The 143,742-nt window shown below is 43.7% G+C and overlaps 3 protein-coding genes across 8 annotated transcripts; 2 read left to right on the top strand and 1 right to left on the bottom strand.

Annotated features, from left to right (window-relative positions):
* The first annotated feature begins 15,754 nt into the window (after positions 1–15,754).
* Positions 15,755–30,798, top strand: PPP2CA (protein phosphatase 2 catalytic subunit alpha). 2 transcript variants are annotated; one of them, XM_062501945.1, is made up of 7 exons: positions 15,755–15,860; positions 26,839–27,048; positions 27,557–27,730; positions 27,912–28,001; positions 28,287–28,448; positions 29,183–29,301; positions 30,047–30,798. In XM_062501945.1, exons 1-7 carry the CDS (start codon positions 15,759–15,761, stop codon positions 30,117–30,119), a joined length of 930 nt encoding a protein of 309 aa, XP_062357929.1. In that variant the 5' UTR covers positions 15,755–15,758; the 3' UTR covers positions 30,120–30,798. The 2 variants fall into 2 exon arrangements, with proteins under 2 accessions (XP_062357929.1, XP_062357930.1); XM_062501946.1 differs by lacking the exon at positions 15,755–15,860 and adding an exon at positions 25,527–26,405.
* A 10,340-nt stretch (positions 30,799–41,138) lies between these two features.
* Positions 41,139–54,666, top strand: SKP1 (S-phase kinase associated protein 1). 4 transcript variants are annotated; one of them, XM_062502300.1, is made up of 7 exons: positions 41,139–41,278; positions 43,894–43,990; positions 46,764–46,837; positions 48,000–48,143; positions 48,788–48,928; positions 49,690–49,751; positions 54,647–54,666. In XM_062502300.1, the coding sequence occupies exons 2-6, from the start codon at positions 43,894–43,896 to the stop codon at positions 49,723–49,725; spliced, it is 492 nt and encodes a 163-aa protein (XP_062358284.1). In that variant the 5' UTR covers positions 41,139–41,278; the 3' UTR covers positions 49,726–49,751; positions 54,647–54,666. The 4 variants fall into 4 exon arrangements, with proteins under 4 accessions (XP_062358284.1, XP_062358283.1, XP_062358282.1 ...); XM_062502299.1 differs by lacking the exon at positions 54,647–54,666 and adding an exon at positions 50,760–50,894; XM_062502298.1 differs by lacking the exons at positions 41,139–41,278; positions 54,647–54,666 and adding an exon at positions 42,798–42,821 and having other exon boundaries at positions 49,690–50,894.
* A 1,159-nt stretch (positions 54,667–55,825) lies between these two features.
* TCF7 (transcription factor 7) lies at positions 55,826–125,637 on the bottom strand. Of its 2 annotated transcripts, XM_062502295.1 has the most exons (11): positions 124,942–125,637; positions 124,770–124,836; positions 124,286–124,392; positions 74,715–74,847; positions 71,556–71,646; positions 65,140–65,250; positions 64,776–64,938; positions 64,443–64,550; positions 61,825–61,873; positions 60,182–60,254; positions 55,826–56,367 (listed from the first exon to the last, which is right to left on the bottom strand). In XM_062502295.1, exons 1-11 carry the CDS (start codon positions 125,134–125,136, stop codon positions 56,076–56,078), a joined length of 1,389 nt encoding a protein of 462 aa, XP_062358279.1. In that variant the 5' UTR covers positions 125,137–125,637; the 3' UTR covers positions 55,826–56,075. The 2 variants fall into 2 exon arrangements, with proteins under 2 accessions (XP_062358279.1, XP_062358280.1); XM_062502296.1 differs by lacking the exon at positions 60,182–60,254 and having other exon boundaries at positions 56,172–56,367; positions 124,286–124,395.
* Positions 125,638–143,742: the final 18,105 nt, after the last annotated feature.

The following is a 143,742-nucleotide window of genomic DNA, read 5'->3' as shown; positions in this document are numbered from 1 at the left end:
CACATCGTTTCTCTCCAGTCCCACATCTTTCCCTAAGGTGTGCTGGTGTAATTGCATGTGGGGTTGCACAAGGACCTGATCTGAATTGAAATAACCTGACCAAAGATGGGTATTCTGATCTTGGATGCTTTTCCTGCAAGAAATCTCATGGAGAGGCTGTGTAACCACTGAGACTGTGGCCTGGATACGGAGAAAGTGTAAAGAGGGGCAGCTTCACCCAGGACATAGAACCACAGCCTTGGCTTTGAACACTGAAACCCCGACAGTGACTTTGGCCCATTCAGTATCTAAAGAAAAAAAAATAAACAAAAAGTAACTGCATAGTTATTATACTGAAGTCTTGTTTTAATTCTGTTTCTCCAATATCCATGCCTAAAATAATTTAGTGCACCATGAGTTAATGGCATGCTACAGGGATTAGTACACACAGAAAACACATGAGGAATTGGCACAATAGCATAAGAATAGGGAAAGCATGTAAACATGCATTTCTGGGAGGAAGATCTACTTGGAGAACATAAATTGCAAACAAACAAAAAAGCTAACAGAAAATTAGTAGGTATTTTATAGTTATCTTCTTGTTTTCTGTTACCAGCCCTGAGTGATGGTGGATCTGCAGCAAGAGGAGCAGTTACACATTAACAGCCAAGTCACCACAGCATGATCCAAGATTGTAACTGAGCGTAAGTTACCTGTAGAGGCAGTAAAATAAACTGGAACTAGGAAAATACTTAGAGGAGATGAGTTAAACTGGTGTTCCACATGTTCAACTGAAACTGGAAGGAGTTTGGTTGTACTGAAAATGTATTATTGAGACTGTATGTGTTGTAGGGGCTCCCTTGTCCATCCTATATTTTTGAGGGAAAGCAATTTCTGCTTAACTATGACGTTATCTGGTATCATGAGGTGTCTGTAAAGTATTTAAAGAATCTTGCTGAGCAGCAAAACTCAAAACAGCAATAAGGAAACTGGAAGAGTTAATGAGTTGTGAAGTCTACAAGTCTGTTCATCACAAGAATTAGGATGTAAATTCCAGCTCCTCTTGCCATCAATTTTCCTATGTATTGTCACATATTTAAAATTTTTCATTAGCTTTCCCCTGTTGCATTTTCCAGGTGGTCACTGATACTGCTAGGGAAAAAAAAGTACAAGCAACCTAAGCTGGATAGTAGGACATAGCAAAAAGCTGTGAAAAATCTGGAATGTTAAAAAAATTAACAGAGTTAAAAAATAAGCAGCCCTGTTATGTTCAAGTTTAAAACAAATATTTATTTTATTTTGTTTTTAAAACACAATAACTACCCAAATTCAGCCATTACAATATAAAATTTTGAAATATTAACAGTTTTGCATGTTTCATGGCAACTAGAAGTCACACCATCAAAATTAGGACAATCTTGGTGCATCTTAATTTCTTCCTCTTTATTCTTGCATTGTTGATTAAATTTAATCAGTAGGATAGTGCTGCCCTTTCCTTTTTGCTCCCTGGCTTGTGATTTGCTTCCAGCTGTTACTATTTGCAAATTGTGTATCTGGCACATGGCCTGAATTTACCAAGACCAGTCTAGTATAGCCTCATGCCCTGTGCTCAGATACTGGGAGAATTAGAGGAGATTACATCCAGATTTAGATGCTAGGCTATTTTTAAATGCTCTTCCCCTCCTAATGCATTTTCCTGTATAATCTTATCTAAAAATTTATTTTGAGGGCCTGGGGTAAGTAGGGAATTGGGGGCTTAATGTCACCCAATCCAGAAAAAGCTTCCATGGGCTTGGGGTTAGAGTTGAGGCTCAGAAAAACAGATTTCATTCACTGAATCTCTCTCAGAAGAAGGAAAAACTTACCTTAAAGATCCCAGAAAGAAAAACAGTATCTATAAGGCTGAAAAAAACAAATGTGTAAGTGAGGCTGAACTAGCAAATCCTCCAAAAAAAACCCCAAACAACAAAAAACAAAACAAAAAAACCCAACATATTTTCCATTTTAAATGACCAGCTGGACCTGATTCCAGCCTGTCTGTATCGTGTTCCTTCCTTATTATGTTGCTGGTTGAGATGGTTTGGGGTAAATAATCTCATTGCTGAACACTGATTCCTCACCTATGACGTGGTATTGACTTTACAAAGCCCACTGAGAACTACTGATGGAAAATGCTATTCTAGAGTTGGTAATAAAACATGGCACTTTTCATACAAAATACCAGTATCTGAATAATTTTAGAAATGTGCTCATTGTGTTCAGATCTAAGCAATTATCAGGTTTTAGAAGAGTGGTCAGAGAAGACCAGATAATCAGCTAATTTCTGCTGTTAAATGCTTTGGCCCTGGGAAATCAGAAATTCTTTCCTGTATGCTGCATGCCTCCCACTACTCTGCAGAGCTAGCAAACAGTACACCATGGAAAGAGGAAATCCTAACACAAGCAGGAACCTCTTGGCTGGAAGAAAACTGGGTGGGGGGAAAGGTTCTTTAGTGAATAAGGGGGAATAACTACCCAATACAGAAATATCTGTTGCACTCAGAGATTCTGTGAAGGTACATCCAGATCACAGAGCAGAGAGTTACTCATGAGCTGTGCAAGAGGCTTTAGCACACTCATACCCACCATGCAGCTCTGGGAGTTCTGCTCTTTGCCATAAGTTTCTGTCTATTTGGATTTTCTGCAGAGGAGCTGATAATAAAATTACTAAGTATTTTATTGCATAGAGAGGTAAATGTTTAATAAAAACATCACAGCTGCTTAATTGCAGAAGTGTATTTTCCAAGTGAAAAACCTGATCTTCAGCGAATGTGTCAGGCAAAGAACACCCTTACCTGCACCAAGCATTATTTTGTAGGGTGTCTAACATTTCCTTTCTGGTTGGTTTGGGGTGTTACAGACAGATCCAACAGGGAAAATGCTTTACCAGCTGTTGGAAAGAAAATTGTTATTTTTCTTGTGTAAGGCTTTTGGACTCATTGGTTAATTCTGTCCTTTGTTCTGTTGCATAGGGAGCTTACACAGGCTGTGTTGAGACAAAATTACATCAGATATCCAAACATTCTGTTAAAATTCAGAACTTGCATCTCCCCTGGAATCCCTTGAACACATCCCCTAATTATCTCATGGAATGTGTTCTGCTGTGGTTTGAAGAGCAACAAAATGATGCCAAAATGACTGCTCACTAAAACCATGGTTTTGATTAAATGGTGTGAATACTTGTCCAAACTAAAAGTCCTTTTTGAGGGGAGGAAGGATGAGGTTATAGTTTGTGCGGGTTTTACCCTCAGGGGAGGGCACACTAGGAAAGTTTTTTCTATGAGAACTTCCTCTGTGAATTGATGGGACCAGTTGAAGACTGGTTTAGTTGTTGACAGCCTGAGAAACCAATTGGAGAAGTCGGTTCGCTCCGTGAATCACATTTGAAGCAAGTAAACGCCGGGAAAGCTCTCTTGCATTTCTGGCCTTTCACGAGGTAACACTGACCTGGCCCGGGCCAGGCAGGGTTGGGTTCCGGAGGCTGCCGGGCCCCGTTTTTAACCAGGGGCCCCAGTGGCCAAGGGGAGCAGAGCCCATTGCTGGGATTCTCGCCTTTTCCCGGTGTGTCCCTGCCCTGCCCCGGCTCGGAGCAGCCCTGGGGTGGCCGAGCCCGCCCGGCCGCCCTCACGGGCTGGGGGGAGGCAGCCGGGCCCGGTTCGGGAGAGCCCCCAGGGCTTTGTGTGCTGGGCAGGGCAGAGGGAGAACCCCCGGGCTGCGGCTGGAGCTGGGGGCGGGCAGCGCCGGGGGAACCGTGGAGACACAGCCTTGGCACCCATTTCTCCTCTGGCTGCGCTTTGCAGTTTTCATCCTGACCCTCCAGTGTGGCCTGGGCGGCCTGAGATCCTGACACAGCTCCAGCATGGCCTGGCCAAAACCCTGCGACTTCTGTGTGAGATTTTAATTTATTTTTTTCAGTGCTCAGATAAGACTTACAGACTTCCATCTTTCCTTGGGTGAGAGGGAGAAGAACAGAAAGGATACACTAAAGTCAATTAAATAAAAGCTAAGTTTCTAAATGGAAGGAGAATGAGGAGATGCCATGAAAGTTGGCTGAAATATCTTTTTGTAAGTTATAGGGGTGGACTGTACTGCATGAAAAAATTCCTTGAAACCATGAAAAAAGAGAGACATGGTGGGGTGGAGCAAGGTGTAAAGTGTTTGAAGAATCCTTTGCCCCAGGGGAAAAGACGGGGATCTCTGTTCCTGGGAATAATGTATGAACAGAGAGAGAAGTGAGCAAAAGAGAGCTTTTGCCTTTGAGTAGCTCATCCTTAAAAGTAATACCCCATGACTTTTTAACGTGGCCTGCAACTCAGCTCTGGGAAGGCTGTGAAGTGGGAAGAAATTCATAATGGCAGATTGCAGGCGACTGTTAGTTGTAAAAATAGTGGAGTCAGGAGAGAACTGGTTGTTTCCCTCTTGAAAAAAATCCTTATAACTGAACAAGAAGGAACTCCTCTCCCTAAAGTGAAGTGAAATAGGTTATCTCAGTAAGGAATTGACTGAAGTGTCTCTGTATGTTGTTAAGCTGTGAGAAAGGGGAAAGAAGGACTGGTCTAAAAATCTGTTCTGAATTTATTATTATTAATATTATTTGTGTTGTTAATAAAGGGGTTTTTTTCTTTATCCACTTTTAAGTTTTAGGCCTGCTTTACTTTTACTCCTATTTCACAACAAAAGGTAAATATATTACAATTGGCAAACCCAAACTATTACATAGTTAAAGTAGGGAAGTGAGAAAGCCAGATCAAGAGCCATTCCTCAGCTGAGAGCTACAGAAGTATAGGGAAGACAAAGGAAAGCAGGGGAAAGGAAGTGACACATCTCATCCAGTGGTAGGTAAGGATTTGGGCACCCTATACCAGATTTCCTGGCAAAGCCTGCTGCCATTTAAAGCAATGCTCTGCTTTGTTCTGAGGGAGGTGAGGTGTGTTCTGTTCTGAAACCATTAACCATTCTGTTTTTCAATTCCTTACACCAGTCAGAGAAGTTTCAGTACATTCAGTAGTTGAATTCTGAAAATTTGAAAACCTGAGGTCTTGGTGACAAATAAATATGTACAGTTAATAAACATATTGTTTTTTCAAAGCCTATGGGCAAATGCAGCATTACTGAAGATGGAAACAATTTGGTTGATATCAATGGAGCTGAACACACTCAAGACAGAATGAAACATAAATGCTCATATAATCCCCTTGTGACCTCTCAATTATTTCCATGCAGCCTAACAGTGATTTCACAGATCACACTGATGGGAAATATAATTTAAACTTTCTGTGCTATGTGTGCTTGTCCCATTATCTTCCTTACTCAGTAGTCACCGAGGCAAGTTAATCTCCAGGATATTTTAGTTGGAGTTAAGGGTTGTGGCAAGAGACACTTGAGCCCATTGTGAGCCCTTGTGTTCTTTCTAGTACTATTTTGCCTGATGATTTCATCCCTATCCTAGTGACTGATTATCAGAGGAGTAGCCTTTGTATGCAGGAGACAATGTATTGATTGCTAGCCATGGTGAGCTGTGTAGGAGAGGGGTATTATGTATTGACAGCTGGAGCTTGCTGAGTAAAGAATCACTAACACAAGACAATTGCTGTACCTTTACATAGATAAAAAACATTTATCTATGTAAAGGTACATATCTATCTAAAAAACAGGAATAAAATAGAAATTTCCCAAAGTGTAGCTAAAACAAGTTTCACTAAATTATTTACAATTAAGTATAAATAATTTACGAGATTTAGGGAAATCTAGCAGTGTCCACTGCTGCATATAAAACTCATTCATCTACTTTTGGATTTTCTTTTTCTGTCTTAACTGTAGAAATTAAAACATAAGGAAGTTTGTTCTCTGCACTTTTGAAATTGCTTGTTATCTCCTGGGTAGAATCTTGATTCCTGGAACTGGCAAGATATTCACTGCTTTTTACCAGAATCAATGTTTGGTTTGGTTTGTCTGCCTTTAATCTACTTAGGAAGTCATGTCAAACCCAACCCCTCTGGTTACACTATTCTTAATACTAGACCAGCTGGCCTGTGCTTCTTGGCATCTACTCTTTTTTTAAACACATGCAGACAGATTATATGGTCCCCCCTTTGCTGCCACATAAAATCCACAGGTGAACAGCCAAAAAAGGTTCAGTGTAGGCTGGCATGTAAAATGTACTGGCATGAAGAAACACCCTTTTCTAGCTGGCTTGGTCATATGATTGGTATTTGGCAGAGAGTCATAGCATGACTCAGTGAAATCTTTTCAACAGTGAAGCTGCTCACATAGTAAACATTCCCAAGCACTACACTGTAGAGTTTTATTTCACTCAAGTAAAATCCCATTATAACTTATAAAATCCCATTATAAATTATAACATAGAGACATTCTCTACATTAAATTAATGGATGCAGCTCTTCGAGTCCTCTCCATCTGTTCTACCCTTTAATTACAAAATCAAAAAAGAACAATTCACAATCCCATTATGAAAAAAGGGAAGTAGAAATGAATTGGATGCATAGGGACTACCAGCATCTGCTACATACATAGTCTTACTTCACAATAAGCTGTACTTTGCTGGTAGCACCCTTACTTGAAAAATACATATTAGTAGTTTCATGTGGATACATTCAGTCACTCCCTCATCTAGAAATCTTACTGTCCAGTGCTGTGATTCTGCCATCTTACACAGAGCTGCTTTTCAGATTAAGTGAAATTACCTTTGTGTCTGCAAGACATTGAACACTGCAGAATCTCCTGAGACAAGTGAAAAGCCATGTTACACACACCCTCTATCAGTATTTTTTTTAGAGAAGCTACCCTCTCTACAAGGAATGTGTATATGTGTATATATATTTCTTCTGGATTATATGTAGAAAGCATTAACATTTAAACAGATGAACAAAATGCAAGTATTTTCATTCAGTAGCACTGCCCAGAAATGTTTTCACAGACATAATAAAGAATTTATTTTCCTAATGTGACTTTACTCTCTAAGATACCTCATACTTCAAAGAAAGTATATTTTACTTTAGACAATCTGCTCATATAACTAGCAAAATTAATAGTAGGTGTAGCACTTCACAGAAGAGGAAGTGGGAATTGAAATGGCCTTGAAGATCTTTAAACAGATACAAGAGACATCCTCTCCTGTCTCCTGATTTGTTCACCAGCTTATGGTGCCTCCTGCTAACTGGTTTCATAGTACAGTGAGAGCAAGACTTATTTTCTTTAGTGCAGAAGTACATTAAATAGTCCCATAATACCAGAAGAACTTGTTTTGGAAGAAGTCAGCCCTATCTCAAGGCTACTGTAATGCACACGCCCTCATTGTGGAAATTCTTTCACTTGGTATATGAATTATACAAGAGTAATTCCTGGAAGATTTTGGTAGGTTTCCTGACTGTCTTCAGCTGGACACTGTCAAAAAAGTAGAGCTGTAGGAACTATGCCAGTGAAATTCTTCTGCCTACTAGAAGAAAAAATATTATTTTCTGCTGTAATAGATAAGATTTGTTGAAGGAAATGTAACTACAGTCAGGACAGAGAGGGCTGTTTATGAAAAGTTACATTGAGGGACTTCATATAGGAACAGCTCCATCACAAGAATGGTCAATTTAAGCATCATACTGTTGAGAATGACTTGTAATGTATCTGATGTTTGGAAGGTGATGATGTTTCTGGAATAACTGTTCTTCTGAGGAGGTTCAGATGAATTTTTTGAAGATTATTTTTGATAGTAAAATTTGAGTCAAACTTGCTGGGCAGTGCCCCACAGCATAAGCCCAGTGATTCTGTGCTGGGGAGCCTCCCTTGTGAAGGTGGAAACTCCCTCTCACTCTGCATGGCTGAGATCAATCACTGCTGTGACAGGCCCCGAGTGCTTCTCACTCATTCAGTCCTGATACAGATGCATTCACTGTTGAACTGAAAAATTGTTAATTGCTCACATTTATGACAGTTTCCTGAAAACAGTTCTTCTGTCTGATAATACACCTGATAACATTATTTAACTATGGAGTAATTATTCATCCAGTGAAAACAACAGTCATAACTTCATTGATCTTTTCAGTTTGTAATCCGAGGAGGAAAACCACACTGGTTGAGTGTACAAATTAACATTATGCTTGTGCTAGACATGTACACATGAGAGTAAATTTCTGTGTGCCCCAGCCAGCAGCAAGGTTAGTACTGGTTCCTGCCTTTGAGTACAGCAAGACTGAGCTCTGCATGCCCTTAATGCCAGGGAGGGACTCCAGGGGTTACTCAGCTCAAGTTGAGTGTGCACTTGGGCAGCCCAGCACAAACTCGGCTTTAACCTGCAAACTTTTAGGATTTGTTGGTTTGGGTATCCAACAGCCAGGTGTGAGAAGCACCTGCATGACAAACCTGCACTTCAATACAGTGGTGATGGGGCTAACAGGGAATGTTACTTGGCCAGTGAAAGAGCTCAGCAGTTACCACTGATGCTGTAATATATCACTAAGGATGTCAGATGCTCCCTCAGTAAGTTCCCAGTTCCAGCTGAAATGCCAAGAATTTTGGCATTACCACTGAGATTCGTGTGTCACTGTTCATGGACATTTCTCATGTTTTTGACAAATCTGAGATTTTTATTAGTCAAATTTATAGGTGTATTTTTTATTTTTATGATATTTATCTCATGCAGAACTCCAGGGAGAAAAAACAGTTTAAAATTATATTTTCAGAGCTCATGAGGTATTGCAGATCATTTGGCTGATCCAACTCAGTGAGGCTGAAAAGGGGGAAGAAAGGAAGTTATGGACAGGAAAAGGGATAGAGGAGATGAACAGTAATCAGGAAGAGTAAATGCTAGCTTTAATGTGAAAAGGATGTTGATCACGGAGGGAGGTCACAGCATGCAATGAAACAGAAGATGAAAAACTAAAATTTGTTATTCAAATAGAATAAATCAGCTTTTGTTGTTATTATGATCACATGAAGAGCAGAGGAGCTTGTTACAGCTGAAGGGAGGTATCTAATATTCTCAGGCCTGATCCCTACCTCTTCCCAACATTTTCATCCTTCCCAAGTCACATGTGTTTGATGGATATGATGAAGATGAGGAAAGGTGACATAGCTCATGGCTGGAGGAATAATTGGTCTTAGCTACTAAAAATGGATATAGTACTTCATGAATAAACACACTGTTACTAATGTTACTAATGAGAAAGCTCAGGTTTATCAAGTGCAGTTTTATCCACCTGGGGTTACTCTCTGAGTAATTTGCCATTGTTATTACATTTTATGTTTATATATTATTATTTATTATATATATATATATTTACTATTATTACACTCACAAATATTACATTGTCATTGAGTTGGAATGACCAGGAACTTTTGCTTAGGCAGTTTATCTGAGGATGTTTGTGACTGACAACATAGGACTTTGTAATTCCAAAGCTCAGGCAGTCTACACATTTTGATATTAATTAATATCTTTGGGGTTTTTTAAGTGGCTCACCAAAAAAAAGGAAGAGACAGTTCTATCTAGACTCTGTATAACCCAGCTTCCCAGTATTGCAAATAATTTCAGGTTTCTACAGTACATTCTTCCACTCCACACTTAAAATAAACATTTTCGTGAGAACACTGTCATGTAAAGCTGCAAACAAGATTTGGAACAATAGGAATTATACAACTTGCCACCTATTTTTAATACCTAAGATGGAAGGCACTGAAATTCTGAATGAGAATCTTCAAAGAGCAAAGCACAGCAGTGAACCCACCTGTTACAATTAGATCTGATTCAGTATTTGGTTAAAAATAAGGTCAGGTTCTTATTTGTAACTATCTATTACTAATAATATACTTGTTAATCACAGTGAAGCAAAATCAGGATCTAAGTGTGCCTGTGCAGTGAACTTTTCCTTAGTCCCTTAGCACATACACAAAGAGATTTCTGAAGAAAATTTCCCTCCCCAGGCTTTCTCTTCAGAGGAAGCATCTAAGAAGCAGCCAGCACTGGAACTGGGCTTGAGAGCTGATGCTGAGCTGGAAGGCAAGGCAGCAGTTTAGCTAAGCCATCCTTAGCAGGTTGTATTTATTTTGTCACACAAGACACCTGCAACATCTCCAAAACAACTTGGATATCATATTAACATCCACAAGAAGCCACAGGTACTCCCCAGCAGCTGAGTTTATGCTTCCTTCACTGCAAGACAGTGGCAGTGCTATGAAAGAAACATGACATTCATTCACTGGGCAGGAAAGTAAGGTAGCAATAACTTAAATTTTCTTGCTGCAATCCTTTTTTGCAGACTTTCTGTAGCTTAACTGCTTGGCCCAGCCCAAGGTCATTATGACAGTAACTGTAATGTAGTAAAATGTAATGTAGTAAACTGATGAGTAAATATTGATAAAGAAAAAAAAAAGAACAGAAAAAAGAAAAAAAAAAGTAAGACAAAAAAAATGAAGCAACAGTTATAATATGTGGAGAATCTCCTTCATTCATCCAAGTAAACAGGTACAGAATGGTTCCAACAGTCAGATGTTGCCTGGCTGAAGTGTAACAGAAATCTCTAGTACCAGACAAGAGATGCAAAATAAAGGTAAGAATGGTTGAAGTACACAGTGAACTACTTTGCAAGGGCACAGTTAAAGGATAGAAATGTTATTAGAATCCTAAACAAAGTGTCACCTGAATTTATAGACATTTAATAGGATAGCAGTCTCATTCTAAGGAAAACTATCCTCATTATGGCCCTGAAGCTTCCCCCAGCTACATTAGCCAGCTGCCTTCTTTTGGATTCATTACTACATTTTGGCATAATTCTGTGGAGCGGGATGAGGAGAGAAAATAGATCCTGCAAGGTTTTAGCCATAATTTGGATGTTGCATTGTGTTTGAGATTTCACAGAAGTGAGCAGTTCAGCCCCTTGCTAAGATGTTGCAGCTTAAAAAACTCCATGTCTTACAAGCCCTACATTTTTCATATTCATAAAGCCAGCCATCTGAAAGCCAGAAGCAGTGGTTTCTCCACTGAGTGTTGGCACAAAAAGCAAAGATATATACCTAACCTATATCTAGCACAGGAAACATTATGTAGGAATTGTCCATAAAAGGCATGTGGGATGTGCCAGGTTTGTACCACTTACAAAAAACACACTTGGGATCACATTATCTCCAGGACAACTGCTTGTACATATTAATAATTTGTTGTGTACTTAAACATCGTTTATGGAAAGGACTGAATAATAGGAGTTTTTCCAAAGAAAGCACTTGTAACATAAGCTGTGCTGATCAGAGTGTTACACCAGCAATCAGCAAGCCTAAAGCCCCCAGCATGAGCTGAACAGGACATTTCACATATGTTATCAGTTTAAAAGGAAAGACTTTAAGGATGGGCCAAAGTATCTGTTGAACTGGTGTTTCTACTCTCGACTCAACGCTTCTGTCATGTTTGGGAACTGAGTTCATTTCAGTATCTCTTTCCTCATCGGGCTGAAATCATGTATTTGTCCATCTGGCAATAAAGAGACAGTATTTGTCCTGGCACAGGTGGTGTTTGTCAAGCATTCTAGGGATTAAAACTGGTAGATGATAGGTAGGAGGAATGTGGCCGCGTGCTCAGGTGCACCAGGATGTACCCACTGCCTCAGTACTCCTACCCAGCCAGGCAGAGACTTCAGTGCCATGCTCACAGGGAGAGAGCAGGACATAAAATATTTTCAAAATATTAAGCTCCTAACATTGGAGAATCAGCACTCTATTTCTAGCTTTTAAAAGACTCCTGAGTATGAAATATCTGTAACCATAGTGATTTGAAAATGTGATTTTCATGGTTACTCTGTAATTTCTTCTTTCAGTAAAACACTGTACTTCCTGCTTTATCTACATCATCTTTATCTTTTATCTACACTCTCTATTCTATGAGGGTGAATGATGAACTAGAAGATTTCAGAAATACATTTTGTGGCATACAAGGTGATTAATGAGAGTCCTTCTTTTACATAAGCCATTCAGTTAAAGTGAGTGGGCCTCTGTTGATAGTGCTATTACTGATGTCGCTGATTTTGTCATGTACTATTTGGACTCTGAAATTAGTCAAATACACAGAAATAGTATTTGTGGTGATGTAACATATCTGTTGTAAATGTGTTCTGTTTTTCTTTTGGTCTTTTGCAATGGTTCTACTTAAGCTGACAGGCTTATCTGATTTAATGGGACTATTAAGACACAAGACATATATTTTACCCAGTAGTGACCAGTATCTGAATATGCAAGATATTACATGATATATACTTCTGAATTTATTCGATCAGAAGTCCCTTTCCTCATATAGGCAGTTGACTTCCACACTAATGTACCATTGCCTATATTCTTTGCTTGCAGAAATACACGTATTAATCAAAGTTGGCAGCCTTACTTCTAAAGGTGGCAGCTCATTGTTACACTGTTGTATAGCCTTTAAATTGTAGAGTATAGTCTTTATATTGTATTGCATAGCTCTTTAATTCTGCATCTAATATTAAAACACCATAGCAACAGACATTTTGGACATGCATTGATGGATAATTTAGAATCACTAAAATATTCACAGAGAGTTAAGAAAACTAATTTACATGTTCCTTACCCTACATGCTCAGTTGACATTACATTGTATAGTTGGATGGTGTGATAGAAATCTGCATAAGTCTTCATTTGAACACTGATGTCTCATAGTACAATGGAAATGTTGGTGTTACTGTTAAGATTATTGCAGTTACTAACACCCTTGTCTATGAGTTTGAGATTAATTTCAGACTAGTACAGAATTAGTTGGCACTACAGGCTAACAGCTGAATAATCTACAGCTGGATGTGTATAAACATAAGTGCAGTCAGCCTGACCAGTTCACCTCTGTCCAGAATGCCACACATGTGACACATGGGTCTCTGACTCAGGTGTCACCACAGCAGCGTGGCCTCCATAGCCCTGACTCACAGGGGCAGCCACACCCAGACAGCTCCTTAGGTACAAACCATAGACACACCTGGCATGTATTCACATACTAAATACAATTTATTACTGCCATCTCACAGGTTACAGTTTAATCTTACTGTGTATCTGAAGTCCTGACAAACATCCAACTTACGCAACACAGCACATATCCTTTCATTATTACATTCTCCTTTGAAGGCTCAGATAAATATCTAAGAAGACAAAAGCAGCTATGATTCTGTAAATTATCGATTGTCATTCTCAAGTCAGAGGGAGGAAGGAGATCTGATTTCTGATCCACATATAGACAGTTCAAAACTGTATGAGGATAAAATGCAGAGCTAATGCTTTGAATGGAGATGGAATCCAAAGCTTTCCCCTTCTCTGTGAGTGTCCAGATAAATGAATCCTGAATTTCCTTTGCAGAGTCCTGAAATCTCCTATAGTGAGTGGCACAGCTTCAGCTTTCAGCAGCAAGCAGGGAGTGCTGAATCACCTACCCCTTCCCAAGTGGAGTTTGTCTGAAAAAGAGCTGTGACTGAGTCTTTTCAAGCATTTCTTTCTTTACCACTATGCTCCTGGGAACCAACAGCGGGGTTGGGAACCATCACAATTGCTTTGAAGACAGCAGTGATTGTTAATCTCTGTGAAGTGTCCAGTCTGATCCACACTAGCAGGAAGAAACTATTAACCTGGCTTGTTTGCCTACAAAACTGAGACTGAAATCCTGCCATGTTTTATTTGGCAGGTGTGAGGAAATCTGGAAGGTGTGAGGTGTACAGCTTGTATAGATGGTTTGCAGTGTGATCCTCAAATACGTAACTATGCCAGAAAGTCAATAGTTATTAAAGAAAATGAACTTTAGCTTGGCAAATTACACAAGAGTTGATGTTATTGCTTAATATTTTTTGCATGTATTTGCTCAAGACTATTTTGGGAAGATGTGCTACAGAGTGAATTCTTAAATCCTATCACTTCTCAATGAATGGTATTTTTCCTTCTACAACTTCAAGCACAAAACTAAGGTCATCTGAAGATGGGAAACTGTGTAAGAACAGCAAAATTATTTTGGAAGATAAACAAAACTTAAGTGAGACAATTCAAACCAACTGATGTCTAACAGGAGAGTATGAAAACAAGAAACTGAGACTGACCCATGAAAGCAAACATTCCTTACCCCTTGCTCACTATGGAATTTTTAATATCCTTCAATAGTAAACAAAAAAATTAACAAGTTAGACTCTGTATTAGGCAAGTGACAACCAAGACAATTAACACAAATTAACTAGGAGAAGTCATTGTGCCCTCTTGAAATTAACAAATTTTATCAACATTTTGACCCATTTAAGTGAAAAAATCTTACTTTTTTAAACCGATCATTTAATTCCTTTTGTAAGTTATTTAAGGGAAATCTTCCTCTATAATTTAAGATGCAGATTGCAATAAAATACATCATTCATTAGAAATTGGTTCTGAGTATTTCCTACATTTTTTAAATTGCAACTTATCTGGGTCTTACTGATGTATTTTCCCCTTAGGTAGCAAGTATCTGAGTACAACAAGGTAGCTGAGGTCACTACTAGTTTCCTGAAAAAACACTACCTTCCTGAAAGGTCCATCACTAATTTCCTTTACTGAACACTTACACTGCACTTCATGCATTGCTTCGGTCTAAAAATGTCATAATAAACTCCGGACCTCTAAGAACTCTTTCAGTATAAATTGTTTTTAAGAAATGCACCACAGCCTTTTTAACCTAAGCACTACCAGGTGGTACAATTTAGATGGTATTTAAGGCTCATGAGTAGGAACTGAAAAGCTTTATTTCAAAGTATCCAAGCACCCTCCCCTCTTCTCTGACACAGTAGCTGGGCTCAGGACCTCACCATCACAGAGTTGTTCGGGTCGGAACAGGCCTCTGGAGATCACCCAGACCCATGGGCCAGGGCACTTGTCTCCTGGAGCAGATGGCACAGGAACGTGTCCAGGGGGGGTTGAAAGTCTCCCGAGAGGAAGACTCCACGCCCTCCCTGGGCGGCCCCTTCCAGAGCTCTGCTACCCACAAACGTGAAGCTCTTTCTCGTGCGGAGGTGGAACGTTTTATGTTTTAGTTTATGCAGAGATCTCCTCATCCTGTCACAAAGACCCTGGCACCAGTCTCTTGCACCGCCACGGAGATACCTATAGGCATTAATTGCAGGGAGAACCACGAACGCTGCGAAGCCGCACAAAGCCCTCGGAAACATCGCCTGCTCACCCCACAGCAGCAGCTCGGCAGGCGGAGACCCTGCCCAGCCCGTGCCCGTGAGGAGCCGGCGCTCGGCACAGAAGGGGCCGGCACAGCCGGCGACCCCTCACAGCCTGGCTCTCGCCTCAGGGCTGTGACCGGCGAGACTGCGCAACGCCCTCCAAGGGACCCTCCCACGGGGAGAGCGCCAGCCGCCGGGAGCCCAGACCGGGGAACGAGGGCCGGGCGGGACCACGGCCACCCACCGCCCCCTCCCCTCAGAGCGCACTCGCGGCCCCGCCCGGGCGCCGCGCATGCGTCGTCATCTCCCGCGGCGTCTCTCTCTTCCCCCCCCGGTGACGTCAGCAGCGGCGGCCATTACACGGTGCGGAGCGAGAAGCGGCAGCTGTGCCGCAGCCGGAGTGCCCCGGGCCGTCCTCTCCCCGCGCCTGCCCGCCTGCCTTGACGCGTTGCGGCCGCCGCCGCTGTGGGGAGCGCGGATCGCAGGGGCCCGCGGGGCGGTGCGGCAGCAGCAGCAGCCGGTGAGGAGGAGGAGGAGGAGGAGGAGGAGGGGGAGAGCGGGATGGAGGAGAAGGTCTTCACCAAGGAGCTCGACCAGTGGGTGGAGCAGCTCAACGAGTGCAAGCAGCTGTCCGAGGGGCAGGTGAAGAGCCTCTGCGAGAAGGTGAGAAGCGAGGGGCTGCGGGGAGGCGGCGGGGCCGGGCAGGGAGCCGCCGGCGGGGGCGGTGCCGCTCAGCCGGGCGGGCGGGGGCTCTCGGACGGGCCGGGGGCTCGGGGGGAGCGGGCCGGGGGCCGGGGCCGGGGCCGGGCGAGCCGCGGCCCCTCGCCTGTGCTGGAGCCTCGGCTCCGCCTCCCGCCGGCTCAGCGCCTCCTAAAATGGCGCCGCGGCCGCGATGGGTCCCTGGGAGAGACCCCCGAGAGACCCCCCCCGGGTCGTGCTAAATGCTAAATCAACCCCCAGTAGCGTGAGTTATTACAATGAAAATAAAAGCTTATAGTAAGCGCTTGGAAATTACGCGCGGTAAAGATCTGCTGCTTTGATTTTTTTTTATTATTATTATTATTTTTCATTATATGAATAAGCAGACATGTTTATAGGTAATTGTAAGTGAGCTTTGGGGTTTTGGTTTCCCAAAGTTTCTGGATTTCACGAAATTCACAGAATTAGCATTCGACATCCTATATAACTCCATATTTTTATGGTGATGGTTTAAAAATGTTTGAGACGTGGATGTTACAGAGCAATGTGTTGTTGATGGAGACGTTCATAGTTCAGAAAGATTGTAAGCCTTCTGTAACCCAGGACAGACTGCGTTTTGGAAATTCAGGAAAATTTTGTTCTGGTAGTGCCCAGAAGCATTTTCCAGTTGAATTGTAATTCTGAATGTAACTTAATAACTGAGGGTTGTTGGTAGTGGGTGGGGGTGTTTTTGGTTTTGTTTGGTTGGTTTTTAATTGTTTGTTTGTTTTTTTTTTTTAATCATTGATGTTGCTGTATTTCTAGACTGAAGGATGGAATATTTGTGAATTTTTTTGGGGAATTGGGTATTAAGGAATACATAAAGTTATGGATGTCCTGGCTTCCAAAGAATCCCGCATACTTGCCACAGGAAGTACCTACGATATTTTAAAATTGGAATCATGCTTTCAAATACTTCATCAAGTTGTTTTGGGAGAAAATTGTTTCGAAAGGACTGTCTATGAACCTAATAAAGCACTTGCAGTGCTTTTGGCCAGACCAGCTCTGCTTCCAGTACATATTTTAGTTCACTTGTATTCCAGCAACTTAACACTGTTTCCATTTGACCTGGGCTGTGTATTTTAAAGGGTGTTGCAAGCGAGTGGCAATGTCACTGCCTGGCTATTTCCACTTGTGTTTCCAATGACGGAAGTTCAGCTTCTTCTTTGTATTGCTTTATGTGAGAGGCAAGTATTTCACTTGCCCATCGTTTATAAACTGATGGGTACTGGGCTCTGGATCCCTGGGTGCGCCCAGAGTACTGAGTGCATGTGGCCCCATTTTATGGGGTTATATGGTAACTTGCAGGACCATGAGGCATGTATAATGTACAAAAAGCGTTCAGTGTACTGGGGGTTTTAGTTCAGTGAGAAGTAGGCATACCACTAGAGTTTCCTTGCAGAATACACAGTAGTCCCCAGTCTTGAGTTTGCACAAAATGACATTTTTGTTTTTTCTTAGTGAAGAACAGAAATCAGCTGTATTTATGGATAAATATGTAATGCTCATCATCAAGATAATGGTAAAGGAGAATAGAAAACTGTCTGACTATGGCGTGCTGAGATGAGCAACTGAGATGAGCAGCCATGAGAATGTGGAAGAGAAATCTTCCAATCACAGTGTTTTTTTGCAGCAGCCTTCATCATGTTGGCTGGGTTGTGTGTGCCGTGTGTGTGGTCAGCACTGTGCGGAGTCCAGCCACAGGGCTGGTGAAGTAAGGGAAAGTCGATTTGTTGCTGATAACTACAGGTGGATTTACTTGGACTTTCTAAGAGTAGTTAAGTTTCTTCATGGTTTCTGAGGCAATGAATTGGAAGTAAGCCCTGAGGCTTGGAATATGTATGAGTTTCCCATCTTCTTGTTTCTGCTGTGTTCATGGAAGTGGGGTGAGAACTCAGTTCTGCACTTTGCTGCTGAGGGACAGCACTGGCTTTAATATGTTTCCATGTTCCCAGCACTGACTCTGAAACCTCGCTGGGTTGTGCTTTGTTTGGACTGTTTAAGTAGTTTCGTGGATGTATGTAATCACATCAAAAGGCTGTTTTTCCATGAATAGTTTAAGGACAGTGTCAAATACAGCTCTTGTTCCAAAGGACAGATAAAGACTGTACTAGGTATAAACTGTTGTTCTTCACCACCCTGAGTTGCAGCTACAGCTAGTTAAAATAAACAATTTAAAAATAAAAAGGGCTTTTTCTTGGTAACACTATTTGATTAGATGGTTTCATTGGCGAGTATTTCTTGATCTGTTGGGGTCTTGTGTGGGCAGAACTGGTGCCTGTCTAATAAGAATAAGCCTAAGGACTCACTTTTATTTCAGTATTGATACCTGAAGAACGTAGCAGCTTTTTACAAACATGATAATTGTGCAGCCGTTTGTGCATCCCAGTTTCTTTTTTGGTGTGTCTGTCACTGAGCCTGGTTACCTGGGTGATGGTGGTGGTGAGAACTGGGCAGAAACCTCTTCCAAGTCTAGAAGTAATTTGTAACCATGAATAATACATTATACTTTCACAAATTATTAGAAATAATCAACCTCTGAGTGACAGTTAAATTATTCTAGGCTTACTGTGTGCTGTGTATTTAGTGCTACATCAGTTGAGTGACCAATTATGTGTGCTTTGCTTCAGCATTTGAGAAGTGCAAGTTCTAAAAAAGTAGTCAAAATATACCCATCCAGTTACTGTTGCATTTCAACAGTGTTTGTCTATTAGTGCTGAATTGGCAGAGATGAAAAGAAGGCCTTTATTGCCAGGTGAGAGTTTTTCCACTGGCCGTTTTGAATAAAGGGTGCTGGTTTAGAGTTTCTTCCCATCCGTTGTGAGGATGGAGGGAAATGGTCTTGTCTCCTCTGTGTATAAATGCCCTTTTATATCACAGGAGCTGGGGGTGTGGTACATTGCTCAGGATGGGTGGGATGGCAGTCTAAAATTGCACAAATGAATGAGGTGAATTTTTGTATAGAGTTGACTTTGTTTATTGCAGAAGGTATCTAGTGCAGGTGGAGGCAGAGGTGTCAAGAGGCACTCCCTTCAAAACACTACTCCATAATTTAGTGAGTTTGAGTGTGGCATCCAATTTTTGGAGAGAGAGAAGACTCTTTGGTCTTATATACTATGTAGAGTGTTCAAGGTTCTTGAACTGCTAGTAAAAGACCTATGTATGGATAGTGCAGTTAATCAAAATATTCTAAAATAAGTGAAGGACTGATACTGGTAAAGGCATTTGAGAAACCTTGATTGAAGTTTTGACTACTGCAGTTTTTGATCTGTAACAATGATATTGGTTACATTTGTTCTTTGATTTGTCACCATTGCTAATTTTTGTAGTGTAGATGTGTTTCTGGCCCATACTGTTCTCTGGTAAGGACCTTGTTCACTATGTATTTTTCTATATTTTTTCCTGTTGTAGAATTTTCACTTTAACACCTGATCTTCCAAGTCAGATGCTTATACCCACTGCAGCTGTGTGGGTTGTGCACACTCATTCACCTTATGTTAAGTGACTTAATTCTGAGAGGACAAGAATGTTTCTGATGGTGCTTTCTTTTGGGTCAAAAAACCCCTATGCAATCAAAGTTCAGTTCCTCTAATGCATGCATGGGGCTTACATGTTCTGTGTATCTCACTCCTGTGTTTTAAGCTGAGTTGTCTGCCCAATTTATTTTTCAGACAGAGGCATGTGTTCCCTTCTTCTTCCTATGGTGTTCAGGAATTGCCTTTCTTAGCAGATTATTTTTGGCCAGAAATGGATTTTTAAACTGTTTCCAACCGCATTTGCAAGGACTTTTCCATTAGCCAGCTTTTGCATTCCCATATCCATCATGTATAACTAACTATTCTTCAGACTAAGATGAGTGTGAAAATTAATGTTCCCGTCTGAACTTGCTGTAAGTCAGCCAAGAAATCTTCCCTAACAGAATTCCCAAGTAGTAAAAGTGGCATCCTGTGTGGTGGGTTGTGCATTGGGCAGGTTTTGCGTCCTTCCACCCCTGACCCTGGCAGAAGAGGAATGTGCAAGCATTGCAGTTCTGCCTTGCCACTGCGCTGGCTTCTGGATTGTGCAGCAAGGGAACTGCTGCCAGTGGTGGGAGGGCCCCTGAGTAGCTGTTCTAGGGGCTCTGGGAGACCAGAGGGTGGTTTGAGGCTCTTTGGCTGCTTTGTTGAACATACTTGGATCAAGTCATTGACAGGCCCATGTAGTTACTTACACCTTCTCTCTGAAGAGTTACAAGTGTAGTGTACAAAGCCTTTTATAACATTTAAATGATTGTGTTTTAGATTATTCTGGAACACTCGAAGAAAATAATTTCATGTACAGTGTTCTGATTTGTTGTGGGTTTTTATGTTTTTTTTTTTTGGTTTCTTTGTTTTGTTTTGTTTTGGTTTTTTTGGTGGTGGTTTGTTTCATTTTGTTTGGTTCATTTTGTTTTGTGTTATAGTTGATAATGAAAAATGGAAGTTGTCTCTTTCCACAGAAGGCATTTGAAGTGCCAACCTTGCCAGCCTTCTCACCTAGTCCAGATCTGCACACAACATCTTGATGTGCCTATAAAAATTAAATCTTGAATGTGCCAGTGAGTGTAGCATCAGCAGCCTTCTGTTTTTTGGTCTTCCTGGGGGTTTTTTCCCATTCTAGTAAGTTCTATAAAAACTGAGTTGTGCTAGCAGTGTGATTTTTGGGTTTTTTGCTTTTTAGTTGCAACATTAGTTGTGATCAAATAGGAGTGGAAGATAGTTGTGTTGTTTTGGTATAGCTTAAGCTAACAGCAGGAAGCACTCCTAAGTCAGAGCAGTTCCTCTTTGAGTTCTGCCAGTTTGAGGCTAAAGACATGGATGAGGATGCAAGACTGATGTCCTTTTCAAATCTACCTGTGCCTCCTTAGATGTCATGGCAGTGCTGCTCTGTGATCGTTTCTGAGCCATTTTCAGTTACTCACCTGGGTTGCCTTGCCCAGCACAAAACCCAGACTTGTCTGGCTGTGTCTGGCAAGAGTTCACAAGGCCTTGTACAACAGATCTGTGTGAGGGGAATCACAAGAGCAGGGATTCAATTTTCACTCTTGCTTAGGGACCTTTGAACACTATACCTGTATTCAGTAATGCTCTTGTTCTTTTTCTTCAGGTAGTATATATTAAGCTGGAAAAAACTTATTCCTGACTAAAGAATGAATATTGGAGCTCAGTTACTCAATAGCCAGGTCTCCAATATTTCTGCTGAATATTTTGAACATGCCTTCCAATACAGGTATTTTTTGTTTGCTGGTTAGTTCTAAACTTTATTGAATTTTGACATGCCATCCTCCAACTGGTGTCCTGACTGTGCCAAGCTGTGTTGAAGTTACTGGAACAAAAGGGTTGAGAACTTTGAGTTCATTGCATGAAGCTGGACGATGTTTATATCAGGCACAACTAGTTTGGGAATAGGTTTAGACTGTTTCTTTTTTAACGTATTGAATGATTAAAAATTAATACAGCTTGTTCTACAGAGGGGACTAAAAAACATCCCTGTAAGTGGTCAGCTTCCTGCATTGCTGTCACTGCTGTGTTTCTTGGAACTCCCATGAGGCAAGGAGGGCATAAGGGTTCCTGAGTTATTTGGCTGCTTATACTTTTTAGAAGAGTTTTTTCTTGATTATTCTTCAGTTTAAAGTTAAAGATACTAATATCTTTTGTATGAAGCAAAATAATTACACAGTTCTTTCAGAAGACCCTCTTCCTATCCCCACTGCTCTTGTCAACTACTGATTGATAAATCAGTATTTCCCCTTCTCCCAGAGTCGCCACTTCTTCTGAATGTGTAATGGCATTACTGATCTTTTCAAATGGAAATGTTGCAGTGACTATCAAGGTTTCCAGTGGTGTCAGTCCTTACTTTTGTAATACAAAGGAAGGGAGGGTTGTTTGGCAGAAGTTCGTTGCTTGCATCCTTTCTTGTAGGCCTTCTAGAACTTAGGGGCAATAAAGGAAAGTAGTTGTCTTATTTTAATCTTGCAGCAGTCCTGGCGTTGGGGTTGCTGTTTTGGTTGGCTAAGATGCTGTATTTAAACTGCTCTCTCTTCCCACCGAACAGCAGAGATTAGAAATGCTAGTCACAAATCCATAGAGAAAGCAGATGCATCATCTAATGTCCTGGCAAAAGAGTATTTTGCTGCTCGGTATTTCTATGTGGATGGAAATCCTGGTTTTACTTATTTTGGAATACTAAATTATTAAATGTCAATGGGGAGCTTTGAATTTTAATTTTGTTCCTACTTACACATTCACACTGAACTCCTTAGTGGATTGCAAAGTTCAGGATAAATCAGTTTCCCATTTGTGTTGTGTAATCTGACTGCCATGCCTCATTCACTGAAAGGTGTTATTGGAGGCTTCATTTTTCTAGTTTTGTTTAAAACCTCAGTGAATGAAAACACCTTTTGCTTTAAAAAATAAGCCCATCTTTTGTCTGACCCTGCTCTCTTTTCTTCCCATGTAAGGAGGAGTGGGGGAAACTGTAGAAGGGTTAGTGACTGTAATGGATGACTTTGCTTAGAACTGGAATCTTTTCCAGGTCATGATGTTTGAACAGCTAAAAGCAGTATTCATCCCAATTAGCTGATCATTGTACCTTTAGTCATGTCCGGTGCACCTTGGTGAGAAAAAAGAAATTATGGGTGTGGTCAAAGTCTTCAATCTCATCAAAATACGTTTATGCTAACTACAAACAACTATTTCTTAGTTACATTGGATTCTTCTCATTATACACTTTACTAGACAGCATGGTGGGCTGCAGTTGTGAATTCTGTCTGCCAAGAATGATGCGTTACCATCTGCAACCATGACTTAGGGGCTGTGTTGTCTATTTAAAATAATGGTTGTATATTTTTTACTGAGTTAGTAGTGGTAATCTTTTGATGAGTGCTTCATAGTGCTGTTTCAAGCATTGATTTACAATTCTACACAGACACAGTGATGTTTGTTTGATTGGGTCTTGCTATTTTCTTTTATGTGCCCCAGAGTTTTTCAGGATAGATAATGGGCTGAGTTGTCAGAGCTCATGCTAGAATGTAGGGACCTAAGAAGGGGTTGGAATAATTATGAAATACCTGGTGTATTTTAGAAACACTGAGGAATTTGGGTATGGATTAATTCCAAGGATTTTGCAGAAATGGACCACTAGAAATCATTTCTTTGAAATAAGGTTGATGATGTACACTGCTTGTGAGGGGAACTTGCTTATCCTCAGTACAGAGGAAGTTGAGGAAGTAAAATGGATGGCTTATGGCTTTTGTGGTACTTGACTCTGAGCCTTAATTTGTGGTATATAGGATAAAAATACTTGGAGGCAGAAGGGGAAATAAGAGACACATCTGCATGCATACAACCCATGCATCTCATTAAATAAACTGAAGATCTGAGAGTCATATGGTAGTGGCTTTAATAGCCATCTTTTCAAAATTCTTATCCATGGCAGTTCATACACTTGGATCTTGTACTGTCTTAAAACAGCAAAGCTGATCTTTGTGTTTTGAGAACAGCATTTTGCAGAGATGTGCTTTGTAAACAGAGCCACCAAAGCAGCTTGGTACTGTTCAGCTGTGCCTTTGAATGATGTGCAGCAGGTCAGGAACAGTTTAATTCTTAAGTACTAGTTGTGTTTTTACACAGTGTTGCTCTTTTTATAGTAAAGTGAAAACTGTTTGCTTGTGTGTTTGAACCAATGTTAGATTTATTCTTGTTGAGTTTTGGGATTCTACAAAATTTTTCTTTATAGTGACTGAGTAAGCCAGTATCAAGTCAGAATGAATTTCAATCACTGACTAAGCTGAAATGTGTTTGATGTGTGCTTATTGTTTGAACTTTAAGAGTGTTGTGAGTAAAATGTGACTTTCTACCTCAGCAGTAGTTTATGACAGCATTGCACTTGTTTTTTGTTACAGTCTTCTTGTGTAACTGTCTCACAGCTGTGTTTATGTCTTTGACTTCATTGGTAATTGTCTGTAAAATTAGCATTTATCAACTTGAAGTAACATGTTCTTTGCAGTCTTACTTTGTATGTGTTTGCACTGTATTTTGAAATCTGAGTGTAGTGCTGAAGAAATAAACTGATTCAGAGGCATTATTTTGCAACTGTAATATAGTAGGTTGTTAACACGTTTTTGCTTAAGCACCACAGAAGTTTGATTTGTGGTGGTATTCTACTATGTAAAAAAGATTGAGTGTTGGAAGTGTAAAGAAGTTCAGGGCTGTCTTAACAGTAGGAATTGTTAATAACTGAAAAAAGGAAGAGATACAAAAGAATTAATAGGTGCTTAAGAAAATCTGTTTGTTTCTGAATTTTATCATTATTTGTCCTGATGATAGGTGGTGAAGCCTAGATGTTTAAAAAAATGTTGATACCAAATTACTGCATGGTTGCACTGTTATCCTTTGTGGCAGTAGGTCCAGGGATAGGTCCTGGGGTGTTTGAAGTTCAGGGGGTGGTGTGTGCATGTCTTTCCTAGTTCTCCTTTGTCAGATGGGTGGATCAAGGAGTTTCCTACCTTCTGCTGAAGGATGCTGAAGAATGCTCTACTGCTTCCTCTATGAGGAAGTGTAGGAGAGCTGCTGGTGGGAAGTCCATTCGTTGGAGGGAAGGATGGGTAGGGGATGGAGCTGTGACTTGGCGAGTAAGCAGCACCATCAAGAATCAATAAGAAGAGGGAGTGGAACCAGGTGGAATTGCTCTGTGTGTTCCTGTACAAGATCAGGAGCACAGATACTGCAGGAGCAGTATTAGTGATCACTTACCATTGTGAAGTTGCAGTATTAAATGTGCTGTTGTCTTACGAGCTTGTGTTTGTATTGTTTCAGTATATTAAAAGTCCTTTTTTTTTTTTTTACCTTTTTATAGGAATTTATTTATTGTGAAATTTGGGGATATAGTAGACTGCTTGTTGGTGGCTTGTTTTCAGGATGTTTTTTTTTTCTACCTTCAGCTCTGCTGAAGCTCCTTTATAGAGCCAAATAGTGTTTAAGCACCTGAGTATGTGCCACTTCTAATACTGTGGGACATAAGACTGTAAACTAGCTAAACAGTTCATAGCACAGTGTTGCATTAAACTGGTTTTAGAACATGGAAATGCACCAGCATTCCTCCACTGCAGGATTTAAACAGAAGTTGCTGTTTTTGCAAGTTGACCTGGAACAGTCTTTTTCCATCAGAGTAGATGTCTGACTTCTCTATGTGTTTGGTCACGTGCATATCTGAGTGATTTAATATTTCAGAAACTGAGGAAGCAACAACTCAGTTGCTGAAAACTCTGCCATTCTCAGCACAAATGCTGCATACCTTTGATAAAAAAATGAATGCTGCATTCTTTGTGCAGTGCTTCAAGTGTGTTAAGAAAATCTCATGTTAGAAACATTCTCATTAAAGAGCAAGGGTTTTTTATATCAAAGTGATATAAAATATACTTATTTTATATCAAGATAAGTATCTGTGATGTTCTCTGTCAAAAGGAGAACTAAGCTGGCTAATGCTCGGAATGTAAGACAGTATTAGAGGAGGCTAAGGCTGTTAAAACACTTTCAAAACATCCGGTGAGTGTCACTGCATTAAAATTAAGTCAGGCTATCTTAAAATAAATCTGCACTTTTAGCATCTACCACAAGCCAGGAATGACCTATCTTTAGTGCTGGGCACAGAGCAAGTGGAAAATGTCATATGAGACTGACTTTTGATGTAAATCTGTCTGCAGAGTGACATCTAAAGCTTTGTGTTGTGCAGGGTGCTTAGCCATGCTGTATTTTTTGCATTTCTTTGCAGTGAAACATTGAGTTTCATTAATTTCCATCGTTTAACTTAGGTGCTGCTTCTGTTTGAAGTGGTAACCATGGTGGTCAGCCAGAATGATGTGTGGAACACTGACACCACTTTTGGTTGGTATTATCAGCCACTGTATTGTAGACAACTTGAGTTACAGAATAGAATATAGTTTTTTATATATTCTCTTGTAATTTAGGTAATGAGGTAGAAAAGGATCCTTTTTGAATAGGAGCATTTACTCCTGAAAAACAGGGAAGTCTTAGTAGTAAACTGGTCAACTTGTTACTATTTATATTTCTAATACCTTCTTGATTTAGCAAATTATTGTGGCATGTATCTTGTGACTGTTCTGAGAACAAATTGTAACAACTGTCTTGCATTATTTCAAAATTACCTTTCTGGTGCTATATATAGCCTATGCTTCTTCATACAAATTACCTTTGTCTGCAACTTCTATAGACACATTTTTTTGGGAAAAAAATGGTGATGAGAAAGATCTTACCCAGCTTTGGTTTATGAAGAGACAGCTTGATGTTTTAGTCTGTGTTTAATCACAGAACTTGTTGAGGAAATGTGCACAGGTAATGACCTGCTCTGTAATTGCTGGTACCGGTGGATGTTCTCATTCTGCTTCATGCAGGATTCCCTCCCTTTGCAGGTGGGTTGAAGATGTTTGTACAGGTGAGTGCCAAGGTGTTGGTAGTGTTTGAGCGTGTCTGAGTTTGGGCTTTTGGAAGTAAGATGGGTTGACAGGGTTTTTAGATTTAATTTTTCAAAATATTTAAAAATTTTAAGTTCCAGCAGTGATGATCATTGTTCTATGCTTTGCAGAACCATTTTTGTGGCAAGTCTGAAGTTTTACTTAAGATATCTGTCCTCAAGGAGGAAAAAAAGCCATGTAACTAATTACTAATGTGGGGTTTCATAAAGTGAAATGCTGGTTTTAGATAAACAGCATTTAAGTGAAGATACCTCACCTCAGGTGCTTCAGAGAAGGAAGGGACAAGAGCTCCTAAAGAGAGCAGCAGGTAGCAGAGTTGGAAGTAGAGCGTGCTTTGAATAAAACAGCTCTTCATAGACAAACTCAACATTTATGTGCTTTTTTGCTTTATAGGCTAAAGAAATTTTGACAAAAGAATCCAACGTACAAGAAGTGCGATGTCCAGTCACGGTCTGTGGAGATGTCCATGGACAATTTCACGACCTCATGGAACTCTTCAGAATTGGAGGCAAATCACCAGACACAAATTATTTGTTTATGGGGGACTATGTTGACAGAGGATATTATTCAGTTGAAACAGTCACATTGCTTGTAGCTCTTAAGGTAACTTTGCTTCTCAGCTTTAGTTTTGTATAAAATAGATCATTACTATCCTGACTGCACTTAATATCTATTACGATTTTCACTGCATTGGTAACCGAGGTACTGAAACTGACTTCTTGGCTGTCTTAGTTTTCTAAGTCACTTCTTAAAAATATTATTATAAAAATGTTCAGGTTCAAGCCTGAGCTTTATCTAAAATGAGTGTTCATTTTTCACTTGCCTAAGTAGCAATCTTTAAGAATTTGCTTGGAGAGATCAGCTTAATGCACAGGTGTAGTGAAGTCCACTAGTAATAATAAATGCAACTTGTAATTAATCTCAGAAGTACTCAGCAGCTGAAGATTTGAAAAAAACAATTCCTTTTTTTTTACCTCAAAGGTTATAATTGAATCTTCAGGATGGTTTGGTTTAAATTGCTTTATTGCTGTGTGGCAGGTATTGAGGAGTGCAGATTCTGTTCTGGGGAAGAGTTGCTCATTGATGTGCTAAAATAAACTGTTCTGTTTAGGTCCGTTACCGTGAACGTATCACAATTCTTCGAGGGAACCATGAAAGCAGGCAAATCACACAAGTTTATGGTTTCTATGATGAATGTTTAAGGAAATACGGAAATGCAAATGTTTGGAAATACTTTACAGACCTTTTTGATTACCTGCCTCTAACTGCCTTGGTGGATGGCCAGGTATGTTGACATTTGATGAAGTTCAATGCTTTGGATTGTAAAGGGAGATCTTAACGCTGTATTCTGTCAGCTCTCATCTTTAAAACAATCTCATGCAGTTTTTTCTCATAATCATGTATTCTAAACAGTTCCAACTGCACTGATTAATGCAAATAAACTTCATGTTTCTTAACTTTTGCAGATTTTTTGTCTACATGGTGGCCTCTCTCCATCCATAGATACACTGGATCACATCAGAGCACTTGATCGCTTGCAGGAAGTTCCCCATGAGGTACTGAAAAATAATTTTCTAAGCCAATGAGATTGATGAAGCATGTATTGGGGGGGTAAAGTTCACAGGCTGAAAATGAAATTCAAATCAACTTAGCAATATTGAAGTGCTGTATTCCTGTTCTGGATTTTTTTAAAGGAAAAATGAGGGGCATATCCTTGCTTAAGGAAATAATCTGAAGTCTCATAGTTGTGCAGGGATGGTGCAAGTGCAAGTTTTTTTGGCTTTTGTTTTGTTTTGGTTCTTTGTACTTCACCTCTGAAACATCATTTACATGTCTTGCAGGGTCCCATGTGTGACTTGCTATGGTCAGATCCAGATGATCGCGGTGGCTGGGGAATTTCTCCTCGAGGTGCAGGTTACACATTTGGACAGGATATTTCAGAAACCTTTAACCATGCTAATGGCCTTACATTGGTTTCAAGAGCTCATCAGTTGGTAATGGAGGTGAGCAGGACAGCCTGTGTATATTCAAACTTTGGATTGTGTCCTTGGTCCATTTATTGCATGTTCTGTGTGTCAGAGATGTGCATGAGCTGCTGTGACAAGTTTCCTCCAGAAACTTGACCTTGACAGTATTCATGTGCTGTTAAGGAGTTTGACAGTAGAGTAACCTTTGTTTTGGCCTTGTTTTCCTGAAAATTTACAGTAATAGCCCAAACCAGGTGTTGGTACTAGATGTGGTATTGCATTTTTATGTAGATAGAGGTTTTCAAATGTGTCTCTTGGAAAAAAGGTGTAATTTTTCCTTTTAGCCTGGATGTATGCTTTTGTTCTTGGTCTCTAGTTAGTCCTAGCAGTTCAGATTTTTAAGTGCATGTCTGGACTCTGGTTTTGGTAATCACAGTTGAAGGTTCAGTGTAGATTGTGTACTTCAGAATTGCTGTTTTAACTCTTTATTGCTAATGCAGTGGAGGAATCTTGCTAGGTGGTTTGTTTTCTGGACTTGCTTTTTTAATGTCTAGCTCATATTTGCTAGTAGGAAGCAACCTTTGAAGGCCAGAATTCCTTCTTACCCTTTTTATTTCTGGAAGAGAAAAAAGATAGAGCCTTAAGCTTATTTAAAGTAACCCTAGAAATGCCACTTAGGGCTCTGTGCATTAAAAGGTTAGTTTGTAGTCAGGTGGTTACACGGGGTACATTAACTTGGTTTTCGTAATTATTTGTTCCTTCCTCTCCAGGGGTACAACTGGTGCCATGATCGGAATGTAGTAACAATTTTCAGTGCTCCAAATTATTGTTACCGTTGTGGCAACCAGGCTGCAATTATGGAACTTGATGATACTCTAAAATACTCCTTGTAAGTATGTTTAAAAATTAGAATTATGCTGCCCATGATTTTAATATACCACTTAATTGTGTCAAAGTATGGGCTTTTTTCACTTCTAAGCTTTTGGGAGATGGAGTGGGTGTGGAATTGTTGGGTTAGTACATTTCAAGTATTGGATTCAAGCCTCTGGAGCTGTTGAGATCTTCTCTATCAGATGGAAATGAGACTCCTCATTTTTGTTTTATATAACTACCTGGATTTTAATGGCTTACTGTGTAGGAATGTGATTTGAGAGCATGAGTAGCCTGTCACATCTAAGGTAATGCCTTCATGTTGGTCTTGGGTGGGAGATTTTTGGGATCTTTGAATTCTTCAGGTGTTGGGATGTCAGCTTTTTGAATGAGATTTCTAATTAACTGTTGCAGCAGCAACTTTACTGATAAATGAGGCAAAAGCACTGTGCAAACTGCCCTCTGAAAATAACTGGAGACTTTAACTTTCTGATAGATACTAATCTTCAACTAGCTTGAATCTTAAAGCTAAAATTAATCTATCTCCAGGTCTTTATGGTAAGAGGAACTTAAAAATGTGATGGTTCAAAGTACACACTAATAGGCGTGGAAGAGCTGAAACACTTGTTCTAGATTACTTAACTTGGTTGATAAAACTTGCAAAGACTGATCTGTGTTAAACCACTGCTCCTGTAATTCATGACTAGAACATACCTGAATGTAAGCTGAGCTCTTGTGTTTTCATTGATGTCTGTGCTCTTCAGTTTGCAGTTTGACCCGGCACCACGTAGAGGTGAGCCGCATGTTACTCGTCGCACCCCAGACTACTTCCTGTAAAGAGATTTTAGACCTGTACAGTATTGCCATGAACCATATGTTGACCTAAAGAAAATGGGAAGAGCAACAGTAACTCCAAAGTGTCGGAAAGTATTTAACATTCAAACTTTGTTTTCACATGGACCAAAAGACGTGCCATACTCAATACAAAGCCTCTTGTCATCAACAACTGTGACCACTTTAGAATGAACCAGTTCATTGCATGCTGAAGCAACATTGTTGGTCAAGAAACCAGTTTCTGGCATAGCGCTATTTGTAGTTACTTTTGCTTTCTCGGAGAGACTGCAAATAATATGTAGACATTAACACCTCGTGAATACATTTAACTTTCCATTTAGCTATAGCTTTATTCAGCATGACTGTAGATAAGGGTAGCAGCAAACAATCATTGAAGCTTAAAGAACATTTTTAAAATAAGTACCAAGGCCTCATATTTGTTCTGAAACTGTTTGTTTTATTTTTCAGGGAATACTGTTTAATTTAATTGTATTGATTTTTTTTTTTTTTTTTTTTTTTTTGTCTGCACTCAGTTCCCTTTTCCACTCTGCCCTACCATATTGACCCTTGTAATTGTCCAAGGATAGTGAATTACTTTGAACAGAACTGTTTTTTTTTCTGTAAAACAATGTTACTGCAGGACAGAGCTGCAGTGTTTTTCATAATAAACTTGTGAACTAAGTATGGAAAAATGTCAAAATTCTAATTGCATCTCAGGTCAACTGTGGTTTAATAAACTAACATGTAGCTGGATGGGTTTTATAAACTTGCATAGAAATATCCACCCTATAAATAAACTAAAACTGAGGTGATTTGTAGTGTACTGGAAAACTGACCTTTAGAATCCTGTCCCAGGTGTCTGGGCCAATGTCTCACAGCTGAGAACACCTTGCTGGTTACTCACATGTTTCTCTTTCCCTCTTGGTGCTCTACTGAAATACTCAGAAATGGAAAAATATAGGTTCACTTAACTGATTGCGTATGGCTTTATTTCAAGTGTAAATCTGAGTCATTTACAATGTAGGTGCTAATACTTCAAATAATTTTTCTGAAAAACTTAAGAATAAAACCAGTTTTGTAAATATTAAAGGAAAAATCTTGACGCTTAGTGATACGTGTATTTGCCCAGGCTTCCATTCTAAAAAACAGTGGTATGTGGTTTATATTAACTTCTGTTTAAATGTTTCCTTTATACTAACTTCTTCAAAATTTGAACCCAAATTTGATTATTTGGTTCAAAGCTAAAATTCAAATATTATTCCACCTTAAGGCTTATGCATGAAACTTCTTTGGTACCTCTAAATGATGTACCTGGCTGTTGGCTTAATAGAAGGACTCTTTAATATTCATATTGTTTGAGACTTGAAATTTCTTGGGCACAGTGTGGATTTTTTTAATAATGTGGAGTTTTGTTTTTTATGCTGTTTCTAAGAGAACACGCAAATTTTACAGATGTCCAACTCATCTGGAGCTTTACTCCTAGACATGCATTTTGGTACTTTCTTGCTTTTCTGAAAAGCTGGAGGACCACTTAATTCTTTAACTTGCAAAGAAGATGCTGCATTTCATCAAGCGTTACTTCATCCCCTTTGAGAAGGGCTCAAGTGGTTGCTTTTCCTTCAGCAAAATTTGAGCCTTGTCCCGTAGGTTGGGTTCCAAATGGCTTCTGGAGAGCTCAGTCTGCTGTAGTTTCATCTCTTACAGGAAGAAGTGCATGCTAAAAATAAGTGCATCTGAAGTGGCTTTTTTTAGTATATTGAGAGCTTTTGCTTTGATCACTATTAAAAAAATCCTTTGCTGAGATAGTTCATGTTCTGTTCCTGTCGCTTCCTTATCTTGTGTTTGTGTAGATGGGACTTTGTGCTTTCATTGACACCATTCCTTCAAGAGGAATGACTTTGCCCTATTTTCTGCTTTCCCTGTTGTTTTAATTGGTATGATTCATATGCTCTGGTGGGGAGCAGTCCTTTCTTTGCTTCAGTTTCTGTACACAAATCCACATGGTTGTTAGTGAAGTCCATGGACAATACTGGAGTTGCTCCAGTTTTTGTGCTTTTCTCTATAATTGTTGTGATGGTCTGTGTGAAGATTCCGGTGAGAAAACCACACTGTGAAGAAAAAAATGAGTTGTTGTGATGAAGCACTAACCAGCTGACTCCATGTTTGGAAGATGCAAGAGAAGAAACAAAGATATAAATAATTGGGGTTTGATTTATTGGTAGCTGATTGATTAGTTCACCTGCACAAAACTTCCTTTACTACAACCTGTGAGCATAATGTCTGCAGAGAAATGAGTAGGTTTTGGAGATCACTGGTAATTCCTCCACTACAATGCCTGCTCCATTCCATGAAATACAAAATAGAGGCATAGCTGGCAATTCCATATTGTTTAAGTGGAAATGTCACACCAAGTTTTTAGTGGGGAGGGCTGACATTGGGGTTTAGGTTATCAGAAGGCAGTTGGGATTGAAATTATACTTTTCCATGAGCTGTTCTTTTCTCTTTTTTTCTTCTTTCTCAGAACTTGAATAGAGCCTGGGATAATATTGATGGATGCAGGAGAAGGGGTTTGAGCTTTCCTTATTTCATTTTGTGTAAGTTACTGGCCCTATCAAAGTGAGCACACCTGAACTGGTGTACTAAGGATCCATTAACTCAAAACAAGGACACAAAATCTGTATTACATACATACAGAGGTGTATGGATTTGCCAGATTCTTTTCCCACTTCACCTTCTTTCTACACCTTTCTTCTGCCTATTTCCACCCTCTGCTTTGTTCCTCTGCTTATGCCTCCCTCTTTACAGATCCCAGGAGCTCGGGGCTGGCTGCTGCCCCAGTCCCTGCTCCATTGTTGCTGACCAAGATGCCACTGTAGATGGATGTTTGTCCAAGGTAGCCTATGTGTGTGACTGTCACCTGGTGCTCATTTCAGATTGCTTCTAGCTGCTGACACTGTACACACTCAGTATCCCTGCTCCAAGTGCTTGGGCAATGTTACCTCATTTAGATCTTCTGATAATACCCTGGCGAGGTAACTGGATGCATGGGAGAGTGCAGATAAAGCATTAACTCCTTACCTGTGTGTCTGGATGGGCACAACACATTCTGTCCTATGAAAAAGGTGCTGAGGGGACATCCTGCCAGTGGAAATTGTGATGTTTCACCTGTCTGTGTCTTGGTCCAGTTCCTGTCAAAAGCTCCTCTAGTAACAGGAAAAACTGCTGAGAGGTGCCAATGTTCAATGGGATTTATTTTAATTTTATAGTAGCAAACTGAAGTACTGTGTCCTTTTTGGGAATTAACTGTGTTTCAAGTTTAAAGGCTGTGGGACAAAGTCTTTGCCCTGGTAAAATTAAAAAATTATCCCAATTCTTGAAGGATTTATTCCTGTACAAGACAAATATGATAGTGCTGGGTTTATTTTGGGCCTTTTTTCATAGTCCAATAAATACTCTTTTTGCCCTCTGACCTCTTGGTTTCCTTAGTAATACTGGAGTGCAGTTCCTGCTCTTGCAGGAGCTGTGACCTTGGGAAGAGGCTGAAGAATAAATACTGTTGTTCATTCAGGAAAAATAGTTGTAAGAAGATGCAAGTGTGATCACAATTTTGAATTCCAAATTAAATGATGCTCCAAGGTGTGGCTCCACTCTTGCTACCTCCTTTTGCACCTGTTCCATGCTCATTTATTGCTCTAATTGCTGCTTGTTTTGTCTGGATGTAGAGCGCTCCTGGAAACTCTTAATATGTTTTAAGGGTTGCCGTGTAGGTTAGAGCAAATTTTGCCTGAGAAATGGCTTTTTACCATATTCCGTGTTTTTTTGCAACTTATGGTTTGTTTGAGCTCGGATTTTTGGAGCAAAATGTCTACAAGCAGTGACTTTTGAAGCCTGTAGAAGGCATTGGATGCCTTCTGTATGCTACAGCAATCATAACAGAGTATTAGTGTTCAGTAAGTTCTTCTGGGAGAAGGTTGGAAACAGGTAAAGTGTTAAGTAAAAATCATACTGGACTGTGTAAAAATTTTTCAGTACCCATGAACACACCAACAAAACCCTGCGGAGTCAGCAGTTCATGAGTCAGCCTTCTGTAGTTCTACAAAAAGTTATTTTGGTGCTCTAATTCATTTAGCTGTGCTCCTTTTGGATGGGAATAAAGGCAGGCTGCTTTCTTGAGCAAGCTTTGGCATATGGACAGGGGGAAAGGCTGAAACAACACTTGCAGTTTTAAATTAAGCAGTGCTGCATGTTTTAGCCTTTTAAAACTTGTGCTGGAGCTTAAAATCTTTATTGTTTAAAAGGACTTGAACTACTGATCTCTTAATTATTCCCTGGTAAACAGAACTTTGGGATGGAGACCAAAACGATTGCTGCTGGTACAAATAATGTTTAAAACATTAGTTGCTAATAGTACCTGGGACTGGTGATGGAAGAGGAGAAGTGTGATCAGGGTGAGCATCCTGCATGAGGACTTGCAGGAAAGTGATTTTAAGAACACTCTCCGTTTTGCTGCTACTCGTATCATTGCACAAGGTCGTATAACTTAAACTAAATCTTTGCTTTTGGTTGTCTTTACTTATGTATAAATCTTCCCTCAGTAGATTTCCCCTGAACGCATTGGATTTTTGGAGGTTAAGTTCTTTTGGTTTGTTTTTGTTGCTTTAGTTTGTTTTTTAATTTCAATAAATCTATAAAATGTTTTCCAGATTATGCATCTAAAACCGAAAGTGCTGAACTGTAGAAGAGGAGTGTCCTGTTTACATAGATAATTGCATTATCGATTGGGCTGAAAGGCTTTAGCCCGGCTCCCAATTGGGAGCCTTTATTTTTCAGGAGTTTGAGAAAACACACTCCCTACACATCCAGCCTAATCGTAAACCTTGCTGTGAAAAGCCTTCTTTATTGTGGCCATCAAGTGCAGGAGTCGGCAGTGACAGCTGCTGTATCCTGCTTCTTTATTTTTTAAGGAAGATGCTGGGTGGGGAGGAGCGAGAAGCCCTGCCTGGGAGTATCCTATGGTGGGTGTTTCGTTCCGTGCTTGACCCACTTTTCAGGCAGCTCCGCTCCTTTTCCACTGCTGTGTTTGTCCTCAGGGAACAGGAACACAGCCGGCTGCTGCTGGAGCAGGGACAATGCCCAGGGGAGGGGGGGTGCCACAGCTTCCTAGGAGAGAGAAAGGCTAGTAGTGATGGGTTCTGTTTGTCTGGTCCTAAGTTTAGCTCAGCCATCTCAAAATGTTATTGGACTGTCCCTTTCCCCCCTGGAATCTCTTTAAAATGCTTTGACTGCATTTTAAAATGCTGACTTCTAAAACACGTATTTATTTCCATATAATTTGAAACCTCAAAGCAACTGCTTATTATTTGTGGCGTCAGAACCCAGAATCTGCTTTTTCGACTTTGAACGGCTCCAGCGTTGGAGATCAGTGCGAGGCACCCTTGTAAAGCTAACCCGGTTCCCTTCCCCTCGTGCTTTGAGGATATTTACAGTTTTATACGGTACCACTTGAAGGTCGTTCTCAATACCACCTACAGAAAGTCTGCACTTCCCATTTTCTTGGAATGCCCGGGAACACGTCTCTCCGGGGCTGAGCTCGCTAACGCCTTCCGTCCCTCGGAGCGAGCCCCGGCGCCACCGTGTGACACTGCCCCGCCTGTCGGGACCGGCGCGTCGTGACCCGGCAGGGCCGGCAGCTGCTCTGCTGTCGGCAAGGCTGACATGCGCTGGCTGGAGATGGGTGACCCTCACCCTCGGCAGGCAGAGGATCAGGGCTTGGCTCCTCCAGAGTGCTCCAGATGATTTCAGAGGATGCCAGGGCAGAACCGGTACAGAAATAGCTGTTTAAATGTGGGGACGTGCAGTGAGAGTGAGATTAGGAAATAAGCGCTGCAAATAGGTTTGAGGTAGGTATTTCTATTTTCGGTCTTCCTTCTCTTTGTCTTCAGTTTTTAAAATTATCTCGACTCCCCACTGTTATGTAAGGGGAATGCGAGTGCTGTTGGAGGAGAAAATAGAAGCTGGTAAAAAATCTCACTTGGTGTCAGCTTGAGAGGATTTGGTTATTGGGTTTTGTCAGTCTATTGCTGTCTACTCTGCTCTGAGAGTCCCCACCTGCCATGCCTTGTCTAGCTCTGGGATCCCCAGTTCCCTCTGGGAACCCCAGAGGGTTATTGTGGACCTGCTGGAGCAAGACCAGAAGAAGCCATGGAGATGCTCCAAGGGCTGGAGCCCCTCTGCTCTGGAGCCAGGTTGGGAAAGCCGAGGGTGTCCACCTGGGGAAGAGAAGGCTCTGGGGAGACCTGAGAGCCCCTTCAGTGCCTAAAGGGGTTACAAAAGAACTGGAGAGGGTGTTGGGACAGGGGCCTGGAGTGACAAGATAAGGGGGAATGGCTTTAAACTGAGAGAGAGCAGGACTAGATTGGATGTTGGGAAGAAATTCTTGCCTATGAGGGTGGTGAGGCCCTGGTACCAGTTGCCCAGAGAAGCGGTGGCTGCCCCATCCCTGGAAGTGTTCAAGGCCAGGTTGGATGTGACCTTGAGCAGTCTGGTCTAGTCCACAGCAGAGGGTTGGAACTGGATGAGCTTTAAGGTCCCTGCCAACCCAAACTATTCTAGGATTCTCTGATTCTCTGATCTGGACTCTCACCCAAGTGCTGGGTTCTGCCACCCACCATTTCACATTGCTGGGATACAACTTGTATGAAAAGTAACACCTTCTCAAGGATGCTGCTTTAATACACACTTGGATGAAGTGGAAATACAATAATTAGCTTTTTATAGCTTTCTACAGGTTTATCAGACTTGTACTGAGAACAAGAATTTTCCTCTTCTGCTGCTGCATTGTTCCAAGACTGCTTTAAATAACAATAGCTCAGGCCTTTGAGCTCGGCAGTGTCTTTCCACCATCTCTTTCACATGAATAATTCTGGTGTTTTCTGGTCTTACACTGAACCAGTCTATTCAATTATTTTTGTTGTTCAATTTTGATGTGGCTGCTTGTTTTAAAAAATGTTCATCTTTTGTATTCCTGAAAAAAAAAAAAAGGATGATTTTTGCAGCAAGTCTCATTCTCCCCTACATGTAAATGAGGTTCTTTTTCAGATTCCATGGTCACACTTGGCTCTCTCCCTGGCTTGCTCTCCTTAGTTCAGTGAATCCAGGATGAGTTCTGTGGATTTTTCTAACTTGTCAATGGAGCAAAGCTGAACTCTTTCAAGCCTGACTGTCACTAGACTTTGACAATCCTACATCACATTTGTATTCAAAAACTATCAGTGTGTTATTTCCATAGTCTCTAAATCACCACCAGCAGCTAAAAAAACCCATCCCATTACTCTATCAAAGTGGAATGTGAGGTGTTCTGAAGAGTGGGGGGCACATTAATTTTTGCCTGAGAGAAACATCCAGGAAGGGAATCTGAGGGTGTGGAGCAGGTAGAGGGCTGTGTCCAGGAGGCCACTTCCTTGTGTTGAGCACGTTAAACCTTCTTCCCCTGTGACTGCATGGCTGCTCAGCTGGCTGTGCCTGCAGACCAGGGATGCTGTGAGTATGTAGGTCAGAGCTCTTCTGGATCTGATTAAGCCTTAAATCAAACTGAGTTGCTCCAATCTTTTCAGGTATTTGCTTTGGTGTTAAGCTGATCCCTTCCTCCTCCATGTTCTCAGTGGTCAAAGGTCCTTAATTGTCATTCACCTGGGGCTAATACTTGGTGCGATTCTCTGTACTCAGAGAAGCAATGCTCAACTTCAGGATTGTTTGCAGTACAATCATTACCTATGTGCAGAACAATTGAATTTGGGCCACCCCTTTTTTAAGCAGTCTTGTTCTTTGCCTCGCAGCTTTGGCCAGGGATGGGGGATTTGTGCCATTAATACTGACGGACTCACAGTACTTGCTGCAGCAGCTGCTTTGTCACAACAGATAATGGGAAGCATCTGGAGTGGCTGGGGAGGTTCATTGTATGATATGTAGGGCACAGTGGGAGGTGCTGTTGTGTGATTATAGCATATCTGTGACAGCCATCTGCCTTTTTTTTGGGTGTGGGGTGCTTTTGCTGTTTTAACTTTCCCAAACTTCTAATTCAACAGTAGAATTCAAAGCCCACTGAGGATGGAATTTTTTCCTTTGAAAAGCTGTAGAGAGCTGCACCAAGTATAAAGCTCATCCACAGTACATTTTTAATTACATTTATCCACAATTATAATTAAGCATGGAATTTAGCTTTCTGCCTGTTCCTAGATTCCATTAGATTTGTCTTGTGTTGAGAGCAAACCCTGTTGCCCCTTTGCTCAGCCTGATTTGCAGTCAGAAGATCAGAAACCTTGGTCTTTGGCAGCACTGGGAAAGGGGATTTAGAATTTGTAGATATGTTTTCCGCTGGCCACCTTCTGTTATTGTCTGATTCTCTAAACTGAGGAGTTTTAATATAAATAAAAAATAATAATTTAATGAAAATAAAGGCAGTGGTGTTTAGTTCACTGAATGTGGTTTTCAGCACTGGAGTATGAGATAGTGTGATTGAGGAAGAAAGAGGTAAATGCGATGTGGATAAATCAAAAGGTCACGTTAGATGTAGTCTGGAGGCTTCACACTACATATACATTAAAAATTAAAATTAGGTCCTATTCAGTGGTGAACAAAGAGCTTATGTGGTTATCAATACCAGGATCTCTGAAGAACTTCTGTTAGTGTCCAAGTCTGCTGCCAAGCATCACCTGGCCCTCTGGCTGCTCACTCAGCTGCTAGAGAGAGTTGCAGGGAGCACATGTTCCAGAAGCACACAGCAATCCAGGCTGGAAGGGACTACAGAGGTCACCTGGACCCACCTGCAAGTCAGATCAGGTTGCTCAGAGTTGTATTAAAACCTGCTGAGTAAAAAGCTGCTCAGCATCCTAAAGCCCATGGAACAAGCTTCCCAAATCAGGCAGTCGCTTCCCACAGTTCTTTGGAATTTTATAGAGAAGCCTGTTCTAAGTGATATGCTCTGATGTAGAACAGCCTGGCTATCAGCTGAGCTCTAGGAGGTCCTTCCTGGTTGAAAATCTATTCATGTCTTCCATCACTCCAAAGAATCAGCCCCAAATAACAAGATCTTTAATATTAAATACTTTTCTAATTGTAGTCTCACTTGTTCTGTGAGCCAGACACTGGCAACGGTTGCCCAAAGAAGCTGTGGCTGCCCCACTCCTGGAAGTATCCAAGGCCAGGCTGGATGGGGCCCTGAGCAACCTGATCTAGTGGAAGGTGTCCCTGCCCATGGCAGGGTAGGGGGGAACCAGATGAGCTTTAGGTCTCTTCCAACCCTTCTATGATTCTATATCTACTTTCAGATAGAAGGGAAAGGAGCAAAGGAGAAGGGAGTAAGGAATTCTTGACACTTCACTGGCTTGGCTACTGAACTGAGGAAAACAAGATTCTCAACTAAGAAAATCTGAATCCTGGGAAAATTCTTCATGTTAGAAGATATTTTCCAGTGGGTCTGGCTGTCATTTTTTCCTTAATGTGTGGGGTGCACAGCCTGAGACTCTCTGGGACCCCAAGGGAACAGAAACCTGTGACTTAGCACAGAATCATTAAGGCTGGAAAACATCTCCAAGGCTACCAATTGCAATCCTCAATTGATCAGCATCTTGTCAACCAGAGCAGAGCACTCAGTGCTACCTTGTTTCTTGAACACCTCCAGGGATGGTGAGTCCATCAACATGCCAATTTTTGACAACCCTTTCAGGGAAGAAATCGTTGTCCAACCTGAACCTCCCCAAGTGCTGCCTGAGGCTATAAATAATGCTGTACTCTGCAGAGTGATGCTGTTGCAGGTATCAGTGTGCTTACTGGTACCCTGGCAGTATCTGCATTAGAGTGATGTAAAAATATCCTTTTTGGTTCTTACATTTTTGTTTCGGATTGGAAGTAAAGCAAATTGTCAGAATCCTGCATTGTCACTGTGTAAATATCTTGCCTACTTGAAAGCCATTTTGCCATGGAGAGCTGACGCAAAACTGGGTTCAGCAGCAGAGCATGGAGCGTGTGCTGTGACAGTACAACAGTGTCCCAGATACTTTACAGCAATGTGAGGGGTCATAACCTGCCTTTCCTCATGATGCAAAACCCTTCACATACTCTTCTTTCTCCCCTGAAAACCCAGTACCTGTTGTTTTCTAGCACATACTGGTGACCTTTCAGCCATCACCCATGCTGAGCGCAGTGCTCAGGTGCGGCTGTGCTAACACAAAGGCCTGGGCTGTGTTTGGGTGCCCAGCTCTGCTCTGCTCCTCGGCCCGGGGGCTCCTTGCAGAGCTGGTGTCCGGAGATGCTTTAAAGGGCTGAGTTAGAGCTGCCTGAAATTGCTGGCGGCATCTAGGGTAGATGTTCTGTGAGCAGCGCTCAGAGCCGTTTCCGGCTCCAAGAAAGGTCCCGCACGTACTTCCACTTGAGGAAAGCTGTCTAATGTTGGAACAATTTTAAACTAGCCGTTCAATGTTGTTTTTCGTCTTCCGTCGCTGGAGCAATCCCTGACGATGGAGTTTCACCGTGTTCACGCGCGGGAAGCCTCCACAGATATTCGCAGCATCACCCCGCTTACCCCCGGGCCTCGGCCTTTCTCCCCGTGAAGGAAAACCCGTTCTGGGGCGAGCCCGGGTTATCCTGAATGACCGATTTCATCACAACGCCTCGCAGCCGGGCCCGCTGAGGGTACCGAACCAGCGCCCCGACACCGCCGCGCCCTCCACCGTCACGGCCGACGCTGCCCTCAGGGGCGGTCCGGACCCCACAGGGCCCGTCCCCCCACCCGCGGCGGCGCCTCAGGCCGCGGGGAGGGGCCCTGGCCTCCGTCTATTGTGTGGTTTCTGGTGTGGCTTCTGGGCGGCTCCGTCGCTGCCTGAAAGACTCTCCCCCGGCCGCTCCTTCACCTCAGACTCGTTTCGGCTCCGCTCCCCGCTCCGTACCTCGTGGAAGGCGGCGCGAGTATCGGTTGTTACCGTTTGGGAGCCGCGGCGCGGTGTTTTGCTCAGGCGTTCGTGACGGGCAGCCCGGGCGTTGCGACGCGGCGAGGGGCGGGTCCTTCCTCCTCCTCCTCCGCTCGGTATAAAATCGCCGCCGCAGTCGGGCCTGAACGCTACCACCGCCTCCTCACGGTCTGTTTGCGAAGCTATCGCAGCCTCACGGTGAGGACTGAGCGGGGCGGGGGGGGCAGCCTGCGGCGGACGGAGGGTTGGGAGGTCGTGGAGTGATCGCGGGGGCCGGGGCGCACGCAAAAGATGAGCGCTTCTGGGCTGTGCAGGGCCGAAGCTCTCAGGGTTCGTCGGGGCCGAGCCCTCCTAGGCCGTGCGGAAATAAAACACCCGCGGGGGCGGTGTGGGCACCGTTGCCCGCGGGGGTGGTGAGTGAAGCCTCTGAGCAGACCGAGGCCCTCTCCTCCCCAGCCCCGTGGCTCCCGAGCGGCTGTGCCTCCCCCTCCCGGCTCGCCCTGCCCCACCCCTCCCCCCCGTGACCCGGAGCAGCCGCGCCTCAGGTGTGAGTTCGTTACCTGGCTCCTGGTTACCGGCGCTGACGCGGAAGGCGAGGGGGAAGTAGCGGGCATCCATCCGGAATGGTGCTGGGAGGCGCAGCTGTAGGTGGCTGAGCTTGGCGTTTCAGGCTTAGACATGTAAATTACCGCTGTAATTCAGGTTTGGCCTCAGCCCGTCTCCCAACCTGTTGTGCTGTTTTCGGGTAAAGCTTTTAGGACTGGTTTGCTTAGTCACCCAGTGGTGCTGCTGCCCAGGGACTGTCATCTGCCAGAGCTGTACAGCAGCTTGCTAAAAATTACTTCCCCCTTCCCCCCCCATTTTCTAGGAAGCAGTTCTGTGGTATAAAAAAAAATGAAATTTGGATGAAATTGTAATGTGTTGTCAATGATAAGGCAATAGTTTATCTTCATTCTTCCTGTTTCAGGTGCTCAGCAATAACTGAAGGTCTTGTTAGAAGTGCGTTTGGGTGATAGGAGGGAAATATATTTGCTGGGGCTCCCCTGGCTAAGGCAGCATACCTGTCTGGCCGGCTCTGCTCTGTGCAGCATTATGTAAGTGCAGGGAGACTGGCGATGGAGCTGGGTTTGTACTGGAGTGCTCCCAGGCAGTCACTGCAAGAACAGATGCATTAAATGTAAAATGTGTGCACTTTTCCCAGAACATAATTCAGACTGCTAACCCAGAACTGTGCTTTAATCCAGATTTTGGTTTTGTGTGTGTATATATATATATATATATATGTATATATATACACACTTGTTCCTGTGGAACAATCAGGGCTGTGTTCCTCCAGAACACCCATCTTAATTAGAACTAGCACTGTCATATAGGCTCATGTTGCTGTGTAAACATTAACTAGCAGCTCAGTGCCAAATGGAAATTAAAGCAATGAGGACTCAGGGCTGGTGTGAGCTGCTTAATAACACTTATTGGCCAAGCCTCCCTTGGCCTGGGTTTGCACAGGGCTGTTAGGCTTAGCCACACTATGCTGGTGAGCTTTCAGAAAGAAGTAGTGCAAGTTTGCTTCAGGTAGTCTGGTTAATTAACTATTGATAACTCAAGTACTACTGCGAGGAGCTAGCGTGTGACGTTTGTAAGTTTGGTGGGGGAAGAACATTCAAAATTTAATTGAAATTCTTTGTTTCCAGAGCTGTAGTTGCAGGCTGTGCAAACACATGCTTCAGTGATCTTGAATCAGGTAACTGGAGGACCAAAAAGAAAAGGAAACTGTTGCAATGGTTTGCTGCTAACAAATATTTTGAGTGGTAAAGGAACTTAGAACACATTCCACTAGCTGATTGAGAACAAATTTATGAAATTTATGTGACTAGACAGTTGTGTTTGTAGTGTCCTTTAGTTAGCTCAAGTGCAGTGATACCCTCCCTAGTCTGCATATGTAGTTTCAGACAGAAGTTGTCGTCTCCTGGCTGCTGTGTCATGTGCTTTACTTCTGGGTTTGAGTTGTTTCATATTTGGAATAACGCTTTCCTATAAAATTTGATTGTGTTTCTGCTAATGAGATCTTTCAAGCCCACTGCCTCTTATTTGGTAGGTCTTACTACATTTTATTTGAGGAGCTTTGTTAAAATGCATGGTCATTTCAGATGCTAAGCAAGTAGGGATCTTGTTCCTGCTTTGCAAAAGCAGTAGTGAGTGCTGGAGGCCTTCCTTGTAGGAGTTTGTTTTTTAATCTCTTCAGAAGACCAAACACTTCTGGAGGAAAGCCTTTGATCTCAAGTAATCTGGTCTGTTTAACTCTGGTGCAAGGGAGACTGGACTAGACTCTCTCTAGGGGAATTTCTTCCAGCCTCAATGTTATGGTTCTGTTCCAGAGGCTATAATTTGAAAACTTCTTTTGGGATCTGACATCGTTTGAGCAGCTGAAGTGAGTAGCAGTTTGGATTTGAAGGCAAGTGGTGTTTTGGAAGTCCTGAAAGTTTTTTCAAGAGAAAGATATCTGTAGTGTTGTACTGGGGGAAAAAACAAAGGCACTATTGACTAAATCTGTGTATTTTATGCTTTCAAATAATAATAAAAAAGAAGCTTAGAAATTAGACTTCAGTCAGCCATTGTTTCTTAAGCATGGGGATTAATGAATTTAGGGCTATTGATTCACGAGTGAATGATCCAAGTGCACCTTAAGATTATCTGAGGCTATCTGCTGTTGAGAAGAAACAATTTCAGCAGTAGAGGTGATGCACATCTTTGAGTCAGCTGAACTAGTAACATCTGCTGAATATTGTGTGGAAATAACTGTCCTTCTCTTGTAGATGCCTTCAATTAAACTGCAGAGTTCAGATGGAGAAATCTTTGAGGTTGATGTGGAAATTGCAAAACAGTCTGTGACTATAAAGACTATGCTGGAAGGTAAGAGTGTGAGACCCTGAGGAAGACTCTTGGACAGTAATTGAAACAAGCTGGTACTGTGCTGGAAAAGGGTTCCCAGGTCTATGGAGCAGCTTGCTGTCTTGGAACTCTTGCTGTTGTAGCTGAAACTGTTTAGGATGGATGTGCTCTTGTAAAAAGCTCTGGTTAAGAGCACTTCTAGGGAGGTCAGTAAAATACAAATAGCCCACTGCCTTGCCTACAGTCTACTTCAGTTCTGTGAGAGTTAAGCAAACAGAATATTAATAATGTTTAAAACTTCAGTGTATTTAATTACACAAAACAGTCTTAGAACATAAATATCACTTGTATGGAGCAGGAGATAATAAATCAGTGCAATAAGGAGCTGAAGTTAAACCTGTATTGTGCGCTTGTGAATGCCCTTAAATTATTTGGGATAGATACTTAGATCTGATCTCCTGCTGACATAAATTTGAAACAAAAGAACATGTGGTGGGGGAGGGGAAATCTGCCAGATGGCTGGGATACAGAGCAAACTGATCCCTCTAGTGTAAATCCTCATGGTTTACTGGTGGTTTTTTTTCCTAGTTTTTGGATGTATTCACGAACTAACTTGGCAACAGTTATTTCTGTACATGTAGTTAATATTCTGCTCTTGCATGTCAATCTTGTTTGGCTTGCATGTCAATCTTGTTTGGCTGTGACACCTTATAAGACCAGTAAAAATAAGGTTGAATTGTCAGGCACTGAACACTTCTGTTTATAAAATGCTATTTGAACATGGCTGTAACACAAACAGGAAATGGAATGCATTAGGCTGCACAATTCTCAGTTTTCTCCTGCAGGAGCTGTGCCAGTGCTGGTGTTAAGTGACACTCAACTGGAGATAGAGGGAAGTTACTCATGGGAAGTGTGTAAGCTGGGCACCGTAAAGTTGCCTCTTTCTAGCCTGGGAGGGAACTCGTCTGTTAGTACAGGTGAAATGCATTTTCAGTGCAGGTGGCTGAGCATCTATTTTGTGTGTTGGGTTCTGCAGCTGAGAAGGGAGGAGCTGAACATTTGGGTTGCACTGAGCACCACGGGACCACCAATGAAATATCAATTTTCTGCTAACATGAAATTGCTGGTTCAGAGGTGATGGTGACAAATCAAGCGGAGTTGACTGAACTTCAGATATTGCTTGAATTATTTCAGTATGTTTTAATGGCAGTGTTTCAGTTCTGAATATGTGGAGTAATTTCTAACAGAATAGTAGTGTTAATTAGCATCCCACTGATAACAAGAGTAGTGGACTTGTCTAAATACTGAATTACCTGATTTTTATAATGTACAAATTTGAGGAGTGATGATGGTCATTTTCTTTAAAATTGGGTTCCTTAGTGATGTTGAATTGGCTCATCTGCATGTAATGAATGGAGGTCTGCATTGCTATTCAGTTACATAACTAATTGCAAGATGTCTTTGACAGCTAGGGTGTCAACCAACTGTGTTAGCATTTGGGTAACAAAAAAGCACATTCTCTAATCAAAGATGGCTAATGTGGTATTCTGTATATAAAGTTGAAACTTTTAATTATATATTTCTCTTAATTTTTGCATTGATTCCTTGATCATATCAAGGGGACAAATCCAAATCTCTCTGGAGCACACTGACAAGTTTTCAAAACAGGAGTATTGGAAGCATGCTTTATTAGTGGTGGTTTTTTTTTTTTTTTTTTTTTTTTTTTTTGGATGGAAGGATTTGCGGTGCTGTTTTACCATGTGAACTTCTTCAGCTGGTACAGGATCAGTTACAAGTGATTCAGATTGTGACCACTTCTGTGGCTACAGTATTTCCTGTTCATGCAGAGGACAAGACACTGTATCTATTTACCACTGTAGATTTGCATTCTTATTTAATCATGAATGAGAGCTCTCAGTGAGAACTTGTGGGTAGAAACTATGTAAGTAGTAAAAATACACAAATGTTTGTCACACTGTTCAGCATCTGATTTCATATGCAGATTCAGAACGCTAATTTAGCAAGTGACTGCTTAGCTGATAGTTTGTAGATGCTCTCATTTGGTGAGGCAAGCCTTAGCATTTATCATCCACGTAACCTCAACTTGGTACAACCTAGGATGTATAATGCAGCCATAGTTCCACAAAGCCTTTCAAAAACTCCTGTCCTCACAGTTTAGAGGTCCTTTGTTGTGACTTTTTCTTGTGCCCTCTGCCCTGTTGTTCTTGGGCAGGGGACAGTTCCAAGGTTTGTGAGTGCTGGCCTTTCAGGCACTCAGCTTCATGGTTTCTCACAGAAACCTTACTTTCCAGCCAGCGTAAAAAGACCGGGAGAGCAGCTCAGACTTTTTCCACAGGCTTTATTATCGTCCCTGAAGGGGTCAGGCTACAAATCCAAAGATGGGGGATCACACGTGTACTTTTATAGGGTTTGGGGGGATCACAAGTAAACCAATGGAAAACAGGGTTAACACATTTTGGCCAACTACATTATCTTTCTTTGTTTGGGACAACCAATTATAAAGAATCAAACCTAACCAATAATATTCTGAAAAGATAAGAGGAAGAACTTGCATTTTTTCTAACATGAGTCATTCTAACCAAGTAGTTTTTCTTATCTCAAAGAAAGTGCCAGGGGGCCCTCACAAGGGTGTCTATGGAGGGATTTGTCTCCTTTACACTTTGTTACCAATCATTCAGCCTTAGTGTTGTCAAAATAGTGAGAAATTGATGAAGCATCTCAGTTCACTAAATAGTTTTGTCTGCCAATTGCTCAGTCATCTTTCCATTTTTAGATTTGGGAATGGATGATGAAGGTGATGATGACCCAGTCCCTCTTCCAAATGTTAATGCAGCCATTTTAAAAAAGGTAAGATGATGAAAGTGGTTGTGCTGCTTGGCAGTAAAGAAAAGTGAAATTCATCTTGGAGTTGGGTGTTATGAGCAATTACTTAAAAATATTTTTCATGTGCTACAAGTTTAACCAAATCAAGGTGCATGAACATATGGGTTGAGGCTTGCAGGCTGGTAATGGCAGAGCATGTGCAGGGGTGACCTGGAACAGCAGCTGGAAGCCAGATAGGCTTCCAGTGGGCATCTCTGCATGCTGACATTTCATGGTGTTAAAACACTGATTTTAACTGAGGTGGTTGTTCATGAGATGCAAATGTTTGGAGAAAGGATTAAGGGACAGGCAGTGGTGAGAGTGATGTGCAGTGGCAGTGCTTGAGACACTGTGTGCACTTGGTGGTATTAAATTTGTTAACAGACCAGGCCATTAGGTCAAGGGAGAAGAGTGTAATTGTGTGGTGTCTAAGTTTGTTTGTTTTAGAAAGAGTAGTGCCCAAGTAAGTACCAAACTATTGTGCCTGTTTTGGGGTAAATACAGGGTTAGGAATTGTTTCCTAGTGAACAGACCCATAACTTAAACTTGTGAAGAGTCTTGGGTTGGTGAAATGGAACAGGATTTTGCTTGCAGTTGATCCCTGCTCCTTTTATTTGTCTGGGTCATGAGATTACCTGTTCCCAAACAAAAAAAAAAACAAAAAACAAAAAAAAAACCAAAACAAACCCCAAACCAACACTAATCTTTCTGGCTGAACTTTGTACTGGGGTGAATGTGATGTGCTGGTAACTATTACCATGTTGCACTCTTTCCCTGTGTAGTGGTCTGCTTAATACAAAGTATGTTTCTGCAAACAGATTAAATAGAGCAAAATGAGGTTTTGGGGTTTTTTTTGTACAGCCCATGTATGTTGACACAGGGACTAATAACTTTATAGCACCAGCAGCTGGCTTTTCAGATTAAGTAATTAACATGCTACTAACTCATTTGGGATTTCTGAAAGCTGTTGTATTCTGGGATCAGGGATCAGTTGTTCTTAAAATGAAAATACTGAGGATTTGAGTGTGTTCATACAGGATTTTAATATTAGCCTAGAGAAGAAGGTAAATTTCTTCCAAAATATGGTTATAGTTGGTGTTTAATGGGAGAAACACTTGGATAAAACTCTTATCAAAACCATAATTAGGTGATTCAGTGGTGCACCCATCACAAGGATGATCCACCTCCTCCTGAGGATGATGAGAACAAAGAAAAGAGAACAGATGACATCCCTGTGTGGGATCAAGAGTTTCTGAAAGTAGACCAAGGAACACTTTTTGAACTTATCCTGGTGAGTGTCCTCAAGAAGTGCAAAGGCTGTGCCTCTGAAGTGAAGCTCTGCTATGAAATAAAGCCTTTATGCTTGAGTTATTTCTTCATTGGAAGGGGGGGGATGTGGGGAGGGCAGGTGGTTCTTTAAGTATTGTCTGAAATTGCTGAGTTGGAATGCTTGTTACCCTAATGCTGGCATTTATACTCACTCATCAATTGATATACTTTTCTAAATAGTGCTGTCTTTTATTTTTGTGGTTCTCAAGTCCAAGTTGAGGGCTTATTACTAGTTATAGAGTTCTGGAGATCTGCATAAAAATGAAAATTTAACTTTGACTGTTAAGTTTGTACCTTGTGAGCGAACACTGTCTGCCTTGGCTAGTTAACACTGCTGCAACACTGAAGATCTTGGATGCTGGCAGACTTCTGAAAGCTATTTTTAAAAGGTGGAGCAGGAGCAGTGTTTTTCATGGTACAAATGACTACCTTCTGTTTGACAAGCAAGCTTTAGGTACTGTACCCTGAAGGTTCTAGCTAGAAGCCTCTCAAAGTGGAGGTGATCTGTTTGCATACAGTATTCTAAAATTTCAGTGTAAACTTCCATAGTGCATCTATAGAGGTAGAATATTGATATGGAGGCTTTAAATCTGAAAACTTTTACAGGCTGCAAACTACTTGGACATCAAAGGTTTGCTGGATGTCACATGCAAGACAGTGGCAAACATGATCAAGGGGAAAACTCCAGAAGAAATTCGCAAGACATTCAATATTAAGAATGACTTCACTGAAGAGGAAGAAGCACAGGTACTTGATCTAGGTTTAATTATAATTTAGCTGGCTGTTTGTGCTGAATTACAGTGTGGTGCTTCATAACTCAGTTTGTGATGCAACAGACTTTTTACAAGTAAATGTAAACTAAAGCATCTACTTGTCATAATTGGGGTGCTACTAGAAGATAACTTTTTGGTATCTACCATGCTTGCAGTCAATTACCTGAAAAGGTCAGAGTGTCTTGATTTTTCTAGTTCTGACATGTCTAATAAAGAAAGCACATAGGATTGTTTGTGGTGGTCTTAGTTTGCTGGTTTGGGGCTGTAGTAGGAATGCTGAAGATGTATTGCTGCACGTGGATGGGAACGCAAGTTTGGGTTCTCCAAGTAAGAACTCATTGATCTTAAAACTTGACTAACAAACCAACTGGAAAATAGCAGAGTTGGGGAAAAAGCACAACAAGATGCCTGGTTTCAATACAAGGCAATTAGTTGTAGCCTTGGGTATTTTTCAATGCTGTGTCATGAAACAAATGGCTTAGACGCAAGATATTCTGTTGGCTTTACTTGGTTGGAAAATTTCAGATTTGATCAAGCCTAGGCATGAAAAACCTGGCTTACATTAATAAACAGGCCAGTTTGGAAGATGGACTTTATAATTGCAACATCTGTGTGAAAAATTAAAGCTGCTCCCAGTTTGTCTCCCTGCAGTAAATAATCCTGAATGTTTATGGGTATTTACAGCCAAGGCTTAAATTTCACTGCAGCATACTAACAGTTAAACTGCTCTTCCAGGTGCGTAAAGAGAACCAGTGGTGTGAAGAGAAATGAAGTATTGTGCCTGACACTCAAACACTGTAAGGATTATTCCAAATACTAGTTGCACTGCCCTGTTCATAATTGTTAATATTAGACAAATGCAGCAGCAAATGAAGTTGTGTTAGCAGGATGTTGTTCCCTTTGCATGTGTAGTGTTTTTTTTGAGTACGGATTTAGATCTGAATTTTAACTAGTGTAATTGGATGTCTTTTTACTTTGCAATGAATAAAACAGAACTAAGTGTGGATTCTGTATGGGAAGTAGCACTTGAGGTTATCATTTTCATTATACTTTTAAACTGTTGAAGTCCAGTTACAGTGCTAAGGATTGTTGTAAATAAAAACATCTATGACTTCTTCCTCAAGAGGAGCAAAACACATGTATTTACAGGGTATTGATAACTTCAGAAAGAAAAACAAACTAGAATATGTCTTGGGGAACTAGATAATGTAAAAATGTTATTGGATTTCTTACAAAAACATTGTGGAGAAAAGTTAAGTGTTACTTAAAGCTATATAATTATCAAGATTGTTCTTGTCCTGCATTTAAAAAAAAAATGACCACTTTCTTGTCCTTTTACTCTTGCCTTATAGACTAGTGAAAATGTGATTTAGAACTAAACAAGCTCCTGACAGTTAAATTTGAATACTTCAGCTATGTCTTGAAGACCTGCCTCTAGGTGATAGCAAATAAAGTGTGTTGCTTTATGCACAGGATGGGTGTGGTTTTATACATTTTACTGTTTCAAGTGGAATCTAGATTTGACCAAAAATGACTGACATTACCAAAGTTAATATTATTGACCTGTGCATACAATTAGTGGCTGGTTGTAAGGCAGTTTTAAAGACCCTTATGAGGTAGCTCTAGGAAATATGGTTTCATTTGTCCACAGGGAATCTTATGCCTCTGTATGTGCTACTTCAGCTTGTAGAGACTTAATTATTGCATACAAAGCTAATGCACTAGCAAGCTTATCTTCTTTGGACAAAGCCACTTGCAACTAGTTAAACTGGTTTTCTGATATTTTTTTTTTTTTTTTTTTACAGTTCCCTTATAGGGAGTAGGGGATGGTTGTGTGGTAGATCTTTGAGGTGTGCTCTTAGCTTGTATTGCATTCCATTCTCTGTATAAACCTTAGAGTAGAATGAACCTTAATAAACATACTTATCTCACCTGAAATACTGGTGTTTCACTTCTGAATTAATAAAGGGCTTCCAAACTTGTTTGCAAATGGTTCTAGTTATTTGGAACTAGACAATTTTACTGTCACTTATTACTGAGTGTAGAAATAATAGCACTGAGACAGTGGTTAATTGAAATAAAACATCTAGATTTTTAAAAAATTACTAATGCAGGGTATTAGTCAGGCACAGTGGGCAACTTTGAGATGAAGTTGGGTTATGGTTAAATATCCAGAGAATTTTTTGATGGCTTACCAAGGTTACCTGAATTTTGGATGTAGTTGTTATGAAAGCATTCAGAATTTGCTCTAAAGAAGCATTCAAACCCATGCTTTGGATACAACTGCTCCTCCCATTTGGTTGCTCAGGAGGTTGCAGGGCCTGCCTTTGTGCTGCTGTGCATTATACTGGGCATATTGGACATTGTCAGTGGGCATAAAATACTCCACTGCTACACTTTGCCTTTCAAGCAGCCTGTATTACAAACCATGCACCTCAGTTTAAAAGCACTCCTGGAGGAAAACGTGATGTCATTTCTGTGGCTGTTTGTAGTTAATATTCAGCTTATGCTGGATTCATGTAAGAAATAAATCCATCTGTGTGTGCAGTGTTCCAGAGTACACTTAGTCCTCAGAGTGCTGTGGCTAATACAGAAGCTGGGTGTAATTGTGTTTGGTGGCAGCAGCCTGTGCAAATTCTTTTGGGTGCTTGTCAAGAGCTCAGTGTCAATGTTTGTCAGCAGCCACTGCCTTGTGCAGTGCCTCATGCTGCTTTTTAGGGTGAGGGAGAGACAAAGACACAGTTTATCTTCCTCATTGCACTGCTCCAACTGTGCTGTGCCTTCATAACCACACCTGGGCTGGAACTTGGTAATTGTGAGAGCAGCTGGTCAGATGTGGAGTGGTGGAGCCTCTGCTGAAGCCCCAGGTTGTGACACTTGGCACTGTGGAGGTGTAGGGGAAGACTGGTCTGCGTGCTCAAGGCATTGTGTAGCTTTGGCAGATTTGTAATACTCTCACTAGCCTTGGTAGTTAGGATTGCATAACTTACTTTCTCTAATTGAAATTCCTCTGTAGTACTGACTCAGATTTCATCCAGATTCAAGTTCTGTAGCTTCCTGGCAGGGATGTCAGCAGGAAAAGACTATTTTTTTTTTTTCCCCTCTCTTGTGTCTCTCAATTGTCTTACCCACTCCAGTAATACTAGTGCTCAGCTCTAGACAAGGATACTGGGGCAGAGCTGAGGGTTTGGGCTGTCACATGGCTGCTCCCTGTGTTCCATGCTTCAGCTGAACCTGTTCCTAGCTGCTGTAACAGGCACTGGCTGTGTACTCTGAAATTCCAGAAAGCAGGAGAGACTGACTTCCCACTGCTGAACTTTCTGTTGCTGTTTAACTTGTATGGTCCTTCCCTAACTTTTTTTTTTTTTTTTTTTTTTTTTTAAGTCAGTGCATGATCAGGGCTCTGGCTTCTCTAGGATATAAAGGGATTAAGTGTGGGGGTAGGGAGAGGGAAGGCTGGGTTGTCAGTAGGAATTGTAGAAAAAAGTATTTTCTTTGTGCCCTCTGCTTACTCTTTCAGTCTTACCCATTGAAGGTTACTGGCAGTTATTCTAAAAACTATTCAACCATACAAATGCTGAAGGGAAAAAAAACAAAAGCAAACAAGAATGCTCTTGAATATTAAGAAAAAGTTAATTAAGAGTTTGATAGCATTATAACTTCCAGTGGCCTCTCTTGAACAGCCAGTCTGGCGATTACTTTATTTATAAAGCTATAAACATACTTTGAACATAAAGCCAAAAAATACAAACTGAGTGAAGTAAAAAAAAAAAAAATGACAACACATGATGGATAGTCACTGGACAAATTAAGGTACAGCTGCAAAACATTTATCCCTACTACATCCATACAGTGGTTTTACTTGTTTTAATGAAGTGGTACTTCCATGACTTCTACATTCAGACTGATTCCAGGAATTCAAATATGTAGTTCAGGAAGACTTAAAACTGATGTAAAATAACTAGGAAAAAACCCAACAGCTTGAGATACAAACTTCAGAGCAGTGTCTTCCTTCTATTAAAAAGGAGTACTAACCCAAAATGGCAACACTTCATATGGTAATTCTAAAGACACGTCTTTTTTTGGTATTAATAAGAAAGAATAACTTTGTTTTGGTATTGGTTATCAGCCATTGGGCCATGGAAAACAGAAGTAAGTCATACTGTTTTGTTGTGGGAAGGGGCAGCCTAAATGTATTTTTTCTGTGTTTGAAAATGAAATTTTCTTAGTTACCCCAGTATAAACTGAGTGTAGTATATCACAAGTTGATAATTCTGAGTTTTTTGTGCAGGAGATGGAAGCACAGGGTAAGGTCTGCCTATAACCCTGTATGTACAGAGCAGGACATAGGCAGAGCAACGCTGTGGATGTGACTGCTCCAGCTCTGGGGCTCAGAAAACGCTTCCGTGCCACTAAGGTACAGGGAAGGGCTCCTGGAGAGGGGGTGTTAGGTGTCACTAAGGTGCTTTTGCAGGAATCACTTGGAATAACAATGGTGAGAGGAGGCTGTAATGCAGACGAGCCTTTTGCTTGTTGCAAGTCTCAGGCAGGGACTTCCAACACCATAGAGGGGCCAGAGGAGCCTTGAAAACAGTGGGTGAAAGTCCCAGGGTGTGAAATTAATGAGGGCTGGTCTGGGTGCCTCGGCCAGTTTAATACTGATCAGGACTTTCCCTGAAATTTCCCCTGGTGCTATTTAGACATATCTGCTTTTTCTTTTCTACCTGTCTGCTTTGCTGCTACACTCCATCTGTCATCCGATACCAGTCGGGTGTTAAGTTACACCAGCCTTACACGCAGTATGGGGTTCACCAGGCTGTGGTGGCTGGCCTGTCGTCTGCCGTGTTTCCAGTAGGTGACACTTTTACAGCACCTTACAGCAGAGGGTCTGAGAGTGACAGATGATGAGCTGAGACACAGCCATTTTTTAAAGCTGCTTTTTTTTTTTTTTTTTTTTTTTTTTGGTTGGTTGAACATCAAATCATTAAAGAAACCATGTTAGGTCTGGCAAATCTGAGTTCCTCTGTTCAGCACTGGAACATGCTGTTGGCTAAGCTTGCTAAAATAATTTAAAATGAGCGGATTGCGTATTGATCTAGTGCTATGTAATTAACCCTCTGAGTGCAGTCAGTACACGAGTGTACAGTTGGCATTGGATCAGGTAATGCTACTTCTCCAAGGGTTAAGATAATTCAAACTTCAAAATGACTCTTTGCAAACTTGTCAGGTTTGTACACATAGCTTTCTGTCAGTGCTTCTGAAGTTACATTTACACAGGAGAGGAATAAAGAAACAGGTTCTTCTAAACTAAAACCAGAAATAAAAAAATCTACACTATTTTAAGCAAAACTAAGTAAAGGGACTAAACCCAAAGCTAAACACACTAGTCAGGTTTGTTTTTATAAAAAAAAATTTTAAATCTGAGGCATACACTTAGTTAAAAAGTTATGTTTAATCCAATGTAAAAAATTATGGTCTGTGTTTTTGCATTAAGAAAAAAATATAAAAATAGTTTGTACATTATAAAGGTAATCTTAAATTTCTTGCAGTTCTACAATAATATTACTACATAATTTGTATTCAGTACTCCAAAACCCATCTATTAAGTAGGAAAAAAATAGTGCTCCCTCTACCTCTTGCGTGGTATATCATTTTTCTCTTCAGCAGTCTGGAATAGATTTCTTTCAAACAGGAAAAAAAGTCTGCAGTGGACTAGATTGTGATCTCTGAGAAGACTGTAAACCTGAAGTAAATCCAGAACTTGGAGTTATTTGGGATTTACATCAGTTCATGGAGATCGTAATCCATCCACGGTGTTTTGTTTATCAAACTGAAAATACAAATACAATGCCAGAAACTGGTAAACATTTTAAAGCTGGAGCGAATACATTAATATTTGGCATTGTCATTGGGCGGAGGGAGAGTCTTCCAAGAAGAAGCTAGAATGAGTATTTTTTAAAAGTTCTACACCGAATCATGAAAAAGAGGGTTCTTATCTCACGGAGGTTACGTGCAGACAGATGCCCACAGCCCAGAGCAGGGCAGTGAGTGCTACTCTGCAGGCACGCTGCCCTGCAGCAGGAGAGCTCACGCCTCCCCTGCCCCATCGGCTCAGAGGACGCCAGCGGGGTCCTCAGCCCGGGCTGGTGCGAGCCCGGCCCGTGGCCAGCCTGCTGCGTCTGCTGGCTCCCCCCGCGCCCTGCCCTGCTCCCCGCTGTGGAGCACAGAGCTCGACAGAGCCTACAAACCCCACAGACTGAGTTCTCAGGCTTTGGCCAGTCTGTCTGCTGGGATTTCTTACCATCCGCATCTGCAAAAGGTAATTCCAAACAACAGGGCGGACCCTGCACCTGACCGATGCCCTGGGCAACCATCGGCCCTTCCAGCAGCCGGTCCGTGCTCCTCTGCCTGCCCGGTGCTCTTTGCCTCGCTGTACAACTGGGGAACGGGACATGTCTGCACAGAGACCTGTTACCTGCAAACAACATCTTCCTGCTCTCAAAGAAGTTCAAAGAATTCACCTCATTAGTTTAAGTATTTATCTTTTTCCTGGTTGGATCAGAACACTGGCATCGCTACGTTTCCTTTTCAGACAAACGGGCTTTTAAAAAATGCTCCTATTCCAGCTTTTTCAGCTCCGTGGTGTAATGGCTATGGGAGATCTGTGAGTGACTACACTTTCAAACAGCTTGGAGGGCAGGGAGTGGAAGCTAGGGTTAGACTGACAGCACCTACCACCTACAGCAGCAAGCGGGGGATATGGCTCTGCTCCGTGCCACACTTGGAGATAATACAGTAAAAAAAGAAACCAAAACCCCGAACAACAACAAAAAAAGCATCACAGGGGAGGGACAAAAGGCTTGTTTACTCATCAGCACTTTAAATTTTGGCAAGTACTTTTTTACCTTTTTTCTAAAATTGCTTTTCTATCTTTATCACCCCTCCCCTCCAAAAAAAACCCAACGCAGCGAGTTTTCCGTCATCCTTAAGTCATCCCGTCGCCAAACTTCGCATGTTTTATAGTGATACGGGGATTTGGCTGGACCTCTGGTCCTCGTCCAGGGGCGGTGGAACCAGGTGGGCGAGCGGAGTGCCCGGTGTGGCCAGCAGCTGGCGGGGGACTATGTCCCCGAGGAGACGCGGCTGTAGGCGGGGGGCGCCGAGGAGCGCCGGGCGCCTGGTCTGGAGGGGCCGGAGGCGGGCGGGAGGTGCGCGGACACGGGGCAAGGCTCGGGCTGGTCGCGGTGCTCGGGGTCGGCGGGGGCTGCGAGCTGCTCTGACGGGAAGGCGGAGGGGATGCATCGGAGTGCGTCCGGTGGGGATGGAGGGGAGTCTATAGCACTTCCATCGGAAGAAACTGGGCTGGCACAGCGTCCTTCTCCTTGTAGGTACCGAATGCACTTCTTTTTCCTCCTGGAAGAGCGGAGAGAGATGCCTGTGAGTAACGGGAGAGTTCCGGCAGCCCGCGCGGATCCGCCGTCCCCTTCTCCCCGCGGGGCCTTCAGCGCTGCGGGAAAACCGCCAGGCGGCGCCCGCAGACCAGGAGCGGAGCCCGGGAGGAGGAGGAGGAGGAGGAGGAGGAGGAGGGCATCAAACAGATGTGAAACTCAAAATGTAGAAATAAAAACTAAAACAGCAGGGAAGAAAAAAGTACCTCAAAGTTATAATAATTATCAAGTCAATGAAATGGAAATAATAAAAAAGCGAAACGATAAAATTTTAAGATAATAATAAAACACCCCAAACAATGAGAAAATCAAAATAATAAACGTCCAACCTGTGAGGTCATTCCTCACCAGCCACCACCCCAACTACTCGGATTCTGTGCGGGTGCCTGGTTCTCTTGAGTTCAGGCCTAAAGCATTCCCCCCCATGGGTCCCCTCCCCACCTGCTGCAGAACCCATGCAGGGACTGCAGGACAGTCGTGTGCACTGGTGTCACAGGGCACGTCAGCACCACTGTGCTTAGCAGCGCCAGGTTGTGCTCTGCTGGGACACTGCCCTTCCAGTCTCAGCTTTTCTCATCTCAAAATCTGAAGGTTCCAAGAGCCCATTTCCCAGCACTTCTCTAGCCTTGTGCACAGTATCATCTACTTAAAACCATGGACTGGTTTGGGTTGGAAGGGACCTTAAAGCTCATCCTGTTTCAACCTCCCTGTCATGGGCAGGGACACCTCCCACTAGACCAGAGGTTGCTCCAAGTACCATCCAACCTGGCCTTAGCTCTCAGCTCCTCTTTTCTGCTCTATTTCTGCATCTTAGTGTACTTCCCATTCATTCCCACCCTCCAAAGACAACTCAGTGATACAGCTGAGCAGACATGTGCTCAGGAACCATTCAGGAAAAGGGAAGGAAGCAGCCTGGGACCAGCTGGAGGGAGATGGTCTTGAGGGCGTCTGCTTTGAAAAGTTGGAACAGTCCTGAGGCCTTCAGAGGCCTTGTTGCTCCTTGGAGGGCAGATCACCTTTAATCTGCTCACTGAGCTAAGAGAAAATCAGCCCTGACAGAGCTACCAATCACACTCCAGCCCATGGGGTTCCTGAGAGGAAATGTTTGCTGTGACCTCCCCTTGATGTGACCTCTCCCTTGGGGAGTATATGTGCAAAATGCAATGTGGGCAGACATTAGGGAGAAAGATTTGGCAGAAGGGTATGAGTGGTTGTGCAGTGGTGACAGACTCAGTTCCATGCTTCTATTTTGTGGAGAGTGATTGAGCTTATCAGCTGGGGATGACTTTACTGGCCCAATGGGGGACAGCTCTCCTCCCCCAGCCCTGCTCTTCTAGAAAAAATCTGCTGGGACTGGGAGGATCCCTAAGGCAGCAACATCTGCCTTAGGGAGAAGGTACCAGCCTGTCTTCATCCCTCCTGGAAGAAACACACAGGTTCCCCACTTGTTTGGATGTTATGATTTGGAGGTATCAAAAATACAAGTCACATACCATTCATGCTGTAGCTGGGTTTGGCCATGATTCCTTCACATCCTGTCACAATTCTGTTCAGTATTTATCCCAAGTTCCAAGTGTCACCTTGTACATCCAGATTGTTTTAACTGCCTCTGGTTGCCAGTCTGTCATACTATCTTATGTTCACTCTTTGTTGAGCTGGTTTTCCTTCTCTCCATGTGAGAGATCCCTCATGTCACCTGCCTTGGTTCACTGAGCACCTCAGTATAGATCCTCAAACAAGAGTTCTCAAGATGTCACCTTTATAGTATCAAAGGGACAATTCCTCTGCTGGAGCCTTTACAGCTAGAACAGGTAAAAGAACATCTCCCACCTGGCTCCCAGCCTTGGCTGTCTCACTTGAGGAAAACGGATCAAATGGAGAACTCACTAATGCGGGCACATGCCTTTCTTTGATCTTCCTAATGAAAAATCAGATGGTGTGAGAATGTGTATTAACTAGTCCAGTATTAAACATGACTTGCACTGAATGTGAACAAGAGCAGTGCTATTACTGCTGTCAGTGCCATCATCAGCCCTGCTGACCCAGTTACTGCGATAGGAAGCACAACAGCTCAGCTGAACTGAGTATTTCTCTCAAGGGTATTTTCCATGGGTAGAAATTCCCCAGAGACAAGCCTGAGGAGGAGCTGTGTTTCCCACAGACATCTTGGGAGTAGCTGCAGGATAGAGTTTCAATGACTTGTTTTAAGATTATAGGAATATGCCCATTCATTTGATTTAAAGTAACGGGGAAAAAAGCAGATGTGATACTACAGACTGCTGATAATGACCCAGTCCATGGGTTATGCTGAGGTGGCTGTTACACATCTAAAGGGGTTTATCCTCTCTAAGGGAACTTACTTATCCTTCTTCCTTTGGAAACTTCAGCACCCAGGAGTGTTTATCCAGGGTACAGGCGAGGAGTGTGAATGCTCTAGAACAGGAACACCCAGTCTTAACCAGATAACCTCTCCTGTGGAGTGGAAACCCTCCTGGGGAAGTTGTTTTCCAGGGGTGAGCAGAGCACGTTGGACAGGAGCCCCTGAGTGGCAGCAGTGTGATAATATGGGAATTGCAGAGCAGCTCTGGCTGACCAGGGCTTGGTTACACAGGGTACAGGAAGAGCATGCCAAGGTGTCTGGGTACTCCAGCAGCCTGTGTTAATTGGGAAGCCGTGCAGAGGAGAAGCTGAGTTCAGAGCTGGAGTGGAGGCAGAGGAAAAGTGGAAGAAGCGTCCATGGAAGAGAACAGGGCATTTGGCCTGGTGGCTCAGCTGCAGGGACACAGGGTGCTCCAGCAGCCCCCTCTGGATATTCGAGTATTAACAAGATACTAAGGGAGCTCTGTCTGGATTCTTAATTTAAAAAATGGTGCTTGATGACACTACCCAGGGAATAAAAGGCAAACAGGGAGCTCTGCTGTTGCTGTTGTGGCATGCTGAGGCGCAGGAGGGGAGCTTACACAGGGTTCAGACACAGGGACTGGAGCTTGGGGTGCAGCAAAGTCTGGGCTGGATTTGGGTCGATGAAATGGTTTTAGTCACTTCAAGCCGAAGTGAACACATCACTTTACTTCCATCTTTTTCCTAAATGCATTGGTGTAAAACTGCAAATTGCAGACCTCTGTGCAAGCTGGAGTCTCTCTGTGCTTCAACACCCAGATCCAGAAGCTCCCAGGAGCTTTCTCTGCCCGGCTGCCTTTGCAGCCCCTCTGAGCCAAGCAGCACTTGGTTGATGTGAACTTTACTGCTGCCTGGCCAAATCCATCTCTGAGAGCCTGAGGAACATAGCACTGCTCTGTTTTCCTGCTTGAGGCTGTCCCACCCTACCCATGGTGGGTACTGCAAAATTTAAGGCTCAGGAAGAGCTGGAACTTGAAATACAAGGTTAGCCCGGTATAAAAAAAAAGGCCCCATCAAATCCTCATTGCAGGTCCTAGGGTGCCACTAATGCGACTGGAAAGCACTAACGGAGTGAAAAAAGCGCCTCATGTCAGGGTCACAGAGGTCTCCATCCTGGAAATAAGCTTTTAAGACCAGGAAAGTCTATCAGCTGAGGAATATGTACAGCACTAAACCAACACTGCCCCAGAAGGGATAAAAATCCCAGAGTACAGCCTGTCCCTTACAGCTCAGAAAATTCCTGAGGACGCCCAGAGCACACCCCATCCCTGGTGGGTGGCAGAGCAGCCCCCAGTGGTGCCAGATGGCTGCAGAAGGACACCTGGAGCTGAACCCACTGTCCCAGGAACACCCAGCAGCGAGGAGATACCGATACACACCTGCAAGGGCCGCACCAGTCCGTTTGTTGGTTGAGGCCAAAGCGAGCTCTGCATTTCTTAGGAGAGGCAGGATCTGAACACAGAAGCATGCGCGGCGGAGAATGGGCAAGGCAGAGGCACAAAGAGGAGGAGGAGCACGAGGAAGAAAAGAGGCAACATAATTTTAGCCACTTTAACACATGACTAACAGACTACAATCCCGTTATTTTCTGCTACAGAACTGCACTGGCACCACCTGGAAAAAGGGATCGTTAGGCAAATATCGGCGATCACTGTTGGCAGCTGGAGGTGTTTTGGGAAACAGCTTTGAGAAATGTGGGCAATTACAGGGAAATTCACAGCTCTTCAAATTTCTTAAGTCTGGAAAAACTGCCAAATCCGGAGGTGATGCCTTACTCCTGTATCTGCATCCCTACCGGCTCCCTGCCTTTCCAGCAGCAACTATGGGAGTTGCCAGCAAGCTTGGACTGTGCACGGAGAAAAGAGGAGGAAACGTTGCAGAAGCAGCTGAAAGCAGAGTTAGCACCAAGGAGACCTAGGCCCAAGTATTACACTCTGCCCCCCATCATATCCCTTCCAGTTTTAATGGAAAAGCTGTTCTCCAAGGCCTTTTCTAAAACATTGCTCTTTTACTGTAAAATTAAGGGACTCATTAGGGTGAATTCCTGTTTGTTTTCAGGCACATCATGTTTTTTGCTGGTGTTGTAAATGAGATTAGAACAGCACACAGCACATTTGTGTATTGGATTCAGCCTCTGTCTTTCAACCACCATCAATGTCTCATTGTGTACGACCAATAGTTGGTTTTCAATCTGTAACGGGCAAAATTATCATTTCTGTGTCACACAGACAAGACATATATATGGATATATATATAAACATACAATGCATAAATGCATAAAGGCCTAAAAGCCTGTATTCTTATCAACTTCAGCACTGAATGAGATCAACAGTGTTAATTAAACTGAAGGTATTACTGGGGCACATCTCTTGATAATGATTCCCTTTTTAATGAATATTTATTGGTCCAGATAATGTTTATTCCTGATACCGAAGAAATACTTCTGAAATCAGCATATGAATAGCCTTGGATGATGGAAATGTGTCTGTGACCAGCTGAAATCTGTTGAAAGGTCCTTTTCTAATCAGCAGGGTGGTACAGGGAGGTGGGGTTTAGTATGACTTTGTTTCAACTCTATATTACTTTGAAATGACAATCAAACTTGGACAGTACCATGAATGATCTTCAGTCCTGCCACTACATTTCATCCCCCACACAATATGGATACATTTGAGAGGAGCTTTCTTTAGTTAATAACATTTGTAGGTCTGATGGGGACATTCACCTTGGATATTTTCAACAGATAAAGTTTAGTGATAGTTTATATGAAGTTATTATACACTTGCCAAAATCCAAACTTTACAATTTTCACAGACTACCCACAGTCTAAATCAAACATGTCTATTAAAAAAAAAAAAAATCACAGAAATGTTAACTTACCATGGCTTAAAAAATAATGAATGTGTATTTCTCTAGTTAAGTTTAGGAGAATAGAAGAAAACACGGTAAAATCCAACAACTGCTTTGGATTCTCCCATCTGAGTAGGAAAGCAGGAACAGCTGCCAGGCTGCACACACTTACCTGAGTTGGAATCTTGCTGCTTTTCTCGTGTTCGTCTCTTCTTTTTCCCCTAGGAAATCGAAGGAAATCGTTACCTGTGCTCCAGAAAAGCAAGGGTGCTGTGCAGGGTTTTTGGGGCTGGACTGGGTGCTGGGGATGGCTGCTACCTCCCAGGTAATATCCAATAAGAGCCATGGTGCTGCTGGCTCAGCCCATTCCAGGGGGAGATGAACTGGAAAAGGCTGCAAAGGGACTACTCAGGTTCATCTATGAGGGTGTCCCCTTCCTTTTTCCTCATCCTATTCCAATGCTTGTAAGAAACCCAGGTGGAACATTCAAAGTGAAACCCAAATGTGTTTTTTGCACACTTGCTACGGCTTCTGCGCAGCACAAATTCATTCTGGACTTGTGCCTTTTCTTGGGGATTAACCTTCATTTCCAATACCCCCGGATCAAGCATCATAGGCATTTTGGCTCAGCACTTTGCATGAGATCTGTGCATATTTAGAAACTGCAATAAACTCAAGAGGCCATGGCAGCCATGTCCCCACTCCTGCTCCCATGTCTGCTCCAACTTCTTCCCAACACACTGGTCCATGCTATGGTTTATGAGTCCAGGACTATGCTGCAAATGCAGGTAAGACCTGGACTTATGCTGCAGGCTGTGTCAGAAAGTGTGAGGGACAATGTTAGTGGATGTAAACCAGCTGTAATAAAGTCAGTGCCTGTGCCTGTGCTGTTCAGCACCTCTGTCAGCTCTTGCCAGAACTCCTCAGCCCACTCTGATGCATCTCACCTGGGGATCCCACCCATTATTGCTTTGATTAATTGATAATTTAATTAATAAGCTTAATGAGATTAATAGAATTAAACAATATTTGTAGCATGCAGTGGAGAGGGTATGATCAAGAGCTAATGCTCCTGTCATATCCTTATTCCTTCTCCTTATGTTTCTAAAAAGCACTTGGTCTATTTTAGAACCTTTCCTATTTCCAAAACATACTTTAGTGTGGTGCCTTACACCCAAACTGAAACTGGTTCTTGATATTCCCTGATTCCAAATGGGAAAGAAGGTTTTAGGAAATCCCCAGTAATTTATTTTTAAATAATACTAATCTATTTCAGTGCTTTTGCAGTTCTGGACCCATCTCTCATTCTTCTTTCACTAATAGAAAAGTCCTATTTTATCCCCGAACTGCCTCTCTGATTCACAAGATGCAGCACCTCCCCTCATCCCCTAATGAGCTGATTAATGAGGGCACAGCAGCATGGGAGCAAATCTGGTTGTGTGGCATAGGCAGGTCCCAGGGCTGCCTTTAATCTGTGACTTCTTGTATGACTTCTTGTGGTTTGAGTGAAGGTGGAAAGCTCAGAGCTGTGGTAAGCTTTTTCTACAGTGGGGGAGCAACTGTATTTCCTGCCTGATAACTGCATCACGTGCTGCACAAGTGACCTACATTCCTCTTCCTCCTCCTCCTCATCCCTGTCAAATTTGGAGAGAAAAGCACTTCTTCCAAGAACTACAACACCCTAACCAGCTGGCTTACAGTGCTGGGAAGCCCAATATGCACTTTTGGAGCCCACCATCTATCTTCTGGAGAAAGGAACCAGCCTTTGGTTCCCCAAAGAACCAGATGAAAATGATACAGGACTGGGATTTCCATGGAGGATGTGCTTGGTCTTGGAGGAAGGTGGTGCCATGCTCTCAGCAATACTGATGCCCTCCGGATGTGTGCCCATCAAAATGCAGGCCAGGGGCTTCCCATCACCTCTGCTTTTTCTGCATCATCTCTGCCCTCTGTTTTGGGGGGGAGTTTGGCGTGGTTTGGGTCTGTTTACAGGTGTTTTCTTGCCCTTGGTGGAGTTCTGTCATTCTGGAAGGAGGGCTGGAGTCAGTGCGGAAAGGATGGGCACTCACTGTGCAATTCCCAGGGGTTAAGAAAGTGCCTGTGAGAGAATTGATGGAGGTGCGTGGCTGGACATCTGAAGACTTATGTGTGCTTTGCTTCAGATCACTAATGAGCTTGTTAGGCATGTAATATCAAAAGAGTCATGAAAGTTACAAGGAAGGACTCCCTACAAAAAGAGCCACTATTTAAAATCAAAGAATCATAGAATTATTTGGGCTGAAAGGAACCTCAAACACATCCTGTTCCAGCCCCCTGACATGAGCAGGGACACCTTCCACTAGACCCAGTTGCTCCAAGCCCTGTCCAACCTGGCCTTGAACACTTCCAGGGATGGGGCATCCACAGCTTCTCTGGGCAACCTGAGCCAGGGCCTCACCACCCTCACAGATACCTCAGCTGCTGTTCAAGATGCACAGAGCAGTTTGCTTCCATGAAATTATATTTCCAAAGCTATATCCACAGCACTTAAAAGCTTCTCTTCCTTTCTATTTTTATTTGCTTGGACAATACGCAAATAAATGCTTGTGGTTGCTGGGGTATCATTCATCTTTTAGACAGGCAATAAGCCAAGAGGGCATTCAAAATACTCCTGAAATGTGAATTTCTACGGCCCTTGTGCTGCCAGGAATGGCATTGCCAGGATCACGTGTTTGGTATAAACACCAGTCAGCCCCTCAGGCCATTTTGGGCCATGCCATAGGGTGGGGGTCCAAGCACGGTGGCACTCACATAGTTGTCTCTGGCAGACCAGCCGGGGTAGAGCTGCATGTGGAGCTGCCGTTCCTTGCGAGCCAGTTCATAGTACTTGGCTTGTTCCTCTCGGGACAGCGCGTGCCACTGCAAGGACAAGCAGCAGTGAAGTGTGGCCCTGCAGTCCTCTCCCAGCCCAGCCCACCATGGCCACCCCACCCCAGGGCACATCTGGCCCCTTGTGTTCATGGCATAAGAGCACCCAGATTTGAAGCAGATTCTTGTTATGTACTTAAGAGCAGCTGCAAGAGACAGGGATGTGGCATTAGGTGATGACATTAGGTGATGACGCTGGGCCCCGTGAGCTCTTACCCTCCTTCCCAAGATCTGGTTGATGGCAGCACTCTCTTTCAGGGTGCACTCAGCGATGACTTTTGCCCGCATTTCTTTCATATACAACATGAAAGCATTCAGGGGCTTCTTAATAGTGGGCTTCTTGGCTTCCTTCTCTCTCTTTGGTTCTGGCTGAGGTTTCCTTGGTGGGGCAAAAGGAGGGGCTGTCAGCATCAGAGCCACCAGAAGACCTGACCCCAAAATAACCCAACAGCATGAGCAGGTGGGGGGGGTGGGCGCACAGCTCAGCGTTTATCCATCTTTCCCCTGTTTGAGCACTGAGAGTGACAAATGAAATGGGTGTTGAGGTGCTGATGCTGCTGAGCCAGCACTTCTCACTCACATGTTTCGGTCGTAGTGCTCCATCTCTTGCTTGCCGGAATGGGGCACAATGGCGGGGTGCGGGATGCCTGTGGTGTGCATGCCAGAGCCCAGCATCAGCGGGTGAGTGAACCTGCAACAGAGAGTGGGTGAGCCATGCCAGGAGGGCTGCGCTGGGCTGGGGACACTGTGGATGCCAGGCAGCCAGGGTGGTGTCCCTCGGAGCGCACTCTGACGTGGTGGAAGCAGACGGAAAGCAAGGACACGGAAAGCACGCAGGTGCTGCCAGACTGGTGGGGGGCAGGCAGTCCCCACCACCCCTGGGTCACCCTTCTGGCATGGCTGGTCAAGCCATGGGCATGTGGATGGAAAGGATCCAGTGCTACAGTGAGGGAACCCACCTGCAGCAGGCCGAGATCAAGAGTGCTTTCACACAGCAGTTTTAGCTACGCAAATCTCTGCTGTTGCAGTATCTCATTAGCACTGCAGAACGGAACAACAAACTCAACCTGGGGTTTGGATGGGAGAGATTAGGACCACCCCACACCCTTCTTTTAACAGAAATAGACTAAGTCTGAACATGAACCCTACTACAACTCTAGGAGGTACTCCTTGGCTAAGCAGTGCTCTCCACAACATGGGCTGAGATCATGAGAGGTCTCATTAGCTCTCAGGCTTCATTAGCTCTCTCCAGAGTTTTGGAGGATAAAGCCAGCAAAGTCATCTTTGCCAGGCTTGCCACTTTATGACTGCTGCTCGAGATGGCAGAATTGCCCATGGGAGATGAACTGTTCATTAGATATGCTGGCACAAAAAGAAAAGCTGTTTAATTTAATCCACCAGCACAGTCTGATCCTTATCTGACCAGGTGCACTTTCTCGGCTGCAGCAGTGCTGCAAAATCCGCCCCAGAATCCTGCAGGCAGGAGCTCAGGGAGGCTGCTGGGGCTCCACAGGGAACCGTTAGCTCCTCTTTCCTTCACTTTTGAGGCCGTGCATGGGTAATATCTTGCGAGAAAGGAGGGTTGGCAGCACTCCCTTCCCTCTTTTGCAAGGCTAAGGGGCTCCATGGATCAAAGCATGTATGGATCAAGTGTTGTATGGATCGAGGGTTTCATGGATCCAGGTTTCTGCGTGGCTAAGGGCTTGCATGAGCAAGGGTTTGCATGGTTTTCCCATGGGAAATCTCCACCGACAGCCCTTCAGGACAACATGAAGCAGAAGCAAAAGCTGATGTGGCCCTGGCATCCCTACAGAGCCACGACAGCTTTGCCCAGCAGCACAGCACGCCTGAAAGAGCTGGGCTCTGATCCCCATCCACAGGGGATGCATTTTGCTCACCCAAACCCAGAAACTGCGTTTATATCTCACAGAACTGACTTGTGCCGACGGGAGGGCAGCAAATCATTATCCTCTCCTGTCCTGCTTCTAAAGCTGAGACCAAGTAAACCTGATCCATCTCTGCAGAGCAAAGCAGTCGTGGCAGAAGTGACCTATTCAGGATTAGGGTTAGTGACACAAGAGCAAAATCACGAGCAATGGATTCCACCCCATCTTCCCAATGCTGAGCTGAAGGCTGGAGTTTTTGACTCTCTTTAGAGTTCTGCTGAATAAAACCCAACCATTGTGCATCCTTCATCCTCAATATTCCCCTGAGCACCCTTTGGTCCAGTCACTGCTTAAAAGCACCTTCTCTTCCCATGGCTACCCTGGGCAGGGTGTGTGGCTGTCCCTGGGTGGCTGTGGTCTGCTGCAAGCTCCTGCTGCACAAACTGCAAGCTGCATGACCAGACGAGCTGCCCTGTCTCACACAGCTCATACTCACCTGGAGAAAGAAGCCCCAGCAGAAAGCGCTGACGAATACGGCTGTCTAAATCCACATGACGGGAGCGGATAGACAGACTGGCTCTGCCTGGGATCAGGAAGAAAGAGTCTATAAAGTATCCACAGCTACGTGGTATGTCCTAAAGATACCCTTTGCTAATGGGACTCAGTGCACTTATGCCTCTGGTTGGATGGACACTCAGTGTCCCTCAGGCTTGAGGGGCAGCGTGGGTTTTGGATGTTATTTTGAGAGAACCTGTGCCTTCCTACAAAAGCTGGATCCAATTCTGATCCCCTTCTGCCCCTGGTACTGACTAACACTGCAGCTTTACCCAATAACAATGCAAAGTGCAGAGGTGTGCTGAAAAATCAGAGGTTGCTATTGCAGAGAAGAAGAAGCTCAAAAGAGCACAGTGTGACCAAAAAAAACAAAAACTAAAGCATGTTCAGATTCTCTGTGTGGTGCATAAGAAGCTGCACCAGGAGGATAAATATGAGGAAAACTTCCTTACTGTGTTGTGACCAAGCACTGGAATAGGAATTTCCCAGAGTGAGTGTGAAGGTTCCCTTACTGGAGATATCCCAGGACTGTTTGGATGCAATCCTGTGCCATTTGCTCTGGAACAACTCTGCTTGAGCAGGGAGGTTGGTCCAGATGACCCACTGGTCACTTCCAACTTCATCTACTCTGTGACGCCCCAAGCACAGGAGACTCCTGGAGTCTGGAGAGAAGGTACCTACCCTGCCTTTGTGCTTTAGGAATGCTCTGATTTCCCCAGCACATCCTTTTAAGGACACCCATCAGTTTTAAAGAAGCCAAAAGCACAGCCTTGCATTCTTTTTGAAAGTTGTTTTATACTGGGGACCAGGCATGTATTAGACCTGTGGCTGGAAATTATTTTTGAGATAGTAAAATAGCTGTGCAGGAAGTTCCTTCTTGTTCCCAGCAAGGGAACCCCCACATTTTCATATGGAAATAGCTAAAAAAAAAATGCTTTGGCTTGTTCTGCAAATCTGCCAAAAGATGCTTCTAGCCTAAAACTGCATCTGGAAACTGAGATCATAGAATTACAGAACGGTTTAGCTTGGAAAGGACGTCCAAATCACAGAATGGTTTAGGTTGGAAGGGGCTTAAAGCTCATCTCATTCCAACCCACCCTGCCATGAGCAGGGACATCTTCCACTATACCAGGTTGCTCCAAGCCCCATCCCAACCTGGCCTTCAACACTTTCAGGGATGGGGCACCATGGAAGTCCAATTGTACTGGTACTCACGTTCCTCTGGCCAGGCTGCACAGAGCTGTACCTAAACCCAGGACCAGTTATTTTCAGTTCTAATGATGAAAAAATCCACAAAATGTCCATTATCATTAAGTGTGATGCACTGTGAAAGACCCAAGCTCCTGGATGCCTGGGATTTTTCAGGGCTAAAGACAAGTTTCTGCCCTGATGAGGAATAATGACAGTGTGGCAGCAGTCAGACCCCTGAGCTGCACTGGGCAGGAAGGAGGGTCCTGTTCCTGCTGCTGTGCATTGGCTTGACTGAAATCAGTGGGATCTGTCTGCAGGAAAGGCAGTCAGGGCTGTTTATACCCTGGCAGGAAGAAGCCCTCTCTGACCCCTCAGATGTTGGTGGGTATAAACACACCAACAGCCAAGTGTTGCTGCACACCAGGAAACTGAAACAACCTTTGTAGGCGGCTGCCCCAGGGCCAAGAAAACACTTGGAGCTAATCCAGAAGTGACCTGCTACTCCAGAGGCTGGGATATTGGGATAGGAATGGAGTCAGGCACTTGCAGCTTCATCCCATGTCCCTCTGACATACATGTAAATTAAAGCAACTGCAAAATCGGTCCCTGATGGTTGGGAGTGCATGATTACAGCCTGTATCATAGTTTGGGTTGGAAGGGACCTTAAAGTTCATCTCATTCCAAACTCCTGCCATGGGCCAGGACTTTTCACTAGATCCAGCTGCTCCAAGCCCTGTCCATCCTGACCATGAACACCTCCAGGGATGGGGCAGCTGCAATGTCTGTGGGCAACCTGTGCCAGGGCCTCACCACCCTCTGTGTAAAGATCTTCCCAACATCTGACCTAACTCTCCTCTTTTAGTTCAAAACTGTTCCCCTTTGTCATATCACTATCTGCCCATATAAAAAGTCCCCCTCTTTCTTTTTTATAAGCTCCTTTTAGGTACAGGAAGGGAGTCTGAGGCCTCCCAGAAAACTTCTCCAGGCTGAACAACCCCAGCTCTCTCAGCCTGTTTCCAGAGGATCACCTGGTGATGGGAGGGTGGCTCAGAAAAAAAGGCTGTGGGATGGTGAAGGAGAGGCTGCCATGGCACCACTGTGCTTGGCCCCAGGCACAGGTGAGTGACATGATTTGCAGGTTCCTGGCTAATGTTAACTGCCAAGCTTCCATAAGAAAAACTCACTTGACTGGACTCTTGGAAGCTTTTATCTGACTGTCATCCCAGCTTAATTACAGAGAGAGTGATTGCAGCTCCTCCTCCTGAAGCGTTTGGTGAGAACAAAACCAGTTTCTGTCCAGCTCCTGTCTGTCAGGAGCAGGAAAAGTGGATCCCATCCTTTTGTGGAGGAAAAGTTGCTTCCCATGTGTAGCTGCCCTGGTCTGGCAGCTGACTTGGTGGCACCAGCACAACCATAGAATCCTGTAATGGTCCGCGCAGGAAGGAACCTTGAAGATCATCCAGGTCCAATCCCCTGCCATGGGCAGGAACACCTTCCCCTAGACCAGGTTGCTCAAGATCCCATCCAACCTGGCCTTGAACATCTCCAGGGATGGGGCAGCCACAGCTTCTCTGGGATGCATCCCTGGCACACAACCCCTGCTGCCTGCTGGTGGCATGGGGGGAATGCTGCCATGAACCTGCCAGGCTTCAGTTCTGCACCCACCCACAGCAGTGTGCTGAGCCTCAGCTGAGGAGCAGACACTCCACAAGCGTGTTTGGGGCTCTTTCCATACATTTTGAGCAAGGAAAAGAATGAGCAAAACCTCTATTAGACAAATGTGCCTCAAGATGCCATTCTCTGTCAGGCCATTTGTTGCTTTACCGTATCTGCTCTATTAGCCATTAATGAATGAAGGCATCTGATGAGGCTGCAGGAGGATGCCAAACCCCATGGATGCTGGAGCAGCTCTCAGCCATGAAAGCTCTCTCTACCACCAACTGCCCCACAAAATCTCCATAAAAAACCAGACTGCTCTCCCTTCATGAGCCCAGGGCTGTCTGAACAGCATCACCCTAACCCAGGAGAGGACCTTCCATTTGACAAACAGGCGCCTTTCTCCTGCTCCAACTATTTCTTTCATGTTACAGCACAGTCACTGCAGTCCTTGTTTTTCCTGAGGATGAATTACATCATATGAGGAGTTAAATCATCACCCAAGAGTAGCAGATTTAGCACAGAAGGCAAAATGTAATCTCTTTGAAGCCAAACTGTATCAAAGGCCTCATCCTCTGTTTCTTTGTGGCTAAATATCTGGAAAATGAAATTAATAAACAAAACAAAGCCAAAGCTAACATTTTACTTTGTGCTTTAAGAAGCTTTCCCTTTCCCACTCTGCAAAAGGTTCTTGTACCTGAAGCTCTCTACTGGGCTTTGCCAGGGTTTTATCCACTGGCACTGGGGGAATCTAGCCACTGTCTCTGTGATCACCTGCCTTCCAATTCCTCCTCATCCCAGGACCCTGAATTGTTACCTGCAGCCATCAGTCTCCCTGTCAGCCTCTGCAATGTCTCTACCTCATCACTGGCGATTAAATTTTAATCTGAGAAGTGACGATGTCCCCATGGCAGACCTGCCAGACCTGCTGTCTTGGTGTGCTCATGGTCTAAGGAACAAAAGCCAGTGGCAATGACCACAGAGAACACACTGGTGTATTTTTAACTTGTGTCCCTGGGGCAGGTTTACCAACAGCCTGTGCTTTGCAAGATGCTCTGCAGGGCTGGCCCATGCAGGAGGTACATTTTGGGAGTCCTCCAGCTCATGGTCTCTCTTTTCCCCTGCCTGCTGGGGCAGTGGTTACCAACTGGCTGAGCTGTGGCCAGGCTGTGGGTATCAGGGATGCTTCCTGGCAGGTCTCTGCCATTATTTGCTTTTTGCCCGTGTGTCAGATCCCAAGAAACACCATGGCCTGGCAGATGGAGAGCATCCCACAGAATTACTCCGTACTGGTGGCATGTTCAGGGAAAGCACTGTTTGTGATGAAAAGTCCAGCGAGGGAGAAAATTACCTCCTACTCATAAAAGAGACTTGATTTGGAGGGGTGGGTAGGAACCTCTTTCTGGGTTTCCTAATCCACAGAGACAAATGTAAAGCAGGAGGCAGTTTTGAACTGGGCAGGCTGTAACCCCTCTCCAGGGATGCCTCAGCCAGGACGAAGCCTTCAGCTTCTCCACGGGTCTGCTCCCACCTCCAAGACAGGGCTAAATTCTCCTCCCTCTTCACACAGCACACATGAGGGGTGAAGCTGGGGCAAAGCACCGTGGAGGTCATGGAGAGCAGCAGCAGTGGTTGGCTCAGTGACCCATGCCCATGCCGTGTGTCCAGCGGGGCTGGGGTTGTGCAGGGCTGAGCCCTCCTCACTCACCATCCCATCGACGGCGTGATCTGGCCGACTCCACTGGGGGGCAGGGGGTAGAAACCAGGGATGTCTGAGGTCTGGGAAGGACGGTGCACTCCTGGAAGAAGGGAGAAGGAGAGGAGTTGAACCTGGCACTGCACTCCCTTGCTGATCCGGATCATTCCCAATCCCCTCGCTGCTTCATCTATGGTCACTTGTGGACAGCTACATGAAATAGATATCTGCAAGGGGCAAGGTGGTGTTTCCTGTGGTTCTCTCTGTGGGGATGTGGTGGGTCATCCACATTGCTGCAAAACCACAAACATAAGGGGGAATGGAGGAGGCATCTTGCTCCTGCACAAGCATCGTAGCTGCTCCATGCCAGCCCGAGGCCAAGCAGCACTGTGCTTTGTTAAGGATTTGGCTACTCCAGGCATCCCTCTGCCTTTCCCAGAGAGCCCACTCAGGTGCTCAGTGGATGGTCAAAGCCATTCCTATGCTCTCTCTCCATCAGTCATCTGCAGGACCCCCCATGAGCAGGCAGTGAGGATGCTCCAGCAGGCATCACTTCCAACTTCATTTTAAGCAATTTAATTCAAAACAATTATTCTGCAGCTCTGTGGGTGCCAAGGAACTGCGGAGGTGGGTATGGTGCCAGCTGGGAATTCACCCTTTGCATGGGGAATCCCTGTGTGATCTTCAAAGCTGCTGGTATGGGGAGCATGGGCAGGGGACACAGCTGCAGCATTGCTTCATTCCTGTCTGGGCTGGAAAACATCCTGTGGTGCCTGGGGCTGCGGGTGGGACTCAGACAACCATGGTGCTGCTGGCAAAAACAGCCACCAGCTGACCCCTGGACTGGGAAACTGGAGGAGTGTTGGGGCTGAGCTCTGGCACAGCATGGTGTAGTGATGACTGCTATCGAGCCTCAGACAAAACTGGGAACAGGGACTGTCGAGTGGCTGTCCTGGATGATAAATACATGGATTAAACTGGTGATGAGTTGCAAGCAGTTACAACTGGATTTTTCTCCTAGATGTATGGATGGTACCTTATTAATTAGGAACGACACCAAGCAATTCTAAGCATTTTATTAGGAACCAGCTAAAATAAATATATAACTGACCTGACAGGTATATATAACCTAGTATGAGATTTGCTTCAAGTGGGAGTCAGTGGCCAATGGAGGGTCAAACAAAACCAGGCCTGCACAAGGCCTCAGATTTGTACCCCCAACAATACGAGTTGCGTAAGTCAGAGCACAAGTTATTCTTGCTGGCCCAGTGGTTGGGGCACCAGCCACTGACTCAGAATTCCTGCTTGCATTTCCTTGTCTGTGTGTCCTTGGGCTACTGTGAGAAACTTTTAAGGGATGCTGGGAGAATGAGTGTGAGAATGACTCTCAGGCGCTTACACTGGGAGCTTTGGGAGCTATTTCAGTGATGAAAACAGAGATGGGGCATATCCAGGATGCACACAGAAGAAAACTCTTGCCCCAGCATTGCAGACACGTATGATCACAGTTGCGACACAAAAGCAAGACCCAGCTGAGGATAATGGGCTGAACCTGTCCTTGAATAGCACATGGCGGGGTCTCTGGGACAAACAGACTCCCTGTATCTTTAGATGAAAGGCTAAGCAGGAAGGGGAGACTGGACAGTGCCTGCACTGAGGGTGCAGGTGGGCAGCACAAGGACAGTGTCCTAGAATGACTCACTCATTGCAGAGGTGAATGCTCAGGGACTGCTTCTGTGCCAGTCATAGCCTCCACAGAAGGATATAACCAGCTCTGCCCTTGAGTGAGCTGCTCTTGTAGCACTTAAGGTTCCCCAGGCTGACAGCAAGTCCCAGGAGGCAGCTCATGGCAAGCAGCTCCTGGAGGGGCAGAGCTCTGCCAGGCACAGCAAAGGCAGCGTGGGGGAAGGTGTGTCGCGTTGCCTTCCTGCACACTTCCTTTCAGACTCAAACTCAGCCATTACCTAAGCTTTTAGTACGTTTATTTTGTTATCTCTTCCTAATTTTCTGCTGAGTTTACTATGCTCTGATGGCTGACAAGCAGTATGCTGCCTGGAAGACAACCAGGATGTGCCTGGGTTTCTCTTACACAGGAGCTAAACCCTACCCATCAGCAGCCCTAATGAGTCCAGAATGTGACCTCCAAACCTAAACCCTATCATCAGCATTCCTGATGAATCCAGAGTGTGGCCTCCAGGTTCAGACCAGGGATTATTCAGTGGGTCCTCCAGCCAAGAGCATCCTCAATAAACCCACTGTTTTATCAGCGATGTTAACTTGTGAAGCTGATGCCCCTAGGACAGTTTGGATCACTCCTGGGTGGAGGCATTTGCCCAAATCACAACAGTTGGTTTTGTGCCTCTGTTTTGGCACTGTTTTCTGCACTCTGATGGACACTGACCTCCTTCATGAATGCAGTTTGACACAAAACTGACAGTTTGCTTGCTTTCCCATGAACTCAAGCCCAGGTCTGTGTAAAAGCCTGGGTAATTGGAACAGATGTTCTGCACTAATGTAAGGTTAAGAATAGCTCAATTTTACACTCAGTTTGCCAGGAACCCATGAAGAATGATGGAATGATGGACTGAACCTCAACACATACCTGTATCTACAGTTTAATTTAGAGGGTTTAACCTCAACATACTGTACTTTCCTCCACAGCCTCATGAGCCAATTGGCATAGCCTGCACTCATACAGAACACAAAAAGCCAAAACGGGTGACAGCCACACAACATGTGGCTACAGGAACACACATGTCAACCCCGTCAACTATCAGACACTGATCCTGTTTAGTCAAAAGTATTTCCTGTTTCAAGCATTTATTTTCTCAAAATGACAACCTGACAAGAGTTTAGGTATGCGTCAAAGGAAAAGTTACTTTCCATTTTCTGGTTGACTCTTGTGCATTATCTGGTCTCAAGGTACAGGACAGCTTGTACAGAGAACTGAGTACACTCCATCAGTAGGGCTGGCACTTTTGGTATCAAACTGCTCATGGCCAGATCACAAAGCATTGCAAATAAGCTAAATAACCTCCTACTGCTCAACAATGTCCCAGCTGACCAAAGGCCCCGATTTTTCTTATTGATTTGGTATCAGGAAGGTGCCAGCATTAGTGGTCTCCAGCTCTGTCACCCTTCCCAGCACACAGATCCCAGTGCTACCATTACCTTGTTTCTGGTTGATGTCAGCAGGCAAGTGGGGCGAGTGGGAGCCGTGGCTGAAATGGTCGTTGCTGTACGGGATGAGCGGGGTGAGAGGGTGCACTCCGTGGGATGGCTGCACAACAGGAACTTTGTTGGACTGCAAGACACAACAATGGAGAGGACTCAGAAGTCATCGGAATCCACCAGCAAGGAGGGTCAGTGCCCTCTGCAGTCCTGCTGTTGCCAGCAAGGCTGGGAATAACTAAAAACACTAAACAAACACTAAACAAATTACTAAACAAACACTGCAGTATCTTGCAAAAAAAAAGTCCATAAACCAAACAGGGAAAACAGCTAGAGATGATTTCTTGGATAAGTGGAAAACAGATCAAACCAGCATCGAGTTTTCAAATATCAGATTTTTTTTTCCATTAATTTCCAGTATCTTTTATTCTAGGACAAATGTACGAAGTGTGTTACGCAATGCAAAACTCTTGTTCTCTGTCCTGGACTACAGGGTCTAAATCTGGACTTTCACAGTGAATTCTTCATATTCACTGTGAAAGTCATGTTTGCCCTTTATTAATCAGGGCTGTCATGCAAGGACAGGCACGGGATCACAGAATCATTTAGGTTGGATAAGACTTTATAGAGATCATCAAATCCAACCATTAACTCAACACTGCCAAGACCACCATTAAATGCTGAGGGTAATGCCTCTGAAAACAGGACCAGTGAGCCCTTGGGCTGAAATCCCTGTTGGACTGAGCTCCAGTGCTGGAGAAGGACCAGAGGGAGCTGAGGTAATGCAGGAGATGCAAAAAAATCCAGGAAAAGTAAGCAGAGAAAAGTCTGTCTTCTCTTGTAGCTATTCCTGGTTACACACAGCATGGCTGTTGGAGCCCATCACCTTGGAAAAGGCCCTTTTTGGTGAACACAACAGAAAGTTCTCCTGCATGTCGGAGCAGAGAGAGGGGAATCTGTTTGGAAGAGCTGCACAGCTGTAAGGAACAAACACACACACACACACACACACACACACACACACACAGCCATCTACACATCCTGTACTGTTTCGTACATGTCCAGTTTTGCCCATGCCTGTCTTTAAATCCAAAATGACTTCATCTTGGTGATGGAATGTTAGGATTCTTGTCCCAGATAAATCCACAAAAAGAAACAGGACTAACAGCACTCCAAAACAGGGTGAATTTGGGAACAGAGCAGGTCAGAAAGCTCTCCAGGGACTAGGAACTGGGCATGCCAGTCAGTTTTCACCAGTCTCACTGGGATGCCTACAGGTGATTTTCTGTGTGATTTTTGACAAGTCATTTAGGATGCCTGGACTCAATTCACTGGTGCCTTTCACTTTGGTAATGATTTTGCTCAAGCAGAATGAGCATAAAGCTCTGGTTGGCTTTGGTGAAGGAGGCACAGACACAGACAGTGAGTCTGATCAACCTATCCTGGACCTATCCCAGCTGCTCCAAGTGAACTGGGAGCCCTGAGCAAGTCCTGTATTTTGCATCCCTGCTCTGAGGAGGAAACCCATGAAGTGGAAAGGAAAACAGACAGATGGAGACACTGCTTTACATCTGCTTTTCCCACAAATGTTTGCTCATGCAAATAAAAACCAAGATGCATGCAGGTCTGCATTTGAGAATGAATGAAAACCCCAATTCCTGATAATAAACAGGTGTAGATTTTCTTTCTACAACACTACCCTATACAATGGGGTACTGGGAATGTAATCCCTATTCCCAGCACAAACTCGTGTGGTAGTGGCATGGTACCAGCATTGCTGTCTTGCAGCAGGGCTATGGGTTATGTGGTTTCCCCATCAAGAGCAGCACTGGGCTGGTTCCCACTTAGTTAAACACGTTTGGAGCTCTGAGCTCTTTCTATTCTTAGCCATCAAATGAGATGAAGAAGCACTTTTCAGTGATATTTCTAAAATTAGCTATGGTTTAGCTTATTTAAGAGCCACAAAGCCTAAATGAGGGATATGCAGTTCTACGTGTACATTCTAACATGACACTGGAGCAGAACAAACTCAATGTTGAACTGTTTTGAAAAGCTCAACTCAAGCATTTCTTCTGTTCAAAGTAGGACAGATCTTTCTTTCCCATTTACCTCAAGCCTGATCCAAAGCTCAGCACCATTCACCAGCCAGCCTCACTGCCTGGTAACTGTGAACAGTTTTCAGAACAATGACAGAAGACACAGACCACTCCAAAGGCAGATGAATTGTTCTGAAGCTGATCTGCAGGCTAATTCCCCAGGGAAAAGCAGGGAGTACTTGTGGTTAGAATAAAGCATGGACTGTCCTCCTTCCCACCAAAGCAGACCATGGAAGTGCTCAAGGCCAGGTTGGACTGGGCTTAGAGCTGGTCTAGTGGAATGTGACCCTGCCCATGGCAGGGTATTGGAAGGAGATGATTTTAAAGGTCCCTTCCAACCCAACCCATTCTGAAATTCAATGGTTCAGTGGTAACCTGGTGGTACAACAAGATTTGCAGCTCAATTACTCAGTTTTTCCATCACTCCAGATGGAAAACAACATGCTGCACCAGTAAGAAGAACTGCCTTCCCCATGACCCTTCTGCACTTGCCCTTGCCTCACTCAAAAACTTCTCTACTCTCTAAAGCCACAAAGAATTGGTGGGGAAGGATGACCATCAAGGAGACAAGAAAAATTTCTGCAAGGGACTATTTATCCCCCTTTCTACTTCCTCTATTAGGGAGTTTGTTATAGGAACCCATCTCCCAAAATTAAGGGAAAAAGGAAATGCTGCACAAAAATATAGAGAGAGGACTCCATCTTGATCCTGGTTCAAAGACTGCAGCTGCCAATGGTTTGTGGCCCATGGCCATGACTGCAGGTCCGGGTCTTCCCCAGATGTACTCTGAAACCATACCTGGCTTACAGAAATCCATATGCCAGAGAAATGGGATCAATTCCCCTTTTTTGTATGGTCTAGACTATGTTCCTGCGAATCAGCTGCAGCACATGAACCTTGAAGAGGCTTTTCAAAGCCAGGACTCAGCAGCTAACCATGTTTTATACCATAAAATTAACCTGATGTAAATGTTTTCTCCCAAGAGGATTGAACTGACACGAGGGCAGTGGTTTGGTGTTCTCTCAGAAGGTCTCCTGGGAGGACACCGGATGCTGCTGCTCAGGACATCACAGGGGACATCCTGTGGTTTGGTAAAGTGTCACATTTTGTACCCTGGGTTTTAACACAGCCCAGAGCTGCAGTGACAGAGCTGCTCACTACCCACCCACCAAAAATAACACTGCTGGTGCCAAACATCATGTCCCCAACACCAATTTGTCACCTCCTGTCCTTCAGCAGCCATAGGGGCATGTGAAATGGCTCCAAGGACAGCTTTGCCTCACCTCTTCCAGCACAGCCCTTTGAGGACAGGTTGGGGAATGAGCTGTGCAGCCACAACCTTGTACAGAAATGAAGAGACACATTTACAGCAACCACAGAATGGTATTTCCAGAGGGGATGGAGCAGCAGGATGGGGTTTGCAAGCCTGGAGGGCTTTTTCCCCCCTCTCAAATTTCCTAAATTGCAGCTCTGCTGAGTGCCCAGCTACCATGTGAGCACTGCCCCCTCCTCCCCGGTGTGCTGAGCCAGGCACTGATGCTGCAGTGCATCCCCCTCCCAGCACTAACCATCCCACAACCTCCCTGAAAATGACTGAAAAGCCCAACACTACTGAAGGAAGAAGATCCCTCCTTGAAGCTAAGATGTGACTTTAATAAGTAGAGGTAATTGGAGGAGAAAAGACAGTAGCATTAATTATTAAAAAAGATTAAGTGTTGGCAAGAGAAAATTAGATCTCCCCACCCACACCTGGGGGTGATAGCGATGGGATCTCAAGGCCAGAGAGAGAACTCATTTTCCTCTGACCACATGCAAACCCAGTGGATCTTGCACATAAGGATCACCCTCACGGTTGGAGTTCCAGTGTATTTGGGCTTCAAGGTGCCTGATCAGGTTGAACATCCTTTGCCTCTGCTCCCATTCTCCATCACAGATGCTCTGGCCACAGGTAGCGGTGGGGTTATACAAGCTGCTGGTTGATCAGAACTATAAACGAGGGGCTTTTAATCAAAAATGTGGGGTTTTCACTAGAGAATAGTGTGAGAGTATTATCAAACATTTTCTGGAAACCACCTCATGTTAGCAAGTATTTTAATTCATTTTTAAAGACTTACCTATTTAGTCATGGCATGCTAAAAATGAGTAGTTTTACTTTGCAGGTTTGATGGAGGATTTTTCTGTTAAACTTTAAAGCTAATCTTAGAAAAAGTAGCACAGAAGGTCAACAGTCAAAATTTGAATGAAGTTATCGAACTAAAAAACTTCCATGGCTGGTAAAACTCTTTGAGTTTTTAACTCTGAAAATATTGTAGGAAAAAAAAAAAGATTTTTTTTTCTGCTTGGTTCAGTTTAGGAAAAGAAACAAATGAAAAAAAAAAAAAAAGAGGATGTTTTGTAACCTGTGAAAAGTATTCCTTGCTACAACTGAACACAGCAATTTAAAGCAGCAGTGGTCACACCACGCTGCTTGGAGGGCTGCTGGGGATCCCAACATCCCCACCAGTGCTGGGCTCCACCACTGCTTTTGACTTCAACGGGGAATGACTTCAACTAATTTTCTGGTAGAAGACAATTCAGAACTAAGATAAAGTAGTTTAACTCTATTGCCCCTTCCAGTAGTGAAAAATGTTACATTTCATGCTGTTAAATTTTCTTGGGGATGTGACTTCAAGAGACGCTGCGCTCCCCATGGAGGATAACAGGATGCTGCCTGCCTTGCACAAACCACAGCTCCCAGAACATCCGCCAACATCCCAAGAGCCGAAACTGCTGGAAAACCCTGCACTGTAAGAGCCACTGTCTGTCCATGGATGCACAGGAGCCTGCAGGGGAAGTCCCATAACCCACTATGACCCTTGGAGCCAGGTGCCCCCATGACCCTGGCTGTGAAGAGGGAAGACTGGAAGCACCCCGGAGGGAGCAGGATCCATCCCCCACAGCACAGAGTGCCTGGGTGCAGGAGCTGGTGGCCAGGGTGAGCACTGTGGTTTCCAGCCTCACCGGGGAGCCTCGCCACAGTCAGGTGAAATTACTCACATCACTTTCAAATTTTCCCACATTGCCAGCCCCAAAGACAGAGAAATGAAGAGCTGTGGGCCAGCCCAGCCTGTGTGTAGCGAGGGGTTTGGCCAAGGGAAAGGAACTGGGGCTGGCAGCTGTGTCATGCTGGTGGCCATCACCACCATGGCAGAGGGGGGTTTGACAGATCCCTGTGTCGCTGGCTGTGCTGTGTGTCTGGCTGGGAGCATCCCCCAAGTCTGTTCTCAGCTCAGATGCTGGGCTGAGCTCCGAGCAGATCTCCGTGCTCCTCTGCCCTGCGTGGGTGCCTGAGTGCAGCACAGGAGCTGCAGGCTGCAGTCCAGCCCTGAGTTGCCCCATATGTGTTTGCTTTGACGTCACTTCTCAGAGAGAGTGAGATGAGTCGATGTGTAGGCTATGAAAAGCAAAACATACCAAGGTTTGCTGTTGCTGATTCAATGAGGAATTAATTACTCTTCACTGCAAAATTAGTCATCATGCCACAGAAAGAAAGGTGTAAGGTCAGGCTGCATGCACTGCTGCTGGGGAAGCTACCTGTGACTGGATGATCTCTAATGTTCCCTGCAACCCAAACCATCCTCTGATTCTGTGACATGATTAAGGACATTATTAGGCACATCCCACAGCATCAGATGCCAGGAGGGCTTTCAGGAGGACTCCCAGGGGAATACTGTCACTTGGGGCACCGGGGACCCAGAGCCCATGACTCAATGCCAACTCTGCACACTCTAAGTTCTGGTAACACTTCCCAGCTCAGAGCCCCAGACCTTGTCAGCAGACATCTTTGCCCCTCATTTCCCCATGGTGTTACACCAGGAGAAGCTGTGATAAGAGGTCACCCCAGTACCCACTGCAGACTGTTTCTGGCACTGACTGCATGGGCTGGGGCAGGAGCCCTTGGCAGCCTGCAGGCAAAGGCAGCATTGACTCATTTCTCATTTCAGCACACTATTTTCTCTTTTCTCACTTTTGCTGCAGTCCCAGCGCCCAGCCCGCTGCCGTGGAGGAAAGGAAATAGAGAAAGTTATAGCCACCCATCCTCAGGCACTGCCCTCATTCAGCCGTGCACCCTCCAGCAGATCCAAATTTTGGCTGCAGCAGCAACTTCCTGTCCACTGCCCAGGTCAACTAGCATGGCTGTGGCACAGAGAGCTGGATCTGGTTCTTACCCTCAGCACCACCAAGGGTCCTCCAGAGACCTCATCCCCAAGACTGGAATAGTCCCACTGCCCTGTGCACCCCACGTCTGGCTGGCTCTGGTGTGCTTAAGAACAGCAGTCAGATGGAGAGGAAAGGAATAATTTGCAGTTATTAATACTTGCATTAATTTTGCATATAAATTGCAACAAGCAGTTGATTGATTTAAGAGATGTATCACACATACAGGCAAATACTGTCTTTGCTCAGGTTTTTATCTAAACATTTCCCTCACTCATTTTTATCCATGCACTCTACACTTTTGCGGTTGATGGAGAATTAATTTCCTCAACTCTTCCTTTTCCCCTGATTTCTTTCAGCTTCTTTAAAATCCAGCTCTGCTTTGAAAATGCTGATGAGACACCTGGGTAGCCCTGACCTTCTTTGCACATTCCAGGGGATGTGCTTGCCTTAGTGGCCAAACTCAGCTCCCCTGATCTGTATTCCCCTGTGATTGGGATGCACATCAGAGAACAAGTTTCCTGACATTTCACACCATCTGTTTCCCAGCACTCAGAGGGGGGACAAATCATGGAATCACAGAACAGTCTGGGTTGGAAGGTACCTTAAAGATACAGTTCCAACTCCCTGCCACGGGCAGATACATACCACCCCCTAGACCATGTCGCTCAGGGCCCCGTCCAACCTGGCCTTGAACACTTACAGCAATGGGGGAAATACAAGGAAAGAACTTAAAAGCCTTCCAGAATTTCTCAGTGACCTTCCTTGCTGCTGCTGGTTTCTGATTTTGAGCAATAATGGTTATTATTTTTCAGTACAACTCTGCAGGGGAAATAAGCTGAGTTTTTCACCATTTACGGGCACAGGAAGAGTGTTTCACTTTCAAGTATTTACCTTATAAGAGAAAAATGTAGGTGGTTCTTCCTGAAAAAAAAAAAAAAACAAAAAACCCAAAAAACCAAAAAAATAAAACCAAACCAAAACAAACAAAAAAAACCATGGAAAAATAAAGATGAAAAGTCCCTCCACAAGGCTGCTGTCTTAGGGTAACAGGAGGCAAGTGTGGAGGCAGCTATATCCCACACCAGAGAGGTGGATCCCCCAAAAAATGAAATTTAGACATCACCACCTGATGTTTATAGCTCCATTCAGCAGAAGAGCCACCTCACTCCAGATGCCTCCTCAAACCTGCAGAAAGTGCCCTCATGCAATGCCTTCCTTGCTTGGGAAAAACTCCTGCTGTGACACTCAAAGCATCTACTGAGGAGAGAATAGCAACTCCCTTCAGTCCCAGTGTGCCACTGCCACAAAAGGCAGTGGTGACATTTGGCTTCATGGAATCAAAATACTGGGGCAATATAACCCAGCAGCCACACTGCAGCACCAAACCCCTGCAGGTCTCTCCCAGAAAACTGGGCAATTTAATTCTGGGGCTGCATCAACCCCCCAGCTTGTTCTGCAACATCTATCCCTGGTTATTGGCTCTCTCATGTTCTGGGCTACAGAGAAAAAAAAATATCTCTGTCCCCATCACGTCCTGTGGTTCTGAGAATTTGAATCAAAACCTGCAAACCCTGGAGTTACTGGTAACGCTCGAGGCTATGAATGCAAAGGCTCCCTCTTGACCTGTGGAGGCTGATAGTATCTGACCTCCTTTATTTCACTCCACTTCTCGAAGGCCAGCGGTTGGTCCAGTACCCAGAATTAATTAGGAAAATGTCCAAGAGGGCAAGGGAGGAAAGCAAAACAAAAACGTGTCACAGAGGCAAGGCTTGCTCTGTGGCCAGGCTTGAGACATCGTTTCCCGAAGGACCAGGGATTTCGTCCCCCAAGTGGCTGGGCAGCACCAGGTCAAGCTAAACCTCAGTGGGCAAAGGTTTGGTGAAACACTGAGGGTCTGCACTGTGAGAGCCATGTTGTAATCCCTGCTGCTGCAAGTTTCAAGGATTTTCACCTGCTTTGAGAACCCATTTGCAAACCCCTGCCCCAGCTGCGTGCTGGATCTGAACTGAGATGGCTCTGGCATCTGGTTGTCACATCCCTAGACATAGGGAAGAAATTATTCCCTATGAGCATGGTGAGGCACTGGCACCAGTTTCCCAGAGAAACTGTGGCTGCCCCATGCCCCAGGAATGTTCCAAGGCCAGGTTGGGTGGAGCTTGCAGCACCCTGCTCTAGTGGACGCTGTCCCTGCCCATGGCAGGGGAGGTGGAACGAGACACTCTTTAAGGTCCCTTCCATTCTGAGATTCTAAGATCCCTCCTCTCCAAGGATGTGCTTGCAGCAGCAGATGGAAAAACCTGCAATATTTCTGGGGCTATCTGCCAGCAACAAGAACCCTCCAGGTACCAGCATTGTGCAGTTTTCTGGAGGCAAATGGTTGCTTACAGAATCCCTGGGCAGGAGAGGGGTCCTGGCTGCTGGCTATGTTTTTGTTTCCATTTATAACAAACACAAAACCAGCCCATGTACTTGAAAGAGTGTGGGGGAGTTTACAAAACACAACCCCTCAAAAAAAAAAACCACTGATGTGATTTAAGACATTTTGATTAGCCAGACATCAGAGGGGTGAAACCTGCCCCTCCACGTCACAGCAGTGCCTGGATGCAAGGCCACCATGGGTGACACCATCCTTCTGTTGTCACCCCTGTCACACTGGGACCTGGACAGGAGACCTATCACAGGATGTTTGCCCCTTGTCTATAGGCTTGGGAAGGGACAGTTGTCAGCACCTCCTGGCAAGAACTATAGTCCCTATTTTTTTTTCCTTTCCCTTTCCTTTCCTTTCCTTTCCTTTCCTTTCCTTTCCTTTCCTTTCCTTTCCTTTCCTTTCCTTTCCTTTCCTTTCCTTTCCTTTCCTTTCCTTTCCTTTCCTCTCCTTTCCTTTCCTCTCCTCTCCTCTCCTCTCCTCTCCTCTCCTCTCCTCTCCTCTCCTCTCCTCTCCTCTCCTCTCCTCTCCTCTCCTCTCCTCTCCTCTCCTCTCCTCTCCTCTCCTCTCCTCTCCTCTCCTCTCCTCTCCTCTCCTCTCCTCTCCTCTCCTCTCCTCTCCTCTCCTCTCCTCTCCTGCTCAGCTTCAGGGGAGATCTCATTATCTGACAACATCACTGGTTGGAAGAAACAGAAACAGACAACAAACCCAAGTTTCTCACCCCATCTTAAATCCTCAACTCACTGACAGTGCTGGAGAAAAATAACAGCAATAACAGGAATAATAAATAAAAATAAAAATGGTAGTGTAATGCTGCTGACTTGTCCAGAGGGAGCTTCTTCATGGCATCCAATGACCAAGGCCATGCACTCTCACAATGTCAGATAACACCAAGGGAAGGTGCTTTACCATGTTAGAGGTGGCCATGTCCAAGCCCATGTCACAATTCAGGAAGAGACAAGTCAAAACAGCCAGGGATGATAATATGTAGTATTATCACCCTCCTTGAGTGCACATTTCTCTACTATGGTGAAATCCTTTCAAATTTATACAAATGTCAAGCACACTTCCAGAATGAATGTACCACAGACGCTCTGAGCCTTCCTCAAGGTCTCTCCCAGACCCCTCTGCAGCATCATTCCAGCCCAGTGTGGGGACAGATGTCACTCCCTCCCTAGCACTGGTTTTTCCAACCAGTGAAGCCTGATGGGTGAGGGATGTGGTGAGGGGCATCCCTTCCCACAGGGACCCCCAAATCCCCCTGGTGATCTCCGAGAGAGTGGAGCTGCCCGTTGCCATCCCATTATCCTAATCTGACTCACATTTATTTCCCAGTTTCCATGATAAACGGCTCTGTGGGGGCCATGGAGGGAAGATAATCCCCTCTGAAGCCAAAGGGATGCTCTATGGACACCCTGCAGCAGCAAGGCGATAGCAGCTTTCCTTGTTGCTCACTTTCAAGGGTGACATGTTTACAAAGAATGCTACAGCTGCTAATCCTGGATGATACTCTGTGTCTGCCTGAGAGAAATCCTAATTTTCTTGATAGGAGGAATTAGTTCCTTTAATGCTTAATACCCTTTTTTTCCTCTGAAAGCAAGCAAGCATTATTGTACTGAGTGGAATAAACATTTTAATTAAAATGTGGAATTTATCTTCCAGTCAAATTTGTATGAGCCCCCGATGACACGTCAAACTCTGCTTTCCCATTTTGAATCTTCCTCTGATCTCTTAATGCAAGCAGCTGAATTAAAACCTGGGCTTGGTGGATTTGCATATAATTAGAGAGCAAGGGAAATTAATAGGGAATTGAATGGGTTTCTCCTCTGCCCATCTGATGTTTTTACCAGATTGAAAAGAGTTGATTTTTTTTAATGACTGCAAAAACACATTAAATATTATTTAACCTTTTTTTGTCGGGGGGAGGGAAGCAGACAGACTAAAGACACAAACTTGTACATATGATAATGAACAACTCCTATCGTGGGAAGCAAATATCATTGTAATTAGGATTAGAAAGGAATCCTAATTAATCTTGTCCTGCCACTTGACTTCTAGAAGTTCCTTAAATGTTACCTCCTGTGAGATGTAAAACAAGGAGCTGTTTAAATGCTCAACAGCTAATGCTGGCAGCCTCAGCAGCATGGGGCAGAGGCTCCTGGATGAAATTTAGGATGGAGAGGTCTGATCCTGTGAGCTGGACTCAGACTGAAGGGGAACATGCAGCTTTGCTGCCTCAATCTCCTAATTTCTCACAACAAACTAGGTAATGAGGACTGAGTGTTGGGGACTAGCAAAACAAGAGAGGTGTGATGCACTAAACACCACAGCAACCCCTGACTTCAAACAAAGCATCTTTACAGATTTTTTTTATTATTTTTTTAATTGTCCATTCTGAAATACTTCTGGGGCTCATTTTCAGAAGTGAAGTTCAGGTAAGAGGTGGGAATATATGAGGTAACCCTGGTGGTGTGCAATCCCATCTCATGCCTTGATTTCATCTTCTCAACACTCGTGAAGATAAAGATTAACCACCATGCCAGTACTAAGTCATACATATTTTAACTCAGCTCTTGTCATGTGTCATTAAGTCCTGTTTTTCAGGTATTGAGATTCACAGATTTAATTGCAAAAGATTTTACTACAGGAGTGGATGGTCATGAGATTATTTTCATCTTTGAGTCTCAGTATGGAAAGCAGCTTGGAAAGAGCTGGTTTCAAAACTTCAGGGCCTGGATGAAAGTCTCATTTACCAAATACAGCCAAATACATTGCCAGGAGGTGCCATAATGGGGGATTATGACTTGGCCTATTAATAAATGCAGCAAACTTTCTTTTTTATGCCAAAATAAAAATAACAAATGAATCCTGCTATGGCTAGGCTGGCTTCTCAGCATATTTTTACCAAGTGCTCCATTCAGTTTTTGGCTATGGCTTTATGAAAGTGACTGTCAGCCATGGCCCAGGGATAGCCTGGTTAGGTTGGATGTGAAAAATTGTCATGTCGAAACCAGAGACCACACAAAACGTTCCCAGTCTTGGATTTCATTTTAACCCCAGCTAATCATACATTCACAAGGCAGGACTGATCAAAGGCTTCACACTGAAAAAATAAGAAAGTCAAAATTTCGTATGGTTTTGATGAGAAAAATAATTCATGAAACCCTTCTCTTTTAACTTGGTTTTGCTTTGAGTTCTGGGTTCATGGGAATACAAGAAGCAACAGGTGCAAACCTCAGAGGGTTTATACAGTTCTAATGATGCAGTTCTTATTGGGGAGCTTATCACCTGGTCCAGGACTGCACGGGGCCAGGAATTTCAAGCCACATTATTTACTTTTCTCAGAAAATCCACAACTCTTCATAGCCAGCACCAAACCTCACCACAGTTTTGCTGGGAGAAGTTTAAGTGCATGAGTCCTGGTTGATGTGAGGCAGAAGATCCAGATACAAGCCACATTCATCCCAAACCTTTATTTGTATTTTCATGCTCTGATTCTCATCTCTGGTGACATTTGCAAGAGCAATCCACTGCTGGGCTGTACCTTTGGCTGACCATAGAGAGGGTCCTGGTGGCCTGACCCTGACTGGGGAAAGCAGCCCCAGGGAAGCGTCTGCTCCCACCACCCCAAGTGTGAGCTATCACCGTTTCATGGAGGTGGTGAAGGACAAAAATGTTAAAGTACCAATTTTGCAGACTGAGGTCAGACTTGTTTTCCAACACAGCTTGCTCTGGGAGCTCGCCCTGCCCTGCAGCCAGCTGTGACATGGCACTCCATGGAAAAGGTTTTCCAGAAAAGTTAAACAAAGCAGAACTAAGCAAACAGAAGGGTGTGTATGGAGTCAGTCCCATGGGAGGCAGGGACCAGGGTGGCTGATGTGCAAGCAGCTGCTGTATTCCTGCACATCCCAGTACGTCACTGGTGCACAGCTATGTCTGCCAGGTCTGCCTGCACCAGGAGACCCCCACAATGCCACCATGGTGCCACCAAATGCCAGATACTTCCATGAAATGCAAACAGATCCATAACTGCCCCAGCATTTACACCGATTTAGATGAAAAGAAGAAGAAAAAGATTTCACAAAGAAGGAAGAATGGATGCTAACATGAAGCTTCTGGCATAGATTTTTTCCCAACCAGGTAATTAAATAACTCAACCCAACATCAGAGTTCAGCTATTTAACTGCAGGTCATTTTGTAACACAAACTTTTTTTAAACTTATTTGTCATGGTCTCTGATCTATTACAGTAACTGACAGCTGTATTTGCTGAATGGTGGATTTGAGGTTACAGAAAACATTGATTATATATAAAAAACCCAAAACATCTACCACACCTGCATGCATACAACCTCCACATGCCTACAGTGACATTTTTAAGCTAAGATATTAATTAGGGTTTGAGCTGGAAGTCCAGATGTCCCACATCTGCTTTCAAGAGAATCTGGGAATGAAAAACTTATCTTGCCACCAGGACAGTGATACACAGGCAAAAGAGTTCTTGCTTCAGGGACATTGTCACATGATTAAATCCTATATTAGTACTGCCTTTTTTATAGTAAAAGTTCTCTTCATTATCCATGGATTGTACATTTGTTGATAAAAGCCAATCAAAACATTATTGCCATTGGGTTAGGATTTACATTCTTCCCAGTGAAGTTTGCAACTAAAAAATAAGCTCATCTATCTTCTGGCCATCATCTAAACTCCTTAGAATGCAAAAAATAAAAATCCTTTGGATTACAGAGAATTACACTTTTTTAAACCTCTTGGCTTTAAGTGAGGCACTACAGAGATAAAGCAATTTCTCTCAAAACACATGCTTAATACAACATCTTCCCTTTAATTCTTTGGCTGGCTCTCTCCTCTATTTCAGGACATAAAGCAACTTGGGACTTTCTGAAGAAATAAATCCCCAAGCTGAGCCGAGCCCCAGCTGATGGGATTCATAAGGAAACATCATCTCAGAACAAGTGACTCTGTATGTCCCCAGCTGAAGTGTTTGGGGCATCTCCAAACACTGTTAGCAAAAGATCAACAATTTAGACTCATGGAATTGAAAATAAGATACAACCCATGCGAAAGTCAAGGAAAGTTTCCCACCGATTTATTTCATCTACGGCAAAAAAACATGACATTATCTCCTGTGCTGGCAGGTGTTCATCCGGGTCTTGAATCACAGAATCATTTAGGTTGGAAAAACCTTCTAAAATCATTGAGTCCATATGTCAACCTAGCACTGCCAAGGCCACCACTAAACCATGTCCCCAAGTGCTACATTTACACGTGTGTTAAATCCCTCCACGGATGGTGACTCTACCCTGAGTGCCTTGGGCAGCCTCTTCCAGAGCTCGACAACCACTTTGGCGGATATTTTCCCCCAGTATGAAATCTAAACCTTTCCTGCCACAACTTGAGGCTGCTTCCTCTTGTCCTATCACTTGTTTATTGGGAGAAGAGATGGATCCCTACTGGGCTTCACCCTTCTGTCAGGGAGTTGCAGAGAGCAAGAAGGTGCCTCCTTTTGTCCAGGATGAGCCCTCCTAGCCTCTCTCCTCATCAGACTTGCACTCCAAACCTTTCCCCAGCTCCACTGCCCTTGTCTGCAAACTCTTCAGCATCTCCATATTTGCCTTGGAGTGAGAGGCCCAAAACTCAACACAAAACAGAATTTCAGATGCAGCCTCATCAGTGACTGTAGAAGTAGGAAGAGCCAGAGTTTCCTACAAGATAAATACTTGTTTATTGTGTTGGAGGAGACTAGCCATAAAACTCTCCCTTTAGTACATCTCTTGTATCATCACATCCATCTGCCTGGTATTAGCCTACCAAGGCTATATTTGGACCAGTAGTTTAACAGAAATTACATTTCTCAACTGTAAAGTGTATTTTAGGGTGGAGACTTATCTCCTGAATCTGAAAAAGACAGAGCTCAGCAGACTCAGTTCTGCTTGTGATCTTCACCAACCAACAATAAATACTGCTTGTAATGGGAGATTTTATATAAAATATTTATATACATTTGATGCAACGGCATAATAATAACTACAGTGACTGACCAAGGTCTTACAGGCAGCTCAGGGATTTTCTCTGTCTGCTGGCTGACCCCAGAGGAAGAAGAGGCACAGGGAAATTACTCAGGAACAGAGGCTAATTAGCATTTTTCATTATTTTGTCTTTATGACAGCAAAGTTTGCCACTGATTTCAAGAAGAGTATTGTCTGCCACTCTGTAGCCACCAGCATAGAAATCTGTGAGCATTAAAAACTTCGGTTAGCAAGGGCATAAATACATGCACAAACATCCAGGCAAACACGTGCACCAACAGGCATGCCAAGGCTCTCCTCCTGCACCAAGGAAACACAGAATCATATGATCTTGGGATAATTTGGGTTGGAAGGGACCTCAAAGCTCACCCAGTTTCAATCTCCCTGCTATGGGCAGGAACCCCTTCCACTAGAGCACTGTAGTGGAGATGTGCACAGACCACCAGGCCCTGGAGACATGGCAGAGAAAACAAAGGAGGGAAGCCAAGATAACAACACCAAGTCACTCCTGTAATCAACCCCTGGGCCCCTGGCACAGCCCCCAGCCCCAAAAGCTGCTGAGCTCCACTCTCCCCCAAGGGCCCAGCGTGGCAGAAAGCACTGGAGCATGGGGCAGATCAGCCCCTCACCAGCCCTCCTCATTAATCCTCAGGTTTATTAGGTTATCAGGACACAACTACCCCCACTAAATATAATCCACTTGCATGTTCCATTTTAAATAAAACAGTAGCATTTTAAATAACTATAATTTGTGCTTGGGACTAATAAATCTTAATTGTTCAGCAGAAAACAAATTGTAGTGTGGGATTTAATCCCTATGTCTACTCTACCTACTACAAATGAGCTACCAGTAATCTACAAATGAGCCACTTGGCAATCAGCAATTACACAATTTTTTTATTTTCATTCTCCATTGGGTATTATCTGAATAACTGCAGAGCCTCTGTTCTCACCTGACATGTACCACACTGTGCTGGTTGCAATGACATCTGCTGGCAGCTACAGACCTTCTCAGCTGGCCTAGGTGACTTTATTCACCATAAAAAAAGAAGCAGCTGTGTGCTCCTGCACTTTTGGTTTTGTTGTGGAATTTTTTCCTCCAACTCAGTACAGAGCTATGGAACAGTATTTACGTGAAAAGGAGTAATTCTGCTACATCTGAGCAAACTCAAGAGGTAAAACCTACCCCAGCAGACCATGGAGCACAATGCTGCTCTGACAAGTCTCAGTGGTTTCTCTAATAATCTCGTGTGCCATGGGTAAAGAAGGAAGGGGCGGGTTTCACTGGAATGGAAGAATTAGTGTAATTATAAGTTATGGGATCATGGCAAAATTCAGATCAAAGAAAGGCATTTCCCATGGCAGATCTCCAGCAGTTTCAAGGAAAGATAACTCCAGTTCTGTCTGGGTGGCAAAGAAATGCACTGGCCACTACAGCAAAGGATTACACGACTGGAGGACTCCGAGGCCACAAACTGTCAAGTATTCCCCTTTTCCTTGCTCCAGGGGTCGACATTCCCCATGTCTTAGCAGGGCTGCCACTGTTCTGGGTGCTGCTTCCCATAGAGCCCACAAGCTGCTCCATGGAGGAGAGGCTGTACCACATCAGGTGGATGTCAGTGCCAGGTGGGACAGGGCTTGGAGCAACCTGGTCTAGTGGAAGGTGTTTCTGCCCATGGCAGGAGAGTTGGAATGAGATGATTTTTAAGGTCCCTTCCTACCCAAAGGAACTGTGTTCTGTGACCATGACTGTGGGCCGCCAGGGCTGCAGGACAGCCCCATGTTCCCTGAGGTGCCATGCTGCACACGGGGTGCCCTTTAAAATAATAAGCATCTTTAAAATAATTCCTCATGGGTCTCACTGAAAGTTATTTATCTTTATGCTAATGGATAATTCAGAATCCTGGTTCCCTTTGTACTGGGATTCCCACTACCAAATCCAAAGTGTGAGGAGACACACCACGAAAACCAATGCATTTCAAAATCCAGAAGCAGGTGCCAATAGCTAAAAAAGATTGTTGTAAACAATCCATAAACAAATGGGCCAGCACTCGTGGAGTGGTGGTGTTTGATGGCATCTTTCTGCTGAGACTGAATTCCTCATGTTCCTGCACCACAGACTTGATCTCAGATTGCAGTAGCCCTGCACCAACCAGAGTAAGGACTCATTGGGAAGTATTTACAGTCATCTCTGCTGCTTGGGATTTTTTTAGAAGGTACATTACTAGAAGAAAAATGCTGCAAATTTTTTTTTTAAATTTCAAAGAAAAAAGTTATTGCCCTGAGTAGAAAGAAGAGAACATAGCCTGATACCATGACTACTCTACATAAGGGAAATACTTCTCATCGCCACTTACTACACCTGATGGGATCTTTATTCTATCATATTGAAACAAGGTAAGAGTTTATTTAAATTCTGGAGATAGTCACTTAACAATTTTAGCTAGGAGGAGGAGGAGGCTACAGGCAGATTCCTTTCAGGGAGAAACCTCTAAGCCCAGCAGCCATCCCATGCCACAGCACAACCCAGCCACACTCTGTAGACTCCAGGCAATGCAAGAAGTAAGATGATGGGTGAGATCAGAGCAGGATGGAGACTGAGGGACATGAAAAGCTGTTAAGTTTTTCATGTTACCAAAGAGTAACAGTCCATGAGCTTGGAAGCTTTGAAGAGTCTTATTTGTAAAATCAAAAGAAATGAAAATAATTTAATAAGTCAGATGGCAGCTAACAGACTGCTCACCTAGCATTTTCCCACCTCAGGCAGGAGCTCTGATTAATGCTAATTAGCTTATCTTCACATTAGATCCTGATGATTCATCACTTACTACCCCAGGAATTATGACGCACTGGGGAGAGATATATTGTAGATTCCATGGGTGTATGCCATGTCTGGAACACTTAAATGATTTTGGCATGAAAAGGGACCAACCACAAGCCCAGCTAATCAAACCAGCATTTCTCAACCTACACCTTCCAGTAGTTATAAAAAAGATTCAGAGCAAAGACAAGACTATGGCACTGAAGACAAATTTATCTGCCTCATCAGTGGTGTAGAATCTTTGCAGAACAAAGGGCTTTATCGGCAACCTGCCAGCTGCCTGTGGCTGCTCCTCGTTTGCATATAAATTTAAAAAGAATTTTAATAAGTGTTAAATGCACACGATTATGACTTATTTATAGCTGAAAGTAGATGTACACGGTGCTTTATAAAATGTAGAGAAAAGAAAAAGTACCTTTGGAAGTCCGAATGGAAATCTATGGAAAAACCTGTGCCTGCTTCATTGAACTAACTTTTGGGTATGTGGCTTTGCTCCCCTGTGGCCACATGCACAGCGGGGCCAGCTTGGAATTCCAGCCTTGTTCTTTCACATGTGATGCATCAAATGAGAAAGGATGTGCTCACAGGTGTGTGCTCCTCCCCAGAGAGGTGCACAGATGGCCAGCTGCCCCTGTGCCACCGGGTGACTGTCACTCAGCACAGGGCTGGAATGGAGCAGTTCATCCTCACACAGCTTTGACAGGGGTGGTCTGCAACACAGGAGGATGCATTTGGCATGGACTTTTGCCTCAAGTTGCTCTGCATTCAGTTGTGAGCAAGCATGCAAACAGCCTGGAGCTTTTCTTCTGATAGCTTTTGAACTGTTGATCACATAAATTCCAAGTCCTGTTGTTATATGTAAAACAGGAGTATCTGTCATGCTCATTCCAACTGAAATTTCTATTCTATTCTATTCTATTCTATTCTATTCTATTCTATTCTATTCTATTCTATTCTATTCTATTCTATTCTATTCTATTCTATTCTATTCTATTCCTCTCTCTCACTGAGCTGCAATGAAGGGAAGATCATTCCCTCACAATCATCAAACCACCAGGACCTGCCATCTACCCGTGTTTGTTGTAAACAGGATAAAACAAACAAACAAACAAACAAACAAACAAAAAAAGCGCTGAATTTTACTGTGGGGGTTGAAGTTTCAGCTGTCTTTCAAAAGCAATGTGGAGTCATGAAACAGAAGACATCAAAGACTTATGTGTAAACTTGAGAGTTATTATTAAATACAGTCCCTTCTCAGTCAAAGTATCTCGATCTCTTCAGGAATTCAGAAGAATTTCCTCAGGAATAGATTCTTGCACCACAGTGGAGCTGCAGTCCTTCAAACATTTTATTTACAGGTTAATTAAGGAAATTGTTCCAGCCCAGTCATCTCTCAGTGATGACATTAGATACTCTTCCTTGAAGTCTATTTTTTCCAAGGAAGACTTTTGTCAGACCATGCACCTATGGTACCAATGTTTGCTTTATCCATGTGAGAGCTGGCTGGGAAATCTGGGACAGCACACTCCTGACCTACTCCCTTGTGAAACCAGCACTAGTGACTGGTGACACGCCACAGAATCCTAAAGTTCATTTGGGGAACAATATTAACCTCTGCCCCAACCCCAGTCCCAACTCATGGGACCCTGGATCTCAGTGTATTTTCTACCCAAAAAAAAACCAAAAACAAAAACAAAACAAAAACAAAAACAAAAACAAAAACAAAAAAAAAAAAAAAAAAAAAAAAAAAACCACAACATTCTAGCAGGTCTACCTGGATTTAAAGCAGGTTGTATATAGCTTCCATCTTTATGACTTGAGTGAGAGTTTTGGTTAGGATTACTATTAGGCAAGGGGAAAACAATGGCACTGAGGCTGAAGTAGATGTTAGGATCATAAGTCAGGTCAGGAAGAACAGATACATTTGGGTCATGAGAAAATTCAGTGGAGGCAGATGAGTGAAGTATAGGGAGAGGACATGAATCACTTTGAGATAATTTTCTTCTGGAACTGGTGTGGGCTGCATGACTTTAGAAGGTCCAAAAGACACTGATGGGCTAGGATAATAAAGGGATTTGGGGGAGACAGCACCAAAATGGAAAGCTCACAGTAAGAAAATCTGTGACTCCTTTGAAATCTGGGGTCATCAGGAGTCACTGTGAAGAGGCTGAGGTTGAGGGTTAGAGTTTGAATCCAGCAGATTATATGGTGCACTCTACTGCCACATCTACAACTATTTCATTTACTCTGGGAACTGGGAAAAGTTTCTACAGCTGGGCTGACATTGAATGTAGAATTAGGGTCTGAACCAGGAGAAACCACTGAGATTGTACTATAGGCATCACTAAATCAACCTGAGAACTGCTGAGTGCCCCTGGACCATGCTTCCAACCACAGACAGCAAGGCACTGATGGCCAAGGCTCAAGGCAGTAGGTAAAGCTCAGTTGGTGTCAACTGAACAGTGTATCATGTCCAAATCATGAGTCCACAAGTAGCTACACCATCTCAAGGCTTTTCTCAGCCAAATCTTAGTCCTAAATTTCTTCCCTCCTACCCAGTGTCTCCCAACAGCCCTAAGAGGTCATTGCTCTGTCTTCATTCCCAGGCTTACTTCCAACTTTAGGTTTCCACCAGCCCAACCTTCACCCTAACACATATCTTACTCTAACTCAAGAAACAGATTTCAATTTTTTGCTAAACTGTACATTCAAGCCAAATCCTCACAAAATTGTTGCCATGTGAAAGGTGATTACATCTTGGCTTTCCCTTCCCAGCTGATGTTCTGCAGCCAGCTCATTCTGGGCCTTAGTACTAATGAAGAATATGAGGGGTAAATGAGAATAAGAAACTACACCCAAAATCTCTTTCCTCCAGGACAGGCTGACTGATCTGTGAAACCCACATGTTTTGTGTTACAGACTGTAAACCTTCAACACTGCAGGAGAAATCAAAAGTAAAAGGAATTATGGATGTGGAAGGCAGTTCCCTCACCCATCCCATTAATGCATGATGATGAACACATTAAAGTGTCCTTTGCATAGATCTGTACCGGGAAGTCTCTTTTTTTTCCTAGTACAAAGGTGCAAATGATCCATTTCTGATGATGCATTATAAATGTGGTGTACCATACTTTCCCCCCTGACTTTCTGAGTAGCAAACAAATAAAACCATGACGTTTCACATCCTGGCTTTCCTTTTGCAGGCACAAGTCACTGGAAAACAGGCAGCAGCTGTAAATGTGCTGTGAAGAAACAAGGCGTGAAAGAACTCCTGAACCTCCTTGTATTTTCGGGTGTTGCTACCCGAGTCTTAATCCTTAGCCTGCTTGGAAGCAGAGCAGGGGCAGCATAAAAGAGTTCTGTGCACAAGTAATTCTTCCTGTCTCCCTCAGCTCCAGTGGAGGGAGCCACCTGCCACTCTCCAAGCTGGAAAGATGTGTCATCCATATGAGATGCTGAAGCATACGGGTTTCGTATGAGCAAAAGCAAGGAAGATTTTCATGCACTTAAAAGAAAGACTTTAACTTGTTTACAAAGATTTGTAGAATCCTAGAAAGGTTTGGTTTGGAAGAGACCCTAAAGCTCAACCAGTCCCAACCCCTGCCATGGACAAGGATACCTTCCACTAGACCAGTTTACTGCAAGTCCCATCCAACCTGGCCTTGAACACTTCCAGGGATGGGGTAGCCACAGCTTCTCTGGACAACCTGTGCCAGTACCTGCATTCTCATGACTAAAAAGAAGCTAAATGTGTGTCCAGATATTTATGGAATATTGCTGAGGTCACATCCATGAGTGTTGACTTCCTCCCAGCTCAAGTGTCCTTCCCAGCACAGAATTTTCCTTCCATGGCTCAGGAGGCTGTAGCTCTGCTCAGCTTCTGCTGACATAGACATAGCTGCTCACTACAACCTGACAGCTCTGCAAGCCAAAATGGCACAAGGACATCACCCTACAGCAGTCTGGGCGGGTGTGTGCATATATCTGTATTTGTGTTCATAACAAGGAAGTTAATTTTAGTTTCACATCTGAAATTCTTCACTGCTTTAAGCTACACAGACTCCTGTGTTCAGTCTGTGTGTAGTCAAGTTCAGGTGAAAAACACAATGTCTGTATTTTCCACGGTAAACCACACAGGGTTTAAACTCACATCACTGTATTGGCAAACATGCAACTTCTGCATGAGCTGAATACTGTTTCATTTGAAACCCTCACCCCCAAAGTGTCAGATGTTAGAAAAAAGAAAGTTAAATTCTCGACCACAAATAAAAAAACCTCATGTTGGCCCCACTGTATCCTGTATACAACATTAGAGAAACAGGAGCCCATGTTTTGATTTCCATGCCGTGTTGTCTTTCTGGTCTGGCTAGGGTTGGTCTAAACTATATTCTGAGCAGAAGGAGAAGCTAATCCTTCACCACCCTCCTCTTGTGCCTCCCTGTGATACAGGTGTTCTCAGGCACAGGAGCAGGGTTAATCACCATCCAGGACCACATTAATTTATTCTGCTCTGTTCCTAAATTCAGTCTCTGCTTCAATTATTGCTCTTCTTTACCACACAACCAGCAGCATGAGATTCTGCAGGCTGGGTATTTCAGGTTCTCCATATCCTAATTCCTTATTCCTGTTCCTGGTTTCCCACCAGGAGCCTTTTCTTCGCTTTATACCTTACCTGAAGAATGGGAAGCAAACCCAGTGTTCTAAGAACACTTTTTACCACCCAGACACTTCATTATATGGCTTCCTTTTTAGTAGGTGCTTTAAACAGAAACATTCCACTGGGGGAAAAGAAGATTAATCCAGTTGTGAATGACCAGATACTCGCATTAGCACTGGCTGACAGGCTTTTCTTTGGAAAGTTGCGCCACTGAATCTTGCTTGCCTACATTCTTTGTAGGTAATGTAATCCTCATTTAAAAGTTTGTGGCTGTCCAACGTCACTCGTTACCTCCTTTCCATGAACAGCAGAGGAAGACAGAAGATGGAGAAGTTAGACTTCATCGTTGGCTTGTACTCCATTACATGTCACAGGCCTAGTTTACCTCAACAGAAATGAACTAAAAAAATTAGGAGAAAACAAGCTGAATTCCTCGTCCCAGTTTCTGCAGCATCAGCAGTGTGGCAGCTTCAGGCAACAATGCCCAGCATCCAGGGACAGGATGAATTTGGGATTCAACCAGCCCTCACCAGTGCTCCAAGTACCTCCCTGCATACTCACTGTGAGTAATAAGCATTATACCCTGCTGACTCATCCATTATTCATAAGTAAATCCATGCGTGGTGGCGTGGAAATGAAACATTTGAAGAGAGTTTTCTACATATGTTACTGAGTATATCAGCCAGACTGAAAAAGAAAGTACTGTCAAAGACCAGATCAGCACACATTTGCTGCGAGGGAACAGGAGTCATTCCCAGCATTTCCAAGGAGTGGCCCACTGCTCACTGATGGATCAGTTCCACACATCTCCACTCCCACCTGTGATTACAGCAGCTAAAGCATCTCCCCTCCCTCTCTCTGGGCATGTTTTTGGGCGACCCAGCAGTTGTTTGGATCTCCTTTGCTGTTGGTGGCCCTAGCACTGGAGGACAACACTTCACCTGTGCTCTCTACATCAGGCAGCAGAGCTGACTCACTCCTTTTCAGCTCATTCCACCCATCCTTGTTGCAAGGGAAAATCCAAATCTCTGTGAGCTTGCTAAGGGAGCAGGAAAACAGGTATCAACACCCAGCAGCTCTTGGCATGCTCTGCTCATCATTTAAGAAGCTGAGCTTTAAAAAATGTATCAGAGTAGCAATACTTTGCTCCTTTTCTGTTCTCTTTGCTGTTCTCTCCTGATCCAGTGTTCCCAGAATGTGCTGTCATAACCAAATGCCCCAAGGGGCAGAGCGGTGCACCCCAGTGAGTCACCTTAAATAACACCTTAACATGCTACAGCTGAAGTGATGATACAGCCACTTGTGCTGCAGACGTAAGCCAGGACATTTCCACACATGTGAAACAGAGATTTACACAGTTGATACAGAACAGTCTTTTCCTTAAAGCAGATCAAGAATATGCTACAAGGCAGGGCAACAGGTGGTGCTGTGGCAATAATGGAGCCCCAACACGATACCCAAGGATGCTGCTGTCCTGAGGCACCAACCTCACAGGCTCCCTTGGGAGTTTGGTACCCAAGACACTGGGGTTGCTGGATTACTTTCCTGTTTCACAGGCACTCACTGTCTGCTGCACCTCCTCCCTCCATGTGCGATCTGTCTGCTGTCAGTGAGTCAGGAAAGGGAAAATGGAGATGACAGGGTGGCCCAGAGATTTTCCCAGAGAGTGAGGACTCAGCACCCAGGTGGCACAGGGATACAGTAGGATGCACTGGAGGCACAGTTTTCTGCCCCAGGAAGATTCAAACGAATACCCACACTGCCACTCCAACCTCTATCTTCCCCCAAGGAGGGAATTCCTTTGAGGACTGGGGAAATCCCACAGCACCACTAGATTTTCTGGGAAGACTGGAGGATAAAAAAGACACCTGCCTCCATTCAAGTGTCTAAAGCCTTAGAGGCCTCTTTGCCAGCAGAACATCAATGAAATAATACTGAGTGGTTTGTGGGATTGGGATAATTTCATGCAGAGGCATTTTGAAAAAGGCTGGATCACCACCACCTGGTAAGTGTGAGTCAAAGGCACTTCTGAAATCTTCCTGAACTGCAGAAGGGGTGGTCTTAACATGGCAAAGATCTTAAGAGGACAGTTGTTTTCCAGAAGAAAGTAATTAATTCTCTTGTCTTAAAGGTGGATGAGCATCAGGAAGTGACTCTGAAAAATGCCCATATTGGGTTCCATGGTTGTCAGCCTGTGAGTTCATGATGCAATTCCAAGACTGAAATTATATGGTTGTTTTTTTAGTGTTAGTCATGCAACCTTTCTCTGGGATCTGAAAGTCAAGCTGGGTCAAGCTCTCCTTCCTCCATATGGTGACCAATTCTAAGGAATATATAGGTCAGATTCTATGTGGACACTCCTGCAAAGATATTACTTCAAATTATACGTCAATTATATGTGTTGAATTCAGCAACTCTTCCTTTTAAATGCAGGTTTGTCTGATGACTTTAAAACTCCTGGTATCTGCAGTAAAATATTTTGCCTTACAGTGGTTGTCCTAAAATCAGACAGGACCAGCAGAGAATGGAAGCTGTCTTCTTCAAGGAATTGTGTGGTAGCCTTCAGAGTAAAATTCTGATGGCCAGAATTGCCCAGAGAATCTCAGAGATCTCAGAGAATCTCAGCCCCACCATTGCCCCTAAAACTGAGAGGAAGGCAGAGAACTGAATTGACAGAAAATACATTTCATTGTATTTCTTTTCCTGACTTTTCATTTGACGTCATTCCTCAATTTCTCATTTCATTTATTTTCATGAAATAAAAATGCTTCATTTAATGAAAAGAAATAAAATTTGAAGATTTCAATGGAAATAATTTCATTAAGCTTTGCCTCATTTCACTGCGCTTCATTTCATTTTATTCCATTTAACTGTTTTCACTTCATTTCAGAATTTTGTTTTTTTCCACATCAAACTTTCAGCAAGCTTAGGGCTTCAGCAAGATGCCCACCCTCATGCATGGCCCTAATCTGAAAGGTGTGGAGGCAGCAGTGCTGTGGCTTTGCTATGATCCTCTTGGCATGAGTTTTCCAGGCCAAGTGTCCAAAGAATTGTAGGATATTTTCCTCACTCAACCCTAACTCCAGGTCTATTGGCAGCTTGTCAGTGCAGCTGAGGTCCCATCACCATGGCTGGTCCAGACAGGAAAGATGTAGGAGCAGCAATGTTGTGACCCTGCTGAGATCACCTTGGCAGGCCTTTTCCAGCCCCAGCGTTCCTGGAGCTGTACCCCAACCCTAACACTAACCATAATCCTAACCCTAACCCTTACCCAAACCAAATATTATGGGTTTTCCAGATCAGAAATACGCAGGAGCAGCAACGCTGGGGCCCTGCCAGGATTGCCCTTACATACTTTTCCAGCCCCACTGTTCCTGGAGCTGTAGGCTATTTGACTCTCTCAACCGTAACCTTAACCCTAAGCTTTACAATAATGGCAGCTTGGCACTGGGCCAGAAATCCTCATTGTCATAGGTGGCACAGATTGAAAAGTGTGGAGTTGGCAATGACAGCACCCTGCTGTGATGCTCTTACAATGCCTTTTTGAGTGCCATTGTCCCTGGAGCTGTGGGCTCTTCAGCTCTCTGAAATGTAACCCTAACCCTAATGGCACCTTGTCACTGGGGCTGAGGTCCTCATCACAAAGGCTGGCCCAGATTCAAAAAGTGTAGAGTTAGCAACCTTAAAAAGGAGATGCTGATCTAGAACTGTCTACCTCTTTAGCAAGATAATTTTTCTTCAACAATGAAGAAAAAGATATACATTGAAGAAAGCTATGTTCACGTGGAACACAGGTGGAGCTAGGGAGATCGGATTAGAGTCAGGATTAAAGAAAACATTAAAGAATCATATTGCTTGTTTTGTGTAGGGCAGTGCTCACAAAAAAAGAAAACCAAACACCTAAAGCACAGAAATAAGCGTAACTCATTTTCTTTCACCTCATCAGGTCATCTGCAAAGAGACATAGGTAGCATGGCAAAACAAAAATGTAGGAAGCCAAGTGCAGCTAATGATTCCAAGAAGTAAATGAAGAAATTCAAGCAGATTGAGATGAAGATGCAAGACTTTCTGAATGATGCTGTCGAGAGTTGCTTGCAGGACTTTGCAGCAGCCTGGTTGGCTCCAACAGCATGACATTAAATTTTACCACTTCCTTATTTTTCCTTCATAAACTAGAGATTATAGATTTGTGGGATGATTAAGCAAAACTAATTCACTTTAATTGTTGAAGCTTGATACTGACAAAATGACAGAAATCCATGAGTGATCAAGCAAGAAAAGCCTCATGTGAAAGGCAGATGGAGTCAAACTGGGGGACAAAGGTGCCCCCAACTTTCCAAAGCAAGATTTCACTTGGTGTGACGATCCAACTGCCCACACTCAGAGTACAGCACATTCAAGGCTCCTGGTGCATCTGGAAAATGCACCACAAGCCCTGCCAGCTCCCAGACCACATGAATCATGCCTTAGGATTCTCAAATTCAAAACATGCAAGAAAAATGCTCCCTTTTGATACCACAAATGTCTTAAAATGTCTTTGGGACCAGGATTTAGCTTTCACCACTCTGTCTGTGGATGAGGTCCCCTCCCAAGAACCAGTCTGCAATGTCTGAAAAAACCATGTCCCATCACAGCAATGAGGTGCACCAGGGTCACTGCCTGGGAACATTTTGGACATGTAGTGATAAAAGGCTTTTTCCACATCTGTCAGAGGTGGAGGTGTTGAACATGTGAGGAAGCAGAGAATTCACAAGCTAATTTAGCAAAGAAAAGGAAGTTTGAGAGGCTTTGTGGTAAAGTCAGTTAAAGCAATGGTATAGTACTGAGGTAAAATAACTGAAGATTCAAGCCCCACATCACCCTAATCTCTTTAATCAATGCTATTGAAAGAGGATGAGGAAAAAAAAGGTGTATTTCATTCTTCCAAAACGAGACATTTTTGGGCATTCATTGCTGGTAACACATCATTGGAAATGTGGCATCCTACAGTGAGCTGACCTGATGAAATATCCTTCAGTTTATAATAAATTCAAAAATTTTGTAAATACCTAGGTCTGTTCAAGAAAGGCATACAAGTGGTTTTTATTGAAACTCAACAGGATTTATGCAGCAGAGACCTCTGGGTACACAGTCAGCAAAGCTTTCATGTAGCAAAAAAAAAAAATAAAATTTACAAGTCCTTGATCTTGCATGTATAAATCCAACACTTGCAAGTACAAATATATGGAAGTAATTTTATGCACCAATTGTTAGGCTGGTTTTGACAAGACCATCCATATATGTGAAATCATTTCCCTACGTGAGCATCTGCAGGTCCAAGCCTAACACCGAGCAAAGACTTTGGGAATGCTGTCCATGGAAGAGGCACTAACCATGAATTTAGCAAAACAAGGCATTCATGGCCATAAATCTTTGATATCCATACAAATCAGACGAGACTCGAGTTTTTAATAATTAATAAGCTTGCTGTGCTGTTTGGCACTGGCACAGGTTGCCCAGAGAAATTGTGGATGCCCCTTCCCTGGAAGTGTTCAAGGCCAGGTTGGATGGGGCTTGGAACAACTTGGTCTAGTGGAAGGTGTCCCTGCCCATGGGGACATGGAACGAGATGGTCTTTAAGGTCCCTTCCAGCCCAAACCATTATGTGATTCTGTGACTTTGGTACTCTCTCTTTTGGACTATGATAGACTGGATTCCTTATTTAAGAGAATTACAGAACTGAGAAGGGATTAAACCAATGTAACATGCAGAAATTAAACAGCTGCCTGCAGAATTTTATCTAGAAACCTACACAACTTTTAGAGAATTATTCATTTACTCATGAGCATGTTGATCATGGTCTGGAAAGCAGTGAAGAATTCTAATTCTGATCTTCATTAGAGAATTATACTCCCTACCACAGAAATTAATAGAAAAAACACCCTAAAATGATCTTACACCCTCTGGGAGTTTTGCACATGGGCACGCAATACCTGTAAGTATCCTAGGAATCTGAGGACATGGCTGTTTTTTAGGAATAACTCACAGGCAACAAGAATAGCCAAAAAGTAGGAAGACTGCTGCTGGAGAGAGAGCACAACAGTGGATCAGACAAACCAGAGGAAAACGCAGAGCCCCAGGATAACAAAAGCTTCAGGGCTTTCCCAGCTGCTGATAGTACACAGAGCACAGCCCTGCCAATTCACCAGCTGAACATCCAGCCCTAGCTACAAAGGTACCCAACATTGTCATACTCCACCTTCAGAGCTAAAGAAAACAAATTACCCACCAGCAAAGAGATAATTTTTGCTACTAGCGTGTTCTGCAAGTGTAGGATACAGCACTCCCAGCTTCTGCCTTTACTTGTCATTTTGTGTGGAGAGATAAAGCATTTCTGCACAGCCCTTATAGCAAAGGCAAATCGTAAATGCATAATTTATTTATGTACATTAGAAACTAGCTAGCTTGTACTAGTGACTAGATACCCTATTGGAGCTTTTCATATTTTATGAATCAGCAAGCAAGCTAATGAACAAACAATTAAAGAGTGAACAAAGAAATGCACTTTCTTTGTTACTCTTAGTGAGCTCTAATATAATATTAGTAAGTACATTTAGTTCAAGTGATGCAGTCTAGACAGTAACCCACACCATGTGCTGTGATATTTTAGAAAAGAAGGGAAATGTTTGTGCAGGGCATGATAATGAGAAAGAAGACAGGGTTGTGCACAGTGGTGGGCAAATCCAAGGCAGCCAGGGAAGGCCTGTCTGATGGGATGAGAAGATGACAAAAAAGGAGCAATGCTGCTCTGAAAGATCTGGGTTAATATCCTAGAATCATAGAATGGTTTGGACTGGAAAGAACCTTAAAACTCTTGTTCAAACTCTCCTGCCATGGGCAGGGACTCCTTCCACAAGACAAGATTACTCCAAGCCCCATCCAGCCTGACCTTGAACATTTCCAGGGGTGGGAATCTTTAAATACAGCTGTGGGTCAATAAACATGCAGCTGTTATTTGCACAGAGAAAATCAATATATTTAGAGGAGGTAGAAATCAAAGCAATCAGTGCTGACCAAGTAAGTGCAAATGCTGCCATCAATTGATGAGGTGCACGTGGTGGGAGGTCTGTGGCTCTCAGCTCCCAGAAAAGAGAAGTGAGGTACTCAAGTGGCACATTCCCCATTTTCAGACTGGCCAGGCCCTCTCTGTCCCTGGCAGGAAGTGTGCATTTGCACCCCAACATGCACCTTGTGGCAGGGGTACCTGGCCACAAACTGGGTCCATGGCTGTGTGCTGACAGCTCTGCTGCCAGCTTCTGCACCCCAGCTATCCTGCCATCAAACAAGCCCAGCAACTCCACTAGCAACCAGCAGCTCCAGCTTGCACTGTCTCTTTTTAGGCTAGCTATGAAGCTGGTAAACACTTGGACTTGTCTGACAAAACATTTGAGCAGGAGGAAATGGGGTGTGTGCAGAAATACTCCATTACATATTGTAATGGCAGACATTAATTCAATGTTAATAACACTTTGCACTTTTCAATCACATATTCTAAAACTCTATAGATAGGTGGGGAAGCATTTGGCTGATGATTACTGGGCAGAGCCCAAAGGTGTATTTTTCCCTTAGGCATGAGGAGATGAAGTGACTTGTCAAAGTGGCAGAGCTGGGAAGGGAATCTACATTTACCCAGTTCTAGACCTACATTCCCATCTAGTTTCCAGAAAGAGGAGTTAATTTAAATATTACCGTTTGCTGACCTACTTACAACGCTACCATCAAAACTTGGAAGCCGTGATCAAGTATATTCCCCTCCATAGTTGGGCTTTTTTAGGATAACAGTATCTTTGAAGTATGCCTTTCAGCTGCATTAAACATATGGATCATTATTATTTGCTCCAGTTTCTTAATGAGTCCCTGTTTGCTGTGATTCAGCCACTGCAGACTCTGAATAGACACCAGCTCAGCTTCAGAGCCCTGAAAACCACCTTTCCAGTGCAAGGATTGCTCTCTGCTACTGTCATCCCATGGCCATCATCACACACTGCCCAGGGAGCCTGTGCAGAAAGAGCAGAAAGTGTGACTGTTCTGTACCTGCTCCTGTTTACCTGCTCCTGTTTGTGCTCTTCTCTTCGGTTCTCTTTGTAAACAACCTTCTCCTTCCTCAGCCAGCCTGTCTTCAGTATTCAGGGGGACATTTTGTCACCTGTTATTGTCAACCTTCCTCCCTTCACCAAAACCCCAAACCCTTTCCTGCTTGCAGAGAAAACTACAGGCATAACTGAACGTCAACAACCACAGCATGCAACCTGAAAGACAGACTCTCCACACACCGGCACTCTTTCCTGACACCCACATCACCCACCAAGGCTCTGCTCCTGCAGTTCCTTGTGTTCCAGTCCCCCACAGGCCACCAGGCATCTCAGTGCCAGGCAGGACAAACCCCCGATGGAAGCTTAAGCCACTGTGCTAGATTAAAAGAGCTGATAGCAAAAATTTGATTTAAGAGGGCAAAGGAAATGGTCAGCATTGTGCCCAGTTTTGAGGGCTGACCTTTCTAAGTAGGTCACATTGTGTGGAGGTGAAATCACGGCTGCCTGACCCTGCTCAGTGAGAACCTCCTGGGTACAGTCACCCCAGCCACACTCTGCTTGTCCCACACACTGCCAGGAAAGCCAGCCTGCAAAGCTGCCTATGGCCATGGAAGGGCAAAATCCCCATTTTAATCCCCTGGGCAATTCCACCCCAGCCAAAAGAACATCCTCAAACCTCGGAGTGCCTCTCCCTGGAGCCGTTAGCTGTCCTCAGCCCCGCAGTAACCTCACTCTATCCAGACTGTTTACAGACATTTTATCAAGGTGCACCAGGTGTGGATGCGGTTACCGACTTTGAGACTGTTTACCTCATCCTCCCTTCTGCATCACATTGTCACCAGCTGTATGTAAAAAATCAGATAATGATGGTACTTTGGTCACAGCCAGCTCAGCCTCTGCACCTTCCCTTCACACATGCACTGGAGAACGCGATGAATGTACAATCCTCGCAGCAAACCACACACAAGCTGCTGCAATCAAGTATCTGCCTTATCTATTTTTTTGCTGAAGTAAATTACACAGAATTTTTTTTTACCTTTTTCAAAGCTGATACATAAATGACAGGATGTTGTTGAAGGAAAATATGAGCTTTCATAAGCTATTATTATTAGCACATGTGCACCTCTCTGTTGCTTTGATGTTACTGTAGGTTTGTGTTTATTCCTCCCGACACTGTACCAACTGAACTCAAACCTGATGTCTGCTCCAATAGAGATCATGAACAATTAAAGCTGGATTTGTTAGCCACAACATTGTGGAGCCAGAGCTAATTACCAGGCTGATATTTGCTCGAATACACTATATGTAGTTTTCCCAAGGTCACTGGGCAGTGACAAGGTGTTTGCTGTGAAATAGAAGGGCAGGGATGTGTACTGAATAAACCCTCCTTAATATTTCACATGTAAGTTAGAGCATGTTCAGGTTTTGTTTGCAGCGGAACTGTGCTGCTTCTATTGTTTTCCGAGCAGAAAGAAAGAAAAGCAATGTTCAAAAAACAATTACAGGCTGCCTTAAGATTGGTATCAAGAATTAACAGCCATCTCAGCTGGGTCACTGACCAAAATAAGTTTATATATTAGTACATACAGGGTTTTTAATACTTCAGCTGGCAGCATGGAGTCAATATTGCTGCAGAAGAGGAATTCCCAGGGTGGTTCTGCTTCACTCATCAGGGAATCCTCTGCTAAGCTCCAATCCATTACACAACCCAAATCTCTCTGAGGGCAGAGGAGCTGTACAGAGCAGTTGGATGGGGTCCTGAGCAACTTAATCTCTTGGGTGACATCCCTCCCCATGGCAGGGAGGCTGGAATGAGAAGGTCTTTAAGGTCCTTTCTGACCCAAACCGTTCTGTGATTCTGTGACTCCAGTTAGTCACGATCCATTTGAGCTTGGTACTGTGCAGGCTTACAGGAGTAGAGTCCTTCAGCTGTAAAGGCAGCTGAAAACAACCACATTTACCGAGGCAAATGGAGTGAATGAGATAAAGAGAATAAAGTAACAAGAATGGGACAGTTGTTTTTAGACACTGGCTTCATGCACAATTAAACGGAGATGTAAGCCCAGCCATGCTCTAACACATCAGGCTGCCATGGAAGGCAGTGTGTGGGGACAAGCACTGTAGTGGTGGGAGACTCATGTTTGGAGGCTGGACTAAGTCCATCCATCCTTCCCTGCATCTGTGGTGCTACAATCCCCTTCTTTGTCCCCATGTGGCACCCATAAATGCATTTAAAACACCCCTGAATAATGGGGAGGGTGATGGATTTCTAGAACCCTGCTTAGCTCATTAACCTCCACAGTGCCCCACCAGTGTTTGCAGCCCCAGCCATGCTGGTGGCACGTCAGGGCTTGTGCAGAGTGATGCCAATAAAGTCTCAGTGAATGCCACCAGGTTTGGTGGCAACACAGGTGATAGGTGGCTTGCAGTGCTGGACCAGGTCTGCTGCAGGACCAGATGTCGTTTGTATTGAAAGGCAATGGCAAACTGTGACAGCAGCATCAGGAGGCTGGAGAGAGCTATGGGAGGAATACGTGAGAAAAACAAGTACATCAAGAAACAAAGATATTCTTGAGGAATCGGTCTGTGAAAATACATCAAGAAACAAAGATATTCTTGAGGAATCGGTCTGTGAAAATTTTAACCTTCTGAAAAATGTTACTTATTCAACAAACTGAGTGAAAAACAACCACAGAGCCCAGACAGTTTTTGAAAAAGACAAGAAGCTTTCAACAAGAAGTTGAAAAACAAGAGTTTTTCAAGAACTCTGAAAATTCCCCATCAGCCCTAACAACTGTGGAAAAGGCACTGGAAATGGCAGCAATCACAGGAGACAGCAGCTGCCAGCACTGCTGAGTGATATTTACATCAATGTCCTGCCAACAATACCATTACTGGATTATTAGGGCGGATTAAGCCTTTAGCCAATTACCCCAACTGGCAAATTGTAGATTGTCTAGACTTTTTCATGTTCAACAATATGCATGAAGTTTCTCTTTATCGCTGTAGCATCACATGATGCTCTTGTGGGATGTAATCCTGTGCTTCCCCAGGAGGTTCAGGTGAGCTGCGCCTGCAGCTCTGGGTTGCCTTAGTGTGGCCCTGTGTACAGACAGATTTATTTCAGACAGGATTCTCATAAATTCAGAACGACTTCCAAATTTCTTGACTAGGAGATCAAAGAGGCAAGCATTTGCTTCATGCCATCTGGGGAGCTGCCTGACAGGGCAACATAGTCTGCGGAGGGGGGATGAGAAGGGAAAAAAGAAAGTCTTGGGGATTATGCCCTCAGAAACAAACTCAAATGCCACCCTCACATTAAAAAGCACTGGTTGGCAGTAACAATTAATTTCTTAACTGAAACCCGCCCAACTGTGTCCAAGTGTTTTAATTTGCCTATTGCTACAATATGCAAGGGAGCTGGCAGTAATGGATTTGCAATTAAAACTAAAACTGGCAAAGAAATCGCAAAGCTGGCAAAAGAGCTAATCTGCAAGCCATGATCACAAGATTACAAAGTGTTTATGAACATGCTAATTACCCGAGCACATTGCTGAGAATGGCTTGTAGGAGAGAACACTGGGTTTGCGTGAACTAAATCCCTGGATCTGCATGGCCAGTGCAGTTGGTGCTCTACCTACTTCCCACAGCTCCCAGGAGCTGGGGAACACAGGTGGTCCCTGTGTGAAAGCAGGAAGAGGGACAAGGGACTGAGAGACAGAGGGTCCCTGTACCCTCCTGCATCACAGCAGGGTAAGCACAGATGGCAATTGCCTCTCAAGCAGGTAAATGCCAGTGGTCGCTGGGATTCAACCAGAATATGGAGACCATCAGTGTGAAATGAAATAATTTCCTGAATAAAATAGTACCTTATTTACTTTCATCCTGCTATCTCTTGGTTTTATAAATAGCTATTCCAGCAGATCCTGGATATTGCCAGTTGCAGAGCACATGGCCCAGGCTGCGATGTCTGACAGCAAACAGGCATCTACTGCCATGGGCATGAAACCTTCACTAATTACCTGCAAGAGACAGGATGGGAAGGGAAAAGGGCTTAAAAAGTGATCAAACATCCACGCAAATAGCTCATAACAGCAAGTGACAGTGGTCAGGGGCACCGTGAAGAGCAATTTTGAACCACAGGAGAGCATTTCAAGGAGAAAACAGAGTGGAAGAGTAGTCCCAGAATAAAGAGTTGCTGGGAAAACTGAGATTCTTTAATACATAGGATTAAGGATTGCCAGTATCCTCAGGGAGGAAATGCAAATGGGGTTCAGACCACTTTTTCCATAAAAATTAGGAATGAAGAAGAATAGACTTTGAAGTTCAACATGTTAGCAAATGAAAGCAACAGCAAAGGAGACACAAAGGGAAAGCAAGCCCTGGACGCCTGGAATTATGTCTTAAACACTTGGTACCGAAAGACAGAACCTGAGGTGATGAGGAGACTTCCCTTAATGCCATGCACAGATCCCAGAAAATCTCTAGATTAGAAACTGCCTGAGAAAAAAAGTATTGCACAACCAAGGCAGGATGTAGTACAGCATCTGAATGGATTTTTTTGTCTTATTCAGCCAGACTAGGATGATGAGGCTGTGCAGAGCACAGCAAGGAAGACATGATGGGTATGCCAGGCTGCTGTTAGATGCATAGAGCAGGGAAAGGATTTCTGGATGGTTCTCTCTGCTCTATGGTCTCTGGAGTTGGCAAAGAAAGAGCTGACAGATATCTATAGAGATGTCAGAAATCCAACAGGCACCTCTACAGAGATTTGCAAAGTTGGCTGCATTGATGGAGACTGACCATTCCGAACACCCTCATGAAAGCAAGGCAGTTAGTCCAGGCTGCAGAGAGGTGGCAAAGGACCAGGAGGACACTATAAAGACACACAGCAATAGTCATTGCTGGGCCTGGCTAAGGATGGATGGCCTTTATGGTGACTCCTCAGAAGCATCAACGGTCTCAATGAGATCTGGGAGCTGGCTAGGATGGGCACTTTGTATTTGGCTGATGGTCATTCCAACCTGTGTACTTGGTTAAGGCAATTACAGAGTGAGTTCAAGCCATCATTACTGGTGGCCGTGGAATGCCATGTGTCAGGAAATTGCATCCGAATGCTGATTAGCGCTATGGAGTTAATTGGTGCTACAGAAAGGGTGGTTCAAGGGAGAAGTGCTTCAAAACTTGGCTTGGAAATTAATTTTTCCATGCCTGCCTCTAATGCACTGTCAAGCAGTTAATGTATGTTCAGATGTGGTGGTAACTGAGTGCAATCTGGGAGCCCATGGCTAGAGAAGATGGAGGATCAGGATAGAGCAGAGGTGAGATCACTATGGGTCCTTCAGACTGTGAACCCTGTGGCTCTACAGCTGCTCCTTCCTCAAAGGGAGACCCGTGAACTCTAAAAGTTTAAAGATTGTAACACAATCACAAAGTCTTTTGTTGTGCTTTTACTTTTTCTTCTTTTAAAAATATATTTGGGACAAATGGTTCCTAACATGGAGAAATTTAGCTCCTCTGTACTTTTTATTCAGCCTCTAAGCCAGGCTCTGCTTCTGCTGGGGTCTGCCATTCTGCTTCTTGCAAGGAAAGCCCCAGATACAACTGTTGCCTATTTAAAGTCATCTACAAACCAGTTTAATAAAAGCTGACTGCATCTGCTTCCATGTTATTAGTTCTGCCCCAAAACTCTGTTCCTGGCAACACAATGTTCCACACTAATGAGCCAAATCTTCCCCTCCCATGGCAGTACTCCTAAACCTCCACACCATTCAGTTCACAAAGTTACCACCCTGTTTTTCCCTCGGGGGAGGGAAGGATTGCAGCTGCAGAGGGGGTTCTTCAAATAATATGAAGGCCAAAGATCTGTGGGAAAATCTGCTCTCAGACAAATAGCACTTGGGGGCATCTGCAGAGAGAACCAGCCCCTCTTTACTTCTGTCTGGTCCCACGTCCTTCTGGCAGCGGAGTTTTTTATGAACCAAGCTGCCATTAATCCCCTGCCAGTTCCTACACCCTACCATCCTCTGTGGGCAGACAGCACCGAGTGGGAGATAATGCTGCAGGGAAGTGGCATTTAACTTCAGCTGGATTTTGTGGCCTCTTTGGAGAGTTTCGACCTGGGGCAATTATTTCTCACCCACACCTGCTGCAAAAAGGAGGAATTTGGTGTAAACCAGGGCAACTTTTCTCAGCTCCTTTTCCAGTGAATTTTCACCCATTCTTGCCAATTCTCTTCCTGCAGCACCGATGGTGAGATAAACAGTGATTCGAGGTTATCACGCTGTAGGATGCTGCGCAGATTAAAGGGAAATCAGATAACTCATTACCTAACTGAAACTCTAGACTTTTAGAGAGAAGCAATAACATCTGAGAGCTGGAGGACTCTGTTGCCCCGGCAGACACCCTGCAGCACGCCAGCTGAGCAGGGGGGTGCTGTGCCTCAGCTCTCCCACTTGGCTGCCTCTGCACATGGGATGGGGAGATGGCTAAGGATGTGGACATGCATGGACGCAGAGATGCAGATGCCCAGGATGCAAAGATGTCCAGGACACATACTCAGAGATGCCCGGTATGCAGAGGTGCCTAGGATGCAGAGACACAGAGGATACCTGGGATACTGAGATGCAGAAATGCCCAGTATGCAAAGAAGTGAGGGAGTGAGGCAGGGCCGCAGCCACCACAAACACATGTGGTTTTGGTCTCCACACAAGCACACCTGGAGCCTCCAGTAAGGAAAATTTAGGCTTAGAAGTTGACATGGGCACAACTGATGGCTTTCACATTCTACACATTATGTGCTTGCAAAAGCTACCTTTGCCCTGTTGTGCCAAGTTTCCTCATGATTTTAAAAGTTGGACTGAACTCATCTGACCGCGTCCTCTCTCGCTTTCTGCTATAAACCTTTCTGCACCCCATGCGACAGCATCTCCCTGGAAAAGTTTTCATCCACTTCAGACTTTGCCTCAAGCCATTAACTGACAAACTGGCAGCGAACTACTGTTAAATTATTTCCTAGAGATTATTGTTTAAGTATAGAAGGTTCCAAAATAAATAGACTGATTCTTCATGACAAAGAATTTGAATTATGCATCCAGAGGTTTGGTATATGTGTCCAAAAGCTACACTGTGTGATCATGGAGGTTGTTCTCATCACCATATTACAAGTGGGTAAATAAATGACATTTGTTCCTGTTTTAGTAATAAGGATTTGTGTATCATGTGTATTTCAGACAATGTGTTGGACCATGCCATCATCGTTGCCATTCAGCTAATGCCACTCCATGAAATTATCATTTAGGCTGAAAAGGTGATTTGTTTTTAAAGCAAGATGCCAGCTGCCTTGAAGGAGTTGGGATCTTAGGGCCACCTGAAACTTCCTGAAAGATTATGAAGTTGCAATTTGTTTAATATCTTGAAGTAAGTTGTCTAATAAGCAGCACAGCTTATTCTTTTAGGTTAGTCCTTCTCTGACTGTTTCTGAAACATCCCCTCTTGGAGCAGCCTGTGTGGGATTTTATGTTTTGCTTCAGTAGCAACAACACTGTGCTCTCCAAACATCGCTTACACATGAAACAATAAAGCTCCACAGTGCTCCTGGGGGAAACTGAGTCACAGAAAAACAAGCTCCTGTGGGATTGGGAGCTGAAACTGGGATAAAACCATGCTTCGTCTGCCGTGGCCATGCACAGCAGTTACAAGACTATCCGGTTCCTCTGCTATAAAACTCGGTAATATGCCTCACTTCTTACCTGATTTTGAGAACATCCTGTGTTAACACATAAACAACTGGTCCTACTCATGTCTGTTTATTTGGCTATTTACACCTTCTGTCACAGCACCTGGTGCTCTCTGGTAAGAGGATCGCTTGGCTCCTCTATCAAACCAGCTCCTGGGCAGAGGCAGGACAGAGACAGCTCCTGCCCATGGAAACAGCAATGTGCCCACCCCACAGTCAGGCATTTACCACTGGTTTCAGCAGGAAATTTGGATGAAGAATGATGCTTTTGGATATGGGTGCTGATCTTTCAGGGATTCACTGCAGCCTGCCTCATCCATCACTACGCACTTATACAAGCAGATCCATGTGCTAGATCTGTAAAAATAGTGCACTGTAATTTGAAAACATTCTATTTTGCAAAGTTTGAACACATGCATGTAGTTATATTCTAGTTCCAGTACATGTCAATAGCCAAACAATTGGTACTAATGTATCAGGTAATTTCCTGTACGCTTGAGTCAAGAAATTAATTTTTCTCTACAACAGCTCTTGCATTCAAGTGCTGTCAGAAGTCCCAGTCAGGAACATTTGGTGCTTTTACCTGAATTCTGCTCCTAGCAGAAAAACCTGAGTTCACCAGTAAAAAACTGACATTGTCAGATATAACCCCATTTTCAGCCACCCAATTAATTATGGAAAAGAGAAAAGGGATTAAGCACGACACCAGCTTCAAGCCAGAAGTATTAATACCTTTTAGCTTCTTCTAAATGCCACCGCTGCATTCTAAAGAGCAGGATGCCAAAGGAGCCAAAATTTCTCATCCCTCGGTTGGAGAGATCCTTCAACTACTGATGACTTCATGTAGGAATTAATGTATTTACACTATAAGGCTATTGCCTTGTCAAGTTATTCCCATGTCCCCTAGTCCAGCTGTTCCAGGGAGCTAAATTAGCAACAGGAAACCCACTTCTGTGATGTAATTTTAACAACTGTGAAGAATCAAATGCTGTAATAGCCTGCAAGAAATCAACTGATCAAGGCAAAAACTGGAGAGCCTGTTTGCCTTGGAACAGGACACCCTACCCTGGACAAGGGACAAGAGCTGCTCTGCAGTTAAAACAACCTGGAACAACTGTATGTCTCCCTGGAAATCTCTTGCAGTTGCATTGCTGGACGAGTTTGTGTCCTGCCCCACCTACATCTGATTTAAATGAAACTTCAGACTTCACAATTTTCATGCCAACTACTTCAGAAGCAATGTCATTTTCTTCAACACCCTGTTATTTCACTCACCATCTCCACAGATTTTGCTTCAGTTCCAGAAGCAAACTTATTTTGAGGATATAGGTTGTTTCCAAGTGGTTTTAGAAGGGCCACACACTTAAAATCCAGGACAGGCTTAAACCACAGACTTCAGCCACCCTCAAGTGAAGGTGTGCATCTCCAGCACCGTCATATTACTCATAAAAGAAAATCGCAAACAAGAGATCAGCACTGAAGATTCCAACAATTTTCAGAAAACTATCCCTATAGTAATGCTTTCAAACAAATAACAAGCGAAAACCGAAACACAACAGCAATAAAACCAAATCTGATGAGCTCTTCAAAAAGATCTGAAGTGATATCAGCTGGCAGGACTCTGTTGTCTATCCCAGAGCTACGGCAGCTGATCCCAGCCAGGGCTTTGCTGCAAACACGCTGAAGGCAGGAGGCTGCAGCCTTTCATATTCCAAAACAAAAGCCAAGTTCTGATCACTGGGACAAGGAAGAATTTTTTTTGTTGTGGATACATTACTGTGTAATTACTGCAGATTTCATTTACTTTCTTTTGAATACTACGCCAGATACAAAGGCTGCATAGATTGGCAGCTTCTTTTGTTATTATCTAACGCTCTAGGTTTATTTATTCTAACAGTTAGTTCCCCAAAATACCAGGGATGTGTGTATCTATTGAAGGAAAAAAAAAGCATATATTTCCCTGCTGGGAGATAGGGAAATACAACTGATATTGCCAACCACTGTCAAACTGATAGCAAGGAAAGAGTATCACATAAAGTCTGAAGAAAAAAAAATGAAGTAGTGTACCCATTTTCTCAATAAAATCAAGGTAAGAAAAATGGGAATAAGATCAGAAATTAATGTTATTGGATAAAGGACTATCCATGGGATGAGATGTAATATTCCATAAAGCACAAATGTTGCTAATATTCAAAAGTCAAAACCTTGTGTGGGTGTGCATGCATAGAGATGTCAACACAACTATTTCACGATCACAAAATTGCTACTAGCCTGCATCCTCTCTAACTGGTTATTTTTAGGACCTGACCTTTCATGTGGTATAATGATGTGGAATTTACAAGAGCATTTATAATGTGCTTCATATGGTGTACAGTCCTGGAGAAATTGCTTTGTATCAGAGAAAGTCAAACAAAAAGGTTTGGATGTCTATTTAATTTTTTAAAATTTTATTTCTTATGTTATTGATTCTGGTTTCAATTTTGGGTTAACACACATATTTATTTTACCTATTTTTTTTAAATTTATCTAAGCACTCCAAAGAATACACAGCACAGCATGATGCAATCTTGCAAAACATCACTTGGATTTCTAAATCCACATATTTTTTTGGATGATGAGATTCAAAATCTGGCAATGCCACAGTCTGTAAGTTATATGAGGAAGCCAAAGCTCAAAAGCCAATTTTTGACCTGGGGTTTGGTGGTGTCAGGGGTTGTGCTGTGTCTCCCACTTAGAATCCAAAGACAACTCTTCCTCACTATCCCAACTCCCATACCAGTAACTCCAGGGCAGCAGCACGTAACGAGAATCACCACATCAGTCCTCCATGCTAAGAACAACAAATTTTCACGTGGTAGATCTTACAATGGTTTATTTCCTAAACATGAAAGCAATCTCCACAATGCCATATCCTCAGTGTCAGAATAAAAATTACACATTCCTGATCCTGTTTGAGCATTTTGCTGCAAAGAGTCTCTTCCCAGCGACTCAAAGAGTCTTTTCCCAAGTGCCTTTATAACCACAGCCCCCTTGTGCCCAGTCAAACACACTTTGTGACCGTGGGCTCTTACATTTTACTTTTGTGTGGGCCCCATCAGAGCAGAAGCTCAGTTTGCGCTCATGTACACTACTTCTCAGAGCAAACCACAGCAGAAAACAAATTCAACATAGAGCAGACAAGCTGAATCACTTAAAAAAACAAAACAAAAACAAAAAAAGTCCTTTTTTTGGTCAGTCTGTGATTACTATGTAGCTCTTCAAGGCAGATGTGTACTTTGTATATTACAGTTCCAGATTTTTCAGTTGAACAAAGGAGATACTGCTGAGCCTTTTTTTTGCCTATCATTTAATCAAATGCAAAGCTGCTATAACCAGAGGGAAAAAGGGCTCTAGATTCTAGTATCCAGTTTTACTTTGGTTTCAGAAACTTATCACAGCATTGTTGAGTTTATTGTTTTCTTTCACAAAATACAAATTTTGGGACCCCATGAAGCAGTTCATTTTCATGGCAGCTGAGCTGTGTTTAGCATAGAGGTGGGCAACAGGAGAGGAGCAGTGGCTTAAAGCCACTTTGGTGACCTTTTTCCCAGCACCTCCAGCCAGCAGGATGCTCTGGATGGGAACAGCTGATTTTGTTATGTCTTTACTAACCCTTCTACTGATCAAGTGTCCTACTTTCTCCATGAAGCCACTTCACAGAGGGGTTGGCAGTGGAAGACCATTGCCAGTGAAGAATTCCCATCTTCATTGGGAATGGTCATAAATAGCATGTCCAGAGAAGAGCAATGGAACTGATGAAGGGTCTGGAGCACAAGTCTGATGAGGAACACCTGAGGCAGATGGGGGGCACTCAGCCTGGAAAAGAGGATGTTCAGGGGGAACCTCCTTGCTGTCTAAAACTACCTGAAAGGAGGGTAGAGCCAGATGTGGGGGGGGGGCTTCAGTCTTTTCTCCCAAGTAAGAGGCAATAGGAAAAGGCAATGGGGACATACAGATTGGACAACAGGGAAAATTTCTTCACTGAAGAAGCTGACAAGCCCTGGCATAGCTGTTCAGGGAAGTGGTAGAGTCACTATTCCCATAGAGACTTAGAAGATATGTAGATGTGGGACTTGGAGACATGTTTTAGTGGTAGCCTTGTCAGTGGTGGGTTAAAGATTAGACTCAATGATCTTAGATGGCTTTTCCAGCACAAATGACTTTATGATCCTAAATTATAAAGACTCAAAAGCAAAAACCAGTGACAGAGCAGTGCTAAGTTGCTCTGTAAGGAAGTGAAGGTAAGAGCTCTTTGACCAAGATAGCTGACCAAGAAAAAGATCCTGTTGTAATCAAGCCTTAGAGGCACATGGTGCTGCTAACCCTTCCTTCATGCAACAAAGTCAGTGGGTTTGTGAGCCACCAGCATGTGCTGAACTGGCACTCTCATGGTGAGAACAAGACCTTGGTTGATGTTCACAGAGGGTTTGGTCCAGACTTTGCAGGTTCTTTGGACATTCACCCCATGAAACACTCGCACTGTCTGGGGCCTGGAGGGAGCTGTGCCCTCTCTGGACAAGCCAGCAGACAGAACAGGCACCCAGTCTTTACTGATTCAGCTGGATTAAAACTAGAAACTAGGAAGTGAACAGCTCTGTATCCTGTATCCAACCCTCTGAGTCAGCTGTTCACCTACCAAACCTTTGTTTCATCCTCCAGACACGGAGACTACTGAGCAAGTATCCTGTTATAGCCTATTTTTTAAAAAGAGAGATTCAAAGAACAGCCCAGGAAAGAGTGTAGATGGGGGACTTACACGTCCCCCCTTGGAAGCAGCCTGGGATTTGATCAGGCTGAGTCGTCCCTGCCTCAGTAGCTCTGCAAAAGAGTTCAGGAAGCAACTTGTACCTATTCTCCTATTGCTGTGCCCTCCACCCACCACTGGTAAACAATGAGGTAAGAGCATGTGTACATCAGGCTGGCAGAGATGCTGACATAAGCCATCTCCTCTAGCAGTGAGGTGGAATAGCAAAGGCATGGGAAACCAAGGGCCCTGAGTAACCTGGTCTAGTGTCTGGTATCCCTGCCCATTGCAGGGGGTTGGAATGCAATGATCTTTAAGGTCCCTTTCAACTCAAACCATTCAGTGTTTCTCTGAAATGAGCAGCAAACAGGAGAGGGAGCGGCAGCAGCTGTGGCCAAAGCCTCAGAGGGGTGGGATAAAGAGGAGCTCCCACAGTAGCCATGCCTTCAAGAAGACAGTTCTGCCACCTAATCCCTCTTCAAATCAATGGAATAGACAGGGGAAGATAATCCTTGAAGATTTGTTGAGGAAATTGTGACTCACACATGATGCAGGAGATTTTAGTAAGTGAAGAGCAGCACATGCCTGACTATTGTTCATACAAACCCACTCTGTCCAGCACAGCCTCTCCCTGATTAACAATGTTCACAAGTGCTCAGGTCCTTCCTCACCTTCTCTTTGGTGAATTGGCAAGGGGGCTCAAAGGCCAACCCAAAGTAAACAAAGACTAAATTTTGTCTTGATGAATCATGGTCAAAAGGCAGATAAAGAACTGCAGATGTGAAAATAATGGCAAGCTGTAGATGCTTCCTCAAAACTGTTGATGTTTCTCTGCATTAGGCTCTGCTCTGCCCATAACCACCATGCCATGTACACACACACACACACACACACAGTCCACACCAGATTGCCATCTTAGGTGTGCAGCTCTCACCAACCCGTATCCCAAAATCCTGCTTCCCTTGCAGATCATGCTACAGATAGAGAGGGTTCAGCCTATGATTAGGATCTGGCCCTTTGCAGAAGATCTCTGACAGCAGGCAAGAGAGTCATTCCTCTGGAGCCAGCAATGTCTGTTTAGTCACAGGAACACACGCGGTGTTACCTGACCGGGTACCTTGGCAGTGCAAATGCCAGCACACCCCATAGCATGGATGAGCCAGGGTTTTCACCCCAATGCAGGAATTTAATGGTACCAATAGAGTCATGGCTTGAGTGGGACCACAAGCTGTGAGGCAACACACGAGTGAGCACATTGCAGAGCCCCTCCTGCTCCCCCTTCTCTAAGTTACAGCTCTGGATACCAGACCAGCTCTGCACTTTTCATCTTGGACATGCCATTTGCCACTCAAACCCAAACCACTTTGCTCTTCACAGTTAAAAACTTCAAAACCACTAATCATTAACATGGATGAGCTTCGGGAATTTGAGTTGATGTTAAGTTTTTGCTTTTCTCTCCAGATTCTCAACCAGTCAAGTCCACAAGATTTCATAAACAGCAATGCTTGGAAATTTGCAGAAACAGTGCCTTTACAATACATATCTCAGAGCAACTCCTCGCCAAAAAAGCATCCCATGTCTGGGAAGCCAGTTCCAGGGTAGCCTGTGAAGGAATCCCAGTGGGAAACCAGGTATTATTGAACTGTCTGAATCACATGCACACTTGCACAGATTCACATAAAACTTGATTTTGTTTCCCCGTGACATGTTAATTCCTCTTTTTTTCATTCCAAGCCATTTTAAAAATAAAGTTATATTAGACCACACACATCCAGTGCTGTATCATGTCACTGCTTCTTAAGCAGATCTCCCTAATTTATTTCAAAGGGAAGTTCTGCTTCAAAATTGAGGGTGTGATATGAACTCAGAAATTAACACAGGAATTTTCCTTGGGGGAAACCAAGACTGAATCAGACATGCAATAAATGACCTCGTAAGCCCTGTGCCTTGGTACATCCATGTATCCAAAATTGTGCTTTAACACAAAATATTATTTTCACCATTATCTTGTTTCAAGATAGGTAGAAGAGCTGAAAGAAGTGGATTTGCTTTCATCAGGAGAGAACAAATTATTCACGTATCGGTCTGCCAGGAGGTCCGTCAACAGCCACCACAGTCCTAATGCTTTCTGCCAGGAATGTAACAATTCATGGGGACAGGAAACCATCCTGGTGAGGTCCCACAGTGCAAGCCCTGCTGCCAGGGAACCTGGCTGGGATGCTGCTCTCTGTGGGAACACACAGGGCTACTGTTGGCTTCCAGCTGCCCTCCTTCCTCCCTCCACACACAACATCTGGAGAGGGATGGGATGCAGCAGTCTTCTCACAGCAACAAATCCCCATCGCACGGTGACTCCGGGGAGTTTTCCCACCGGTTTAAACAAGATCAGAACTCAACACAGGAAAAAGCAATACTAAACTATTGCCCTGACAGTGCAAGTCAGGACAGAAAGGAAGAGTAAGCAGCTGAGCTGCAGATTTCCTTCCACCAGCTGCTGTGGGGCCACAGTCTCCTTCTGCAGAGGGATGGAGCAGCCTTGGGGAAGGGGATACAGCAGAGCAGCCATGTCCTGGGGCTCAGCTGCTGCTGCTTCAACTTCTGTCCAGGGAAGAGCAGCCCTAGACTGCAGCTCCATGCTTTCTGACCTCGTGTCAGACATTTTGGGCCCTGTGGCCCCAGGCCAGCAGTAACTGCACTTTCATCTTGCCCTGCTCAAGGGGACATTTCATACCCTCTGAACAAGCTCAAGGAGCCCAGTGGACCATGGGGACCAGGCTCTGAAAAGCAACATTATTTGCGAGTCCTGCTGCCTTATTTGGGGACTTCAGCTGTGCAGGGCTTGGGGAGGTAACCCCACTCTTTTGCTCCCATTTAATTACTGAGTTGTCAAACCAGAGCTTAAGAAAATGAGGTAGTGTCTGTTTTCCAAAGAAAAATAGGCTCTTGCACTTCTGTTTCTCTCAGAGACAGAAAGCCCAGTGCCTCAGCTTTACATACAGAACATTTCAATTCTGCTTTTACACTCCTCACACACTCACCAAACACATCTAAAGTGCACAGAAGGTGCGAGAGCTCCCATCACATCTCTCCCATCAATGGGAGCAGGAAGACCTCGTGCCCTATATAAAGGGCAGCATGGCTCATTCCCCTATTTTGTAAACCTATTTACAAAAAGAACTTAAAGGAACTTACGAGAGCTCCTTTTACCATTTAACTACGACATAGTACAAGATATAACAATGTTCAGAAAACCCCCTCAGGTCTAAACTCAATTATACAACTGTAGCAAGAAAAATATTTTAATCTGATCAAAGTGTTAGTGTTAACATGTTTGACCATGTCTGACCTCTAATATCTGTAACCACCTAAAAGGGTGCTGTTCTTACTAAGGATGTACCTTAATTTGATTTAAAGTCATTTGTACTATTTAAAAAGGATATAGTTTTATGATTTTATATTTAATTTAGAAAAACAGTTCCTCAATTTGTTCATATTCTTTGGGAGTTTCTTGCAGATTTTTAACCTGTAAATCCTATATATTTCACTCTGGGAAAAGATGGACCTTGCATAAGATGGGATAAAGTGGAGCCTTGAACAACCACACGCACAACACACAAGAGCCAGGTGAGAGATGGCTCTCCTGAGGCCTTGCAGAGTGTCAGGATTTCAGATGCACACACAGGCTATGCCAAGATGCTCTTAAGCACCCTTGATTGAGTGTGCCCTCCCTGGCCCGGCAGCTGATAGGATTCACATCTCCCAGAACAAGGGACATCTGGGCTCAGTCCTCTGCCTTGTCCTCAGCTCCAGAAGCACCTTCACCCTGCCCATGCCCCCAGCGACAGCTCTACAGCCAGTCCAGGAAACCTGTGCCTGCCCAAACCAGCAGCACTCCAGCTGAATCATCCCACACTGGCATTTGCCTCCTTCAGCCAAGGAGGGCCACCCTGCTACGGGAAGCTCTTGCCACCCCCTCTGCTGCTGGTCCTCCCGGGACCATCAGCTGGGCTTGCCCTGGCTGCTGATGGCAGGTACCCAGCCATCTTCAGAGCATCACTCCGGAGTGGCAGCAGAACACGTAAATAACATGGCTGGGTGTGTTTTGGTAAAAAGAGGCAATTTTGGCTGGGAGATGTGGGGACCTGAGCAGGATGCTCTGGTGAGCAGCATAACAGTTCGTGGCTACAAACCCTTGAGGGAAACAAAGCAAAAGTAGTGCTGCTGACAGAATCAGAAAGAAAATAGGAAAGCAGCACCCCAGTACTGCTGGTAGCAACACACCCAGCCAGGCAGGCACTGGAGCCAGTCCAGAGCCACTTGCAGCTCTCTCACAGGGTTCGTGGGGAGCCCACTGAAAAAAATGTGGTTTTATAGAGTGTTGCAGGGCAGGGGTTTAGCCCCAGCCTTGGTGCTGGCTGCTCTGTATCTTTCAGGGAGTTATACTCTACTTTCAATCTGTTTTCAATGTAAAGCCCTGACAGTTTGCCAAAGTACTCCTGGTTTAATTTTTTAATTGATTTTTTTTAAGATTCTAAAATTAATCCTACGTGCAAACAACTATTTCCAGGAAGCTTCATTAACCAAAATACAATCTCCACTATCAAGTGCATGCATGATTGTGATACATAATCCTATTCGCTCACACAACCCTCCTCCCCGACTCTACTTGTGCTAAAGTGTTAATTAAACACACTTTTATGGATGGTTAAGTATCTGCAATCTTCAGTCACAGATCAGACCGCCTCAATTATTGGAAGCAGCCACCGGATTACAGCCCACACTTTATATAATGTACACAGCAGCAATAAATCTGTATGAGAGCAATCCATAATTTACCATGATAATCTTTGCACAGTCAATAGAAATATAAGACAAAATTGCCCAGAATAATATATTGAAATAGTTGTTGCAATAAGTTGAAAAACCGCAAGACCAGCCTTCATCGGAGGAAGAAATCTAGGTAACAGCTTTTTAACTGAAAGCATCAAATCAGCTCTTCATAAACCATGGCAGGATCCAAAGAGGCCTAAAGGAAGCTGTTTGAGGCACTGGATGATTTTGGTGGCACTCAGGGGGATGGGATTGCTCCTTTTCTGCTACTTGTGTCTTCTTCCCTTTGAGTTCTGCACTGTCTTTTTGCTCCTGTCTGCTGGTCTGACAGCAACCACTTGGATTTTATTTTGCTATCAAGGGAAAAGGTGATTCCTAAACCACAATCTCCTTTATAGCCTAGCTGCTAATAAATAGTCTATTGCACTTTGCTGCTCATCTAGGAAGAGTTTAAGATTAAAAGAAATATTCCACCATAGCAAAAAGATGCTGGACTAAGGTAACTCTGGACTTACCCAGATTCTATTTCAGGGAGCAAATTAAGAGTGTTTACCCTAGACGAATTTAAAAGCATTTAAAGTTTATTATCAGGAAGAGAACAGCTTAATATTTTGGGGAATGGGAGGGATACCTGGTACCTGGATAATGTGGGAAGCACCAGAAGAAATGCTTATTTAGGTTACAACAACGTAAGTCGGCCCTGCCCTGCAAACGCATCTTTTCTTGCTGTAAACTGAAGGAAGACTTAAAAATTTAGGGATAGATTCTTGATATCTGCAAACTTCAGCAAAGCTCCTGCAGTCTGCAGCTAGAAAAACTGAATCCCCTAGGAAAAGCTGTCTGGGGTACAGGCAGGCTCTTGCAGGGACCTGTCTCCTGCTACCCAGGCCACCTAGTTCAGGTGTGAGGGTAGGGCACTGATTTCCACAAATAATTCTGAGTTTCATACTCCACAGTCCATCAATTTTTCATAACACCAGTTTTACATCCTACCGCTCATGTGAACAAATGACTGGAACTAAGGTCAGGTTTACACATTCTTTTAAACTTTATCCCTTTAGAGGTTAAAACCTGAACCTGAAATAAACCAAATCACTTTCTGTCCTCACTTGATGATGGCTAATGCAGAACAATGTCTGAAACAAATGCAGCAGTGCTGGCTGTGAGTGACACCAGCAACGACTATCTGCTGCAATGTCAGGACATTATTTTCTGAAGTTCTGATTGAGATGGTGATGGGAAAAGACAGCTTTTGTAAAGAAGATTTTAATTTAATCATTCAGATAGCAAAACTTATAAACATTAAGAACATACAGAATTACTAAACTTGATTTAAACTGAGAGGGGAAAACATTACAGGAAGAAGATGGGAATAGTCCTCCAGCAGCACAAAGTCTTTTCCTAAAAAACCTCTATTGCCATTTTAGAAGCACAAGACCCATTTTCTGGGCCATCATCCACAACAGAGCCCTAACATAGCATGCCAGAACCTGGCCGTTTTACAGGCAGACTCAAACCTGGCTGCAGGACATATCCCTGAACACAAAGACCAGGAGCTGCTCCTTCCAAAGCCTCTGACCCAGAAAAAGAAAGAGACATTCTTCCATGAGATATTAGGATTTGACTGCTGGAAGAGTAAAGCAAAACCTAGAGGATGAGAAGACAGGAACAGCAGCTCCTCCAGCAAATTCAGAGTAAAGTAGGTGCTTCCTGCCGAGCATCTCTCCCCCTTCCCCACACTGCTTCTCCTTTCGGCTTGGACAGAACAGTGTCCAGGTATTTCAGAAACTGGGCTCCAATTTGTCAGGAAAAAAGCATGTGTATTTGCCTGCACAACACATGCAACACACTTCAGCAGTGAGAGAGGCCACAAAACTTCTCCATAAGGAGAGGAGGAACTCACCAGAGGTGACATGGATCCATTGGGCAGATACGGATCTGAGAGCATCAGGAAAGGGTAACCAGAATAAGCAGATCCTTTGTACATTCCCGGGTCCTGATGTTTCATACCTGCTGAAATCAACGTTCCCTGTCAAAATTCGTCCTACAACAGGTGACTCCTCTGCCTGTAAGGGGTCCCCAAAGAGTTGTGCGAGTCTTTTTGTCCCACAGTCCTCAGAGAAGGTGAGGGGGAGTGCCAGGGTCCCCCATGGGTACGGACTGCCACAGTGGGGACACCGGGAAGCCTCGGTGCTGTCAGGAGTAGCTTTCCCGCTGGGGGCTGTGGTGACCAAACTGGCATCCCTCACTCCCAGGGGTGTCAGGGTGATGGGCCGGGGAACCGGGGAGGGAGCAAGCACTAGACGGGCGCACTGAGGAAGACCAGCGGGAACCGGGAATGGGGAGAGGGGGACACACAGAAACACGCGGAGGTTGCTGTGACTAACCATCATCCATGTGGTCCGGGAGCTTCTCCTGGTACGCCCTCTGCGGATCCTGCACTCGCCGGAGGGCCTGCACGGGGAGGAGAGAGAGGGGCAGCGCGGGGGCGTGGGGCGGGGGCCGCGGCGGGGCAGGGGGCGCGGAGCGGCCGCGCGGGGCCGGCCCGGCCCGGCTCACCTCGGGATCGGCGGAGGCGGCGGGGCTGCCGCTGCCTTCGGACTCGTTCACCAGCGAGGACTTGAGGTCGGCCAGGTCGCGCTCGGTGAAGGCGTTCTCGGGGATCTTCTCCTCCTGCTCGCCCTCGTCCTTGAAGGCCAGCATCTCGTCCGTGGCGCCCAGGTCGTCCCCGCCGCCGCTGCCCAGCTGCGGCATTTTCCTCCCGCCGCTCCCTCCCCGCCGCGCAGCAACTTTCCCGGCTAGTATTGTTCTCCCGGATCAAGCCCTTCGCAACTATTATTTTTTTCTTCCTCCGTCAATTTTTTCCCCCCTCCTCTTAAAAAAAAAAGAAAATTAAAAAAAAAAAAGCTCCCTCTTGATTTTTGTTCTTTTTAAAGTTTTTTTTCCCTCCTTTCCTTTTAACTTTTAAACTTTTTTCCCCCCTTTAATTTAGCTCCCCCTTTCCAAATTGCCTTTAAATAAAATAATAAAAAAAAAAACAAAACAAAAAAACCCAAATCTAGAATTGCTTTTCCCTCGTCACTCTTTTCTTTCCCCCCCCCCCTCTCCGTCTTCTTCCCTCCCCGCTCCGGCGGCTCGTGGGGGGCTCGGCAGGCTGCGGCCGGGCAGGCGTCGCGGGATGCCGGGCTCCACGGGCCCCCCCCGTGCCGCCGCCGCCGCCCCCCCGCCCTCCGAGCCCCAGGAAGTTTGGCTGGAGCAGCGGGCGCCGGCGGCTGGCGGAGCACGGAGCGCCCGGTCCGACTGCGAGCGCGGCGGCGCGACGGTCGAGAGCTGCGACATCAAAGCGGCCGCCGGGTGATTGGCAGCGCCGGGGCGGGGCCGGGGGCGGGCACACACGGGGACACACGGACACACGCACACACGGACACACAGACGCGGACAGAGGCGCGCACATTCGTATGAGCGCGCAGAGACACACATGGATACGCATACTGACACGCACGCACACACCCTGCGAGGCCAAGTCCCTGCGTTAAAGGCACAGCCAGCCCGACACCGTCTCCCCTACCGCGCTACGGCGGGGTGACCCTTTCTCGACTGGGCTGAGGGATGGAGGGCTGCGGGGCTGCGGGGCGGCCCGAGGGTGGGCGGCACCGGGGGCTTGGTGCGGCCTCGGGTGTGTGTACGCATCTGTGAGACACGCGGGTACGCACACGCGTCTCTGCTCGCACATCTGCGCACGCACCTGTGCCCACCTGCGTGCACACATGCCTGCACGCATGGACATGCTTGCACACACATATCTGATCGCTCACGCCCACGCCCCGTGCACATCTGTGCCCATCCAGATTCCTGCACACACTTCTGTGCGCACACATCTGCACACGCACTGTGGCACAAGCTCACCTGCGCCTACTCCTGCGTGCCCAGAGCCGAGCACGCAGCTGCACATGCCGGTGCTTACTCACATGCGCACAGCTGCGCGTGAGCATCTCACATCTACACATACGTGTGTATGCACACACATCAACGTGTCGGGGTCTGCACGGCCCCACACATCTCTACAGGCGTGTGCGTGTGCGTGTACACACACAGCACGCACAGCTGCACATCAGGCACACACGAGCAGTCACACAGCAGCACACAGCAGTGGCGTCCACACACAGCCCCAGATACATCAGCACAAAAGAACACGTAACTGCACACATGGGCATGCACAGCTACACATCTGGCACGCACAGACATCTGTACACATACATCTGCACGCACAAACACATCTGCATGCTCACATTCACCTATGAATCTACAAGCACAGATCAGCAGCGCATGACTAAACATAGAGGACAGAAGGCCGTATGTGGTACTGCTGACACACATCAGCCCATGTGTGTGCACACGGACACGTCATCTCCTAGGGGTGTGTGCTCACATGAGAAAACATCAGCTCGTGTGTGCACACACTACGACATCAGGACATGCATGTGTGCACAGAGACATGCATGAACACATATACGTGTGTATACAGTAAGACATCAGGGTGTGTATGTGTGCACACAAACACACCTCGGCACGTATATGCGTGTACTGAAACTCATCAGGATGTGTGTACAAACACAGACTACCACATCAGGATTCGTATGAGCGCACAGATAGACAGACATGAACACGCACATTCACACACACGTACTGAGACACGTCAGGGCACGTATGTCTGAGCACAGGCACACACAGCACACATGTACACACACACACACACACACACACACGCACACCCCAGCTGCCCATTCCCAGCTGTGGGTGCACACACACCCGTATCACACGTGGGTGCCACTGGCCACCCACCGTGCACAGCCCGGGCACAAGGATGCTTCTGCCATGGTGCCCTCAGCCTCTTTGGAGCACAGATGTGGCGTGGAGTGGTAGAAAATTATTAGTTTTCCTGCCCGGCCCCGAGGGTCAGGAAATAAGAAATTACCATCTTCGCAGCCCATTTCGAAGGCACTAGACACTTGTGTGTTGGCGGAGGGTTTTTTAAGCAGTTCCCATGGAAAAGGAAACTCCTCATCTCTTCTGATCACACACGACAGGTCCTGTGCATGTCTCCAGTAGCTTAAAACAACACACCGATATTTATTTTCCTTAATTAAGATTGCATAAGATAGCCCTGGGTCCTGGAGGCTTTGCTACAGACTGTAATGACGCCATGTAAATTGTTTTTTATGACCAAATATACAACATATTGTCGCATTCAGCCCTTGAATAGGAAGCTAAAAATCTTGGTCCCTATTTTTCTTGTTAATTAGGGTATTACTACTAGGGATATAATCTCATTACTTTTTGGGGAGGAGAAGAAGTAGTTGGAGCCACTTTGGAAAGTACTTGAATATATTTAAATGGAGCAAAACCTGTCTTTCTGCTAATTGGTGATTTTGCATGACATAGAATTATTGTTCTGATTTTCAGTACAGTTGATGCTGGGCTGAAGAAGATGGGAGAGGGGAAGGATGTTGTTCGCTTTTTTCCCTGCTCACTTTTCTCCTCCAAATGAATGAGCTGCCCCATAGGAAACCCTGTCGGTAAATTTCCATTCTTTTAAACATCCCAAAAATAAAACAAGATGTAGCCACTTTGAGGAATAATCATTTGAATGAAATATTTGCTACTTTAAGATTTTTTTCCCCCTTCTTCTTTCAGATGATCCTCTTGTTTTGCATGTGAAAAAATCGTCTGAGATTTACAGCCCTCCCAAATGGAGATAAAGCCTTGGCAATGAGTTGGAAACCTGTTGTAATCTGTGATCCAGGAAACAAAGAGCCTCATTAATGCAGAGACTTTGGTGAGCCTTTGATGTTAGCTAGCATAGCATTCACTCTCAGTTCCATTTGCATTTAAACATTCATAAAAACATCATCTCTGCTTCCTTTGCCTTAAGCAATTTAGGAGTAAAGTATAGCTTCTATTTAAAGAAACCCACTGTGGTGAGGCTTAGAATACAAATATCACATAATCTTCAAGCAGAGCAAATATTTTATCCTACATTTCTGGTGGGCACATTTAATAATATTATATGTAAGACCCAAAATAAAACATCCACCTTATTTTCATTAACCTTACACCACATATTCTAGTCAAAAGAGAAAACGGGTCCTGTTAATTCTAAATACACTACATACCAATTTGTGGAAGGAAGAGAATCCACAGGATTTTACATTATTGACAAGAGCTGAATTTTTGAAAACTGTGTGCCTACAGCAAGGTGCCTAAATCTGTCATTGGGCACACAACACTGAAAACTGTGAGCAAGGTCATGTTTATATATATATATATATATATATATATATGTGTACAAATATGTACTGCAGAATGTTCATTCTGGTTTGAAAATTGAATAGAAAAGGATTTTTTAAATTAAAATAAAAAAGGTAAACCAAACACCTGAAGATTTTCTTCCAAGAGAAGGCATTGTTGCTCCCAGATGGCATCCTGAGAGAATGTGAGAAATGGCAGTATGTGGGAAATTGGGGAATCACTTAGAAAGCAAAGGCATGTCTATCTTACTATCTTCGTAAGTATTATTCCCCAACACATCTAGAAGTGGAACAGTATAAAAAATACTGGAGTTGGCTTGTCTTGATATTTGAAAATATTCAGCTGAGATTGTCAATGTTTCCTGTACCTTTAAAAATAACCAAACAGTGGAAATTGATCCTGTGTCACATTGGGAGTTCTTGATATTCCCCTTCTTACAAGGAAATACAAAGAAATCTTTAGGTTTTGTGCTGTAAGTCATTGCAGCCTGACTGGTGTTTGAAGCATTATAAGCAAGTTTCTTATATGATGAATATTCAAAATTAAAAACTGACATGGAAAACACTTAAAACCAACTTTACCTTGTATAAAATATTTCTGGAGCTGGATCAAAGGAAAAAAAAAAAGCCTGGCTTACTTGTCAGATCATATCTGCACTGAACTTCAAGGTTTGATTTGTATTATTTACATAGAAAAGGTCCCAAGAAACCAATTTGGCACTAAATATCTTCATTACGTTTTTTCGCTTGTATGGGTGATTAAATCAATCTAGGGTTCCTGTTTTAATTTTTTTTGAAAGGTGCAGCCATCTGTGAATTGAGGAACTTTTCTGATGTCATCTTTGTGCTTCAGACAGACTTTTGCCCCCTCCTTTTATTTTTTTTTTAATAAGGAAACTGTTAAAGGAGCACGTTTGCTTTACTATTAGAGTTTCTAGCTGTTCTTCCAGTAACTATTTAGAATTAAATGTATATAGTAACTTTTTAGAACTTCTTAACTGTAACACCTGCAGTAACAGTAAACCAGATTAAAATATAACCAAGTCTGTCTGTTAGTTTGCCTGTTCCTCATCCTGCATTTATCAACATCATGTTCCCTGAATGCTGTGTGTGAAACTTAGCACATGTATTTTGTATCATGCTATGCACAGCAGTACTGTGTGGTTTTCCACATTAGAGTAAGCAAAGCCTCTCCTTAAAGTCAATGTAAATGTTACCACTGACTTCTCGTAGACTAGGGTTCCACCTTCTGTGCTTTAAAATGGCTTCTTTTTTTTTATTTTTTTTTTTTTTTTAATTCGAATTGATTGGTTTGGAGTAGCTCCCATTTTACTGTTTGGACACATTTTGTCCTCACACAAATTCATTTAATGTGGATAAGGGACACATCTACCCCTGCCAGGTTAAACATCATACATCAGATTTCCTATTTCATTGTATTTGCAGCAAACATGTTCCCTGACATGCGTATGCAAATCCAAAAATGCTTTGATTTAAACCCAGTTTATTTCAGCTCTTTTTTTCTTTCTTTTTTTTTTCCTTTTCTTTTGCCTATTAATCAATTCTCCACTAACAGAAGAGCCTTCTAAATATTCAGCAATCTTTTGGAGAAAAACATTTGCACAGCCATCCCATAAGGATGGCTTGATTGACAGATTGGTAGTGCCAACGTTTGGGATGAGATGGATGAAGAGTTCTGTGTGGGATTCTAGCTGGGAGCAGGAGCTCCTGGAGGACAGGCTGGTACCAGCTGAACTAATCCTGGCAAGTGACCAGCGTAAATCAGGCCACTGAAAGCTCTGTTTTGCCCAAAGGCGTTTACACTGGTGTAATTACCTCAGCAGAGTCATAGCAGGAACATTTCCTTAGTCTAGACAAGCTCTAATTCGTAAAATAGATCTATCGTTTGCAACTGAAACATCCCGACCCAGCTGAGGCCAGGGATAAGCCTCGTGTTGTCCTTTCCTTTACTGATGTGTGCCCAGGTATAGCAGGATTTGGGGTTGGGTTGGTTGATGTGTGACAGAAAAAAGGGACAAGCAGTGGCTCAGCCATTTCCTGACTGGATTCACTCTTAATCTTGAGGGATTTTAAGTGTTTATTTGACTTTGTGCATTGATCTAAATGTACTTAAAGGATTCCCTGACAGCTGCCAGAAGTTTGCTTTTAAACTACCAACAGAAAATTCACTCTCTGACACTGACTGCAATATTTAGGTCACTTTTGAATATCTACATGCTTTTCTGGAAATGCTTCCAGCTGTTAGGACTGAAGATTTCATTTTTCCTTTGGGATTCAAGTAGCAAAGGTAGTGCAGACTGCTGACTGGGGCCAGCATCCTGCTTTCTCCAGGAAAAGAGGATAATCTCTCTCAAAAGACTTCATCAGATGTCAAAAGCCATAGTGTGAAATCCATTTTGGAGCCTGTGAACTTTGGATCACTCCAAGTGTGTACGGCAAAACATGGCACTAGCCATCATCAACTCTCCCAGTTTTTGTTTTTTTACCCTCTGTTCTGATTTTGTCAGGTTGTAAGACCATCTCTTCTGGCAATTTTCACTTAAGAAGTCTTTTTTTTTGTTCCTGATACCCATAACACTTCAGATTATTAAGGTATTTTAAAAGACTAACCTATTTTTCACTCTGTGTGTTTTGTTCACCTCTTGCTGTTGGAACTGGACCAAGCAACTGGCATTGCATTTAATATTTCTTATTACTCTCACTGTCGGCTTCTCAGGCTCTTGCCCCATGTTGAAAGATCTGAGTTTCAAACAGGAAGGAACATGTTTATTTGTTTACAAAAACACTTTTCCAGGGCTGCATCCTGTGGTCACACAATCATCCAAGGAGTCCCTGCTCCAATGACTCATGCCTCTAAATTAAAAGGATCCATGAAGATGGATTTGCAGAATCACACTAATTCCTTCCACAATAATTTTTATGTAAACTGCAGGGGAAAGCATGTTGATTTTTGGGCCTATAAAACTTGATTTTTTACCAAACCAAGGTACAGGGCTGCTTTTTTCCTCTTAGAGTGTCCTTTACATTTTAAGCAAATCCTTGCAAGCCATTGGAAGTGGCTGTGCATTTGCTACAATTCACACAAAGTACACTTTGTCCTGGGATTCCTGTTTGAACATTGGATGGGACAAAGTACAGGAGGAATCCAAATATTGTTCTTTTAGCTCGGGGTCTGCTCAGACATGCTGTCCAGGATGCAACTGACCCTGGTTAAGAGGTGGTGATCCAGACCCATCTTCCAACTGCTTCTTCCCTTGTATATCTCCCACCAAAGGTGTTCCATCAGACAGGGCAGTGTAATTTCCCACATAGGCACTTATCAGCTTGCTTTTGCATGAATGAGCTCATTTCCACAGGACAGCTCTGGTGTTAAAGGAGTTAGTGGATGGAAGTGGTGAAGTCACCATTCCTGGCACCTCCTGTTCAAAAACCAAGTTAATGTGACACTTTGGAGTATCATTTAGTGTGCATGGAAATATTCAGCTGAAAGTCATTCTTGATGATCTGAAAGTATTTTCCAACCTTAATGATTCCATGATTCTATGATTCACTTTGAAATTTTAGGAATTATTTGGAAAAATCTGGGTTAGGTCGATCAGAATGAGAATCATTGCTGACAATCAGGCTGGATGGCAGCAATGAACTGCTGAAGTGAGTGGCAGACAGTGAAACTGGTTTTCGTTGTGGTGACCTGGGACATCTGAATGGAAAACTGCACTCTGGATGCTTGAGAGGGCAGTAAAAGGAGCAAGAATCAAACCAGAGGCTGCTTCACTAAGAGGTACCTGCAGGGACTGATGCTTCTGAGGAAAAGGATAAAGGGTTGGCTGAAGCTCTCTCTGTGATCCCCACATTAGCACATCAAACTTCCGTAGAACAGAGCTGGAGGCTTTGGCAGCTCCTGCCTTACACGAACACTCGTTTGAGTCCCACGGCAGGAAACCCTCCCTGAGTCTTTGCAGTCTGACCAACTCCTCCCCAGTGCCAGAGCCATGCAGAAAGAAAGGGGGAGTGAAATGGAAGCAGATGTTAGGAAATGAGAATAAAAGGAAATTGTCGGGATAATGGTGGTGGGCTAGAGTGTCCAGATTAGAAACTAAAGGAAAATTATTCCAATATCTAAAATCAACCCATGTGATGTGGGGTGGTATTGGCCAGTTCTGATACATCCAGCATCACTCCAGACCCACACCAAAAGATGAGGTTTTTTTCTGCAGCATTTGTTTTGGTTTTTTTAAAAATGATTGTTAGTGATTGTGACAAAGAATAAAATAATTGAAGAGATGAAGAAGCAAATTAATAAGAATATGGAATTAGGGGAATGCTGAAATTATAAATGTTCACACCAGAATTATTGAAAGAAAAAGGAGGAAAGAACTGAACTTATTTTAAAATCTGAAGTCATCAAGGCAGATCTTTCTGTTAATGAATGCAGAACACTTAATTTCTGATTTGGAATACATTTTTATTTTTTTTGCAGACATTATTTCTTTCAGATCTTTACTGATGACTTTCTCAAGGCACACTGACAATGAACCAGGGTGAACTTGTCAGCATCATGCTTTTTTGTATTTCAGACTGAAAAACGAAAGGAAAGTGAGGACATGTGAAAGCAGAAGAGAGGATTATATTCCTGTATTCATTTATGACACCCCCTCTGTGCTTGATATTTCCCTCTTGCCAACAGGTTCATCACTTCCCCCAGCTCAAATGGATGTGGAGGACCTTGAGCAAAGCACAACAGGGAGGCTCCTACCAACTTCTCAGTGCTTCCAAAGGGTCTAAAAAGAAACCAGATTAAAGCAGCACTAAAAGCTGTGCTACAAATCCTACCCTGTTTAGCAAGACAATTCGAATAGCTGTTTTGGGCTAACTGAACAGAAGTGTACCTTGGAGTTGAACTGCATGTTTCAGCACTATGTTGTTCTGAAAAGTGTTGTATATGTGCCGACATCCGCTGCTGGCATGTGTACAGACTGAAGCTTGCCAGCTTCTTCTAATCTGGAAAGGGGAGACATGCAGTGTTAAATACATGTGTCATCACTAGTCATTCCCTCCCTACCCCCAAATTTTATCATTTGGTTGTGCAACACATTTGAAGCAAGTCAGCCCATTTAGTTTAGATGAACTTAGGCCAAGTAACTGTACTGGAGCTGACTTCAGAGGCTTGAGAGGAGCTGCTAGTGTAGCTCTTCCATAAGTAAATGCAAACACTGTGTGATGCTCCTTATTTGACTCCTTAGACAAAGGCCTTTTGGTAGGGTTGCTGTTGGAAGGAGGGAGAGCTCCTGAGAAAACCAACAAACTGCAGCTCATTGCATTATATGACTTTTGACTCCCATCGTGTTAAACCTATATACAGGCAAAACAGGGTCAGGTCTAAACAGTGCTTACAAAGGGGACTCCAAGGAAATCCATGATGCAAGGGGTGGTTTTGGTGTCTCAGCAGGCAACACGGGTTCTTCTGAGTCAGGATTGAACCAGTGTTCTCACATGATGTTAGCACACCGAAGCTTAGGATGTGTTTTAGTCTGACAGCCTACTACTCATGCCAGTAAGGGTCCTGGGAGACTTTTGTACTCATACAGAGGGTGATTTTAGTCTCCTGGTTGAAGTCCAGCTGTATGAATTATGTTTCCCCCAAGTATCTACTTTTTATGGTGTTAGCCGTTGTCCCCTTTAAGGCTGTGATCATGGTCCCTACCACAGCCCTGAAGTACATCTTGAGCTGCACTTTTAGCTTATCAGGTGGAAGTGAACACCTGGCACCTACAGCAGCAGCTGCACAGTGTTTAGGAAGGGGTCTCAGGGCTGCCTGCCTTCCCTCTGACGATGACTATAGCACCAGGGGTGAGTGAACTCAGTGGTTTAAAGAAGCATGAGTGTTGTCCCCAGGGGCTGAACACACTCCCTGGGGCTCTTGAGGTGACTAGAGCTGTCTTGCATGGCTCTGAACTGCACCACCAGCACTTCATTGTCAATGGGTTGTGCTCAGGAGATACCCACAGCTCTCCTCTGTGTTTTTAAAATGGCTTTGGTGTTTATATTGTCCAATAAGTGGGCTGAAAACAGAAGCCCTGAGTACAGTCAGGAATACAGAGTATATCTTAGTGGACCCTGGTCCAGACTTTAGCTTCTGAGACTTTCAATTTTAGACTGTATGTGAGTTTATTTCATTAATTCTGTAGTTAATCTGTTCTGATCCAGAATGATGCAGTAGCATCAGATGGTGCTTCTCTGAAGGCTATGGAGATGTGGAAGGTGTACAGTTGCCATAGGTGGTTTGCTAACAAAGAGAAGCTGTGAAAAGTTTTGGTGATTAGAGAAGAAAGCACAGAAGCAGAAACTAGAAGAACAAAAAGGAAAAGTATGTAAAAATGTGATTCCCCCATTTTAATGGGTAAACATGAATTATGTCATGAGATTCTTTCATCTTAGCATAGGTTAGCATTCCCCAGCTTTTTATATTTGTATATAAATATTTTTTCCTGAAGTAGTCAGCCTAATTGGAAGTAAGAGCCATTCTATGTAGTTTATTTTCATACTCTAATATATTTCCCCTAGTTAATCATTGCTATTTCTAAATATAAATTTCCTTTCCTTTTCTTTCAAGTCATTTAAAATGAAAGGGCCTGCATTACTCTTTGACCTTCTCTAACAAGCAGACCCTTGAAATGCAAAATTTCCAGAAAGCAAGCTGTAGGAACAACAGATGGATTTAGTAAATTACAGCCTGCAGATGAATTGTATGAGGAGTCAGTTTGGTATGGAGGCTTAAAATATACAGATATTTTCTGTGCTGGAGCTTGTTTCTTGCTGTCAAGCACTGCCTGGTAAATGTGTAACTTGTGTGATGTTGGCTTTCTGCACTGGTTAATTCGTAAAAGCCATTCCATCCCAAATTACGAGCTCTTTGGGTCTCAGCCTACAACCCTACTCAGTCAGGAGACTCTGTCCTCTAGGTATGTTTCAGTATTTTGCATTTCTTTTATTTGCTGAAGCCATTCTGACAGACTCCTTACCCTGATCGGCAGATTCTAAAACCTGTTTGTGGCTTCCCAGGGATTAAATAGACAAATTATTAATGCATGTGTATTTGCAGGACAGGTGACTCCTAAATGATAAAAATGTAGTTTATAATCAAAGTGCTTGTAACAATAATCTTGAGCTAGGCATTTGCTTATCTCCTAATGTGTTAATCCTTTTCAGGATTAACAACTCATCTTTCAAAAGTGTGGTCTTGGTTCTGCAGACCTTGTTGACATAACTAAATCTCTATGAGTTCATGAGACATAATTGTGCAAGGACTGCACAAATGGACAGTCACCTCAATAGGTTTCCTCGATGTGATTTAGCTCTTGCTCTGGGGTGTGAAGCTCCATAATGTATGTGATGCAGAACAGAAGCAGTAAGTTGTCATTGTGATCAAACACAAAGCTTTTGTGGGGAAGAATAAATTATTTGCATGAGTATGATGAATGCTTGAAGGGAATTTGATAAGTGGCGTTGAGCACTGGGAAAATTTCTGAATATGATCCACGTTGCTCTTTGCAGTGTCAGAAACTTAACATAGGCTGTCATTCCCTAGCTCTGGTTATTGCAGTTTTATTAAAGGCCCTACAAAATGAATCTAAGATAGAATGGCCATCAATATGAGATCAGATAGGCTTAGGGGTTTTTGCATAAATAAGGATAAATACTCCTGTACTCATAGGATGGTCAATAATTTTCTTTTTACAACAATTTCCTGTAATACATTTGAGAGTGCAGTCCTTGAAGTCGCTTGCATTTAAATCAGTGTGTGACAGACTTCAGTGAGCCTCTGCATCAGGGTTTTTGCATGCAGATAATATTTTCCAGTATGGGACTTTCAGGAATCCTGCCTTCTTGAGCTAAAATATGATTCCCTTTTGTAAGGAAAAGATGCATATAGTAATAACAAACTCATCAACCCTTGGGAAGCTCATGCAAAAGACCCTCAGTGCTGTTTTCTGCTTGCCCTCTGAAAGCAGATAGTGACATCAGCGGCTGCAGTTCAGTACTGCCCTGGTTCCACAACAAACCCACTGAGCACCCCTTGGGGTGCAGCCCAGCTCCCATTCCCAGGCATGCCCTGACACCCTTGCAAAAGAAATCAATGTGTGTGGGGGGTGGCTGTCCATACACATCCCTCCTGGAACAGAGACAGGGCCAGAACGTGTACCCGGGGACACAGGACGAAGGGAGCATCTGCGCAGCCATGTCCATCTGCCTCTAGGGAATCTTCCCTATGAGTATGTCTGGAATTGTAAATGCTCTGCTTGCAGAGCAGGTCTCAGTGCTGCAGCATTTAATGTGCTGCTAGCATCCAGCAGTCAGGCTGTAAATGCTGTGTTCACAGTTGGTAGTGGTGTTACCAGACTGCAAAATTTTTCCACAACTCAAAGATCCAAGCAGGACTGCTTCCCTGAGAAATAGTGACACAATGCAAACTTGAACAATTCTAGTAGAGCAGCAACCCTCATCTGTCTCAATGAGCTTCTTCCAAAGAAAGACACTGTGAGTGAAGGCACAATATTTTTCCCTTTCCAGCAGGTCTGTCCCACAAAAGTTACATGCATCGTATGTTTCATGGCATTCCTAGGGCTGCTTGGGTGTAAAAGGACTGCAGTGATGCACAGTAACCCAAATAACTTTTCTGTGGCATGATTGGCAACTGCTCTAAGGTTTTACATCTCCATAATACAAGTTGTTGACACTGAATATTGTTGAGTTGCACAGTCCGTTTCTTGAGCCACTCACAGCAAGGCAACGACATTTCAAGGGCTGAAATGTCCAGCTGGAACTCTACAGAGAACTGCTCAGGGAGGCAGAATGTAATTATCTATGTTGGAGTCTGGCCAGGTTTCCAAGGTTAACACCTTTCATCTTGACATCAAATCTTTAACGAATATGAAATGTGGTAATGACATTTGTTCAACATCTCCTTTGGGAATGTGGCATTGTTACTGTGCCTCTGTTGTCTTGTATTGGTTCAGTATTGGCTTGAAGGAAAATTGCTCTCGAAGTCCTTCATGGATAACCACACATTTCCTCTGGAAATTCCTGTTTGAGTATAATCAGGACCTACTTGTCTGATTTTTCCTTCTTCCAAACTATCTAGTCCTCTATCCTCCTTACAAGCTAAAAGAGAACACTATAATTACCCTTACTTTCAGGCTGCCAAATAAAGTAATTAGAGAAATAGGCATTATGATTTTGGAAAGATACGTTAGAGAATGAAGGGGAGTGATGAGAGCATGTTCCCACAGAGCCAATTAAAGCACTGCTGAGGAGATTCAGTGCTTCTTTCTGACAATCCAAGTAGACAAAAGAGATTCACAGGAACTTACTCAAACAGAAGGATGGCAGAAACACCCCTTTATATTTCTAAGCATATGACATATGGAAATCCAGCCAGGTAAATAACTTATGGAGTGATTTTTTTGAGCAGTACCCACCATTTAGAAATGACAGAACAATATGAAGCATCTTTCTTAAAGGTATTTGTAGTGATATCTGAGATGACCTAGTGAAAGCAAGGAACTTTGAGTTGCATTTACTTATTAATTAGTCTTGTTTAGACTCTGTAAAAGACTTCTCTTTATGATCATTGAACACATTGAACTTTTAATGCTATTAATGCTATTAATCTCTGTTTAACTTTAACTTTTGCTTAGAAAGGATTAAAATATCTAGGTTATGAGGGTTTGGGGTGCATTGAACAGAAGCACAAAAAGAATGTGTGCACGGGGGTCAAGGGCATCTGGAACACCTCATATTATGCTGAATACAAACTGTATTGTTGTAATTTTTAATGGCTTTGGAGAAATGCCTCTTCCTCAGCAGCAATTTTAATTACTGAATGAACAACTGGGTCCCATTTTTTGCCCCTCTTATAAATGAACTACAGGATCTTCTCCACATGCCAAGATGGTGCATAAGGCTTCAGTCTAAGTCTTGGGTTTTTTCACTTGATTGCACATCCATGAAGGTATTCATACTCACTGCTCTTTAGGTACTTTGCAGTGAAGTGTTTTCATTTCACATATTAGAAAAATGAAGCTTAGATGTTGCTTGTACAAAGTTAGAGAGAAACTAAAAGTTTCTTAGCCTCTCTTTCAATTCTGATGTTGGATCACACCACTGTAAAGCAAGAGATAGTTGATTTATCCACTAATATCACAGGATCTCCTGAGCTCAGTGTGAACCTTCCTGGGTTCTGTACAAGGTATTTTTGTTCATATTAAGTAGTATTTGAAGTACAATGAAATTCTAATCTGTGAATTGAAAAAAATAATTCAACTTGAGCTAAATTCTCCCCTTCCAAAGGCCATTTCCCCCCCACATTATTGGCATGTGTATGTTTATCAGTAAAATTTGTGATCTTCAAAACAGGTCAGTCCACTTTGTGCCTGGCATCTCTCAGATTGGAATGTGTATCTTGCTATAGTGAGCTCGTATGCTCACAGGTGTTAATGCTGTGTCATTTTGTTATGCCTCTGTTCAACTGCTTCTCTGGACTCAGTGTGGGGTGGTGACTCTCCTTAGGGGCTGTAAACCAGCAGGAGTTTAGTGCTTTCTTGTCTCGGGTGTGACCATACAAGGTGGCAATTTTCATAGAAAGAAGTTTTGTTAGCCAAGACAGAGAGAGGTTTGTAAAAGCTTTGGCTGTTTTCCCTTGAGCTGTGTACATCCCAGTCAGCCAAAAAGAAGCTACAGCAGCAGCTGTAAGCAATGTGTGCCTCACCTCTTGGTGTGCAGCACCTCTGTAAAAAGGAGCAAAAAGATTTCTGTGGTCTGTGAAGGTCTTGCTGTGGATGTCAGTACTGTTAGGTCTTTGTGCATTTTGTAGCACTATACCATATTCTTTAAGAAAATAGGAGTGTGATGACTTTCAAATGTTAAATACAGAGGTGAAAAGAATAGAAACTGTAGCATCCAGACAATACTGATGATGGGTCACATACAGAGACTATATCAAGATCAACTTGTTAGATATCTGCTATAAAAATTTTCTTTTCTTGTGGTTAAATGATGAATATGTGAATCCAGAAAATGGAATGGGGAAAATTTGGAATGGAGCCCCTTCCAGCTTCCACCAGAAGCTTTGTTTCTCATCTTTCTGCCAGTGACATTTCAGCATTCCAAAATATTGGTTCATTTATGGTTTTCTCTACAAGTAATAGTAAGAGGCATGTGCTCTTCTTCAACTGCTGCTCCTGCTGTAGCTCTGTCTGATCTCTTGAATGTGCTTTTGATGCCACGAATAGTTGTAAGGCAAATGCGGGACCACTCCTCGTAGGTCCCCAGGAAAGGGGAAAAATCTTACAAATGGTTTTTGTTTTTAGGTATTACGAAGCACAGAGTTTCCACCCAGTTGTCACTCTGATGCCAAAAGCCTCTTGCAGTGGGGAAGCAGTGGGCATGCCAGTTCCTATCCCATTCCCCTGCATGTCTTGCCCTGCTGACCCACTCTTGCCCCTCTTCCCCTCAGGCACTGAACATTTGGGGCATAAAATATCTGTTTGCTCTTTGCAGGCAGCCTTTGTCTCAGTGGCTGAGGAGTCTCCTGCCAGGGCCTGAGTAGGTTAAATGCACAGAATCAAAGTGTTTCTCACTGTTTTTGGTGCTGTGGGGTTGGCAGGACTGTGGGTGCTCACCGAGCACCTGGCCCTGGCTGAAGAGCCACCTGTCCCTGCAGTGCTGGCAGAGGAGGAGGCTCAGGGGCAGCCATGCCCCTCCATCCTGCTGCAGGATGAGCAGAGCCAGACACTGCCCCTCCTCCTGCCCTTGCTGTGCTCAAGTTGGCCATTGAACCTCTGTGTGGCCATGCCCTCGCAGGTGCTGAGCCTTGCTCCCAGCAGCCTCTGCCCTGGCCTGCACTGCTCCAGCATCCTAAATGTTATCCCTATCCATGTGAGAAGCTATAAAGTTCTTGCTCCTCCAGTCCCAAGACTTGGCTTGCTCTTTATCTCATTAAAAAATCATAGTAAAAATTCTGGTTTTCATTACTACAAAAAACAGCTTGGAAAAAATGTCCCTGCTGTCTGAACCAGATAGGAAGGGAATGCCTGAACATCTTTATCCATTTTGGGGTTCTTCTATAATCACATGATTTTTTTAAAATCAAACCTCTCTATTATTTCATTTTATGAGCAGTCTGACCAATAAACTTGTGTTGGCAGAACTAACAACCGTTTAAATAAAGTGAGTAATTGTTTTCATTTATCAGTTGCAAGAGCAATTATAGTTTCAGTGTTCTGCCCCCAAATGGGAGCTGAATCCTCCAGTCATGGATTATTTATATTTCCCGTTTCCCTGTTTATGTTCTCCAGCCTACTGATGGCTCTGTTCAGCATCCAGACCCCTTCTTGTAAAATCTGGTTGCTTCAGATTTGGGTAAACCAGGTAACTGCTTCTCCTTTTGATTTCAAGCATGAAATAAATTACAATTAATTCTTGCAGCTTGATTTGATCATTTGGTGGTAAGTAGCTACTAAAATGTTGAAATGTTAAATGTTAAGAGGCCTTCACATAATTTTCTGGCATATAAGGTTCCATGGAAAAAGCCCCATTGAATCACAGAATGGTTTGGGTAGGAATGGACCATCAAAGATCATTTTGTTCCAACCCCCAGCTATGGGCAGGGGTACCACAGCAAGCCTCAGGTTTCTCTGATCAAGCACACCCAGTGAATGAACTAGAAATAGTTCAGTTTGGAAGGGTTAAAGAAAAGACTAATCTATCACACGTCTGTTGAACATGAGCTGTGGGACAGAGTGAATGGGCTGCACTGGGAATGGAGCTGGTGACCCCTGGTACCCCGGGCAGGGCTGAAGGATGAGTCTCATTGTCTGGGATTTTGTCGCAGTTGTGTGGTTGGAAATTATACCAGAATGGAACAGCTAGCAGGGATTCAAGTCCTCTCTCCTCCAAAGGTCCACTTGTGGTCATGTACAAGGCCTGGAGCACAGGGAGTGTTCAACCCACGGGAGCAGTGGGAGAGATGAGTAGGAATGGAGTCATATTGCTGTAGGCACCTCTGTCCCTCAATCTTTATTGCTTTTTGTGTCACTTCACTGCAACATGGAAAAGACACAGACATTATCTACTTAGGCTCTACCGTAGAGCTGAAATTGAGCCAAGAGCCCAAGAAAGACAGCTTTACTGGATTCTGCAGTATTCTGGGCATGGATTGAAAGTTTGTAATGCTCCCTTGACTTTCTAGTGGGAAGAATTTAAGATGATGCCTTGAAAACCATTGAAGTCTAAATAGCAATTTTCTCATCTAATCCAAATTTCATAGCTTTTTTCTATATTTCTACTATTCCATCCTGTTTCTACTATTTCAAACTCCAGTTCTGTGGATGATACCCTGAAAGACACAGTGTTCATTCCTAACCCCCAACCTGCTTCTTGTCTACAAGGCAGCTGGATTTGATCACAAGTTATTCATGGAGAGAGGGGAAAAAAGAAATCAAAGTGAAAGTGGTAATCTTAACAGTCTACTTTGTACTTGGCAGATCTCAAAACGCTTCCCAAAGTGAAGGTGCCTAATTTTAAATCCTTCAGCCACCCAATGTGCTTGTTAAGAGGGAGGGGAAGCATTTGTTTGTGACAGAGCTATTAAATGTAGGATTTCTATCTTATAAAGTGCCAGCGTTGCTTTTACAGGCTGATTAGAAATGGGGAATAGATTTGGGTCCCATGGCCCTCAAAATGAATGCAAAACTCACTCCAATAGGACATGGATAGGGAAAATTTTCTCTCTCCGAGTGTTTTTCCCTGTGTCATAGTAATGTTGTCTTGAATTGCACAAACATAGTAGGCAGGTTTTGAATGTTCTGGAAGCAATCTTTAATACTAATGGGTAGTAAAGTGATACCAGAGGTATGAATCTCCAGGAATTTAATTTTAAACTGTGTATCTGAAAGCAATGCAATTCTATTACAACATCGCACCTGCTTTGCATATATATATATATATATATATATATATATATATATATATATATTTCTCCTTTTCAAGGCTCTCAATATGATTTATGAGCAGCAATTAACTCAACCTTTTAACAGCGTGTGACAGGTGTTGCTGGGCCCATTTATGAACTAGGCAAGCTGAGGCACAGAGGTGTCAAGTGTAGTTTGGCAGCGACAGTATTGCAAAATGAAGACCAGAACCCAAGAATCCTGAATCACAGCCCCTATTCTATGAGCTCTCCATTTATTGCTAGGAGAGAAGATCATTAAAATCCACTGGGCTTGTCTGGCAGACTTTATAAATCTATGCATGCTTTTAAATGCAGTGGCGGTTGTAGCTATTAAATGATGAATGTAGGAAGGTTTTTACAAAATGCTGAAAAAACACATCAAATCATGATGGAATGAGAATCAATATAGGTAATTAAAAATAATCCTTATGCTGAAATGGATTTTGCCTGTCATTTAGCAATGTTTATGTACTGTGCTTTCTTTATGCTGCTCTACCTAAGTAACAGAAAATATTTTTTAAAAATGCAAATGACAGGGGGCTTTTAGAATATTGTACCTTAGTGCTCACAGACCTTGGGCTTCCTTCCCCTGCTTAGCAGGACTAAGACTCTATCACAGCCTGCAGCACTGGGAGAGGTGTGGACTCTGTGTATTATGCTTACTAGATAGTCTGGGATTTCAAATCCCTCTTGGAATAGTGACCTTAGTGCTCTCACTGGCAACCTCATAGGATGGTATAATGCTGCTGACCAGGGAAAAGTGCTGGGAAAAATGTGCTCCAGTCAAGATAAAATTTACTCTTCCTTAGCTGAGACCACAGCAGTGCACACTCCTTTGAGGACAGTGTTCATCCTCAAATACATCACCACTGAGGCAGAGCTGGAATTAGAGATAAATATCTGCTTCCAATTGTGATCCTCAGAGGGTCTGCAAAGTCTTAGATCAATAGGAGAAGGGCGCTTCAGCTGAAATCTGGTTATAGCACATTTTGGAATAGAAAAAGGAGGTCTGAGCCTCTA

Source organism: Cinclus cinclus, chromosome 14, assembly GCF_963662255.1.
Source record: "Cinclus cinclus chromosome 14, bCinCin1.1, whole genome shotgun sequence".
In the NCBI taxonomy this organism is placed as follows: Eukaryota; Metazoa; Chordata; class Aves; order Passeriformes; family Cinclidae; genus Cinclus; species Cinclus cinclus.
This window is presented reverse-complemented; position numbering and strand designations above follow the sequence as displayed.

Excerpts from the sequence above, each read along its gene's own strand:
- TCF7 (XM_062502295.1), bottom strand. The coding sequence starts at position 125,136 with ATGCCGCAGCTGGGCAGCGGCGGCGGGGACGACCTGGGCGCCACGGAC. Across the intron at positions 65,251-71,555 it reads ATCACGCCGTCGATGGGATG|GTTCACTCACCCGCTGATGC; the intron begins GTGAGTGAGGAG and ends TCTCTGTTGCAG. Across the intron at positions 61,874-64,442 it reads GGTCTGCCAGAGACAACTAT|GGGAAAAAGAAGAGACGAAC; the intron begins GTGAGTGCCACC and ends TCGATTTCCTAG.
- SKP1 (XM_062502300.1), top strand. The coding sequence starts at position 43,894 with ATGCCTTCAATTAAACTGCAGAGTTCAGATGGAGAAATCTTTGAGGTT. Across the intron at positions 48,144-48,787 it reads CACTTTTTGAACTTATCCTG|GCTGCAAACTACTTGGACAT; the intron begins GTGAGTGTCCTC and ends AAACTTTTACAG. Across the intron at positions 48,929-49,689 it reads CTGAAGAGGAAGAAGCACAG|GTGCGTAAAGAGAACCAGTG; the intron begins GTACTTGATCTA and ends CTGCTCTTCCAG.
- PPP2CA (XM_062501945.1), top strand. The coding sequence starts at position 15,759 with ATGGAGGAGAAGGTCTTCACCAAGGAGCTCGACCAGTGGGTGGAGCAG. Across the intron at positions 28,002-28,286 it reads TGCAGGAAGTTCCCCATGAG|GGTCCCATGTGTGACTTGCT; the intron begins GTACTGAAAAAT and ends CATGTCTTGCAG. Across the intron at positions 28,449-29,182 it reads CTCATCAGTTGGTAATGGAG|GGGTACAACTGGTGCCATGA; the intron begins GTGAGCAGGACA and ends CTTCCTCTCCAG.